At 40.7% G+C, this 110,950-nt stretch overlaps 2 protein-coding genes and 1 pseudogene across 4 annotated transcripts; 1 reads left to right on the plus strand and 2 right to left on the minus strand.

Annotated features, from left to right (window-relative positions):
• DDX50 (DEAD-box helicase 50) lies at positions 6,559 to 38,802 on the minus strand. Of its 3 annotated transcripts, none has more exons than XM_005699124.3 (16): positions 38,554 to 38,793; positions 35,385 to 35,496; positions 34,743 to 35,039; positions 32,353 to 32,428; positions 31,808 to 31,986; positions 29,442 to 29,559; positions 29,139 to 29,324; positions 28,557 to 28,702; positions 23,580 to 23,729; positions 16,313 to 16,474; positions 15,230 to 15,349; positions 14,413 to 14,486; positions 14,031 to 14,190; positions 10,979 to 11,113; positions 9,865 to 9,909; positions 6,559 to 7,053 (listed from the first exon to the last, which is right to left on the minus strand). In XM_005699124.3, the coding sequence occupies exons 3-16, from the start codon at positions 34,929 to 34,931 to the stop codon at positions 6,775 to 6,777; spliced, it is 2,019 nt and encodes a 672-aa protein (XP_005699181.1). In that variant the 5' UTR covers positions 34,932 to 35,039; positions 35,385 to 35,496; positions 38,554 to 38,793; the 3' UTR covers positions 6,559 to 6,774. The 3 variants fall into 3 exon arrangements, with proteins under 3 accessions (XP_005699181.1, XP_005699180.1, XP_005699182.1); XM_005699125.3 differs by lacking the exon at positions 35,385 to 35,496 and adding an exon at positions 7,791 to 7,845 and having other exon boundaries at positions 6,942 to 7,053; positions 38,554 to 38,802; XM_005699123.3 differs by lacking the exon at positions 35,385 to 35,496 and having other exon boundaries at positions 38,554 to 38,794.
• Positions 17,685 to 19,191, plus strand: LOC108634153 (annotated as a pseudogene).
• Positions 43,529 to 110,137, minus strand: STOX1 (storkhead box 1). Its single transcript, XM_018042639.1, has 4 exons — positions 109,736 to 110,137; positions 52,534 to 52,686; positions 48,159 to 50,493; positions 43,529 to 45,648 (listed from the first exon to the last, which is right to left on the minus strand). The coding sequence occupies exons 1-4, from the start codon at positions 110,043 to 110,045 to the stop codon at positions 45,501 to 45,503; spliced, it is 2,946 nt and encodes a 981-aa protein (XP_017898128.1). The 5' UTR covers positions 110,046 to 110,137; the 3' UTR covers positions 43,529 to 45,500.

Consider the following 110,950-nt stretch of genomic DNA (forward strand, 5'->3'; position numbering starts at 1 on the left):
AAAGCTGTTGAGGGAAAGTGGTCCACTGAATGACATGACCAATATCGCTAAACTTCCTGTGAAGAACTAGTGAGGCAAAGAATTGGGAGCTGCTTCATCATACAATCATTTTTTTAATGGGTTGAAATCTTTCCTGTCTTTGAAAAACTGAACCGTTTGCTCTGTGATTTTGGCCATATTTCTTAATCTGAATCTGAGTTTCTTATGCATAGATGGGGATAACAAAACATACTTCATCGGTTGACAAAATTAAGATAATGGATGAAAAAGGGTTAGCATTGTCTGGCACACAGAACACAGTAAATAAGAGCTATTTAAACTGATAGGGGGAACTATACCCAACATTTTGTAATAACCTATGAGAAAATAATCTGAAAAAAATAGATATATGTGTATCAGTATAACTGAATCACTAACCTAAACTCACACTGTAAATCAACTATACTTCAATTAAAAAATAAAAACATGAAAAAAAAAAAAGCCTCATAGGTATGTCAAGGTTTTTAGAAAGAACTCAAAATGTAATCACTTTGTGACCAAGGGAAATACTGGGAGTTTTATTTCTGTATTTCATAAGATTAGTTTTTACTACACATTCTTTAATCTGACAGTTCAAAGGAAATTGTTCATGTTTCACACATTATGTTTCACAGTGTCAATTTTTTAACAGATAAATTTATGTAAATATACGATGCTTTCACTTAACACCCTGTGATATCCTTGAGCCAGGAGCTTTGACGACTGATTTATCCATCTTTGTATCCTTAAGATTTTGGACAGTTCCTGGCAGACTTTAGCCTACCACTAGTACTGGGGTAAGGAAGGAACCCCTTGAAATAAATTTTAGTTATATGTCCAGGCAGGAAAGCAATTAGGAAGTTGCAGTCTAGTCAATAAACCACAAAATTACATGATGATGCTGTATATGATATGGCTGTACACAGTACAGGGACATTTTTAATACCAACAGATGTTCAACAACAGAATAAGCCCAGAATGCTACTAAATGGGAAATTTTTGTCAAGGCTCATACAGTAAATTCTTTTTTAACATACCTGCACACAGGCACAGGCCAAAATTCCAAAGGGAAATATGCAAATGGCCCTTTCTGACTCAAAGGTAGCCAGATTACTATGTTTAATCTAATCGTCTGTACAAAATTCAATAGCAAGTAGAAGAAATGGGTCTTACATCCATTTGATAGGGAATTGGAAGTACTTCTTGAATTCTGCCAAGCCGGTCTCCTCTGAAAATGTAATATGTTTTCATAAAATTGGGAGAATTTTCTATTTCAAAAAGTATGTACACACACAGTAAATTAAAAATCTATACAACAAAATGTAAGCAGTAATGACCTCTGAGAGAGGTAATTATAGGTGGTTTTAATCTTCTTCCACTTGCTTATCTATTTTTTTTTCAAATTTCCAACAATGAACATATATTACTAAAATTTTTTAAAGGAATATAGGTTTTAAAAAATAACTATTAAGCACTACTCCCAAATTATACAAAACAAAAATGAGAGGCTTTCAGACATTCACACCAAAGTGTGAATTTATTATCAAATTTCTAATACTAAAAGAAATAAAACATTATTACATTATACAAATTCAAAAGCTGAAGATCAAGGTAATAGATTCAAGTTCAAGTAGATATTAGGGTACCACAACACTAGGGTACAGAGCATCATACAGAAGGCTCTGAATAGCCAAAAGGTGGAGCCATGAAGGCGCTGAGCTCTATGAAGAAGGAGCAAAGATAAAGAGGTGGAATGCAGCCCAACGCTGAAAACTTGGTAAGGAATGTACCCTGCCCCTCCTCCTTCCAGAAGACAGAGAAAGCTATTGTTTTATTTTCTTAGGATTTGCCCCTTTCCTTCAGAGAAGGAAATGGCAACCCACTCCAGTATTCTTGCCTAGAGAATTCCGTGGACAGAGGAACCTGGTGGGCTGCTGTCCATGGGGTCACAAAGAGTCAGACATGACTGAAGCGACTTAGCATGCATGCATGCATTGGAGAAGGAAATGGCAACCCACTCCAGTATTTTTGTCTGTAGAATCCCAGGGACAGAGGAGCCTGGTGGGCTGCCGTCTGTGGGGTCACACAGAGTCGGATACGACTGAAGCGACTTAGCAGCAGTAGCAGCCTCTTTCCTTGCTAATAAGGACGCCAGCCTTTAGCAAGGGGACCCCTTAAATGCACTTTCCTTGGCATTTACCTGCATGCATATCTTTTTCACTCTCCTCCCTTACCCCCAATGGCTCTTCTAAAACAAGGTCTATGAAGCCTTCCAATATATGACCCTTGTCATGTTCTCACCGCCACTTTCCTCACAGTCAAGATCCTGACAACAAGAACTACTTATCGTTCGCCATGCTTAGACCATGTTGTATTAGCTACTCTCTGCCTGTTTCTTTTACCTCACTTAACTCACAATCATCATGGCCAAAACGCTTTCTCTGAACCTCCGACCCCAGGTTCCTGGGCTGCACTTGGTGTTCTGGTACAGAGTTTGCCAATCATCACACTTCGCCATTGCCACGGACCTAGGTTTATGTGTCCATCTATTTCCCCATATTCTGAGCTATCAAGGGCAGAGACTGAGCGCTCCTTATTAACTTTTATATTAAAACTTATTCTGAGGTACCAAACACCTCAGTAGGAATGCAGCCCTTATTCCATTTTGGGTCTCAATACAGAGCTCACACTTACACAAATGCAGACAGAGCCATCTAGATTTCCCTCCCCCAAGTCATTAGCTATTTGGAAGGAATCCCACTGCCCATAATCAAAACTTCTCAATCCAGCACCAACAGTCTTTCTTCCCTCTTGGGCTAACTGTAATCTGGCTCTTACTGGAAAATACTCCCCTATTGCTTCCTCACACATACGTTGCTTATTCCTTCACATCCAGTGTATACTGGTGTCAATGTCTTCCTCTTCTCCTCAGAGCTACTCCTTGACTTTCATGTAAATGCCCTTGTCCCTTTGGAAATCTGTGATAATCTCACCTTTTCCCACTCCTAATTCGAGTAATTTGCCAACCTCCCCCACTTATGGTATTTTGGCAACTGGATTAGTCTTATACTTCCTCCTCAGTTCTCATTTGTCTTCATTATCCATGGAAACCATCCACATAACAACTGGCTTCTCAGTTCTTTGACCACCTAAACTGAAATAACCTTTGCCCCCAACAGGCCTGCTCTGCAATTGTCTTCTCAACAGCTCCTCTCCTGAATCCTCAAACTCAGTCCTCAATCCTGTGCCCCTTCCACGTCCTCCCTACTGTCAACCCCATCTCCACTTCAATTCCTAAGCAGTCTAGAGTCCTTGGACTGTTAATCACTTACGCTGAATCCTTAACATCTTCACCTTGTCATCATTTAATCTTAGAGCAAAACCACAGTCCCCCATCAGCTGTCTCCCACCTCCACTCCTACAGCACAGTGCTGAGTGTTGTCATGGAAAATCACTCGACCACTCTAATGGACTACAAATTCAGTCTCTCATCACAACTGGATGTCTGTGACCCCGTTTGCCTGGTGAGTTCTCTACTCAATACCTCTCATTTCTCCACTTTCCTCAAATTTCCTAGCCTACTACTTCCCTTTTCACCTTCAGTGGCTGACCACGAAAAACTACCACAGGAAAAAAATAGGAAGACATTAGGCAGATATCTCTCAACTTTTTACCTTAACACCTGCAAACTCACCTCCATGATAATCATACCTTCCTCTTGACGTTAGAGATGGGCTTCCCTGGTGACTCAGATGATAAAGAATCCGCCTGCAATACAGGAGACTCAGATTTGATCTCTGGGTTGATCCCTGGGTCAGGAAGATCCCCTGGAGAAGGAAATGGCAACCCACTCCAGTATTCTTGCCTGGAGAATTCCATGGATATAGGAGCCTGGCAGACTACAGCCCATGGGGTCACAGTGTCAGACACAACTGAGTGACTAACACTTCCATTTTTCACTTTTCTGCTGTCTAAGGCTAAAACCTCCAGAATGTGCTTGGGCTCATTTGTTTGGATCTTCATAGAGATTTTGATCCATCATATATTCATTCTTTCTCCTCCCCCATCCTGTCCTGTCCCCTCCCATATTAGTATTTCAGCATGCTCAAATTTCCCTCATCTCCCCACCCAGCCAACACAAAATTCTCACTGCAATCTCATGTCCTTTCTTCTACGTCCAGTTTTAGCTTGTTCTTCCCTATTCCTAGCCAAGTTTCTGGAGACGTGTTCATTGTTTGTTATCCCTACTTCACCTCCCACATCCTACTGAGTGAGTGAGTGAAGTCGCTCAGTCGTGTCACTCTTTGTGACCCCGTGGACTGTAGAAAACCCACCAGGCTCCTCCGTCCATGGGATTCTCTAGGCAAGAATACTGGAGTGGGTTGCCATTTCCTTCTCCAGGGATATCCTGCTGAAGCCACGGCTAAATAGCTTCTACTCTCAATACTGTGTTAATATGGCTGCTCCCCACATCAATGTCTGCTTGCCAAATCCAAAGGCCATTTCAATTTTCTCTTCTGGTGCCCCTGGAAGCCCCATATTTCTGGGCTTTGGGCCCTCTTCTTGTCATCCCTTCTCAGTGGGATCCCCTTTCCTCTGCTATGCAGTAATTACACTGGTGTGCCTTTGGGTTACGTTTTCAGACCTTTTTCCTTACTATACTTTTCCTGGATCATCTCATCTACTAACTTAACTACAATTATCATTTTTTGTTTATTATTGCCAAATCTTTCAAACAGCCTCTCTCCTTTATATAAATCCAGCAGCCTACTCTTTATCTCCTGACACATGGACTAAATATTAAAATACATCTAATCCTGAACTAATCATGTTCCCTCTCTCCCCCAGGTAACTCTTCTTGCTCTTTGTTCTAGTACCTATCTCAGTGACAAACATAGGTTTAATTCTTATGCCTCTTTTATTTTCCAGTTGAAAGCACCAAGTCCTAACAATCCCATATCCTAAAAACCTCTGAAATCTATCCATGTTTCTCAAAGTCCACTGCCACTATTTAGCATAGTAGTTAAGAATGCTGGTTCAGAAGCTAGACTTGGTTTAAGTCATCACTCCACTATATATTATCCAGCTGAGTGATTCTAAATAAGCAATAACCTCTCAAGTGCCTCAGTTCACATCACTCACAATATGTTACCTATCATTTATTACTGCAGACCACCATCACCTCTACCTGGGGCTACTCTAACAGCATCTTAAGAGGGCTCACAGTGCCTAGTCCGGCCCTTCTGCAATTCAGTCTCCTCAGCAGAGTCAGTAATCTTTCTGAAACACAAATCTCATCATGTCACTTCTTACTGTAAACTCTTTAATGATTCTCCCTTGTCTTCAAGAAAGTGTTTCAACTCCTGGGGCCTCTCTGGTGGTCAAGTTGTTAAGACTCCATGCTTCCACTGCAGGGTTGCAGGTTGAATCCCTGGCCTGAAAACTAGGATCCTGCATGCCACGTGGCCAAAAAAGGAAAAAGAAGAGTTCTGTGATAAATACAGTATTTCAACTCCTTAAAAATGCACGTAGGACCTTTAAAATCTGGTTCCTAAATCCTTATCTATTACTGTCCTCTATCACATGTAAGCCATACTGAACTATGTGGAGGCCTTCAGATTTACAGTGCTATGCTCTGCCTCTGGGTGGCCGCATATACAAGCATCCCTAGGAAATATTGCGGGTTCAGTTCCAGACCAACGCCAATAAAGCAAATACTGCAATAAAGTGAGTCACACAAATTTTTTGGTTTCACAATACATATAAAAGTTATGTTTACACTATACAACAGGCTAAAGTGTATAACAGCTGTATGTCTAAAATAATGTACATACCCTAGTTCAAAAATAATATCAGAAAAAAACAGGACCAACAGACTTGTTCAACACAGGATTGCCACAAACCTTCCATTTCTAAAATATACAGTTATCTGTGAAGTGCAACAAAACAAGGTAGGCCTGTACTGTTCTGACTACAAACCCTCTCCCTCTAAACTGGCTAGATCAACTTGTGCTTCTGCTTTACTTCTCCTATCATTTCATCTAAAAAAGCCTGACTCCTAAGACTGATTAGGCACACCCCAATTAGATCCTTCACATTCCATAGCTACTTTAATCCTAAACATCAGGCGTTAGTCTCAACCAGAATTGCTGCTTTGAACTGTAAGTTCCTTGAAGATGGTGACCATGCCTTATTCACCACTATACCCCTAGGGGCTAGGATAGTGATGGGCACACAGTAGACATTCAACAAGTAACTTTAACTGTTGAATAAATTATTGAGGATGCACTGCTTGCACACCTTTTAATTAACTTTATCTAAAATTTTAAATGTTGAATCTAACCAATCATGTCACCAGTCTTTACAGCCCTTTAATGCAAAAGGCATTTCTTATTTTCTACCATATTATTATATGAAAGGAATGATCTAAATACAGATACCCCATATTTTGTATTATGCAAGTAACATTAAGAGTGACTTAACTGCCACATTTTAGAAGAAATTTTAAAAGAGTACATTGAGAAAATTCTTAACACACAGTGAAAAGAGACAATAAAAGGAGGTTTTTTTATTCAAAGGTATAACTGGATAAGTAGATTTGTTTACAACCATTCTTGTGAAATACTTTTTAAAAAAATACAACCAACTTCTTTCCAAATAGCAGACACAGACCTCAGCTATGATGACCTAATTTTTGGTTGATAATGTACATGATTATGCAGAAACAGGCAAGCTCACACTGGTAGATTAACTATCTCAGTCAAAACTCCGCTTGTGGCCCCCATTTCTTGATCGATTTCTATTCCCACTTCGTCTTCTACCATCTTGTCGACTTCCTGACCGACTCCCCTGCCGACTCGGTCTACCTGACCGGCCACCGGATCGACCGCCTGACCGGCCCGACCGGCCCGACCGACCACCTGACCAACCACTCCTCTGTCTGGAATTAGAAGATGTGTTTCCATCATAATATTCTTCAATTTCAGGCAACTTGGCTGGCACTGAGAGTATCCAGTCTGAATCACGCCACTCTGCCTGTTGGGGTAATTCACAGGATTAATACAAATGCAAAATAGAAACCATAAGCAAGCACATGAGTACAGGAGACTCTGTGAATATCTATTAGCTAAATGTCATCAGTCTATTCAGTCCAGAGGATCTGGAATAAAACGAAAAACCAGAAAGCAAAAACATATTCAAAGCTAAAACATAGGAACATAAGTTCCTAAATTTTATGAACAAACAAAACAGAAAGACTTAGATACAGAGAACAAACAGGTGGTTTCCAGAGAAAAGAGAGATGGGGGGATTAGTGAAACAGATAAAGGAGATCAAGAGACAGAAACTTCCAGTTACAAAATAAATTAATCACAAGGATGAAATGTACAGCTTGGGGAATATAATTAATTATACTGTAATATTTTTGAATGATGAAAGTAGCAAGACTTATTGTAGCGATCATTTTGTAATATAAATATCGAATCACTATATTGTATACCTGGAACTGACACAGTTTTGCAGGTCGATTATACCTTTTTAAATTTTTTTAAAAATGTAGACACTGGGAGGAAATGCTTCAAAATGCTAATGGTGGTTATCTCTGGGGGATGGGAATTTATGTATGATTGTTACTCTTTTCTTGTTAATCGCTCAGCCATGTCTGACTCTTTGCGACCCCATAGAGTGTAGCCCACCAGGCTCCTCTGTCCATGGGATTCTCCCGGCAAGAATACTAAAGTGGGCAGCCATTCCCTTCTCCAGGTGATTATTACCTTATACTTTTATGTGTTTCTAGTTGTCTGCAATGAACATGTACTGCTTGTAAAACTACAAAAAAAACAATAAATGTCATTAAAAGTGAAAAAAATCGTGTTAAAACTTAAATCTCAAATTTAATGTAACGGTACAGCGCTTGGATCCTCCTCGCCCCAGAAAAAGTTTCTAAAAGCTAAGTATTAGTCCAAGGAGAAATTTTCAGGCCAATTTTGGGACTCTAAATTCCTACTCGGTTTATACATTCTAAAAGAGCCCACCAGTTTCTCAGCACAAAACGAATAGGCCACTAATAAGCGGTCATTGCTTTCAGAAGGTATACTGACAGAAACAAGGTCTGAGAGCTGATAATGCAGATTAAAAATCTGTCAACAGGGACTAAAAATGTCGCTATTAGAAACAATTTGGTGTCGGGGTAAACAAAATATAAAAATCAGCAGCCCCTAAGAGCATCAATATGTCATATCCTGCTACACTGTCTTTCACTGTGATCATGAGTTGCCAAGGCAAGTTAATATTAAAATACCTCCTTACATGTCAGGATGAGCAGAGACAAACAGCCACACACACAACTGGTGGCAATGTATGACCAAAGCCTTAAAAATACACACAGTTTTTGGCCAAGCAGACATCTTGAAAAGTTCATCTTAAAGAAATAAACTTGGCAATGCATAAAGAATTAGTTATGCCAACATTTAAGGCCAACCTGTTTATAATACATGTGAGTTGCTCAGTCATGTCCGACTCTTTGTGACCCCATGGACTGTAGGCTGACAGGCTCCTCTGTTCATGGAATTCTCCAAGCAAGAATACTGGAGTGGGTTGCCATTTCCTTCTCCAGGGGATCTTCCCAACCCAGGGATCAAACATTGTAGACAGATTCTTTACCATCTGAGCCACCAGTGCAAAGCTGTTATAATAGAGTATTAGTATTGGAAATAATCTAAATGTCAGAAAAATTGGACATTGGTTAAGCTGGTCACCACTATATAGTTGATAAAGAAATGTGTTTACAACATATTCTGAATTTTGAAAAGGACTTTGAAAACCAAATAATCCCGTTCTTGTGTCAAATATATATGTATCACGGACACAAACAGACAAATTTCACAGTGTAGGAATTTAGTGGACAATCTCTTTCTTCTTCAGATAAAACACAAGGAAAATTGTTTTAAAGAGAGAAAGAAATTGGAGAACCTACAGAGTAAAAGAGACAAAAATCAAATTATACAGAATGAACTTTGCAGATCTTCTTATATTTAAAAATATTCAGGAGACAGGGGAAAATGTAAACACAAAATTGGATAATACTGATGAATTACTATTTTGGGGGGTTTAATAATGGTATTATGTTTTTTGAAAGTGTTTTTAATATTTTAGCTATATAAAAGTATTTATGGTTGAAATAGACTTCCTAGAATTTGTTTCAAAAGAATACAGGAGAGAGCTTCCCTGGTGGGTCAGTGGTAAAGAATCCACCTGCCAATGCAGGAAACATGGGCAGTTCGATCCCTGATCCAGGAAGATCCCACATGCCATGGAGCAATTAAGCCTGGGTACCACAAATATTAAGCCTGTGCTCTAGAGCCTGGGAGCTGCAACTACAGAGCCCACGTGCCTCAACTACGGAAGCCTGTGAGCGCTATAGCCCATGCTTCGCAACAGGAGACGCCACCGCAATGAGAAGCCCATGCATTGCAACTACAGAACAGCCCCCACTCTCTGCAACTAAGGAAAAGAAAAGCCCACACAGCAAGGAAGACCCAGCACAGCCATAAATAAAATTAAAAAAAAAAAAAAAGACAAAGACTACAGTGTAAGTGGATGGAAGCAGACATGAAACACAACTGACCACGAGTTGATAAGTGCTGAAGCTGGGTGATGAGTACATGAGGATTTCGTATGCAATTCTATTTTTTCCAATTTGACAAACTGGATATTTATAATTTATTAGTTTATTAAGGAATTTTTAATTGACTTACACATGATAAAGATATTATAAACATGTGTTTTTAATCTCTATCTTTTAAAGAAACATATTCAACTATTTAACAGATAAAAATTTTTATATACCTGTAACCTTTCTGATTCAGTTGTGGGAACATCAAAGCAAACACCCTAAAAGCAAAATGAAAATATTTTTATTTAGATGCACATGAGTTGATTTTTTTAAAACACCTTCCTATAACTTTATATAAACTAAAAAAAGAAAAGATTAAGTGGGTCCCATGACTGCTTACAGAATTAAACCAGCTAATACATAATAATGCATGACACAGAATGGCTGCTAATTGTACTTCCTAAATCTAAAAGTAAACCAGTATCTAATAAGAATTGACTACTAATGAGCATCTAGAGTATTCCCTAGAAAAGTTTTTCTAGACACTATTATGTTCCATGTCTTTTTTACAATGACCCATCTAATAAATCCTTTAAAAATGTATCTCTCTGCCAAGAGATAACCTAAGATGTTTCCTCTTTGATCTTGGCTGCTAGTACACTGAAAGTTAATTAATATCCAAGTATAGCAAATGGTTTGGCCTAAGGATCTAGGTATATTTTCCCTCCCCATCCACATTTTTTCTCAATGTACATAGTTGTCTTACTTGTCACAGATCTTTTTTGAAGGTAATATTAAACTTTGAGAAAGATAACTTTTCAATAAACAAGTTAATAAACTCTAGATTAGCATGAATTTATACAGTCAGGTGAGATGAATAAATATAACGTCTTTTCACAAAACCATTAGAAGAAATCAGTCACTAAGATTACAGATGGCTTTAACTTCGCTATTTCATAACTGTATGATAATACCTAATTCAGTTATCCTCATTAACAACCAATAGCAGGCTACTTAGAAACCAATACTGTGTGTTCTCTTTAAAAAAAGAAAAAGAACTATTTAGCTGTTGCAATTATGTTGCTCAATTGTAAAAAATAAACACACACAATCACACATGCATTCAAAGGCAAAAACTTGGATAACGTGAATATTACAAATTGAGGAGAATGACTTACAGCTTTCTAGAGGAATGGGTTACTTACATAACTCCCCAAATTTCCAACTGGAAACACACTAACACATGGATAAAACAGTATTGTTCATCCCAGTTAGACTTCAAAAAAACAATGAACAAAATCTACTAGTCTTTAGAAACATATACGGCAGTTGTCTAGAAAAGCCTACCATATTTCCCTTCAGGAGGCACATTCTGGTAATTTGGGACACAGCATTACTACTCAGCTTTCTGTTAAGTTCTTTCCAAGCACAGCTGACATCCTGTATTTCTTCTGGGCTTTCCAGAGTCATGGTCACAAACCCCTTAAGGAATAAAAGTCACATTATGTTTGAGAGAAAAGCAGCAGCAATAGGACAATAACATTCTACCTTAACAGCCTTTTTTGATTTATGGCGTCCCAGGTGGCACCAGTGGTAAAGAACCCGCCTACCAACACAGGAGATGCAAAAGACAAGGGTTCAATCCCTGGGTCGGGAAGATCCTCTAGAGGAGGGAAGGGCAACCCTCTCCAATATTCTTGCCTGGAGAATCCCATGGACAGAGGACCCTGGAGGCTACAGTCCAACGGGTTGCAGAGTTGGACACAACTGAAGCAACTGAGCATGCATGCGTGCACTTCTTATAAGCCAACAGGACCAGTATAACATGACCACTAAAAAATAGCTTATTTTAAACTATATTAATATAAGACTAATGCTTATAGATCATTGAAAGTACCATTCTTCTATACATTGATGTAAAGACTACATTTAATTCTAAACATAATGCTTCAAGAGGAAATTAAAACTACAGCATCAGGGATAAGATAAAGTAGTGAAGAATTAAGGAAATGCTGAAGGACTCAAGGTTAGCTTTGAGTGGAAAAACAAGAGGTCATAAACTTCTTTAAACTTTTGAAGGACTTCACTTGAGCAAAAATGACTTGCTCTGTAAAAGTTCACTGGACAACAAAACGGTCAACATGAAGAAGATATAGGGAGGCACTGATGTAACAAATGGTTAGGTGCCCCCTACATATGTGCCAGAGACTGTCCTAGGTGCTAGAGATTCAGCAGGAAATAGTCCTTTGTCTCACAGAGTTACCTTGTAGTGTACATGTAGCAAGGGGTTGGGGTGGGGGCAGTGAATGATGATGGAATTGTTGCTGTTTAGTTGCTAAATTGTGTCCAACTATTTTGCTACTCTGTAGCCCACCAGGCTCCTCTGTCCAAGCGTGACAGTAAACAAATAAGTAAATATATACAATGTCAGATACTAATAATCATGAAAAAAAATAAAGCAGGGGAAGAAAATGAAAATAGAGAGAAAAGACAGGAATAAGCTACCTTAGACAGGGTGATAGGGAAAGACCTCTGATACAGTGATACCTGACAGAAAGCTGAATGAAGTGAAGGAGGGAGCCAAGATTAGTAAAAGAACATTCATAATAATACAAATAAGCACAAAGGCCTTGTGTAGGATTAACTTTATGTTTGAGTATCAGCAAGTAGGTTAGAATAGTTGAAACAAGCAAGGGGAGAGTGATAGGAGATGAGGCCAAAGAGGTAGCAAGGGAACACCCTGCAGCACATTCCTTGTAAAGACTCTGGATTTGATTTTAACCCATAAAAGAAATATAAAACCACTAACACCCTGTTGCTAAGATATTTAAGCAGAGGCTAGATGACCCATCTGCCAGAGAGGGATTCTTTTATTAGATAAGGGTTGGGATTAGATGACCTCTTAGATACTTCTTAGGTTTAAAAGTCTACCTTATGTTGATATATGGCAGACATGAATCAAATACTATAAAGCAATTATCCTTCAATTAAAAACATTTTTTAATTAAAAAAAGAAGATATTACAATGGTAATGATGAAATATTATGAACAGTTTTATGCCAATAAATTTGATGACTTTAAAAGTATACCTTAATGTTTCCTTAAGAACTGTGGTTTAAGTTTTCTTGAGAAGTATCTGGTGGGTTATTAGGGATAAAGTATTTGCTCAGTGCTAAAATAACACCCCATGGATTTCTTACTAATTACAAGGTAAAGTATACTTTTTATAATGGGAATACATGGCTCTGGTATGGTTTGACATCTGATACTGACCTGGCAGGGGGACAGGTCAGATGGTGTTTTATACACATACACATACTCTCCACATATACGGGCAATCCTTACTTTGCATGGGAGAAACGCTGGGCTGGAAGAAGCACAAGCCGGAATCAAGACTGCCGGGAGAAATATCAATAACCTCAGATATGCAGATGACACCACCCTTATGGCAGAAAGTGATGAAGAACTAAAAAGCCTCTTGATGAAAGTGAAAGAGGAGAGTGAAAAAGTTGGCTTAAAGTTCAACATTCAGAAAATGAAGATCATGGCATCTGGTCCCATCACTTCATGGCAAATAGATGGGGAAACAGTGGAAATAGTGGCTGACTTTGAGGGCTCCAAAATCACTGCAGATGGTAACTGCAGCCATGAAATTAAAAGACGCTTACTCCTTGAAAGGAAAGTTATGACCAACCTAGATAGTATATTGAAAAGCAGAGACATTACTTTGGCAACAAAGGTCCGTCTAGTCAAGGCTATCGTTTTTCCAGTGGTCATATATGGATGTGAGAGTTGGACTGTGAAGAAAGCCGAAGAATTGATGCTTCTTAACTGTGGTGTTGGAGAAGACTCTTCAGAGTCCCTTGGACTGCAAGGAGATCCAACCAGTCCATCCTAGAGGAGATCAGTCCTGGGTGTTCACTGGAAGGACTGATGCTAAAGCTGAAACTCCAAAACTTTGGCCACCTCATGCGAAGAGCTGACTCACTGGAAAAGACCCTGATGCTGGGAGGGATTGGGGGCAGAAGGAGAAAAGGATGACAGAGGATGAGATGGCTGGATGGCATCACTGACTCGATGGACATGAGTTTGAGTGAACTCTGGGAGTTGGTGATGGACAGGGAGGCCTGGCATGCTGTGATTCATGCGGTCACAAAGAGTCGGACACGACTGAGCGACTGAACTGAACAGAACTGATGTTAGCTGCAGAGTCTATTTCTCGATGTGCATGGCTCCATGACAAAAAAAAAAAAAAAACAAGGAACAGGTTCTGGTATACAAGTTTCAGTTAGCACAGTACTGTGCAAAGTAAAGATGTCCTATATTTCTCTCCTGATAGATATCTATGGTTCAATTTTAATCTTTCTCAACCACATACAATTTTCTCACAGATTTCTACCTTATCGGAGGTGATCAAAGATCGTGGTTCAAAACTTGATGCGCCAGAAATGTGGGCTAATGCTGCGGCCAGTGCATCCACTGCCCCTTTCTCTTCTATCAGTCTCTGAGCTGATGGTCGGAAAAAATCAACAGCAGCATAAGAAACAGAAGCCAAAGACCTGCAGTTTAAAAACAGTAAATTTTCTTGGTCAAGACAAATGGGAAAGATTAAAGATAAAAGAAGGTATGGGAAAAGAGAGCAATGTTTTCGTATTTTAATATAATTAAATGTCTGTTGATAAAACTGGTGATTAAATTTTCTGATATGTCAACTAGGAGAGCTTAAAGATGTATAGCCTAATACAAAAGAAAAAATCATTCAGCAAGGTCAGAAAGCATACCTGATGGCATCCATGCTTTTAGATTTAACTAAATCCATTGTAGAAGGAACACCTACACGTTTAAAAGTAATTCCCTGAAAATGAAAGAATTACATTAAAGAAAAATGGAAGTCTTTACAATTAATTCCTAAATTAATCTAGATTGTTGAATTTCCATTTCTTGGACTTAAAAGATTTCCAAGCCCTAGCAGATCAAGATTTCCTAATAAATCATCAACAACAAATTCTAGAAAGAGGAAAAAAAAATTTTTTTTTCAATTGTCTCATAGTTACAAATCATGGAATTACAATTACAAAACAGCTGATTTTTTAAAAAAAGATGCTGTTTACAATAAATTTTTTCTTATTATCTTCATCATACAAAGTATGTGAAATAACGTATGAAAATACACATCATAAAAATGGGAAAAATACTACAAAAACTCAAGACCACAAAAATATGTAATTTCTTGTAGAAACTGGCTATTGTAACATTTCTCAATATAATCTTGACTATTACACCAAGATAATGTCACAATCATCCATTTACAATATCAGACTAAGAGGTACTGAAATCACAATGCACTTCTGATTTTACTCAAGGGAGAAATTCAAGGGAAAAGGGAGAAAGTCAGCTCTTCTGTCTTCATAATAAAAGCTGTATTAAAACAAAGTCTTGCAGCTAATATAAATTAGCTCTCCACATGCTTCACATCCAAATGCCGCTTAAATGAGAAGTCATAAAATCTATTTGTGAGAACAAATATAAAAAGATCTCTGATCTCTTTTCTAAGGCACCATTTAGATAATAAGCCTGAAATAATTTAACTCTACTTACTGCTTTTTGTTCCACATATCGTAATTGACCTCTTTCTCTCGGTTGATAAAAACATATGCAGATCCCTGTCCGGCCAGCTCGACCTGTGCGTCCAGAGCGATGAATATAGGACTCAACATCCTAAAAATAAAAGAGGTAACTCTTCTTAAAAAATGTGGCAAATTAAGCAGTCATTCCAGCAACCAAATAGTAATACCAGAAGCAACAAAACTACTAATATTAACATTTTTATTTCAATCCTGTTGCTCTTTTCAATATCCCAGAGAATGTCTATGCTTGAATTCTGCAGTAAAAGGGTTGAGATTTAAAACCTTTTTATCCAGCCTATCCCAAGGTTCTTTATATGGCAACTTTTTATACTTCTCTTGCATGATTCCATACTTCAAATGTAAATAAAGAAGTTAATCATTTGCAAAGGTACCAGATTCTGATCGATTTAACATTACACTAACAAAAACTGGCTAAGAGCAAGAATAGATAATATATATTTTTTTAATCTAAGCAAAGTCTTTTAAATAAAAGGCAATTTATATAGCTACTCTTATTTTCTCCAAATCAAATCTCATTTCCTTGCAAAGTAAAAATGCAACGAAATATTAATTTACACCTATTAGAATGGCCATCACCAAAAAGACAAAAGAGAACAGATTAACATTTGTTAATGTTGGTGCAGAAGTGGAGAAAGGATAACTTTATGCACTGCTGGAAAACAGGATGGAGGATCCTCAAAAGTTAAAAATAGAATGACCACATGATCCAGTATTACATTTCCAGGAGTATATCCAAAGGATATGAAAACACTAATTCAAAAAGATATCCACACCCCTATGTTCACAGCAGCATTGTTTTCAATAGTCAAGACATAGAACCACCCTGTGTCCATCAAGAGACGAACAAATAAAAGATAATTCCTTTCTTCTTTTATACCTATATGAGAAGATGGGTGGTAGCTGAACCTATTGTGGGCATCAATTCACAACATATATAAAGCAAAGCATAGTGCTATTATGGCTTAAACTTATACAGTGATGTATGTGAATTATTTTTCAATAAAATTGGTGGGAGAAAAACCTCATTTCCTACCTGTGGAGGTGAACTCTGAATCACCAGGTCAACCTCAGGAATGTCCAAACCACGGGCAGCCACATTGGTTGCCACCAAAACTTTAAAACTACCCTCTCTGAAGCCTTTCAGTGTAATTTCTCTTTGTGACTGAGCGATGTCCCCATGTAAACACTGGGCATTCTATTTGAAAAAAAAAAGGAAAAGTAAGTGTATAGCACATAGTTAGCAGTGACAACATCCAAATACTATAAAGTCTGTGCTCTTTTTGTTGCTGTTTTTATTTATTTGGCCACACCGTGCAGCATGTGGGATCTTAGTTCTCCACCAGGGACTGAATCTGCACCCCTGGAGTGCAAGTGTGGAATCTTAACCACTGGACCACTAGGGAAGTCCTTCCTCTTTTTGTTGTTGTTTCTAAATCTGGTAATTATAAAAATACATGCTTATTGTTTTTAAAAATCAAACAATGCAGAAAAACGTTTAGCATAAAATGCAAAAGCTTTCCTTAATATCAGTCTCCTAACAAGTAACAGTTCAGGAAATATTCCTCCACACACCATTTTTTAAACACACATACCTCACAAATCCTAGCATATAATTTTATGAATTTATAAAGATGGGATTATACTGGGACTTCCTTGCTGGTCCAGTGGCTAAGACTCTGCACTCTCAGTGTATGCGGCCTAGGTTTGATTCCTCAGGGAACTAGATCCCACATGCTACAACTAAGAGTTCACAAGCCACACTAAAGATCCCACACGCTGCAACAAAGACCTAGTGCAGCCAAATAAGAAAGATTTTTTAAAAGAGATTATACTATATATGTATGGTTTTACAAGCTACCTTCTAAACTTGTCATATCTCAGCCACAGATACGTATCTACTCAATTTTTTAAAACTGCATAGGACTTCTTCATAGGGCTACCGTACCGCTTCTTTCTGGCTGTGACACATGCCGTCTCAGTTTCCCCACCAGGGACTCAGCCCAGCCTCAGCAGTGAAAGCTCTGAGTCCTAACCACTGGATTGCCAGGAAATTCCCAGAGTCGTCCATTTTAGCAGTACCCTACTAATGAACATTTGGGTAGGATCCAAACTTTCTCCTTTAGAAACAAGGCTATAGTGAATAAGCTTGTACTGTATCTCCAGATCCCTCAGTTTATGTATATTTCAGTAGACTACATATCTAGAAGTTGAATTCCTAGGTCAAAAATTATAAACATTTAGCATTTTAATATTTTAATATTAAACATTTTAAAACATGTTAACTTTTAAACATTTAACATTTTAATATTTAATACTGCAAAATTGTATTATAAAAAGAAGTTTGTAAAAAAAAAAAGAAGTTTGTAAACAAATAGCATATACACATATGACTGAAGCCACTTATCTGATCTTATAAAAGTGGTTAAAGTACCACAGAAGACACTCCTGATAGATGCTCTTAAAGAAGAATCTGAGATAATTTATGACTTTTGCATGTGCAACCCTCCCTTTTTTGCCAATCAGTTGGAAGCCAAGGGAACAAATTCTCGAAATCCTCTAAGGCCCCCACCCAGTTCTGTAAATACAGGAGGAATCACAGGGATCATGGCAGAAGAGGTGAATTAGTTTGTTAAAAGGATCATCCATGACAGTTTACAGCTTGAAAAAAGATTAAGATGGTATAGCTGTATGCTGGGAAAGAAATGCAGCCTGGCTCCTCTGAAGGAAGAACTTTGCATACAAGGGGTTCCTAGAGTCACCTATACTGAACTCTGCCAGGGTCGGACAATGAGATGGGCTTTCGCTTGGAGTTTTTATGATGACGTAACAGTACCATCACCACCCAGCAAGTGAAGAAAACAAGAGAAGCCAAGGAAGCCCATTACGTTTGTAGTCCTGGGGTCTGTGATGGAAGAACTAGCCCTCCAAGCGTCATCTCTGGGCCCTGAGACAGTGCAAGGCATCGTGGTTTTGACAGCACGGACTGAAAAAATCCTCACTGACCTAAAGGTCCAGCATAAACGAGTTCCCTGTGGCAAGGAGGAAATCAGCCTTTTCCTAACGGCCATAGAAAACTCCTGGATTCACTTCAGGAGGAAGAAAAGAGACCGAGTGAGACAACTGGGAGAAGAGTCCCTAGCTCCCAAAAACATGATCGAAGCCTTGGAAGAGAAAAAGTCTCCCCTCAAAGAGTCTGGCAGTAGCCAGGATGTTGCCCAGGGCCCCCAGGAGAGTGCCCTGGGGGGCTCTGCTCCACTGGAAGGCGAGTCTCCCACTGTGAGGGGACCACAGCCCCAGCCAGGACTTGCTCTCCCAGGAGGAAAACCTAGAACCCACGGAGGATGAAAGGAGTGAGGAAAAGGGGGACATGGAGGTTCTGGAAGGTTGTAAAGGCTCTAGTAATGCAGCCCAGGACCACAAGGCTCCTGAGCCCTTCAGCAGCCCAGTGTCTGAAAAAGGGAACCATCTCCAAGGAATGGCTGGACGTTACTTATTCAAGTGTCTGATAAACGTTAAGAAGGAGGCAGATGACGCCTTAGTTGAAATGCACTGGGTTGAGGGCCAGAACAGGGATTTGATGAACCAGCTTTGTGCTTATATACTTAACCAAATTTTCAGGCTTGTTGCTAGTTAACTCCAAAATTCTAGCACAATTGGGAAAGTTATATAAAGCAGCTTGCTTTGAAGAGTGGCCTAGGGAAGTGGCAAGCTGAATTCCATCATTAGCTCACTAGTAACATTAAGTGGAATTGTCTTAAAAAACCAACAAATGAGTCCATTTTTAAACAACCGCCTCCTTTCAAAAAAAAAAAAATTACAGGGCATTGTAGTATGGTAGTTCAGAGAAAGAACTGTGGTGATCAGCATCAACAAAATGCCATCGGGAACTCATAAGGGAACTCATCGGGAACTCATAAGGGATTTAAACCTGACTTAAGCTGATCACCTTTGGAGAATAAAATGGCAACCCACTCTAGTATTCTTGCCTGGAGAATCCCATGGACAGAGGAACCTTGTGGGCTACAGTCCATAGGGTCACAAGAGTTGGACATGACTTGAGTGACTTCCACTACTTCACTATAGGAGTGATTAGTTATATTTATCTATACACATAACAATACTTAGTCCTAACCACTAGACCACCAGAGAATTCCACACCTATACTTCTATATTTCTATATCTATTGACTGCTTGTTATAAGAAAAGCACTGTAATAAATACCTTATTTTGTCTCAAAAGTATAAAAAAAAATTAATACCAATTTTTAAAATGGGAACACGGGCAGTGAAATATGAAGTGACTTGCCCCAGGTTACAGAGCCAGGAAATAACACAACTGGAATTTATATCGTGTTCTGACTCCAAAGTGCAACTAATCACTATACACAGAAAGAACATGTTAATAAATGAGAACAATTACAGAAGTAGAACTGTGAGGAATGCCAGTATTTAAAGTGCAAGTGAAAATATAAAAAGACCTCAACAAAGTTGGGAAAGATTAGCCAGGGAAGAAGGAAGAAAACCTGTGTGATATCATGGAACCCAAGTTAAGAGAACTGCTTCAAGAAAAGATACTTTTTTTTTTTAAGTCAAAAGCAAATATACTTTTCCACAAACATCTATGACAAAATTTAGTGACAAGGTATTTTCATAGTTTTCAAACATAAGCAGGTAGAGACAAAAACCTACTGGGGTGGGGGAAGGGTTTGCTAGCCCTAAGAACAGATAAAAGCATAATGGGGAAAGCATAATTTGAGAAAGTCAGTTGAAACTGGTAGAATTCTTACACATTTAAGGGTGATCGTGAGGAGCCAGAGGTAAAGTGTGAAACCAAATACCAAAAAAATTAGAATTCAAGAAATGTTGCTGAAAAAGCCTGAAACAGTCTGGGCCCAAATGAACTCTCAAACTAACAAACCAATGCTTCTTTGCAGGGACAAAGCCCTGCACTAAGAAATTACTGGACCTAAAATTCAAACTGAGGATGACAGGGATCCCAGAAGCAAAGGAAAGAAAAGACTCAGATGAAAGTGAAGGGAAAATCAACCAGAGCTCAGAAAGTGGGAGACTTTTTAAAAACAGCTTTATTGAGATATACTTTGTAGACTGTATTCTTAAATACTATCAAAAATAAAAGAGGCAGCTCTAGACCTGTGAAGTGAGAAAACTATTCTGACCCATAGCTCCCCATCAAAAGTTTGAAAAGATTAATCCCATCTAAAAATGAGCAACAGAACAGGTTATAGTTAAATACTATAGAAAGTAATTATAAGGGGACAAATAAAAATATTCACCAAAACAATGAAAGCGCTCTAGAAAGGCATGCCTGAAAAACAGATAAAGAGTATATATTATATTTCTGAATGAGCTAAACAAAAATTTTTAAATATTTATATATGAGAGAACAAGAAAAATCAGAATGAGAAAAAGTAAAATATGGGATGAAATGACTCAAAGAAGTAGAAATAAAAGGCAAAGACTTTTCACAAATGAAGACTACACCAGAAGGAATACAAGACTGAACACAACAAATGATGCCTTAATTTTGAAAAGTTTGAAAATTTAAATAAAGATTAAAAAAATTTGTTATCAAGTGATAAAGGAGAGACGAAAAAAGAGCCAACATATGTTTAACAGGAGTCCTTGAAGAAAAAAACCAAAGCAATCAGACAAACCAAATACCAGAAAAATTAGAATTCAATAAATTTTGTTGACATTTAAAAATACATATATTTGAAACTACAAATTGTGTGCACTGTGCACTCATAAAAAGTGAACAAGAGCAAAATATATTCTAGCGTAACTACTGATTTTTAAAGAAAAAGGAAAAAACACTTGTATTCAGGCAAAAAAACTAAATCAATCACTTATAACAGGAAAAAATCAGACTGGCATCACACTTTTTATAGTATGCTTTATTCCAATGGAAAACATATTTAAGATACTGAAGGAAAACGTAAACCAAGAATTTTAAATCCATCCAAAATGATTTTAAAGTTACAAACAAGCTATCATCAATACTACCACTACTAAGTCACTTCAGTCGTGTCCAACTCTGTGTGACAAGAGACAGCAGCCCACCAGGCTCCTCTGTCCCTGGGATCCTCCAGGCAAGAACAATGGAGTGGGTTGCCATTTCCTTCCCCAATGCATGAGAGTGAAAAGTGAATCATGAGCCCTTCCTTGAGAATCTTCTAGATACTAAGTGACAGCAAAAATGGCTGAAGAGACATTGACACAAAGGCCAATGGTATTGCTATCAATAGATGTTAAAATCATAAAAAGAAAAAGAACCAGATATTACATATCTCCTGATGGAAGTATATCATCTATGAAATAAGTTTGCACAAACAAACCAATCTAAATTTACAGGAAATACAGAAAACAGCAGCATACTGTTTTCTGTCAAATGGTATCACTCATGAAAACTTGGTTTCTTAAACAATTTAAAAAGCTGTAAGAAGAAATAGAGGAATCCATGTATTGAAGAGATTTAATGAAATCACTTATTTGGATTCAGATTAAAAAAAAAAACAAGCCATAAAAGAAAAAACAAAGCATGTATGCATGAGGCGATTGAGAATTTGAAGACTGATATTTGAAGATATTAATTACTATTACTTTTTTAGATGTCATTAAGAGTATCGTGCCTTGGAAACGAACAGAGATCATTCTGTCGTTTTTGAGATTGGAAGAAACACAAGCTGGAATCAAGATTGCCGGGAGAAATATCAATCACCTCAGATATGCAGATGACACCAACCTTATGGCAGAAAGTGAAGAGGAACTAAAAAGCCTCTTGATGAAAGTGAGACAGGAGAGCGAAAAAGTTGGCTTAAAGCTCAACATTCAGAAAACGAAGATCATGGCATCCAGTCCCATCACTCCATGGGAAATAGATGGGGAAACAGTGGAAAGTGTCAGACTTTATTTTGGGGGGCTCCAAAATCACTGCAGATGGTGATTGCAGCCATGAAATTAAAAGACGCATACTCCTTGGAAGAAAGGTTATGACCAACCTAGATAGTATATTCAAAAGCAGAGACGTTACTTTGCTGACTAAGGTCCGTCTAGTCAAGGCTATGGTTTTTCCTGTGGTCATATATGGATGTGAGAGTTGGACTGTGAAGAAGGCTGAGCACCGAAGAATTGATGCTTTTGAAATATGGTGTTGGAGAAGACTCCTGAGAGTCCCTTGGACGGCAAGGAGATCCAACCAGTCCATCCTGAAGGAGATCAACCCTGGGATTTCTTTGGAAGGAATGATGCTAAAGCTGAAACTCCAGTACTTTGGCCACCTCATGCGAAGAGGTGACTCACTGGAAAAGACTCTGATGCTGGGAGGGATTGGGGGCAGGAGAAGAAGGGGACGACCGAAGATGAGATGGCTGGATGGCATCACTGACTCGATGGACGCAAGTCTGAGTGAACTCTGGGAGTTGGTGATGGACAGGGAGGCCTGGCCTGCTGCAATTCATGGAGTCGCAAAGAGTAGGACACGACTGAGCGACTGAACTGAACTGAACAGTACTGAGTTTTTAAAAAAATAACCATTTTAGAAATACATACCCAAATATTTCTGGGTATAATAACATGTTATCTAGCATTTGCATCAGAATAATTCAGGCACAAGAAGTGAGGGGGCATTTGGATAAAATAATTGTTGCAGCTGAAAAACGAATACACAGGGGCTCATTACACTGTCAACTTCTGTATATGTCTTATATAAGTTTGAAATTTTCTGTTATAAAAACTTGCAAAAGACATAAGGATTTAGTGTTCTGACCCATTCACTCAGTAAATATTTGCGTTTCAACTTATGCACAACTCTACAACATTACCCACTCTTATCCATAGAAACTCATCTTGTTTCACTCTTGTGTTTTCAAGATCACATTTGCAAAGTCTTAAGAAAACTTCTGACGAAAATGGATAGAATTCAGGATTTTCCTGGTGGTCAAGCAGCTAAGACTCCACATGTGCAATGCAGAGGGGTGTGTTCGATCTCTGGGCAGGGAAGTAGATCCATATGCTGCAACTAAAGATCTCACATGCCGCAACTAAGAGCCAGCATAGCCAAATAAATAAAGAGTTGCAAGAGGACTTAGAAATCATATATTTTTTTAAAAAACGGACAGAATTCTATCCTGACTTAACAGATCATGACAGATCTAACATCTTTCTGAATTAGACCCAACTCTAAGAATGACAATCAAACCTAGACTACAAAGGACATTACTTTTTTACTCAGTGATTCATAATCTATAATCTCCATTAAAGAAAGCACGAAAAAAGACTTACCTGTTTTATGTGTGGATTCATGGCCATTTCAGTTACATTCTTTTTGGTCTCACAGAAGATAATAGCCCTCCCTTCAGACCCACTGTAGACCTGAAGGACATCTCCAATAACTGCTGGCCTCTGAGACCAGTGGCACTGGATGGCCAAATGCTTTGAGGAAAGAAAATACCAAATATCTGCTTCATTCAAATTATTGAAAAGATTTCTGTTCTACACTTATTTCTATTTGTTCAAGAATTGGTCTTCCTGGAACACAATAAGACAATGATACTCCCTGATGCCACTTTAAAATAGCCATCAACAAGTGAAACGATAGGCAAATTGTAGTACACTTATACAGTGGAATACTATTCAGCAGTTAAAAGGAATCGACCACTGATCTATACAACAATATAGATGAATCTCAAAACATATCCTAGGTGAATGAAGCCTTACAGAAAAAGAGTACACACAACACGATTCCATTTATATGAAGTTTTAGAACAGGCAAAACTAATCTATGATGGAAAAAACACAACAGTAGTTTGCCTCTGAAAGGGGAATGGGCAGAGGCAGAGGGAACTTTCTGTGATGATGTGTAATATTCTTTGTTTTGATAGGGGTCTGGGTTGCACACATGCATGAATCTACCAAAATGAAGCAAATGTACACTTAAAATCTTGCATTTTGTTGTATGTAAATCTTATCTTAAAAACTATAAATATTAGGTGGATGAACCTCAAAAAAATTATGCTAAGTCAAAGAAGTCCAACACAAAAAAGCCACGTTGTAATTACATTTATATGAAATATCCACAAGAGGCAAATCCATAGAGACAGAAAGAAGACTGGTGGCTGCCTGGGGCTAGGATAAGGTGGGAATGGACAGTGACTGCTTAACAGCTACAGGATTTCCTTTTCAGGTAATGAAGTGTTTTGGAAGTAAATAGAAGCAATGGTTGTATAATACCATGAATGTACTAAATGACTCCGAACTGCACACTTCAAAGTGTTTAATTTTAGCTATGCAAACTTTACCTCAATTTAAAAAATTACATGTAAATATTGAAATCTAGCTAAAGATATGCACACTAAAATACTTATGGGGAGGGAATTCAATGTCAGTCCAGCGGTTAGAACTCCAAGCTTTCACTGCTGAGGGCAAGAGTTCAATCCCTCAACTAAGATACTACAAGTGGCACAGTAAAGCCAAAAAACAAAAACAACTTACAGGGAAGTATACAATTTCTGTAATTTGAAGTAAATTTAAAAATCAGATAGATGTAAGGGATGAGTAGACAGGCAATAAGCAAATACAGCAAAATATTATTGGCAGAATCTAGCTGATGGGTACATGGGTGTTCACTATAAAGTTCTCTTCAGCTTTCAGTGTTTGAAAATCTTCATGATAAAATGTTGAGGAAAAATCTACTGTAACATTTTAAATCTATACATTCAAACATACTATATCTCAATAAAATTGTTTAAAACAATTATTGAACACATGAAAAACACAGACAAGCACAAAGAAGAAAATTAAGAATCATCTGTACCAGGTAAATCAAAGTCTTGCTTCTTCCTCTCCACCTCTCAAAAATAAAAATAAAAATGCAGGGCTTCCCTGGTGGCTCAGCAGTAAAAAAAAAATATGCCTACCAATGCAGGACACCGGGGTTCAATCCCTGATCCAGGAAGATCCCACATCGTGTGCACCACAACTATCGAGCTTGTGCTCCAGAGCCCCAGAGCCACTAACTACAGAGCTCACATACCACGACTATGGAACCTTGCATGCCCCAGAGCCAGAGTTCTGCAACAAGAGAAGCCATCACAATGAGAAGCCGCATACCACAGCTAGAGAGAAGCCCCTACTTGCTGCAACTAGAGAAAAACCCATGCAGCAATGATGACCCAGCACAGCTATGAATAAATTTTTTAAATATCAGGTTGGTGCAAAAGTAATAATGGTTTTTGCACTGTTGAAATTTGCCATTTGATATTGGACTACATTCTAAATGAGGTTATCTTATACATCATTTTACTGTGCATTTCTCACTTTATGGGGTTTTTTTGCTAATAACATTACTTATTTTATACTTATTTTAGACTATGGAAATGACATTACACAAAAAAGCAAATTCAAGCAATTTTCTTATTTGAGTTCAAAATGGGTCATAGAACAGCAGAGACAACTCACAACATCAACAACACATTTGGCCCAGGAACTGCTAATGAACATACAGTGTAGTAGTGGTTCAAGTAGTTCTGAAAAGGTGACAAGAGCCCTGAAGATGAGGAGCACAGTGGCTGGCCATCGGAAGTTGGCAGCAACCAATTCACAGGATTATCAAACCTGATCCTCTCAAAACTGCACAACAGGCTGCAGAAGAACTCAACAGTTGACCATTCTGTAACTGTTCAGCATTTGAAACAAACTGGAAAGGTGAAAAAGCTTGATAAGTGGATGCCTCATGAGCTGACCAAAAATTTTTTAAAAATCATCATTTTGAAGCGTTGTCTTCCCTTATTCTATGGAACAAACAATGAGCCATTTCTCAATCGGATTATGACATGCAATGAAAAGTGGATTTTATACAACCAGTGATGATCAGCTTGGTAGTTGGACTGAGAAGAAGCTCCAAGGCACTTCCCAAAGCCAAACTTGCACCAAAAGATCACGGTCATTGTTTGGTGGTCTGCTGCCCAGCTTAACCACTATAGCTTTCTGAATCCTGGCAAAATCATTACATCTGAGAAGTACGCTCAACAAATTGATGAGAAGCACTGAAAACTGCAATGCCTGCCACCACTGGGCAAAAGAAGGGTCCAGTTCTTCTCCATGACAACACCTGACTGCACACTGCACGAGCAACACTTCAGAAGTTGAACTATGAAGTTTTGCCTCATCTGCCACAGTCACCTGACCTCTTGCCACCGACTACCACTTCTTCAAGCATCTTGACAACTTTTTTGTAGGCAAAACGCTTCCACAATCAGCAGGAAGAAGAAAATGCTTTCCAAGAGTTCGTTGAATCCCAAAGCATGGATTTTTATGCTACAAGAATAAGCAAACTTATTTCTTGTTGGCAAAAATGTGTTGACTGTAATGGTTCTTATTTTGATTAATAAAGATATGTTTGAACCTAGTTGTATTGATTTAAAATTCACAGTCCCAAACCGTAATTACGTCTGCACCAACCTAACTAAAAATAAAAAGATCCTGAATCTGATCAAGCCTGACAATCTAACCATCAACTCACAGGAAAATTAAAGCAGAGGAACATGTTAACTAACACCAGAGTTGCAAATCAACAAAGCTGAAATTATGGGAAACTTGAAAGACAACCTTTTATCCAATTAAAAACTGCAAAGAAAAGACAGGACAGAGGAATCTTGACAGGACAGAGGAATCTGTATTTAAAAGATTTAATAGATGAATGGATAAAGAAGATATCTGTGATGGAATATTACTCAATGATAAATAAGAAAATGAAACCTTGCCTTTTTCAACTATGTGGATGAATCTAGAAAATGTCAGACAGAAAAGACAAATACTGTATGATCTCACTTATATGTGGAATCCTAAAGAACAAAAAAATGAAAACAGAAACATAGACACAAAATACGAAACAGTGGTACTGTTTTGAAGTGCCAAAGTGAGGGGGAGGGGCCTGAAACAGGTGACAGGGATTGATAGGTAAAAACTTCTAGTTATAAAATAAATACGCCACAGGGATGCACTATACAGCATAAGGAATATGGTCAAAAATATTGCAACAACTTAGTATGGGAACAGATGGTTATCAGATTTATTGTGGTGACCATGTCATAACATATGCAAATATCAGATCACTATTTAATACACCTGAAACTAACATAATATTACACATCAACTATATTTCAATTTTAAAAAAGAAAAAGATATGGTGAATAAACATTCAACACAAGAATAAAAAAAAAATTAAAACACATATAAACCAGTAGCAATATAAGGATCTTATGTGAATCCATAGTCAAACGAACTACTTACCAAAAAAAGGACAAACAGGATAATGTGAACACTAGCTATTAAAGATATTTTTAAAAATTGGTTTTTTCAAAAAAAAAAAATTGGTTTTTTCTACTGTGACGGTAACTTTGTTAGTTTTTTTTGTTTTTAAAGAGCTCTTCTTTCCCAGAAGTAATCATTAGTATTAGTTTGATGCTTATCCTTCCCACCTATCCACCTATAAATATCTAAAGAATCTATTTAGGATTATTTGTGTATCTTTTAAAATAGTACAATTCTGTACCTAGAATTTTGTAATCTGGTTTTTATCACTCAAATTCTTTTTAGCCATTATGTTGTGTTTATAGATCACACTCTTGTTCCTCTGGGCTGTCTTCATCTATGCACACATATACGTACATCTATCAAACGTGAAGGTGACATACGTGATACATGTCAAAAGTAATGCAAATCTTACCTTAATTCTCTTAAAAAATATACTACAAGTTTATATTTTCATAGAGTCAACATTATAAAGCTTTTCTTTATGGTGTCTTCTATCTTTATGTCTAGAAGAGTCTTCCCTCCCTGAAATCAAATAATGATCTACAAACTGCTGTAAATTATTTTATGGCTTAATTTTTTAAAATATTGGTGAATACTGTTGGTACAGGGTATGAAATGAGGATCTTTATTCCACCCAAGCTTTAATATATTATCCCAACACCAGCAAACTGTGATCAATCACCTCACTTCTCACATTCTACATACTTTAAATCTGTCTCTATGGATATTTATATCTCTCTCCTGTTAGGACTTGCCTGTTCACAAACTTTTTCCCCTATTTTACTCTGCTCCTCAGTCTTAGACTATAGAAATACCTAGGCATCTTACTAAGGACCAAAAACAAAAGATTTGTCCTGAATTGGTACCCAAAACATACATTTAGCTTCAACAAATTTCAAAACACCAACTAAAAGCTAAAATCTATCACAACGGAAAGCTACTTACTTCCACAGTAGTTGCAGCCTTTTGAGTCATTTTCCCAACAAGGTCAACCTGTTCATATCTGGATTTCATGTATTTTTTTGCAACTTTGTATACCCACTGTGGGCAAGTTGCAGAAAAAAGTAAAGTCTGAGGATTGTCTTCAGAATCTTAAATAAACAAAAAGAATTCAAATGCTTTATTTCTTAATATCCCACAAAATAGTCAGCTCTTATAAATGCCCCCAAATTTCAAAGAAATTATGAAAAATTCAAAACTTGGGGTGAATTTTGAACTTTACTACAGTTATTAAAACTTTCAACTTTCAAAACTGAAGGAAAATATGAAGAAAACTGAACCAAAGAGGAAGATACAAATTTAAGAAAGAATAATGAGCAACGAAATCAGTAAAATAAGCTAGTAAAACTACTTCTATAAAATAATACACGTAAGAAAACATGGAGAGTGAAGAAAATGGTTAATGTATACTACTAAACATTCTTGTAACCCTGGGGACATGCATTAATATTAAAAATTATAAACAATTCAGAAGCTTTTAGGTAAGAGAATAATTGCTAAATGTGCTTATTTTGAATTAGTACATACCAGTTTTGTAGGACTCATGGAGAATGTCTTCAACTTGTTCAGCAAATCCTAAATCTAACATTTGATCCACTTCATCAAGCACAACGTGGCGTAGTTTAGAAAGATCTAACCGGCCGCTCTGCAGATGGTCTTTGATACGACCAGGGGTCCCAACCAAGATGTCAATACCATTTCGAATATGATTAACTGTGAGAGGAGAGAAATATCAGTAATACATAAAATTCAAACATAGATTTTCACATCATACTTTTAGATTTCAGTAGCAAATAGATCTTTGTACTACCATCAAATACAGTTACTCACTTTGGCTTTGATATGATGTTCCACCATAAAAACATGCCACGCTGAGTTTCCTAGTTATATCTTTGAAGTCTTTGGCTACTTGGTTTGCCAGTTCCCTTGTTGGAGCCAAAACAAGTACCTTGCAAAAGGTTTAAAGAACAAAAACATAAATTTCCATAGACTTCTAAATTCAAACTGAGACTTTTTAAAGATGCAATTAAAACCAGAAATCTCATCATTAACGTCATAGTATTTAAAGACAGAGCACAAACAATAACAAGGACGGCTTATGTTTATTATATCCCCCTTTATTTCCTTCTGGAGAAGGAAATGGCAACCCACTCTAGTATTCTTGCCTGGAAAATTCCATGGATAGAGGAGCCTGGCAGGCTATAAACTATGGGGTCACAAGAGTTGGACATGACTTAGGGACTGAAAACCACCATTACTTCCTTCAGATCTCTTTTCAAAAGTCACTTTCTCAAAAGGATTCCTAACCTTCTTTTCATATCCTCCCAACCCTGATTAACTGTTTCTTCTTAACACTTTTACTGTATAAAATATTTATATTCTACATATTTGCTGTCTATCTTGCCCACTAAAATGTAAGCCCCATGAACGCAGGGATTTATGTCAGTATGAGCTACTATATTTCCTGGATTTCAAACAGCACCTGGCACCAAACAGATACTCAAAAAATATTTGTTGAATGAATGAATGAATGTCCAACATGTGCCATTTTTTAAAAAGAAATAGTTCAATTTATTTAAATTGCAATTAGCATATAAAATTGAATTTGTAGCTAAAACCAGAGAACACAGGGCTTCCCAGGTGATGCTAGCAGTAAAGAGCCCGCCTGCCAATGCGGGAGTTGTACAGAGATGCGAGTGTGATCCCTGGGTAGGTAAGATCCCCCGGAGAAAGACAGGGCAGCCCACTCCAGTATTTTTCCCTGGCGAATCCTTGGATAGATGAACCTAGTGGGCTATAGTCCATAGGGTCTCAAAGAGTTAGACACAACTGAAGTGACTTAGCACACACACATAGGAGAATGGTCTTAACTGTTTGGTGTTTAATGAGAGGAGCTTCTTCTACACAGGATTCCAAGAGACCTACTTGTTTCATTAAGCAAATAAAACTCATGCTTCAAACAGGTTATACAGAAATTGATTTACACTTCATTTCCCTTTTTTTATATTTTGAAACTGCAGATTTAACAAAAGGTAGCCATAACATTTCTATGTACAGGGTCAATTATAATTATGCAAACAATAGTGTTTTACATGATTTAATTTAATCCTCACACAAAAAAAACCTATGATGTGGTATTATCTTCCCAATTTTGCAAATGAGGAAGGTGAGTCTTAGAGAAGTTGAGTCTTGCCCAAGATCAAATAGCTAGAAGTGACAGAGCTGGAATCTCCAGTAATATCCTTCTAGCATGAAAGTTTTAAAGATAGTGTTGGGATTGTATCCTATTGCTATTACTTTCAATCTTCCTGATTTCACCTAAGAAACAGAACTCTCTAAAAAAGATCTGTCCTGTTCCAAGACCATTATTATTTAACTATAGTCATATATGTGAATTTACTTTCACACTATTTGGGGATGCCCAGGTACCAGGGACTGAACCTGTGTCCCCTGCAGTGGAAGCCTGGAGTCTTAGCCACTTGATGGCCAGGGAAGTCCCAATGCTGTTTTTTCCTTCTGCACTTTTATGAACCTGAAAGTGAACACAGGTTCTAAAAAGGTCAAAGTTTAGGACAAAATTTCACTAGGTCCTCTCTGTTCTTTACTGCTCATATTATTAACACAGATCTTCAGTGCCATATCTATAATACTCTTAAAGTCAATCAATAAAATAAATATTATTTACTGAATGACCAAATAAATCAATACCTCTAGCAAAATCAGTGTTTAAAAGCAAAGGTTGGAAAAAAGAGAAAAAGAGCAAAGGTTATGACTGAAAAAAGAAGACATTAGATATGCAGGCTTTATAATATATAGTTATCAAAGACATCTATGGATCCATAGACATTACATTCATACACAATAACTCACTTTAGCTTCACTTGAGATTTATCTTAAAAATAAAACTTTTGCTTTAGGCCCCAAATTTTTACTTTATGCCCCAGGAGTAACTTTTCTATCTTTGGGGCACTTGAACTTAAGACCAGTACACTCTTTCTTTCTTTCTCTTTTTTTGGGGCCATGCCATGCAGTTTGCAGGATCTTAGTTCCCTGACCAGGGACTGAACCAGGGTCATGGCAGGAGAAGCACCAAGTCCTAACCACTGGACCACCAAGAAATTTCCAAGACCGGTATATTCTTTCTTTTGCCTTCCATTAGAGTAATGTTTAAACCTTTTACTCCCTATAATGGTTACCTTTGGTGAGCGGCTTTTTTTAACTGTCTCTTGATTTCTTTGGAGTCTTTCAATCAAGGGGATGGCAAAAGAGAATGTCTTTCCTGTTCCTGTCCGCGCTTGAGCAATTAAATCTTTTCCTTCATATACAGGACCAAAAGTCTTAACTTGAATAGGAAAGAGATATGTTACCCCTCGACCTGTAAAATGAGATTTCATTGAAATATTTACTTAAGACTGGCATTAGGAAAAAACACATTTATTTGAAATTAACATTTCTGATTCATCAACATGTGCCTAAAGATATATCACCTAGCAACATCTACATCTATTCCTACCCCAAAGAGGAATTATTTAAAAATTGGTCTCAACTTTTAACAAATACATTTAATTCTTTAAAGTTAAAAACTGATCAGAATACTGAAAAAATGATGTAGAAATAATTGCAATTATAAAAGCTATTTCTCTATGTTTTGTACATTTTCCTCTGGGTCAGAAAAGGTACAAGAGTTTTCTAAAATCTGGTTTTAGATTTTCAATTGCATATGCATTAAAATTCATTGTACCTTTCAGAAGCTTTATAGTCTCTTCAGAAATAGGGAAATTGGAGAAGGCTCCTTCTCTCTGTTCACGTGTTAGGGTCTGTCAAAACGAAATCAAAGTTCTAATATAGTTCACATCCAACTAGGTATTTAGAATCTTTTATGCATTTACGGCTTTTAGTTTTACTAAAGGAGCTAGCAAATCAATTTTTCATTAGTACCTGCAAAAACTGTGTAACTTATAAGATAAATTAATGGGAAATTCTTTTAATCTCAAAAGTATCCCTTTAAACATCAAGCTTATTTAATACATTTTCCCATAAAGCATTTAAAAACGATTAACTCACACATAAAACTTCCTTTAGACATACATTTACTACATAAATCAAAATATAATTCCACTTGACCAAGATATTACAGAAGAGTTATTCAATAACTCCATATTCACAGATATAGATAGTATTAATTACAAGATTAACACCAGACTATAAACCAGCCTCAAAAGAAACTAAGCAATGAGGAACGTAAATTGTTTCTAAAAGTTAAGTAAGTTGTTCTGTGAATCTAAAAAGCATATTTTAGTTCACTCATACAAGGAAAAGTTCCTGTAAGCTTGAAAATTTCTCTAACATATATATCAGGTCATACATACATATACTATAATTTAACATCTATTGAAAACTTTGTATATTAGTCAATGCATATATAGAACAAAGACAATATATTTATAAACTTTATTATTGGTTGTTTAAAGAAAATAATTATAAAATCATACACAATAGCAATTTTCAAACCAAGAACCAGATAAAGGACATAATATCAAAAGCAAATGTAATCCATTTAAGCAAACCTAAATGCTGTTATTTTTTTAAGATTAAAAGAAAAAATTTTATTACAAAAGTAATACAGTTTCATTGCAGAAATTTTAGAAACCATATATTAATAGAAAAACATTTTAAAGTTATCTACAATCCGGTCAGTTAAAACCACATTTGAAACACATACTTGTCCAATCCTCACTCTATGCATATATACATTTTTAAATTAAATAAAATCATACTGTATATACTATTTTGTAATCTGCTTTTTTTGCATTTAATTAGACTGAATATCTTTTTAACATACCTATGCTCTTTAGAATCAATGCATTCTATTGCATGAATATAGCAACATTTTATTAAACCAATTTGTCTACTATCAGACATTTAAGATGTTTAAATTTTTTGCTATTATCAGCATCACTGTGATAAGATACTGATTCATACAATTCTGCACACCTCATGATTATGTCTTTAGGAAGAAAACTCCTAAAAGTAGAATTCCTGAACTCTAACATAATCTAAACAAAATAATAAACAGTAAAGCTTATTACAATACAGACCAGAATAGCAGGCAAAAATCCCAACACAGCAAGATGTACATTCCACTACTGAGCAACTCAGATTTGCAGGGCCTTCTTTAGATCAACTTTCTAACAGATGTGTTTCCTGACAGATAGCAAACTCACAAACTGCACCACACTGTAAAGCAAGGATTCAACATCTTCTCTCAAAGCTTCCCAAAGATAGCACATTCAGTTCAAATGTATCTAAATTAAGAGCAACTATCAGATTTTTTAAATATAAAAAATACTAAACACCAAGTTATTAAGAATCTCAAAGTTGTTTCTTTCTGAAGGTCTGAGTAATTTACTGACAATTTATAACACCTAGATAAACCTATGAACTCTGCTAGAGGAAGACACAAAAACAAATTGAATAAATTCAGTGCAAGAAAATACCTACACTAACAGATACTGATAAAAGCAGTGACCTAGAAATGAAGATTCTATACTAAGCATGTTTTCTATACCTCCCCCAAAAATTAATACCCAGGAGAACAGAGATCTTCAGATCATTTGTATATGTGTCATTTCTGCTTAAAAAAAGGAAACAGCTTAAAGACTGAATTACAATAAGACCTAAAAATCATTTAAAGTTGCTGTTGTTACAGAAGTACAATAATAATAAGGCAAAATATACAACATTAAGAAGACTTTATGTACCCTGTTTTCAGAAAAGTCAGAATTTACTTAATGAGTACTGGCAAGGACTGAAGTAACCACAAGAATACAAGTAGGTGACCATAAATTAGCAATTTGGAAAATCTGTTTAGGAACCCAATGTACAGGAAAGGTTTAAATTTGACCACCACTCCCTCTCCACCAACTTCTGCACCAAGAAAAAGGCAATATAATGAAAAAAACAAGGGACAAAGAAAAAAAGGCTCAGGTTTCAGCACTATAGATCCCCCAGTCCAACTGAGAGTATTGGACATTAAGCAGGAAATATTATAGAATCAATTCTAATTAGTCTACAAAAATCAAATTCTATTTCAAGAATAATGTCAAATGCAAAACAAAAAAAACTCCATACCTCTTCTAGTTTATTATCACTTGATTTATGAGTAGAACTATTTAAAGATGACACTCGCTTTGATCTTTTTTCATGTTCATCAATATCTCCATTTGATAGATCTTTTCTTCTTGGCTTATGAGATTTAGAAAATTCATCTGAAAGTCTATCACATCCTTCCTCGGTGTCACCATTTAGCTTCTCTTTCATTTTAGCTTTTTTGGGTTTGGGAGCATCCAAGTCATCTGTAACACCATTTTCTCTTGTTTCTGATTTCTCATCTGAGTCATTATGGTGCCTTGACTTCCTTCTATCACTCTGTGGAAAGACAAAGAAGCAGTGACAGGAGGGTCACGAGGTCTGCTTTTAAGATTCTAGACAAGTTAGAGTATGACTCCCCCCAACCAGCAAAGCTCAATTTATCACAATCTTAAAAAGTTAGCTGGTAGAATTCTAGACTAGTTGCTATCCATTGTTTTCTTTCTCATCCCAACTCTTACACTCTTAAGACTTGGCCTCTAGTCCCTCTCTAATCCCATTATAACATTTAAGGGAAACTGAATTAGTTCCTTTTCAGTAAAAGAATGAGAACTCGACTATAATTTAAAAAGCAAAAATTTCTAATATCTTCAAGAAAGAAATTAAGATTTATTGAGTACCTACCCAGCACTGTGTAAAATGTTTTCAGCTTATCTTGTTTAAATCTTCATAACAACCCTATAAGGGAAGTACAGGTCCATAATCCCTTATCCGAAATTCCGATATCCATAATGCTCTGAAAACCGAAAGTTTTTTTGTAACTTATTTGGAGACAAAACCTTACCTGTCCTCAAATCATTTTGTGCCAAAATTTGACTTCAGAAAACATAAAACTATTTATAATCTTTATTTATTCCATTCAGTATGAATATTCATATTTAACATTAAAGCATTTGATTATAGGTTGGGGGCCCCAAACTCTACCGAGATGCTACCCTTTAAAAATCCCCAGAGTTCTGAATTCCAAAACTAGCCTCAAGGATTTTGGATAAGGGATAGGGAACCTGTATTAGCTTTGCCAAACAAGTTCTCAGATATAAGTAACTTGCCAAAGACCCACATATGGGATTTCCTGCAAGTGAAAGTGCTATTTGACTTGAAAGCGCATGCTCTTTTCACATCATGCTTCCTCTCTGAACTCTAAGGAAACCAAAGTACGTAATTTATATAAAACCATGATTGTTAATACTCCTATGGAAGGACAACTGTATTAGTAATCCCAGAAATTAAAGTTTTTAAAATTTGAATAACAGAAAGAAAAAAAAAATTGGTTAACAGCACTTAAAAAGGGGGAAAGGAGGTGGCTTTCTGCAACTTTAGTTTTGAAATGCCAAGCTAGTGGCCAGTGTTTTAATATTGGCAGACAGCAAGAAATGTTTTGGAAATTTAGCACTTCAAAATTACTTGGTCAAACGTTCAAAATAAATTACACAGTAATGACTAGTCTTGTTAAAACTACCACCACCAAAATATTTCACCATGATTTACACAGTTTATACAGAATCCTTTCACATATAAGTTTCTCATCCATAAATGTTGCTATGAAAAATGAATAACATATGAAAATGTTTTGTAAACACTAGAGCTTTACATTAATACAAGCTATACAGTTATATGTTACATCATTTGATCTTTAGTTAACTGAACTAGCTCACATCTCATCAAACCAATAGGTTCTATAGAAAAATAAGATTATTTATAGACCCAGCCTTGGGGTTTGAATTGTTCCTGGGCCCTGCACTTCAGGGAGATGAAGCAAGGTAAAATGAGACCTGTAGGTCCAGGCCCAGCAATATCCCAAGGTGATGAAATACACTGTTGCATATCAGATCCACAGTGCTCAACATTCTCCACTTTCTTGGCTTCCAAGACACACAATGTCCCCTCTTAACTCTCTTACCTCTATCTTCTTCGATGTTTCCTCTTTCTCCTTTTGCGGATGCTTAAGTCTCTGTTCTTTATGTACACTTTCATACCATTTTCATGGCTTCAACATACATTTCCAGGCTTCCTTCCTAACCTGCACTCCAATTCTGAGAACCTAAGGCCCAGCTCCATATCTCAACACATCCAAACCCAGTTACCTTCATCTCAATGCCAGAGCACTATTTGAATGCTCTATTAGTTGGTACTCTGTTTCCAAATCTTTCGTTATCTTTCATAATTAAAGGAAAATCAACGAGCACATCTGGAGAAACTACAATGTGAAAACTACCAATTTACAAAGATAAAGTGAAATATAAGCATGGGCAAAGATATGGTAATTTCCCTCAACAATCTTTGGGAAATTGGGGGGAAGGATACACACAGGATGAGCTAACTTTACAAGTAAGTGCATAATAAACGCTAATCAAATTATAAAGTCAGCACTGGAACAAGACTGTAAGGGGGAATGAGATTACTGTATGTGTCCACTGGAGTGGCTGTAACAGACACAAACTAAAATTTGACAGATGGACAGGATATGGATGCCAAACAAGGGACAAGTATTTTTGGAGGAACAAAAACTAAAATAACTGCTTGATGATTTCATTTACAGGAGTTATCTAGAGTAGTCAAATGCATAGAGACAGAGAGGAGAATGGTAGCTGTCAAAGGATGGGGAGACAGGGCAACTGAGGAGGTTGATGTTTAATGGGCACAGAGCTTCAGTTTGGGAGAATGAAGTTTTGGAGATCAATGAAGATGATGTCTGCAAACAAATGTGACTGTACTTACTGCTACAAAACTATATACTTTAAAAAGGGATTTCCCTGGTGGTCCAGTTGCTAAGACTCAATGCTCTCAACAGAAGGAACCCTGGTTCAACTCCTGGTTGGGAAACTAGATCCCACATGCCAGGGCAGCCAAAAAAATAATTAATTAATTTTAAAAAGTAAATGTAAATTTTATGGTATGTGTATTTTACCACAATAAAAAATAAATAAATAAATAACTGCTTGGCTGGAATGGCAGGTCTACCTTGCTGACAAGGTCAGAAGGGTGGGTTTGGCTCTCTGGAACTATGCAGAATATTTTCATTCTTTGGTCAAGTGTCAGGCTTCAAATACTGCTTCCTTACCCTCCAAAGCTCTGTTTCCTTTTCTCTAAGTCTCTTGAGAAGTGGGGCGGGAAGTCTCTGCAACTCTTCTAACGGACTCCTTGAGGGCAGGGACCTTCTTGGTGCCCAGCAAAGAGTCTGGTATAAATTAGGCTCAATAAATATTTGTGAATTGAATGACAACACTATGAGAAAAGACTATTAATAATAATAGCAAGACAGCAACAAAAATAATAATAACCCACATGATCTCTATCAGCAAATCCTGGCAATGTTCGCTGTAACACTTTTCCTCAATCCTCTACTGACCCGTTATCGAGGTTTGTAAAGCTAAGATCGCTTTCCCCAAGATTCTCGCATACAGGACAGGATGACGGAGAAGTTACACATATTCAAGGCAATCGTTTTTCTTAAATCATCTTCTAAGACGGCCAACGAGAACCAAACGACAGGCCTCGCTGCTTAAGAAGAGGAAAGAACTGATTCCGCGATGAGAACTTGAGTCTGCCCATCTCTTAGGCGCCGACGGGAAGGACTGGGGGACCACGGGAGGCTGGGCCAAAGCCCAGTGCTGCCCTTCTCCGGCTGGGGATGTGGAGGTTGGAATGGCTCCAGAGCGACCTCCCAGGAACGAGGCCGGCGCGAGGAGAGGCCCTCGGATGCTCCGGCCCGGTTGGTGACAGACCATCAGGGAGACTTCCCTCCCCGCCCAAGCCGGCGCTGCCCAGGAGGCGCGGCCCATCCTCAGCGCACCTTTTGCCTCTCCTTCCTCTGGCTCTCGGTCTCCTCCAAGGGTGCCTCCAGCTCCATAATGTCCCCCCAGAGGAGTTTCCCAGGCATCATTCGCCTCCACCGCTTGCTGCCGCCTCCCTCTGGGCACCGTGGCCACAACCACCTACGGGCAGCGACAGCGTGAAAGGAAGCGGGGGCTGGCCGGCCTCCAGGCCAAGGCAGTGCGTCACTTCCGGAACACGCATCGCACGGCGGGGGAAAATAATCCCGGATACTCCCGGTTTAAACGCCTTCCTTGCGACGCCGTCTCCCAGCCAATCAATGCGAAGAGTCTCGACTGACCCACCCTTATTCTGAAATAATTGGCTTCTAGAGTAAAACCCTGGCCAATCTCCATAAAGGATACGCAAACTGATTAGCATAAAATGTTCAGCATTTTTTTTCCGCTTTCTCGCCCCATCCCCCACTCCGAACAATTCGCCGCAGCACAGCGGAGATAATTTGGAGCTTCCCAGCGTGCAGTGCAGGCGTTGGGGAGAACCCCAAAGGCGGTGGAGCGTGGCTCACAGGCGCGACTGGCTGGAAGGAGGACATGCCCGGGACAAGGCTAAGCGAACGCCACGCGTCGCGTTGCTTTTCGCCGCCGGAAGCTGCTGGCCTCGGGCCCGCCCATTGCGGAGTGAGGCGTTAACGTTTAACGGCTACGCGCGAAGCCAGCCAGCTAGCGTTGATGGGAAGGGGCGTCGTGGGGTCTGCAAGGGAGTAGGTGGGCTTGGGGTGAAGGCCAGGTCCGAGCAACCTTCCCTCAAAGTTTTAGCTGTGAACTTAATCCTTTGTTCATTTTAGGTCCTTCCCACCTTACCCACTTGACATTAGAGGAGACTAACACTGTAAGGGACTTCCCTGGTGATTCAGTCGGTAAAGAATCCATCTGCAATGCGGAAGACCCGGATTCGATCCCTGGGTTGGGAAGGTCCCCTGGAGGAGGGCATGGCAACCCACTCCAGTGTTCTTGCTTGGAGAATACCGATGGACAGAGGAGCCTGGCGGGCTGCAGTCCATGTGTCGCAAAGAGTGGGACACGCCCGAACGACTCAGCACACAACCCCCTGAAGAGGATTAATTTGGTTTAAGTCACACTATCAGTGGCACAATGAGGACTAGAGCGCTCATCTCCTGAATCCCAGATCATTGCTTTCTCTGCCACACCAACCTGAAAGCTTTGAGTTTACCAAACGTTTTGGGAAAGATGTTCCCATAAAACATAGCATGAATAATAGGGAAAATCTGGAGAAATCTAGGAAAGAAACAAGCCTAAAATGTCTTCGAAAGCTTATGTATTTGCAATGGATAAAAGGATTTTACTTATGGTTATTAACTGACCGTGAGTTACAACCTTGAACAAAACTGGAAACCTTTTGATAATACAAAAGGCTCTTTGGCATATATCTTTTCTTACAACACTGGTGCTAGCTTGTTTTTTACTTTCTTTTCACAGCCCCTTTCTTTTTCTCTCTTCATGATCTCATCAACCTAGCTACTCTTAAGTGGAGAAAAAACAAATTGAGACGTAGGTGACTGGCAAACCTCTTGACAATGTCTAGCACACCAGCTTTGTAACATGAGTATCAAATTTAAGTCTTGGCAACATTTCAGTTTACTACAATTCTCCAAAGAGTTGGGCAAAACTGAGCATCTGAACTGAACTGACACGTCCTAGAGTTTGATTATTCGTCTTGAATAACTGAAACACCAAATATAAATCTGTGATTGCTACAGGTCTTCTGTATAATTATGGGTTGGCCTGAAATCAGGGGCTATATGTTTATCTAAAGTGACCTTATGGATTCAGTACTGTGAACAAATGGGGTGTTCAGTTGATGGTGAAAAAATGCTTGTCTCTCCCTAAATCATAATAGCTATGTATCTCTAGACTGGTGCTGTTCTAAAACCTTTAGGTCCCACTCAGACCCACTCCCAATTCTACCACTGTGAAGTCTTTGTAGCCATACAACAAGGTATGATGTGCATAGAAACACAGGAGTGGATGTGTCTAAGAATGTCACATGTACAAAATTGGGATAATCATAGAAATAGCTGTTATTATGTTATAGTTGAAAATCAAATACAGATAAAGCTTTAGTGCCTCAACTATTTTTGGCATTTATTGTTATGTTGGAGGTCACACAACAGGTCTGAAAAAGGACTAGACTGTTTGAGACTCCCTAGGCAAGAGACTAATAAGTATATTAGTATTTTTTAGAATGACCTTCTATGATTTGGGACACTCTACAAACCCTACATTCTAAGCACCAAACTCATTGAATCAAAACTCTGACTGCTGTCTGTGTCAGGTGGAGAGGGCAACGGTGGGGAAATTAAACTGAGTCATAAATAACTTGACTAAAGTGTGGCTTAGCTGAAAAAAATTGGAGTACCACTACATGTATTCTCAGTGGGCATCAAACAAAAACGCTAGGAATGGAGATGACGGAATGGATAATTCATTTTTTCATATTTGGTCCCTGTAAGTCTCAAAAGATTTATACAGATGATGAAATTTATGGGGGGGAACACAAAGGGGGTAGAATGAATAATTAAAATGTACAAGTAACTCAAAACGTGGTATTACTAGAACATCTTTGTTTTCCAAATATTTTGCCAGAGTTCCTGATACAATTTCTCAAAATTTGAGAGTTGAAATGCCTCATCTGTTGCTCTGTTGTGACATTCCATAAGATTTTCCTTGCCTCGGTTTTGGCTCATTAAAGTCTATAAAAAACAAGATGATTATAAACCTGCCTCTCTGGTCTTTCTCAAACCTTAGTGGGCTAGATTTTTATTTTTATTTCATAGTTAGAAAGTAGAAGGTAAAAAGAACCATTTTGCCATCTTCATGTCAAGATTATGTGAGGAATTGAACCACCATTTTAAAATGTTAGGACATGGAAACAGTTTAAGGGGCAGCTACAAATGGGTCAAGAGATGTTGAAGGCAGAGGTTGAGGAGAGTACTAAGGAGAAAATGAAAGAGGGAACAGAAAAGGTGGTTTCTACCCTTGCTAGCCACATGACCTTGGCCAGCTGTAAAACCTGGCTTTTTGTTAGTAAAATAGGGGCAAAATGCCTCTCCTGCTGATAGTTCAAGGAATTGGGGGGATCCCCTGATATAACAATACAACAGAGATGATGTACAGAGGTACTTCTATTTCTTTTAGCTTCAGGTTTTGACAGTGTTGGCAAGGAGACAGCTTTGAACATATTTATTTAGCACATGTATAACTTCTATATATATCTAGCTCATAATTCAAATTGTTTGGGAAAGCTTTTTAAAGGTTTAACCTTAGGAAGGTCTGTTTCTTTAGTCAATTACTTTGTTTTAGGAAGAAGGTCTGTTTCTTTAGTCAATTACTTTGTAGAAGCTTTGAATCAAAGTTTCAATCAAACTGAGTAAATCACTCAGTCTCTTCAGAAGAGGGCACCATTCCCCAAGAAATGGAATAGCTACTGCTAGCCCACTGCAATGCCAGAGACCACGGTTCAATTCCTGGGTCAGGAAGATCCGCTGGAGAAGGGATAGGCTACTCACTCCAGTATTCTTGGGCTTCCCTGGTGGCTCAGCTAGTAAAGAATCCGCCTGCAATGCGGGGAGACCTGGGTTCAATCCTTGGGTTGGGAAGATCCCCTGGAAAAGGGAATGGTTACCCACCCCAGTATTCTGGCCTGGAGAATTCCATGGATAGGCCATGGGGTCACAAAGCACAACTAAGTGACTTTCACTTTCACTACTGAAAAGGGAACAAATTTCTAAGGTTTCAAGTGAGACAAAGATCTGTAGAGGCCAGCAAGATAGTCATGAGTTTCTTTTTAATATATTCTTTGGCCATTCTTGTCTCATGACCCTCATGTCTCTCCCACACTCCTTCTAGGCATTAGTCTGTCTTCCCCTTCCTTAAAAGCTTTCTCAGTTAACTGTAGGATGGATTCTCAAAATGCAGTTGATCCCAGTTTTTTCTCTGCTATGGCTCTTTCTACTCTTCCTCATGGAGCTGACACTGTGAAACATTCTGTCTGCTAAACTGCATTTAGTAAGAATTGATTCATGATTATTCTAATATAAGAATGAGATACAAATGAAACTTAACAATGTCACACCAGCATGTGATAGGGTTGCATTACTGAGTAGGTGTAAGTTTAGCCACTGGCAAAGAAACTGATATTTCAGTTAGCAAGGAGTTAGGCAAAGGGTATGTACAGTTTCTATTAGGATTATTTAAATATTGAAAATTGTTTACAGAAGCCAGCTACTCTGAGGATTTTGAGGGGTCTGAGATCCCAGATGAAAGAAGAGGAAGAAGAAGAACGTGATCTGACATTATATGACAAGCCACAATAAGCCCATGCTTTGCATATTTTATTCCTATTTATAGCATAAGAAATTAACTGAAAACTTGTTAGCCAAAAGCATAATACCTTGCCCGGGAATGTCTGGATTTTGGTTAATGATACTTTTCTATAATCTTGAAGGACTGAATCTCTAAATGGAGGATTTCCAGACAACCTGGCAAAAACAAGAGACCTCTATAATGGGCCAAGTATAGATGAGTTTTGTGAATAAATATACAAAAATACACACATATATTTGTAACAATGTTAGGTGCCTCCTGCTTTGGGCACTTTAAATAGATTATTCTCAAATCTTATAATTCTTATAAGGTATATATCATTACTATCTTCCTTTACAGATGAGAAAAAATGAGTTAGAGAAGCTTGGTAACTTTCTCCATCATACAGCTATGAAGGATTGGAATTATGATTTAAACTCATCTGACTCCTAAACTCAGGTCACCAACGCTATTTCAAGAGAACAGTTTTCTCTCAGCAAACAGATAGAAGTGGGAAAGAAAATCATTAAGCAAAATTTCCACACACAAAAATTAATAGTGGGAAAATAAATTCAAGTCACCCATTGTAGAGAATAATCTCCCAAACGAGAATTTAAGAACATGTACACTCAATTTTAATATCTGTGGTCATATGTTGTGTTTTACAGAAGGCAGGTTTACTGGTTTCATAATAGGCTTCATTTAATACATTTAGAGAGTATCAAATGTATCTGAAAAAACTAGATAAATTTCATTGGTCCCTAGATGTGGCCAGAGTCACGAAAGACTTTGGATTCCCCACTGCATTAAGACAATTGTCCAGGCCCAGGATCAAAGAAGAGTAGTCGGTACTCCTTTTACCAAGGATTGGTAGGGAAAGTGCAGACATGGAGACCGGGAAGCAGTACTTGGGCATTTTGAGTGAGTTCAGTATTTCACAAGACCCTCAGTGAATCTTTTTTTCCCTTTTTTTAAAAAATTGGATATATTTTTATATAACCTTCACTCTACTGGTGGAAAGTCTTCAAAATCATCTAGTTCTGTCATGCTTTTAAGAAAAGTACTGAAAATACCTCTACAGCATACCCATCAAGGGATCACCAAGCCTCTGCTTGAATGTCTTAAATGGTGGGAAGTTCATTTGTTTACAGAGTTGCCTACTTCATCTTCAGATAGTTTTATCTAATAAGTTCTTCATAATGAGCTGAATTTTTTTTCTTCTCTTAACTTCCATTCACTGGTGCTGACTCCAAGCTGTAAGACCCCCTAAATCTTTGCCTCCCCCACAGGGCTTTTCTATCCAGATAACCCTTGGTACTTTACCCAGGGTTTTTTAAATATCCCAGTGACCACAGTTAATCTTGGAATGCCATGGTAGATTGGTCAGAGCCACGAAAACCAGCTGTCAGGAGTGAGTGATCCAACCACAGTGAAACAGGGGTGCGTATGGTCTCAGATCCTCTGCACTCTCACAGGGCCTGGAGGCAGCTCCCCACAGTGCTGAGCTTCATCATTCTGGCCTTTGCTGTTACCTGGATGGTGAGAGCTGGAAAGTATTCTCTATTCAAACATCCTTGACAATCCTTAGAAACCTCTTAGAAGAAACATCCCCTCAACTGAAAGTCAGCATTATCATCTGCCCAACACACTGAAACCAGTCTTGACTGCCCCATGTGTTTCCTAAACCCGAAAGAACTGACCATTCTACTACTTGGTCTGAAAAGACCTGGTAGAAAAAATTCTGGTGAGGCTACGTAGGTATTATGATGAACAAAAAGGATCAAATGTAGAAAATTATCTATCAGCCATCTTCCACCTTTTCTCTAAATCTCTTAATTCAGAATCTCCCTTTTACTCACAAGCCATCCTGCTTCCCTTCTATCTCCACCATTGAAAGCATCCTGACTCCTCACAGCCATTATGGAGAGCCTCAAACATGGGGAGAAGCCAGAGAAACAGTTGAGCCATATGCCTACTGCCACAGGTATTTTGGATATTGTCATTCAATTACAGTGTAGAGCCATTTCCTCATGTTAAAGCTGGTCACAGAGAATATCCCTGGCAGCAATGATTGGAGAGAAGGAATTCTTGTTGCAAAGTATCAGTACTCAGTACATCTATACAAATTCTTTATGATGATAAAAGACTTTAGTTGCAAACAAATTATCTATGCACCTAAAACACTGTTTTCTAGAGTTCTGTGTTGAAATCTGGTGAGATCCGCTTACCGTAAATACTCGGCATTGATGTGAGTACAGAAATTCACTACTGGGTAGTAAATTAGCATCTTATGTATTTGAAAAACTAATAAATGTCTGTCTGATAGTCAACTTAATTATATTTAATTAGGAGAGCAATTATCCCATTTTTTTTATTGTAAACACTCTATATACCCCCAATAAATTTATAATAAGCTTCAAAAAAATCAGTGTCAAAAAAGGGAAAAAGCCAGTTAACTACAACAAAATATGTAATGAGATTAATAACATATGTTTGGCTTTAGAGAATTCTTATAAACTCAGTTGATTAAAACACTCTATATTAATGCTATACATTTTTACAAGAGTTTCCCAAAAAATAAGAGTTAAACATTTATCACTGGAGTGAGTTGTAGTAAGGAGCTGGATGTAAGTGTTTGACTGCTCTTTGTGCCTTCAAAGTTCTGCAGTAAATTTTGTCTTCTTTTTAGTCCATCCAAAATGACTGAATTATTAGATGCCAGACTCTGTGTCCTAAAGATATTAAAAATAACAGAATTATTGTCCTTAAAAGGGTTTCTAACCAAGGCATTATATCTTCATTTGGTACTCTTTGAAGCAGTACATTTACTAACAGGAACTAACTTATAAAGTAAGTTAACCTTTAAAACTCTAAAGTACTCTTTTACATTTTAAAGGGTTTCCAAAAGCAATTCAATTATTTGACAGCTGCTTTCTAAGAAGTTCACATTTTCTAAATATCTGTTCTTAGACCTAGCATCAAGTATATTCTAGTCAGAAATAGTAAGTTCCCTGAAAAACTCTTCTATACAACTGCAGTGGCCAATATCTTCTTGTGTAATTTGTTTCTTTTTTGAAAAGTCATATGGTAGAGAAAAGCCAACTATAATATTTTTCATATTGACAATGCTTCTTTCCTAAGGGCTGTATGCTATGTTAGTCCCTTATTCAACATACCTGCCTTGCTTCAGCCAACGCACATTATTGGTTTGGCATTTTGCTTTTGACAGTCCCTTCTCCCACCTTGCCTCTTCTCCCTCTCTTGTCTATTACATTGAGAAGTCTCAAATGTGTCTTTCCCACACATCACTCTTAATTCCACATCTCTTTGACAGTTATGAAGAGTTCGCACTTTGGTGTTTGTTCATTTGTTGGTCTTTTCGACTAAGTTGTAAGCTTCCTATAGGCAGCAACAACATCTTGTTCATCTTTGTCTCCCTAATCTTCATAACAATTATAGCACATAATTGATATCCAAATGTTATTTCCCCTCTCTTTTTCTATAAGTGTCTTTAATGATTATAGTTATAAAAAGTCTTTCCAGAAAACCACATTATAAGCAATTTTTAAAAATGCAGTTTCTCAGAGACTTCCTTCCTTGGTGGTCCAGTAGTTGAGACTTCACGCTTCTGCAGCAGGGGGCATGGGTTAGATCCCAGGGTAGGGGAACTAATAACCTGTGTAAAAAAATTCTCAATTGCATGTCAATTTCTCCTCTCTGTTTTGGGTTTGTTTTTGGTTTTGTTTTTGCTTTTACCAGAGAGAGAAAAAAAGGGTACCCCGTGGGTTACTTGTTCACACCACCATTGTTTACCTCAAAGACAGCATGTTTTGATACTTTAACGATAATATAAACTATTCAAACGGAAAGATCTTGGATATTGTTCCCCAATAAAGTACATATGTTTAAAAAATGCAGACTCCCAAAAAAAAAAAAGTAAAAAAAAAAAAAAAATGCAGACTCCCAGGAATTCAGCCAGTTATAATCAAGAATGTCTGCAAACATTTATATAACAACAATTTACTACAGATTGAGTTATTAAGGCAAAATATTGGGAATAATTGAAATGTCAAAGGAAGGAAAATAATGGTTATATAAATAACAAGAGTCCACATAATATAATACTAAGTAGCCATTTTTTAAAATGAGCTAGATATATATATAAGTATTGATTGCAAAATATCCATGATAAGTTAGGTAAAAAAAGAAAGCCACAGCTCTGTATAATCTGTTGTTAGAAAATAATTATAGTTGTAAATGCATGGGAAAAAGTCTGAAAGATATATGCCAAACTGCTAAAAATATTTGGGTCACTTCCTTGGAATAGGAATGGAAAAGGCTGGGAAATGGAGACCTATAGTTTTACTTTTCTGTATTACTTTACTGTTTCAAAATGAGGTACACGATTTTATTTAATAATAAAACTAATGTGTGTATATATATATATATATATACACCAAATTTTAAGATGACTTTTTAGAAAACTAATCACATAGAAATGTTCATTATATTCTATTGAAAAAGCAACATGCAAAACAGTAACTATAGTATGAGTTCAACAGACAAAATATACAGATCAATACGTTCAGACAGAAGTGTTATAAATATACCAAATGTAAAAAGGATTTTTAAAATATTTAGATATTAGAGTGATTATAGGTGTCTTTTAAAAATAATTTCAGGGACTTCCCTGTAGGTCTATTCCTGTTCCATGCCGGTTCAATTCCTGGTCGGAGAGCTAAGATCCCACATTCTCCATGACAAGGCCACAAAGAAAGAGAAAAAATACTTCTCAGTATTTCTCAACTATTCTATTATGACCAAATTACTTTTATGTTTCTACTCTGAGCAATGTTATTTAAACAAATTGGTGTGGAAAAGATTCATGGAAAATAGCTACATCTCTATCTCATACTGTACACAACCAAGTATTAAGTGAAAATATCCAATCTTTACTTTAGGAAGTGCTTGGTTTATGGTAGTTCCTTCCTATCTTTAGAAATAACTTAAGATTTTAGTAGTGGAACAGTGGAACAGTCAAATCTTGGTTCATATTAAAAATGAACTCTATCCTATTGTGTAAGAGTTTCATTATAACTTCATATAATTGACTCAGTAAAGGCGGGCAGAACTGCATTATTATAAAAGGTTTATGCAGGAGCCTCCTGCTAGTTAACTCAATATGCCCTTGATTTTAATAATTCCCATGGCTTAGTGGCTGGTCACTTATGCGTGCACTTACCGTGGAGAATCTATCCCACTATCCCCTGTCAGGCTCTGGGTTTCTGCTCCTTCCAAGTGACTGCGTTCAGGTTGGACATCCTGAGCCAACGCTGGCATATGCGAAGTGTTGAAGAGCTCCAACTTGTGTGTGAACTGTTTTCTCATTTCCTGACTCTGAGCACTCTGACTCCGGCTACCTGGTTTCTTTCCTAAATCACCAACAGAGCCTTGTAGGGCTTCGGCCTCAGCAGCGGCTCTCTCTACGCTGCAGTAATCAAATACACTTCCATCATCAGGGGCTGAGGTCTGTACACATTCAGCTACACTGGGTTCCTCCTCATAATTAAAACCACACTGGATTCCTAAATTGAGGATACAGTTTTCAGCAGAAAGGTTGGGTTTTTGGCTTTCACCAGGGTTAGTGAGCTTGTAATGTTCATTTCCCTTAAGCACCTGAGGCTCAAACCTCTGTATGTTGCTGTCATACTCAGTCAGAGGCCTTTCTGTCACCTTCTGTTTTCCTAAATGATTCCACTTGTTTCCCTCTGGAAAGGAAAACTGAATGTTGTCAGGCAGCATTTGAATTAAGTCGTCATTCTCAGAAAAGTCATCCTCGTCCAGATAGAGTGAACTGCAGGCCCCATCTTCATCTTCCACTTCATTCTGATACAAGGCCTGGTCATCATCAGAAAGCCCTTCATTTTCTAGACACACAGTCTGTGCTTCTTGGACACATGCCTTTCCCATCAGAGTTTCTTTACAGTCTCGGTCTTGTCTCTCAGTTTGTCTCAAATGTTTTGCACCTGTTGGGTAATCTAAAAGACCAAGATTTTGGAACTGGTGTATTGTATTGTCAACTAATCTACAAGCAGAGGATGCCTGGTCTAAAGAAGAGGACCCTCCAGATGGCAGGACATGCTGTGTCTCTTCTGTCTCTTCTAATGTGTCAAAATGAGAATAACTCTTCCTTGAGACTTCAGGGATTACCTCATTTTCTCCACCATACACATCGCATCTCAACATGCTCTCCCTGAAGGAACAGCATTTACTACCATTTTGCAAACCATTACATTGAGAGTAATTTAAGAGGTGGTCTCTAAAATCACCGCTGATAGATTTGACAGTAGAGTGATTCACATAAGTGGATTCTTCTCTCAGTATATCATTACATTGTTCACCATATAGCTGTTTGGCTTCACTCTCAAAGATTCTTGAGGAAACCAAAGACCTTGACCTTTCGACAGGCTTTCCCTTTGGTCCAGTCTGATTGGGTTCCAAATCACTGGTCTCCTGGATTTTGTGCCCTTTGGTTATTGGGCTCCCTCGGGGAGCCAAACCCTGGAAAGGATTACTGATTTGCTTTTTGTAAATCAAATGGGGACCTAGTACTGATGGATTCTCACCAAGTGATTTCTGAAGTACTGCTTCATTTTTGGAGGTAGGCTGTGTAGCAGGGAGCTTGGGGTGTTTCTCCAGTCTAACATTTCCCGGCTGAGGCCCACTTCCCTGACTCCTGGCTTTGTGTCTGTCCCTGTGCAAATGACCCTGCCTTCGAGGCTTTACAGGCCAGCCTTGTCTTTTCTTAACTCCCACTTTTGAAGAATACTTATATCTGAGTGTCAGCATATCAGTGGATGTACCCTGGCTATTATATTTTTTTTGTTCTTCATACTTCTGCATTCGGACAGTATGTTTGATTAAGTTGTCAACAGTCAGAATGGGATTAATTCGTTTGATTATCTCATGTTCAACGTCTCGAGGGATATTGTCCATGTTGTCTTCATCTCGGACGGGCCATTCTTCTGGTGGGAACTGGGCAGAGAAACTGCTGTGCTTTACTCTGGACTTCTCCTTTCTGGATACATTGCGCCAGAAGAGGTTAAAGCCAAACTTCTTGACTTTTTCTCTGTCTTTTGTGTGTGGTAAAGGTTTGATACTCTCACAGACGTGATTCTCCTCAGACACTGAAACTGCTTGATTGTGTACCAAAGATTTGGATTCCACGAGACCTTTCTGCCCTTTGCTAGTCACTTCTACAGCAGCTGGTGGTTCCTGTACATCCTGAGTGCACACATCACGGAAACGCCGGCAGGAATGACAATGCGAAATGAGGGCTGCATTTTCTTTGGCTAACTCTGCACAGCTCTCCACGTTCACCAGATATGTGATGGAAGTTGGCATCTGGGAATTTTCATCTGACAGAACTCTCTTATTTTCTTGGGGGATTGTATTTGTGATGAAGTAAGTCTGAGGAGTAACGATGAAGTATCCTTCTCCAGTATGATAAATCTTCCTTTCTTTAATGAGAGTTCCCAGAGTGGTATAAAGAATATCTCGAGATGGAATTGCAATGCCTAAAACAAACAAGAATTTTACCCTGATAGATTCTGAATAAGAAATATTTTTAATGAGTGAACCAATTAATATATGTAATTAAAATGTCAAAAAAGCATTAAAAATGATAGTTCAATTGAATAATAGGAATATAATTTGGTCTACACAAAGCTATATGGGTAGGTTACCAATTAAGTAGAGGGGAAAAAAATGAGTTCCCTCAAACAGAAACCCCAAGTTAAATGATCTCACTACAAATTTAAATTTTGATTAAGGAAAGACTTCTTGAGAGCAAACAGAAATTTTTGAAAACCACAGCCTCATAGTTAAATCTTAGTAAGAATCCAAAGAAAAAATGAAAATCAGTCTGTGCTTGGGTAAGATGTTAGGTAACCACCTAACATCTGGATTATGGTAGTTTTTCAAAAAAGGAAGGTAACAATTTTAAAGACATTTCCTTTCCAAATAGCAGGGTTCAAAATTATATTTAGGTTGTGAAAACAATGTTTTAAAAGTGTCACACTGGAAGAAAATACATCAGCCTGTTAATATTGGTTTCCTTCAAGTGCACGCTCAGTCCCTTCAGTCGTGTCCGACTCCTATGACCCTACGGACTATGGCCTGGCAGACTCCTGCATGTGGGATTATCCAGGCAAGAATACTGGAATGGACTCCCATGCCCTCTTTCTCCACATCTCTTATGCCTCCTGTATTGGCAGGAGAATTCTTTACTACTATACTAGCACCACCTGGGAAACCCTTTGTTTTGGCAGTGGTACTATAAGTGATTACCTTTCTATATTTTCTGGACTTTTCTACAATATGCATATTTTATAATGGGAAAATGAAAAATAGTCTTGTGTAACTGTGCATTTGGGATATCCTGCAGCTATGAAAAGAATGAGATTGATATATGCTTCAACAGAAAGACATCAAAAATCTGTCTTTAACTTTAAAAAGAAAAGGTGTACAAAGAATGTGTATATGTGCATGCTCAGTTGCTCAGTGGTGTCCATTCTTGGTGACCCCATGGACTGTAGCCCACCAGGCTCCTCTGTCCATGGGATTTTCCATGCAAGAATACTGGAGTGGATTGCCATTTCCTACTCCAGGGGGTCTTCCCAACCTCAGGGATTGAATCCCACATCTTGCCTCTCCTGGGTTGGCCCGCGGATTCTTTACCACTGTGCTACCTGGGAAGCCCAGAAAGAAAGCATAGGATGATCCAATTTGTTGCTTTAAAAGGTTACATATATTCAAATACAATATATGAAGAGTCCATGAGAAACTATAAATGATAGAAGTTGCAATTTAAGAATAGGCAGGGACCTCTGTGGTAGATACAGTCTTTAAGACTACAATTACACTGCAAGGGGCATAGGTTCGATCCTTGGTTGAGGAACTAAGGTCCCACATACTTCAGAGCACAGTTGAGAGAAAAAAAAAATAGGAGGCACGGGAAGATTAATCATTTTTTGCTTTGCCCTCCTTTCTACAGAGTCTGACTTAATTAAAATACTACCGTAAACATTTTTTTTTAAAAAGTTCATCTGGAAGATAAAAGAAATACTCATAAATTTGCTGATGCAGACCTTTTTCTGACAGGGCTCTAATTTAGGTTTCTATAATAGAAAAAAAATGGGAATTCCCTGCTGGTACAGTGGATAAGAATCTGTCTTCCGATGAAGGGGACATAGGCTTAATCCCTGGTCCAGGAAGATTCCACATGCCTTGGAGCAACTAAGTCCATGAGTGGCAACTACTTGAGCCCACGTGCTGCAACTACTGAAGCCGGAGCACGTAGAACTTGTGCTCTGAAACAAGAGAAGCCATCAAAATTAGAAGCCCACACACCACAACGAAGAGTAGAAGCCTCTGCTTTCTGCAACCAGAGAAAGCCCAAGCATAGCAACAAAGACTCAGCACAGCCAAAAATTAATTTTTAAAAAAATCCATAAAAGAAAAAAATTGTATATTGCCCACTTTATGTGTTTAAGATGATTTATAAATAGAAAACAAACACAGGCAATGAACTGATAGAGAAAAACTTGTTACTCTACCTGGGTAACGTTTCATCAAATGTTCCAACAGTGATTCTTGTGTTACTACAATCTGATCAGCATTCATATCAGATATAGCAGAGCAGAGAACTTCAGCCAAAGGTATAAACTGAGATTGAGCTATTGGATTCATTTGCACTGGAAAGACATCACCTAAATTGGAGATTTGAAAAAAAAAAGTGATAAATTTGATACAGGATAGAAAATATTTGAAATTAGTTCATCAAGAATAAAGACTGAATATCAGGTGGAACTGCTATTCTTTCATCAGTCTTTACCCAGTCTGTTAACATTATACACACAATGATAAAAACCACAGGAAAAAAAAAAAAAAGCTTACTTTATGATCTCTACTTTTAAGAAGTCTGTGATAGTTGTCACTACTTTATAAGCAAGAGATAATAAGTTTCCATAAGAAAGCTCAAAGTGCTACTGGAGTTCAGGTCAGACAATGGTTACATGGCAATTCACATCTTTCAAAGCATTTTTTCATATTAGCTACCAGAGATAAGCACAGATGGAAGTATTTATTTATAATATATATAGCCATAAAAAGATCAGTAATTGTGCCAATAGTTGTTGTTGTTCAGTCACCAAGTTATGTCTGACTCTTTGGGACCCCATGAACTGCAGCACACCAGGCTTCCCTGTCCTTCACTATCTACCAGAGTTTGCTCAAACTCATGTCCATTGAGTAGGTAGACATGACATCCAACCATCTCATCTTCTGTTGCCTCCTTCTCCTTCTGCACACAATCTTTTCCAGCAATCAGGGTTTTTCCAGTGAGGCAGCTCTTTGCATCAAGTGGCCAAAGTATTGGAGCTTCAACTTCAGCATCAGTCCTTCCAATGAATATTCAGGGTTGATTTCCTTTAAGGTTGACTGGTTTGATCTGCTTGCTGTCCAAAGGACACTCAAAGTCTTCTCTAGTACCACAATTTGAAAGCATCAATTCTTCAGTGCTCACTCAGCTTTCTTTATGGTCCAATTCTCATATCCGTAAATGACTTCTGGAAAAACCATAGCTTTGACTAGATGGACCTTTGTCAGCAAAGTGATGTCTCTGTTTAATACACTGTCTAGGTTTGTCATACCTTTCCTTCCAAGGAGGAAGCATCTTTTAATTTCATGGCTGCAGTCACCATTTGCAGTGATTTTGGAGCTCAAGAAAACAGTCTCTCACCGTTTCCATTGTTTCGCCATCTATTTGCCATGAAGTGATGACCGGATGCCATGATCTTATTTTTTGAATGTTGAGTTTTAAGCCAGCTTTTTCACTCTCCTCTTTTACCTTCATCAAGAGGCTCTTTAGTTCCTCTTCACTTTCTGCCATTAGGGTGGTATCATCTGCATATCTGAAGTTGTTGATATTTCTCCTAGCAATCTTGATTCCAGCTTGTGATTCACCCAGCCCAGCATTTTGCATGATGTATTCTGTATAAAGGTTAAATAAGCAGGGTAACAATATACAGCCTTGACATACTCAATTCCCAATTTTGAACCAGTCTGTTGTTTGTCTGGTTCTAACTGTTGCTTCTTGGCCTCCATATAGGTTTCTTGGGAGGCAAGTAAGATGGTCTGGTATTCCCATCTCTTAAGAATTTTTCACAGTTTGTTGTGATGCACCCAGTCAAAGGTTTTAGCATAGTCAACGAAGCAGAAGTAGATGTTTTTCTGGAATTCCCTTGCTTTTTCTGTGATCCAACGAATGTTGGCAATTTGATCTCTGATTCCTCTGCCTTTTCTAAAAACAAGTAAAGGGACAGAAATCAGTCTTCTGACTCCCAATCTAATATTTTGGTCATTCCACCATTTCCTAATTGAAATAATTAGTATGAGGAATTCTCTAGTGGTATCCAGTGGTTAAGACTTCTTTAACCTTCCACTGAAGGGGGCTCAGGTTCAATCCCTGGTCCCACATGGCATGTGGTGCAAGCAAATAAATAGAGCCATTGCCACATTAAAAAAAAAAAAAAGTCAGACTGGGGTATTTATTCCCTGGTGGTCCAGTAACGAGGATTCACTGCCGAGGGTGTGGATCAGCAAACTAAGAATCTGAAAGTACAAGCCAGGTAATACACAGCCAAAACAAACAAAAAATGTCAGATCAAAGGAAGAGAGTCGGTGAGGAAAAAGTGAAATTAATGAGTCTCCCTTCTGAAGCAGGGTTTCTCATCTTTGGTACTTTTGACAAATGATGACAGATGTCACATGGGGCCAGATGACCAGGGTGCCGAGGACTGAGGGATTTCCTGGGACTCAAGATTTTCAGTGCTATAACCAGAAAGTTGAAAGCAAACTGAGATGGTTGGTCACCATAGACAGAGAATTATTTGTTGTGCAGAGCTCTCTTGATCATGGAAGGTTGTTTATTAGCATCCTTGGGCTCTCAGTGCCAGGAGCATCTCCCACAGTTGCAGCATCCAAAAATGTCTCCTGGTGCTGCTGCTGCTGCTGCTAAGTCGCCTCAGTCATGTCCTTCTCTGTGCGACCCCATAGACAGCAGCCCACCAGGCTCCCCCGTCCCTGGGATTCTCCAGGCAAGAACACTGGAGTGGGTAAAAATGTCTCCAGATACTGCCAAATGGCCCTGAAAGGAAGGGGTTGGGGGTCAAAAGCAACTCAGTTGTAAACCACTGTTTTAGACCATTTGTTGGGAAAATCTGATTGTGAACGAGTAGAAATAGAACACAAACCAGGAAAAATAAGGATCAAATGAATGTGACTGTGTAAGTTGTGATTTTCTTAAAAGATCTTTGCACATTTGGATGCCAAAAAGAAGGACTTATTGGCAATGATGAAAATTATTCCATGAGAGAGAAGAGAAGACATCAAGATCCCAACGGAGGGGAAAAGGAAAGTGCCTAAAAGGCAGAGGTAAAAGAAGAACTGTCTTAGAAATGAGAAAGGTTGTGCTTCATCTGAAACTTGAGAAAATAAAAGATGGCCCATGACCAGAGATAGATACTCTGAGGCATGGAAGGAAAAAAATATTAGTACAGCAAAGTCATCTGATCTCTGTAAAGTGAGAAAGGGAGAAAGAAAATAGAGGTGGGAGGAGAGAAAATGGGACTGAGGAGGTGAGAGTAGGGAGGAGGGAGTTTGGGGAGTTATTCTCAGGGTACATTAGGAAAGTTAAAAATGAACACAAAGATTATGAAGGAGCTCTGAGTCTCCTAAGTGTGGTTTCTGGCAGATGAAGCAATCTGAAATCAAAAAGAATGGGAGTCAGGGAGGCTACCAGTTTCTAAAACTTCAATGTGCATGTGAGAATCACCGGGCGATCGTGCTAGGGTACAGATTCTGTGTGATTCAGAAGATCTGAAACTAAGCCTATGATTCTGCATTTCTAACAACCTCCCTGGTGATGTTTCATGTTGCAGTTCTGAGGACCGCTCTTTAGAGTGGTAGACGGTTAGGGCGTTAAAGTAGTGAACCAGTCAACAAATAAACATGGCCCCAGGGCAGCATGGGAGTCCACTCTAGCCAAAGAGAAGCCAAAGAATTTAGGAAACCTGGCTATAACCCTGCGTTTGACTCTTCTAGTATCAGTGAGGAAGCCAATATATTGCACTGTTTGTTGAGGAGGAAAGAAAGCGATGAGGACTGGCCAGGAACAAAGGGTTGTAGCCAAAGTTGGTAAGTGGCTCATAATACTTACTGTATCTGCCTGAAAGATAAAGGACCTCTTCCATCAGGAAACTGAAAAGCCGTTTGCTGTTAAAGATCACACTGATCTGTTTCCTTGTTTACTTAAGCTTCTCTATTTGGCAGGTTGGATCATCTTTGACCTTGGAAGGTCACAACACAGGGCAGAATTGCTGTCTGCTTTGGCAGCAGAGGGAAGGATCTCCTCTTGGCCTGCTAGGTGTTCCATTCAGTGATGCTAAGATACCTATAGCATTCTGAGAAGCTAAGATGAATGGCTGATCAGTTAGCATTTCAAAGGGTGGTGATAAGAGATGATGCTATGAAACTGACTGTCCAAGCGGAAGGTTAACTGACCTAAAACTCAAAATTCTCCTAGAAACTCTACCTCTGAGCTAAGAGTAATAAGCCTTTCTCCCTATCTTCATTCCCTCTTTGCTTTGTTTTTTACTTTCCGCATGTGAGACTTAACTTTCTTTTCTTTCATCTCCCTCCTCAACCGGACAAAATATTGAATTAAAGTACAATTTCACATATTTTTATGCTTCTTAAACATAACTTTATGTGTTTAATTTAAAACAAACTTATATAACTCTCTTCCCCGTCTTCCAAGTCACTCTTGGTGACTTTTTTTCTCGTATGTGGTCTTAAATTGATTACCTGTCCCACTTCATGTGGATTTAGAAGTCCTTAATCCAAAAAGGAGGGACAAGTTCTTTCTCTGCTTGAAAGATATGGGCTAGAGTGTTAGAGAAGTAGAGGGCAAAACCTAAAAAGGATTTGCTCAACCACACAATACACACTCAAACCTCACCTCACCTCACCCCTGGCCTAAATCCAGTCACTCTGAATTTTAAGACAGGGGGAAGTGGGAGGGAAGGGAAGGCTAGAGATGAGTGGCTAGAAAGTCAGTTTATATTTGATGCCCCTGCTGTGCCCCCTGCCAAGGACTGCCCATTTCTGTACACATGAAACAGGAAGCTGTATTAGGGTCCAGGAAAGGGGTTAGACCCATTTTCTAGTTCAACCCTTAAGTTTGTTTCCTCTTTTCATAGGAAAATGAATAGTCAAAATGGATTTTTTATGGGCCTGGGGGCAGACACGCATGGGATGTTCCTGTACATTTTTCTGCAATCTCCTGTATATAACTACTTCCAAACAAAAGTTAAAAAAAAGATTTTTCAGAAAGTACTACTTTTCATTAACAAGAAATGCATGAGAAATAGAATGTTTCTCAGACATTTTAAAAATCCCAAGCAATTCTTTCTTAATCTCAACACTGCTTGCCAAATCCAAAGATACTTTTGGAAATTTTATTAGTAATTCCTACCATAGTGTGGGGATGTATATTTTAAAAGAGTATACAAATCCACTACCCACTAGAAAGACAAATGCCTTTTTTTTTTTTTTTTAATTACTACCGTTATATGTCAACTCTCTTTTAGAAAACATTCGCGTGTATCCTCTGCTTTGGAGCTCCCTCTAGACAAACCCTAGAGAAAGCTTCTCAGTACATTCCTTTCACAGCTGTTGCTAAGATATGTCTTCAGGGTGAACCCTGACATGGGAACATTTGTGACAGACGTAGGAATCATTTTCCAGCTGCAGCCATAGTTTGTTTCAGTTACTTCTGCACTTGGATTTCTGGAATGTAATGACCCTTAGAGTTTTGCGCCAAAACTTAACATTCTGTGCAGAGGATTCCTCTTTTAGATGTAATTAGATTTCACAGTAAAAGAAGGCCAGCCCTTTGTCTTTATCCTCAAAGTAATCCTGGAGTAATTGAAGAGCACCTTTAGTCCAGGCCTGCTATGGACCTCTGACCCTTGAGCTGGAGCAGGGATCAGAAGGCTAGCAGAGCTTGTGGGCCAGAGTAAACAGTTCACAACAATGTTCTCTCTGTTTACACAGTCTTGCACTCTTGGGTGCCACGGATATGGGAGAAGTATTTATGCCAAAAGGCTGGTTTCACAAAAAATACCCAAAAAGTAGAACCATACAGATTAGTGCCTGCTACATTTAATGCCACCTTTTCTGCACAGGACATTTTTCTTTTTACCTTGCTGTATTCTCAAAGGATTTAGTTTGTATATAAATTTTTTTAAAAAATTCCAAGTTATAACAATGAGGCAAATTATATGAGTTTTAAAAAGATGATTCTTTCAAAGTCCACTTTTTTAGGGAACAAAGAAACAATGGAAGGCAAATTAAATGTATGTAGCATTTAGATAAAATGAAAATTGAAGCCCTGAACCATCAAAATCAGATAGACATCCAGTAAAGTCCAGAGCCAGGCTCTCTGGGGCTTGCAGTCCTAAAACTGTGACTAGAAGCAGCTTCCTGCATGATGGACATGAATTCATATAGACTCAGACAATCAATTCCTGCTCCCTGGTGCCTAACGATAGTGGTCTAGGAAGCCCCTAGGCAACAGAGCAGAACCCTGGAAGTGTGGCTTGTTCCTGGAGTTGGTGATAATCACTCAACAATAATCTGCTGCAATCAAAGAGCTCATCAAAATCCTGAGGAAAACGGAGGTGGTTTCTTTATGTTGGGACACAAAGGCCTCCTCCCTATGCCTCAGTCGGAAGTCCTCTAAAAGAAAACCCTCTGCTGGCTGTTTTCTAACAGTAAAGAAAAGTGGCTGAGAGAACTATTTCCTGAACAATTGATAAGGCGTGAATATTCATGCTCCAGTGAAAAATAGCAAGAGGCACATTCATGACGAATATGGTCACAGCAAGATTGCCTTTCACCAGACCCACAGAAGGCAGCTGGAGTACACCAAGCTAACCTCCCCACCCTGCCACCTCCACGGAGCTGTGGTGCTGGAGAAATGGTCAACCCAGGAACACAGGACTCCCAGATCTGCTAGTATAGACAATCAGTTGGAAGTTTTAGTAAAATTAAAACAAGCCTAAACTTTGTACTCTCCAAGTAAGAAAGGCAGAACCAAAATCAAGTTACAAACTGCCTATCCCAAACTTGAATTTGCTTTGTCCACTGGAAGTAAAAGCATCTTTATCAAAATTGAGTGTGTTTATTTTGATATCTGAATACTCTAGTTAGATTTCAGGGAAAAAATTAGTTTTCCATAAAAATGTTCCCTTTAGGGGAAGAAAATTACTATATAGTATTTACATTTATCTTGTGCTTTTAATTAAGGCACCTAAACAAATTCCAAGAGGGCCTCCTCATGGAATCTATACTCTGACATTGGGCATAAGACGATGTTGCTACCAAACATGCAAAAGAGAGGAAATACGTCTTTGGAAATTTGGAAAGCATTTCCCGTTAGAACTTTTCTGGGTAACACTAAAACATGAATTGGCCACAAAATTAAATTCTAGGCAAAACTAATCCTAACATTATTTCATATTTAAAACACAAAGTTTTCTCTACTATAAACATGTTTAGTCCCTATACAAGTGTGTTTATGGACTCCATACTAGGCAGTCTGCCAGAAATTCATGCATTGTTGACCTTCAAACGGTTTAACTGAGCTGCTCAAACTCGGCTAATTATCTGGACACATGAAATCGGAGAGCATCTTTTTGGGAGCTTGTATTGAATGACACTGTGGGAAAAATATCTTCTACGTGCATTAGAAATGACAATAGAATGCGAAAAAACCCAGCCTGCAGAGAATACACTCAGGTTTAACAAAAAAGGATGTTTTGTCCTAAGTAATCCAAGAAGCTTCGCTGATTTTAAACTATGCTTTTATCCCGTACAGAATTTCCAAATTTCTTTAATAAAATTGATCCTGAACTTTAAAAAAATGAAAGTAATCTGTAACAAAGTGCCTCAGCCGAGATTAGATGCTGTGCAAAAATTTCCATGACTTTCAGTAATTAGATCTACTGAGTTAAACACTTAAATAGGTTCAGAAAATCAAACAAAATGGAAACAAAAGGAAGAAAGGTTTCAAGCCAGCAAAGCCAAGCCCCTCTCCATGTCTCCCTTTTATTTTACAAAAATGAAAGAAAGCAAACACTTTCCTCCACAGTTAGAAACAAAAGAGGACCATGACTCAGAAACTGGCTAAGAGTAGTCAAGTTATCTACCATGGAAGCTGAAATTCCTTCTCCAGCTCAGTGATGTTTATTTTGGAGTCCCAGACAAATGGCTCCCCTTCTGGGAAATGCCCTCTGTTGAAAAGCTACAGGCTTCCCTGAAAAGAAGGCTGGGCTGTTCACCAGCAGGAATCCTTAGTGCTATCTTTACTAATGGCACTTCAACCTGTCAGGATTAGTAAATGAGAAGGCACTTTCTTTTCAAGTGACATGTCCACTGATACTAACCAGTAGTGGAGTTGCAAAGGTCTTGGGCCATTCATGACAGAGACCTCAGAATCTGGTTGTCACAGCACATGGATATGCTTGAAAAGACACATAGTTGGCCCTACCAGGGAGCCTCCAGCAGCCTTCCTCTATAGAGATACAGGCATGCCTGGCTGGGAGGGAAGGATGTGAATGACTGAAATCAGCTGACCTTTTTTTAAAAAATGTTAAAACTAATTCACACTCAGCCCCAAAGCCCTCAGGCATGGTGGTACCCTTCCCTAACCTCTATTCCCTTCCCAGGTTCCACTTGGGATATGTTAATGACTTTACCCAGATGAGTTAGTTTTCTAAATAAATGAATAGCTTAAAACACTGAAAATTTATTTCACAGTCTATAGGCCAGAAGTCCAGTGGACTCCACTGGTTCCTCTGCTCTAGGACCCATGGCCTGGGCTCTGATTGGAGGCTCTGAGGGAGAATCTGCTTCCACGCTCATCCAGGTTTTTGGCAGAATTCAGTTCCTTGTGGTTGTAGGACTGAGGTCCCATTCCCTCAGTGGCTGTCAGACAGGAGCCCTTCTCAGCAACTTAAAGCCACTTGGACTTCTTGTTATGTTGCCCCCTTCAGCTTCAAAGACCACATGGGGTCTTCTCTACTCTTCTATTATCTCTCATGTGCCCTTCTGTTGCTTTGCTTCTGCTTCCAGCCAGAGAAATTTCTCTGCTTTTAAGGGCTCATGTGATTAGATTGGGCCTACCCATACAATCGAGGATAATCTCGCTAAAGTCCATAACCTAATTACATCTGCAAAGTCGCTTATGCCATGTTAGGCAACATATTCACAGGTCCCAGGGATTCAGATGTGGACATCTTTGGGGGGCCCATTCTGCCCACAGCAGGTATAAGGGTTGGGGACAACAGCAGGCTGAGTAGAGCACAGGTTGTGAACTTCCACAGTCCCTGTATCTTCTTAAAAATGGGCGTGCAGAAAAACATCCTTTCTTTGCCCCCCAGGCAAACCTGGGGCTGATTTAAGATGAACCTTCTTCCCAAGAGTCTAGAAGCTGCACAGGCAATGATAGCAATTCTCATCTTTGCTCAGCATCACGGTGATGGGTATAAAATACCACTGTGGAAAACTGGGGGAAATTTTAGCACCAAGGTTGTTTGAATAACAGATAAATTAAAGTTACCTGTAACAAAGTAGCAGCCTTTTAATACGCACATAGGCTTCACATTGCAAATGTGCACTACTCTGGAGGCAAATCATCCGATGTGGATTCTAACCCAGGTTTGCTATGTGGCTCTGAATAAGCCACCTCTCTTCTCTGGGCCTCAGTTTCTTTGTCTATAAGTGTGGAGCTGAACTAGATCAGCATTTTCCAAAATGCATTCTATGGAAAATTCATTCCATGAAATGCTCTGCAGGAAAAGGGTCCTAAAGGCCAATGTTTGAGAAACCCCAGAGTCCCGGGGACATTGTTAACGATTCTGAGAACAGTAACACAAAACCTAGCTTGTTTAACTCAAATGTTTTCCAATCATATTTGGCAATAGTTTTTACTCCAGTACTTATTACCCTTCAGCTGTGACTTCTCTCCATTCCAATTGGCCTCTCTCTGAATAGTCTGTATTTTCTCATCTCCATGACTTTGTCCCCATTTCCTCCACCTAAAGCACTCTTTCCCCACACCTCAGTGCTTCAAAATCCTGCCACAAAGACTGGCTCAAACACTGACTAACTCTCCCATGAACTGTTCTCTAGTTCCATCAGTTGGAGATAGTCTCCTTCCTACATGGACCACTTAAGAAATATCTAACCAGTAGCTGCCATGGCATGCTATCCGGCACGCTGAACACACTGTTGTTATGACAGCACAGTCCTTCAATCATTCCTTGTCCAGCAAATATTTATTGGGTACCTACCATATGCCAGTTAATGGGGATACGGCAGTGAACACGACACAGTCCTCACCCTCAGAGGGCTCCCATTCTAGTGGAAGAGCAGTGGTTGGAGGCAATCATAACCCAACATGAGGGCTATAATTAGTGGGACTGGGGCTCAGTACTCCTGGGTTCTACTCCTGGATGCCATTCTCAGAAGTTTGTGGAGCCTGGGCATGACCAACGTAAGGAAGATGAGTCAGACCTGTCCCTATGTCACCTTGGGTTACCTAAGATAGCTTGGGGTAAGAAAGGGAGTCCTGGAATTGGTCAGGCAGACCTGGGCTCAGATCTTCCGCTTCCACTTACTGAGTGCCCTCTTCAAGAAATCATTACTGTTCAACCAACAGTATTTGGTTCAGATGTTATTGTGGAAAAACATCCAAAAGTACCTGGAATAAGATTTGACACACATCAGTTCTACCAATATTAGCACTCTTTAACTTCTCTTTGCAAATTAGGGATATTAAATTGATCATCCCTTATTCCATGTTATTATTATTACTTTGAAGGCTTCTTGGAGGGCACAGTTCTACACATGGATAAATTACTTAGCCAATCCTGACTTTTCTTTTCCTAACTTCCAGAGCCAATTTGATCAGACACCAGTCTTGACCATGACCTTCTCCCTACCTGAAAATGAAAAGAGAAAGTGAAGTCACTAAGTCGTGTCCAACTCTTTGGGACCCCATGGACTGTAGCCTACCAGGCTCTTCCATCCACGGGATTTTCCAGCCAAGAATACTAGAGTGGGTTGCTATTTCCTTCTCCGGGGGATCTTCCTGACTCAGGAGTCAAACCTCGGTCTCCCACATTGCAGGCAGATGCTTTACTGTCTGAACCACCAGGGAAGCCCAACCTAGGAGAAAACAATTTATGTAGGTAAAGTCCACTGCTAGCCCTGCTTTCTTCTATTCACTAACACTTTATTTGTGACCCCTTGTAGACATTGTAGGCTGGCTCATTCAACCCACATTCCAAATTACCTTTCTCTACTATGGAGGCAGGAAAAGCATATTACATACCCAGTTTTCCAGGCTTACTTAAAACTAGTGGACATGTGACATCATGGTGGTCAACAAGATAAAGGCAGCCAGCTACCAGTGCCAGCAGAAGAGCTCTCATACAGAAAAGGTCTTCATTTCATCTTTTACCTTTCCATTCTTGACTCTTTCTTCCAGCCTGCATCCTGAAGAGATTGCAGCCACCTTGTGACCATGAGGTGACAAGCATGGGGTCAAAAACCCTCACCCGCTAAGGAAGACAAAGCAGAAAGAGTGAGCCCTGGTGTCCGACAGCCTTGCTGAGCCACTGTGCTGGCCCAGGGGGCTGCCTTCCTCCAAACTTCTTGTGATGAAACAAATCTATCATCTACAACAAAACACATCTCTAACTAACACTTGGTCAAGGGCATCTGACATTTACCTCCTCATATTTTCTACTCTGGGCAAAATGTTTGTCTTGTTGAGGGCTTGAGTAAGCCTCTGGGTTTTATACCAGTCGGATGTTTTTACTGCAACACCTTAACTGCTCTGAAGCCAGAAGGCCACACTGGTGGGTATTTACAGAAAAGGTGTCGGGGCTCCTGCTGCTTTCCCCCTATCATGTCAAGTCAAACGTGCCAAGGGAAGAGACACAGAAGCTTTAGTGAGTTTCCCTCATTTTTAACTGTACTTAAAAAGGTTACAATGGGCTCTCCTGTTCTAGATGAAAGAGGCTATCCTTATCACATGGAGAAATCACAGAGGGGAAGATAAGAAATGTCACAGTTGATACACCTTGATCTCAAAATATGGGTATCTACAGTTAGAGCCCCAAGAACGGAGTGCCTTTTAATCTCTCCTGAAAGGAAGTCTTGTGAAATAGAGCCAGTAAGTCAATATCACCATTAACGTAAGATTAACTCAGGACTTAAAGAGGCAAATAATGAATAACCTCACTTAGACTTGAGGGGTGAGTGATCTCTGTCTTTGCTGAAGAAATCTGTCTCTGGTTGTATATCCACACAGGCCCTGGGTCTGCAAGGTGGTGGACTAACCCCAGCAGAGGCCTCCTGCTCAAGAGGGGGGCTGGGTTCTGTGGCGTGAAGGGAGCTGGGAGAGGGTTCTACTCTGTAACACACACAGTGCTGCCTTTTACCACTGGCTCCCCTGCCCCCCACACACACTTTACCAAATAACATCACAAACATTGCAGCCTTGCCTGCTCTTCTCCTACTGAAAGTGGTGGGGGTTGGGTGACTCAGAATAATGAACAGGATCTGCCCAGAATCCAGGGAGGCTTATCAGTGTCCACAGGTGTTTCCCCAGGGCACCCAGCAGGCTGCTCTCCCACCAAATCTGGAAAGCAACACTGAGTTTCTGCATCAACAGCCTCTTTCACTTCTCCGAGACTGTCTGCTGTGCTCCAGCTGCTTTCAAGTTGATTACAGACTCTCTTTTGGCCTCCTGAAATACTAACTTTTTAAAAGATAAAAGCCACTCCAGGGATACAATTCACATAAATGTATTTTTACTAAGAAGCACTTCCCAGCTGTTAGAAACTTTGAAAGGCATAAATGTTTTGATTTTAAGATTGTGAGTTTCCTTTTCTTCAGCACAGAAGGCTTCATCTTGCATCTGGGCAAATGTGACTGCACCTCCACGGGACTTCAGTGTATTTCTACAAGGTCATTGCCTTAGGAATGAAAAAGTAAAGTTCACTACCCTAAGAAATCTTAAAAGAGGCTGAAGGTCTTGCTCACTACCAGTGACTCTGATCTTTACATGGGAGGGTCATCTGGTCACTGCTTCTAGGAGCTGACCACCTACTTCACACTAAACCAACAATTACTGCACCTTTGACCCAAGGCAGCCAGATGGTTTTTCTCAGATTACATTCTGGGAGAAAGAACATGGGTTTGTGCACATTGTGTGGTGAGGCTGTCCAGGCAGAAGCCTCTAGGGTCCATCTGCAGAGGTTACCTGACCCCTCCTTTGCCTTCCACACAGACAGGACCCCTCAACCCCACACAGAACAAATGCCCATGCTTTCTCTTTCTCCATCTCTTGGGTTTCAGCCAGAAAAGGGGTTCCAACACATCTCTTAAATACACTTGCTTCCTAGCTTGCTACGTCCCTAGGCCCCTCCTCTCCCTTTCTAGGAGTCTAAGACTAACATTCTCCATTTACTCATGAAATATTCCTCCCTCGAGTACTGCACACCAAGTATTCCCACTACCCACACACGAGTACTCCTACTACCCACACGCAAAAGGTTTTCTCAGCTCCTACTCACTCACCAACCCTCTTGCCAAAGCCAACTCCTCCCTTTCTCGCTGCCACCTCCCGCCTTAGCCTAGCAGCCCAAAGCATGGTGCCAAAGCTCAGATGCAAGAGAGCCAAGCCAATTCTTGGGGAGTTGCCTGTGGCAGCAGCACAGACAGCTAGGACTCGGGAGTCGTACATCCATCCTGCTCCCAGCATGGCCCAATGGAGCAAACTGTTAGCAGGAGAAGCTTGCTCTCTGACTCTCAAGAACTGGGGCTTTCTGGATAAATGACGCTGAAAACTTGGAATCCTCAGTGAGGTTAACTGACAACTCGCTAGTAAGAGGACATTAGAGAGCTTTACTAACTCTGAATGTGTGTTTAGATTTCAAGGGGAAAATGAGGCCCAAGACAGAGTCAGCTCTAAGTCATAACAACTTGAGTCATCAGAGTTGATCTGGGCTGCTTCAGAGATGTATTTATATTCCAAAAGTTTAGAGGGAGAACCCAGGATCCTTCCATCCTGTCTCCATCCAACAAAGGTTCTTTCCCCCTCTTTCTGGGAGAGAAGGAAGCTTTGTCTCTTTCTCTTGTACATAGGCAAAGAAAATTCACTTTTCTCCACCCCTCCCCTGTGGAGTGTCTGACCACCCCTGTTGGAGATTTTTCCATCTGGCTTTCATCATATTACCCCAGTAGTAAGCACTGAGGCATAGGGTCTTGATACAGATATAATTACTTACATAATAATATTACTTTTAAGTTACTGCATAATAACTAACCTGTCTCTGATCAAAATACCTATGTGCATTAAAAATAAAATGAATAGAGATGAATATTAAAAGCCTGACAGCTCTGGTGGCAACAATGATGGGATCCTGTGTGTCTCGTGGCATGCTGGGAGAGATAAATGAGAGCCCTGAGGCTGGTTAGCAGGAGTTGAAGAAGATCCTATAGCCCAGCTGTCAGGAGTCTGGCTTGGAAAATGGCAGCCTAATGGCACTTTTGGATTTAGCTCTCTCTCCTGGCTGGACCCTGAAATTCTTAAAGGTGGCCTTCAAGTGGGAATGGGGAATTAATTAGCTCCACGGCCAGAGCAAGTCTAGGAGACCTGCAGAGCTACGCTGCTCAGAACTGCAGGGACGGAGTCTGCATCACAGTCTTGAAGACACTTCTCTGCTCCCCTCTGATCCTTTCCTACCCCAGAAATGATCGTCCAAGATTGGAATGCTGGGAGCTCTATTGGACGCCAGTACCATGTAGCCATGCGGAGAAGGAGACACAGGACAGAGGGTCAATGAAGATACTAAGGAAGACTGAGCAAAACCTCAGTGAGTGAGCAGAACAGTGCCAGAGTCTCCTCACACAGGCCAGAGGGTGAAATCTGGGCTGTTCTAAATGCCTGCAGTTTGCTTGCTTCTGCGTTCCCCACTGGCAGTGAGGAAAACGGCTTCTCCTTGCAGCTGTGACTTTTATCCCTGTAAATGCTGACTTTAACTGCTAGGAGTTTGTGCAAAAGTTTGCAGTGTGAAAAAAGAGGAGTTTAAAAAGGGCTCTGCATGGTTTTCTAGGCTACTGCATCTGAATGTATGGCAGAAATTGATTTGGATGTTATATGCTTGTCATAAGTGCTTGAGAGGGATCGTCTCTTGATCAGAGAAAGATGCAAAAAGAAGCGTTCATGGGATTCCCTTGCTTTTTGCCACCTGTAGCTGAAATGGATGCCTTAACCCTGAGGTTCTGGCCATGAGGAGAAAGCTGCTGGCTTCTTACCACCAAATTGGAGGCCTGCAGTCTTCATGAACTCTAGGTGTAGGAGACAGAACAAGTCCCTGTACTGGATTTTGGCTAGAGGTTTGCCTCAGGAAAGGTGTAGTAGTAAGCCAAGAGGGCAGGAGAAGGAAGGCTGTTTCCAGATTGAGGTTCACTTTAGAAGTTTCTGACATGGTTACTAGACACATGCCCTTTTGAAAACCGGCTTTTAAGCTTGCTGAGGAGCTCCTGCATAAATCAGATCGCCCATTTGTATATTATGAAGCTGTGAGTCAACTCATATGACAGACAGGTGAAAGGAGCTTTAGAAAAAACTCCTTGCAAGAAAAGTCCTGCTAGCCAGGTGGCATTTCAGCTTTGCCCAAGAAAGTGACAGCTATCCCCTCTGCTGCCCCAAGCAAGGAAAAGCTGCTGATTTGTTGGCTGGCTAGTCAGAGGGAATCACAGATTCACAAGGTTTCCCTCAGTTGCCTGGGTCAGGCTCATCCGATGCCTGTTGTGGCTTCAAGCTTTGCTCAACTAAAAACAAGTGTGGTCTCCCAGCTCCCTGAGCAGAACTTGGACTCTGAAACTGTTGAAAGACACCCTTTTGTGGGGCCGTGAGCTGTGGAAGACAGATCATGAATGCTGATGGACTTGTCGGCATTAGCACAGAAGCCTGTGGAGAGGCCTGTTTTCTGAAGAGGTCACTGCCCATCGGGAAAGCCTGACTCTTGCCCAGCAGGGTTCCTAGGGAAGCTGCAAGTTGAGGAAGGTCCAATCATTAGAAGCACGGCCCATCCGCCCTCTAGGGAAGGTGTTACTGATGTTGGCTTTTTGGTTTCAGCCTTTCGGATTTTTGCTGTCAGGACAATGCATGCCTTTTCTGGTTCAGGCTGAGGTCACTACCAATCGGCTGCTGGTCTGACTCCTCTTTCACCTTATACCTCCTAAGGCAGCTTGATCATTCAATGCAGCCTTCACCAGGAGGGCCGATCTGTAACAGGAGGGAAAGGGGCAGGGCACAACCTTGGAAAGAATGACATAGCCCAAGGACACAACATAAACCAATTAGAATCAAATGGGACCAAGACGGCAGACAAGACCAGACCTTAATCCTCAATCAACAACTGAAATGCCACACCCGGAGGTGCCATGACAGTTCCAGGGTACTTTTAAAAGACCAAGGAGTGGGTGGTGGCCCAAATCCTGGAAATCTCCACCCCTTCCCAAAAATAGTTGGAATAATCCTCCCATAGCAGATGAAATTACCCAGTCTATAAAAACTAACCACACCAAATTTCGTGGCTGCATTCACTCTCTGCTGATGGTCCACACACCCTCTGTCTGCAGGAGTGTGCTTCTCTCTGTATCTAAATAAATCCATTTCTTACCTATCACTTTGTCTCTCACTGAATTCTTTCTGTGATGAGATATCAAGAACCTGAGCTTCATTAGGTCCTGAAATCAGGTACTGTGGGTTTTGGCTGGGTTTGAGTCCCAGCCATGTGGGTTTAAGTCCCAAACTGGGTTTTGGCTGGGTTCGAATCCCAGGCAAACGGTTTCAGATCGACTTTTGAATATTTCCACTGGATCACTCTAGGATGACAAGGGTGAGGGCCATACAGATCTATTTCAAAACAATTTTTAATTCAAAATTCTGCATTGACCATTGTCCTGGACATAAAGTAGCTTCCTTTCTGTCCCCTAACAACAATCCCAGATTGGTGCGCCTGAAAAGGGTCCTAGGAGATTTAGATTTAATAGTTAAGTCTGTTTGAACTGTATGAAAATGTTCTGTGACGAGGCTTTCTGCCTCTTTTGCACCCACCCTCCTGGAGGAAAGGTCTGGGTGAGACAGGAGGATTGGGGGAGAAACCTGTGAAGTTGTAGTGATGAGAAACACTGGTTTTATGACAACGGAGGGAAAGCAAAAAGCAAGGCTCCAGGCAAGGGAAAACTTGAGGCCTGGGAAGATAGCGGGGTGGGGGCAGAGATTAATGATCTCTGTTTTTCAGAATCTGCTCCTGAAGCTCCCCTCCCAGGGTAAAGCCACGTCTCTGGGTTCTCCTGACTAGCAGCCCTGTGACCCCTTTCCTCCCTGCCTTCTGTGCTATGGTGAACATTTCCAAATTCAAACTGACCGCTGCCTGACACTGACCAGACAGGCGTTTCCATGCAGAATACCTCCAAATATCTTCCACACTGCAGGGACAGATGAACTGATGGCATGAGCAAGCAGGACTGCTTGAAACTACACTGAGAACTGAACCGACCTGAATTATCTGGGATGAAGTGCAGAGTCCCCAGATGTATCCACTGGTGGGAGGTCAGAGGCCCCATAGGGATCCTGCCCACTTGTGCTGCCTAAATGATGTACAGCTCAATTTGGGGGCCCTCATAATTAGAAACTCCTTGTTCTCAGGGGTGCCCCGTGTGCCCTCTGCAGCTGGATGTATGAAAGGCAGGCATTAATTTATCTCTGGTAAAAACACTTATTAAACCTGCAGGTGGTTATCAGAAACTTTCAAGGGTTTAAGGAAATACCCAGATAGACAGGTACTCTGTGGGAAGCTTACTTACGATGGGAGCACTTCCATTAGAAAAATGGTATTAAAAAAATAGAAAAATGGTATGAAATTAATCCTGACTTTTAACTGATATGATTCATAACTCTGCCTCAGCCTCAAAGGCATTCATGGCAGCTTCCATTCACTGAGGCCAGTTATATGCATGATAGAATTCGCCATAGATTTCCTTCTCGAAGGTCATGGCAAAGTCTGTGCAAAGTATTAATATATCCAGGTGTATCTGGGTGTGTACCTCAGTCCCAGGTAGGCAAGGTTAGTGCAGAAACCTGAGGAAGCCACCAGGCAGTCTAAGGCAGCATGCGTGCTAAGTCGCTTCAGTTACGCCTGACTCTTTGCGACCCTGTGGACTGTAGCCCACCAGGCTCCTCTGTCCATGGGATTCTCCAGGCAAGAATACTGGAGTGGGTTGCCATGCCCTCCTCCAGGGGATCTTCCCGACCCAAGGATAGAACCTGCGACCCTTACGTCTCCTGCATTGGCACCACCTGGTAGACTTTGCGTGTGTGTTAGTCGCTCAGCTGTGTACCACTCTTTGCGATCTCATGGGCTGTAGCTCACGAGGCTCCTCTGTCCAAGGGATTCTCCACGCAAGAATACTTGAGTGAGATCCCTTTTCTAGAGGATCTTCCTGGCCCAGATATTGAACCCAAGTCTCCTGTGAAGCAGGCAGGTTCTTTACCATCTGGGCTACCAGGGAAGCCCGATAGACTTCATAGTAAATGAGGTTCAACTGACTAAAACCAGGAGGAGTCTTGGAGGCAGGGACTAAGACCAATACCATGGGACACCTTATCCTGCCCTTGGGAGTCCTGCTGGGTAAGTGCTGTTTAAGAGAAACCCAGAGGATTTGGTCCTAGCTTCCACTGGTCTGACTAAAACAAAATGACCAATAGAGAGGCATCTTATGGGAAAATTTACCACGTCCCAACCATGGAAAAACATAACAGGTGGAAATGAGGGACAGAGAGAAAATAGTCTTGTGTTTCTGCAGAGCTGAGGCTTTTGTTCGTTTTGAAAAACCTGCTGAAAACTTGGGATCCTGGGCTAAGAGCAAGTCTTAGGAAATTAATTTGTAACTATATAGATAGTGAACTCCAGATTCACCCAACCCTGGAGGTATGTGTTTATATTTCAAGGGAAAACGAGATCCAGGACCTTGGAGACATTTCTAGGTCAAGAAGCTGGAGCTTATCTGACCCCTAGAGAGATGTGTTTGCACTGCAAAAATTAAGAGAACCAGAGTGCTTCTCATCCTGTCTCCAAAGAACAAAAGCAATGAAGGAAATGAAGGAAGGGCAATTGGCTTTCTCCTGTGTAAACGCGGAGAAAAATCAGTGTTTCTCTCCTACACCAATGGAATGTCCAGCCACTGGTGTGGGAGGTTTCTCTAACCAGTTCTCATGGAGTCATCCCAGGACTGATGTTGTTTGGTAAGGAATAATCAATCTGATTCCACTTCAGGATGTCTGTGAAGAACTCTGTGACCCACTTCCTAGCAAAACAAAGCTGGTGGAAACTATAAGAACAACTATTCCAAGTCTCTGGAAATGTTACACACCAAACAAGGAAACATTTATTCAAGAAAATCTTGTACAGCTTGTTAAGAGCCATGAGACTCTGTGGGAATTGAACCACCGCCTTCTCCCTCCCCAAAGTGTCCCTCCACTTCAGCTCAGTTTGATGAAGCCCCACTTCAGAGAAATATGGCCAAGAAGTCAGGGCTCCCTCTCCTCAGCTCCCAATCAAGGTTTATTATATCTCGCTGTGAGGGGCAAGCTGCCAGAATTTTCCATCCCCTCCAACTCCAAGACAAAGAGGCTAAATTTAAATTCTTGGTGAGTGTGGCTGAGAGATTTGGGGTTCCCTTCCTCTCCACAGCCTCTACCCACCCACTCCTGGCTCTATCCCAGGAGCCACAGTCCAAGAATACTGAGATTCCAACCACCTTTACTTCATCTCACTCATCAGTTCCGACCTGGGAGGGCAAGCTGGTCTTCAACTTGTGTCCAGCAGCCAAAGCAATGGCTCAGGTGCCCAGAGTGCAGAGGGGTCCATAAGAAAAAGTTCCAAAGCACTCCCCAAAGGAATGGGCTTTATTTGATAAGTGTTTAGGAAAGTTCAAGCCTAAAGGCACTCGTGAAGACAGCTCAGCTAAAAAGAGTCCCCCTGGGGTCAGAAAAAAACTTCAAAGATTGACCTCAAAAAACAATCCCTGCCAGAATTTAATTGGACCAGACTGGTGAGCATGTTTGCTCTTTAGTATTATTGAAATCAACACAACAATCAGCTGGTTGTTGTTGCTCAGTCCCTAAGTGGTCTGCGACTCTTTGCAACCCCCTGAAGTGCAGCACACCGGGCTTCCCTGTCCTTCACTATCTCCCTGAGTTGGCTCAAACTCATGTCCATTGAGTCAGTGATGCCATCCAACCATCTCATCCTCTGTCACTCCCTTCTTCTCTTGGCCCTCAATCTTTCCCAGCATCATGGTCTTTTCCATTGAGTCAGCTCTTTGAATCAGGGGGCCCAAGCAGTGGAGCTTCAGCCTCAGCATCAGTCCTTCCAGTGAATATTCAGGGTTGATTTCCTTTAGGATTGACAGGTTTCCTTGCTGCCCAAGGGGGACTCTCAGGAGTCTTCTCTGTGAGCACCACAGTTTGAAAGTATCAATTCTTCCACGCTCAGCCTTCTTTACGGTCCAACTCTCACATCCATAAATGACTACTAGAAAAATCAGCTGGTAATTAGAACCTAATAAGAATGGTGTAAGGGAATTCCCTGGTGGGATGTCCAGTGGTTCAGACTCCACACTTCCAGCTGCAGGGGGTGCAGGTTCCCCTTATTGAGGAGTCAAAGAATGCTCAAACTTCTGCACATTTGTACTCATCTCACGCTAGCAAAGTAATGCTCAAAATTCTCCAAGCCAGATTTCAACAGTACATGAACCGTGAACTTCCAGATGTTCGAGCTGTATTTAGAAAAGGGAGAGGAACCAGAGATCAAATTGCGAACATCTGCTGGATCATCAAAAAAGCAAGAGTTCCAGAAAAAACATCTGCCTCTGCTTTACTGACTACACCAAAGTCTTTGTATGGATCACGACAAACTGTGAAAAATTCTTAAAGAGATGGGAATACCAGACGACCTTACCTGCCTCTTGAGAAATCTAGATACAGGTCAAGAAGCAACAGTTAGAACGGGACATGGAACCACAGACTGGTTTCAAATTGGGAAAGGAGTACGTCAAGGCTGTGTATTGTCACCCTGCTTATTTAACTCACATGCAGAGTAGAAAAGTGAAAGTGAAGTCACTCAGTCATGTTTGACTCTTTGCGATCCCATGGACTATAGCCTACTATGCTCCTTCATCCATGGGGTTTTCCAGGCAAGAGTACTGGAGTGGGGTGCCATTTCCTTCTGCAGAGGATCTTCCCAACCCAGGTATCGATCCTGGGTCTCCTGCATTGTAGGCAGACACTTGATCGTCTGAGCCGCCAGGGAAGTCCATATGCAGAGTACATCACGCGAAATGCAGGGCTGGATAAAGCACTTGATTCTCCTGGAATCAAGATTTCCAGGAGAAATATCAATAACCTCTGATACCCAGATGATATCACCCTTATGACAGCAAGCAAAAAAGAACTAAAGAGCCTCTTGATGAAAGTGAAAGAGGAGAGGTGAAAAAGTTGGCTTAAAACTCAACATTCAAAACACTAAGATCATGGCATCCGGTCCCATCACTTCATGGCAAATAGATGGGGAAACAGTGGAAACAGTGAGAGACTTTATTTTCTTAGGCTCCAAAATCACTGCAGATGGTGACTGCAGATGAAATTAAAAGACACCTGCTCCTTGGAAGAAAAGCTATGACCAACCTAGACAGCATATTAAAAAGCAGAGACATTACTTTGCCAACAAAGGTCCATCTAGTCAAAGCTATGGTTTTTCCAGTAGTTACGTATGGATGTGAGAGTTGGACCATAAAGAAGGCTGAGCACCAAAGAACTGGTGCTTTCAAACTGTGGTGCTGGAGAAGGCTCTTGAGAGTCCCTTGGACGGCAAGGAGATCAAACCAGTCAATCCTAAAGGAAATCAACCCTGAATATCCATTGGAAGGACTGATGCTGAAGTTCCAATTCTTGGGCCACCTGATACGAAGAGTGACTCTTTGGAGAAGACCTGATTCTAGGAGAGACTGAGGGCAAGAGAAGGGGGTGACAGAGGATGAGACGGCTGGATGGCATCATCAACTCAATGGACATGAGTTTGAGCAAACTCAGGGAGAGAGGGAAGGACAGGGAAGCCTGGCATGCTGCAGTCCATGTCGTCACAAAAAGTTGGACATGACTGAGTGACTCATCAACAACAAATGATGAGCCTTGTGCTGAGTGTTTTGTGTGCGTTGATTTTTAACTCAAAAGCATTCCAAGATGTTGCTACTTCTACAGTTTCTTATAGATGAGGAACCTGAGCTCCACAGAGACTAAGTAACTGCTCAAAACTAGTGACAGACTTGGGGTTCCAGTCCTGGCCATCTGACTTCAGACCCAGGAACTTCTCTCTCCTTTATACTGATATCTGTGGTTTAGTCGCTAAGTCATGTCCGACTGTTACAGCCCCATGGACTGTAACCTGCCAGGCTCCTCTGTCCATGGAATTCTCCAGGCAAGAATACTGGAGTGGGTTGCCATTTCCTTCTCCAGGTGATCTTCCTGACCCAGGGATCAAATCCAGGTCTCCTGCATTGCAGCAGATTTCTTTATCAATTAAGCCACCAGCCAAGCCCCATCTGTTCTGTAATTTTTTTACTATTATCTGTCTCCCCAGAAGGTTATTAGTTTCTTGTCTGTAGAGAGCTGGTCTGCCTCATTGGAAAAGACCCTGATGTGGGGAAGACTGAAGGCAGGAGGAGAAAGGGATGATAGAGAATGAGATGGTTGTTTGGCATCACTGACTTGATGGACATCAGTTTGAGCAAGTTCCAGGAGTTAGTGATGGGGACAAGGAAGCCTGGTGTGTTGCAGTCCATGGGGTCACAAAGAATTGGACATGACTGAACTGAAGATCCCACGTACCATGGAGCATGACCAAAAAAAAAAAAAGCAGTGTGATACCAAATGAGGCAGACATCATAACTAAGAGATCAGGAAAAGAGAGCTCTGCTAAAACCACTGTCATCCCAGGGAGACTGTGTGCATGACCAAGGCTGCAAAGTTGAAGGAGTGATATCAAAGGCTTCGTGCTACAGGGGAATGAGACATCACTAATACAGCCTAGTCTTCAAAGTAGCCGTTTTATGTTCTAAGAACTAAAGGAAACTGTGTTTACAGAAATAAAGTATGAAGACAATGTCTTGCCAAATAGAGATTATTGACAAAGATAAACTATAAAAAACTACATGAAAATCCTGGAGCTGAAAAGTACAATAATGAAAATTTAAAATTATTTAGAGGGGCTAATACATTTGAACTGGTAGAAGAATCAGTGAACCTGAAATCAGATCAATAGAGATTATACCGACTTTCTAAAAACAGAAAACAAATTAAGAAAAATGAACCAGAACCTCAGAGGATTCTAAGACTCCTTTAAAGTCATCAGTCTGTGTGTAAGGAGGAAAGAGGGAGGGGCAGAAAAAAAAATTTGATAGTTGTAAAATCTTGCCAAATTTGCTGAGAAACAATCTATGCATCCAAGAAGCTCAAAAACCTTCAAGTAGGATAACTATACACACAGACACATCAGAAAGAAAACTGAAATTCAAAGAGAAAATAAAATCTTGAAAGAACTAAGAAATTATCCATCACATATAAGGGAGCCCCAAATAGATCTAACAGTTGACTCCTCACTAGAAACAATGTACCCTAGAAAGCAGTGTGATAACATATGTAAAGCAATGAAAGAATAATCTTTTACTCAGAATACTGTCATGTGTGAATTCTAGATAAAATTAATAAAGATGGATATTAAAAAACCAACAAGAACTTCCCTGGTGATCCAGTGTCTAAGACTCCACCCTCCCAATGCAGGGTTCAATCCCTGGTCAAGGAACGAGACCCCACATGCCACAAACCAGATCTACTGCAGCCAAATAAATAAACATCTTGAAAAAAAAAAAAAGAAAGAAAAACCAACTATGCAGGATTTCCCCAGTGGTCCAGAGGTCCGTGTTCCCAATGCAGGGGCCTGGGTTCAATTCCTGGTCAGGGAACTAGATGCACATGTCACAGCTAAGACCTGGTAGAGCCAAATAACTATATCAAAAAATAAAAAACCGACAGTGCTCTGATCAAAATATTTTAAAATTAAATGACTTTTTACTGCCACAGTTGGAGAACAACAATATTAGAAAGTGAGTTAAGACCCAGATGATTAAGTTTACTCATGGTATGTTCAAAGGTCCTAAAATGTTGAGACTCCCTCTTCCATCTTTTTGCAAGGATGGAGTTGCACTTGACTTGGTGTGGAAACCTGTTCCCTCTTAGCATATCACACTGGTCTTTGTCCTTATTTCCTGGCACAGAGCTCCTAAAACCTGTGAAATTTCATGAGCGATAAAGGTAATTGGCAGGCCCCTAGAGAGTCTCAGGATGGGGGCTGGATGCCAGGAAGACCACGCCCTGATTAGAAGCTTGGAACTTTTCAGCCTACTCTCCAACTTATGGGGATGGGCAAGGGGCTGAAAACTGCACTGATCACCAATGGCCAATAACTTAATAAATCCTGTATATGTAATGAAACCTCCATAAAAACTCCTAAACAATAGAGTTAGGAGAGCTTCTGGGTTGGTGAATACATCAGGTGTTGGAGAGGCCATGAAACCTTAAACCTCTCTCCTACACCTTGTCCTATGCAACTCTTTCGTTTAGCTCTTCCTGAGTTGTGTCCCTTATAATAAACTGGTCTTCAGTCACTCAGTCGTGTCCAAGTCTTTCTTACCCCATGGACTACAGCCTGACAGGCTCCTCTGTCCATGGAATCTTCCAGGAAAGAATACTGGAGTGGGTTGCCATTTCCTACTCCAGGGGATCCTCCCCACCCAGGGACTAAACCCAGGCCTCTTACATCTCCCGCATTGGTCAGCAGATTCTTTACCACCGACCCAGCTGGGAAGCACCAATAAAGTGGTAACAGTAAATAAAGGACTTTTCTAAGTTCAAGTTGTTCAGGAAAATTCTTAAACCTGGGGAAGTTGGTTGTGAGAACTCTTGATTTTGTAAACAAGTAGAAGTCTGATAACCTGGGGACCTAATACTTTCAACTGACATCTGAAGGGAGGACAGTCTTGTGAGACTGAACCCTGAAGCCTGTGGAATCTGACACTCATTACCAGAGCTAACTGTGCAACACCCAGTTGTCAGAGAGTCAGAGAATCAGTAGGCGTCAGAAGGAAAAAACACTTCTCACCCTTCCTGCTTTCAATGCTCATTCTCTATGCCTCCAATCTGTGTAACCGGAGCTGGCAGCCCCAGTCAGTAGGTCCTACAGCCTTTCTTCATGGCCCCCATATGGCAAGAGGCCGGGCAGAATCACACTAAAGTCTAAGTATAAACAAACAAGATGTGGTGGAATCTCAGCTACTGACAAAAGTGTCAGCTTTAAAATGAGGGTGTAACCACTTCAGTATTCTTGCCTTGAGAACCCCATGAGCAGTATGAAAAGGCAAAAAGTTAGGACACTGAAAGATGAACTCCCCAGGTTGGTAGGTGCCCAAAATGATACTGGAGATCAGTGGAGAAATAACTTAAGAAAGAATGAAGGGATGGTACCAAAGCAAAAACAACACCTGGTTGTGGATGTGACCGGCGATAGAAGCAAGGTCTGATGCTGTAAAGAGCAATATTGCATAGGAACCTGGAATGTCAGGTCCATGAATCAAGGCAAATTGGAAGTGGCCAAACAGGAGATGGCAAGAGTGAAGGTCGACATTTTAGGAATCAGCGAACTAAAATGGACTGGAATGGGTGAATTTAACTCAGATGACCATTTTATCTACTATTGTGGGCAGGAATCCCTTAGAAGAAATGGAGTAGCCATCATGGTCAACAAAAGAGTCTGAAATGCAGCACTTGGATGCAATATCAAAAACAACAGAATGATCTCTGTTTGTTTCCAAGGCAAACCATTCAATATCACGGTAATCCAAGTCTATGCCCCAACCAGTAACGCTGAAAGAGCTGAAGTTGAACGGTTCTATGAAGACCTACAAGATCTTTTAGAACTAACACCCAAAAAAGATGTCCTTTTCATTACAGGGGACTGGAATGCAAAAGTAGGAAGTCAAGAAACACCTGGAGTAACAGGCAAATTTGGCCTTGGAGTACAGAATGAAGCAGGGCAAAGGTTAATAGAGTTTTGCCAAGAGAACACCGAAGAAGAAACACCTTCTTCCAATAATACAAGAGAAGCCTTTACACATGGACATCACAAGATGGCCAACATTGAAATCAGATTGATTATATTCTTTGCAGCCAAAGATGGAGAAGCTCTATACAGTCAGCAAAAACAAGACCAGGAAGGAGCTGACTGTGGCTCAGATCATGAACTCCTTATTGCCAAATTCAGACTGAAATTGAAGAAAGTGGGGAAAACCACTAGACCATTCAGGTATGACCTAAATCAAATCCCTTATGATTATACAGCGGAAGTGACAAATAGATTTAAGGGATTAGATCTGATAGAAAGACTGTCTTGATGAACTATGGACAGAGGTTCCTGACATTGTCCAGAAGATAGGGATCAAGACCATCTGGGGGAAAAGAAATGCAAGAAAGCAAAATGGCTGTCTGGGGAGGCCTTACAAATAGCTGTGAATAGAAGAGAAGTGAAAAACAAAGGAGAATAGGAAAGATACACCCATTTGAATGCAGAGTTCCAAAGAATAGCAAGGAGAGATAAGAAAGCCTTTCTCAGCAATCAATGCAAAGAAACAGAGGAAAACAATAGGATGGGAAAGACTGGAGATCTCCACGAAAATTAGAGATACCAAGGGAACATTTCATGCAAAGATGGGCTCAATAAAGGACAGAAATCTTAAGGACCTAACAGAAGCAGAAGATATTAAGAAGAGGTGGCAAGAATACACAGAAGAATTGTACAAAAAAGATCTTCATGACCCAGATAATCATGATGGTGTGATCACTCACCTAGAGCCACATATCCTGGAATGTGAAGTCAAGTGGGCCTTAGGAAGCATCACTACAAACATAGCTAGTGGGGGTGATAGAATTCCAGTTGAGCTATTTCAAATGATGCTGTGAAAGTGCTGCACTCAATATGCCAGCAAATTTGGAAAACTCAGCAGTGGCCACAGGACTGGAAAAGGTCAGTTTTCCTTCCAATCCTTAAGAAAGGCAATGCCAAAGAATGCTCAAACTACCGCACAATTGCACCTATCTCACACGCCAGTAAAGTAATCCTCAAAATTCTCCAAGCCAGGCTTCAGCAATACGTGAACGGTGAACTTCCAGATGTTCAAGTTGGTTTTAGAAAAGGCAGAGGAACCAGAGATCAAATTGCCAACATCCACTGATCATCTAAAGAGCAAGAGAGTTCTAGAAAAACATCTATTTCTGCTTTATTAACTATGCCAAAGCCTTTGACTGTGTGAATCACAATAAACTACGGAAAATTCTGAAAGAGATGGGAATACCAGACCACATGACCTGCCTCTTGAAAAACTTGTATGCAGATCAGGAAGCAACAGTTAGAATTGGACGTGGAACAATAGACTGGTTCCAAATAGGAAAAGGCGTATGTCAAGGCTGTATATTGTCACCCTGCTTATTTAACTTATATGCAGAGTACATCATGAGAAATGCTGGGCTGGATGAAGCACAAGCTGGAATCAAGATTGCCCAGAGAAATATCAATAACCTCAGATATGCAGATGACACCACCCTTATGGCAGAAAGTGAAGAGGAACTAAAGAGCCTCTTGATGAAAGTGAAAGAGAAGAGTGAAAAAGTTGGCTTCAAGCTGAACATTCAGAAAACGAAGATCATGGCATCTGGTCCCATCACTTCATGGCAAATAGATGGGGAAACAGTGAGATACTTTATTTTGCGGGGCTCCAAAATCACTGCAGATGGTAATTGCAGCCATGAAATTAAAAGACACTTACTCTTTGGAAGGAAGGTTATGACCAACCTAGACAGCATATTAAAAAGCAGAGACATTACTTTGCCAACAAAGGTCCATCTAGTCAAGGCTATGGTTTTTCCAGTAGTCATGTATGGATGTGAGAGTTGGACTATAAAGACAGCTGAGCACCGAGAATTGATGTTTTTGAACTGTGGTGTTGGAGAAGATTCTTGAGAGTCCCTTGGACTGCAAGGAGGTCCAACCAGTCCATCCTAAGGAGATCAGTCTTGGGTGTTCATTGGAAGGTCTGATGTTGAAGCTGAAACTCCAATACTTTGGCCACCTGATGCGAAGAGATGACGCATTTGAAAAGACCCTGATGCTGGGAAAGACTGAGGGCAGGAGGAGAAGGAGACGACAAAGGATGAAATGGTTGGATGGCATCACTGACTCAATAGACATGAGTTTGGGTGGGCTCCGGGAGTTGGTGTTGGACAGGGTGGCCTGGCGTGCTGCAGCTCATGGGATCACAAAGAGTCGGACAGGACTGAGCAACTGAACTGAACTGAACACAGAATTGAACTCCAAGGGAGCTTTTGCAAGACAAAAGCTACCAAGGGTTTCCTGGCAGTTTCGTGAAGTTGAAAAGTTAATGTCTTAGAAACCCTAGTTCACTGTTTCCTAAACATCAATCATTTGGGCCACCTTTGAGATTTGGGACCTATCCATGTATGTGGCTTCCCTGGTGGCTCAGAGGTTAAAGCGTCTGCCTCCAATGCGGGAGACCTGGGTTCGATCCCTGGGTCGGGAAGATCCCCGGAGAAGGAAATGGCAACCCACTCCAGTATTCTTGCCTGGAGAATCCCATGGTTGGAGGAGCCTGGTAGGCTACGGTCCACGGGGTCGTAGAGAGTCGGATACGACTAAGCGACTTCACCTCACCTATCTCCAAATCCAGTTTATTAAAATAATTACTGAGAGAAGTTGATGTCCCTACTGTAAGCAGAAAATCAGTGCCATTTGTTAAATAGAAGGTATACCTTAGTTCAGTAAGAGAATGTTTAAATGTATTGTCTAAATCAAGTTGTGTTACCACTACCAATGCTGTACATGCCACACTTTGGGAAATAAAGCCCTAAAATTATACCATAATCCACTGTGCAGGATGAAAGAGTAAGATCAAAAACAGAAGGCCCTGTCCTTGTGAAGTGCCCTGAGTTGGAGAACCAGGCCTCCTCTTGAGAAGACTGATTTCAGCTTTCTTAATGAAGTGCACAAGTAGCCACTAACCTCTATAGCACTTTGATCCAGTTAGAATACTATACTACAAAAAATGTTATTTTATTACCAGGACTCTCAACCAGCAAATATAACCATGGGCCACTACAGGGCTAGACAATTATTTTCAGTTTAAAGACAAAACTCGGCCCCTGAGCCTTCTGAAAGGCAACGTGACCAAATGCTCTCCAGAGATGGACCATTTTATGTGATCCACAGTCACCACTGAAAGGGCACACCATTTCTTTATTCTCTTCTCTTAGGACTGTGAAGAGTCAGCTGATAGAAAGTTTAAGAGAAACAGATTCAGGCTACAACAAAAACAAAAACAAACACACAAAATAAAGCAAACACCAAAGCTGCTCCTTGCAGGTAATTTTTCAAGCTCTGTTCCAACAGGAACCAAAACCTGGAGAACAAGGATGAAAGAACAATCATGAAACAGATTCTAGGGACAAACGCACATACCTCATCCTGCTAAGCTTCCACCCTGACTGGCTTTCCCTTTCCCTTTTATACCCCACTCAGATGGGAGAGGACTCACCCATCGAGAGACAATGCAGGGAAATGCCTTGAATGCCCTGGTTCTCTACAGTCTGATCCTTCCACTTGGACTTAGGCGAAAGTCGGCAGTGAAGCTGGGTGTTGCCTGACCTGGCTGAAGTCTGGCTGAAACTGCTGCTGCTGTTGCTAAGTTGCTTCAGTTGTGTCCGACTCTGTGCGACCCCATGGACGGCAGTCCACCAGGCTCCACCATCCCTGGGATTCTCCAGGCAAGAAACTGGAGTGGGTTGCCATTTCCTCCTCCAATGCATGAAAGTGAAAATTGAAAGTGAAATCGCTCAGTCATGTCCGACTCTTTGTGACCCCATGGGTCAGGTCCAGGCAAGAGTACTGGAGTGGGGTGCCATTGCCTTCTCCGCTGGCTGGGACTAGCACCTTTCAATTATGGATAATTAGCAGGGACTAGAGGCAGGTTCCTTGCTTCTGCCCTAAAGAAGATATAAAAATGACAGACATGATTTCCAGTGCAGGAAATGGTGCTCAGCCTATGCACAGGGCAAGGAGACTCACTGCCCCTCACTCTGCCCTGCCTGGCACCCACACTGAAGCTGGCCTAGCATGGCTCTGGATCAACAACTAAAGGAAAAGCCTCAATTGATTCCAGGGAGGAGGCAGGCAGAAAAGAAGACTTGAGAATATGTCTGCCCTCCAATGCCCAGACCCACCCCGGACCTGACACAATGCAATCCCTAACAACCCAAGCCATCCCAACCAATATGTATCTGCTAATGCTCTTAAACCTTAAACAAGGGTCATCTTTTGTCACCTTTCAAAATATTTTTCCTCTCAGTTGGTATGAATTTGCTAATTCTTTCCAAGGGATTTGTCTCTCTTTGATCCTCAGTGCCTTTGTGCCTCTTGAGAATTTAAATAGGTCTTCTGGGGTTTCCATTTTCTACCTACCTCAGTATTCTTGCCTGGAGAATCCCATGGATGGAGGAGCCCGGCAGGCTACAGTTCATAGGGTTTCAAAAAGTCAGACGCAACTGAAGCAACTTGGCACACACGCAAGCGTGCACCTGCATTGCTTACTCTTTGGCCTCTGGAAGGCATCTGGTTTCACAGAAGGCCTTCAAAGACTCCAGAAGTCAAAGGTCAAATTCTATATTTGTAACACACAGTCAGAAACAGAGAAAATTTAACAGAGAGACATACACGTCCATACATCAGAAGATTCAGTTTGTTAAGATGTGAATTCTCCTCAAATCGACCCATAGAGCTAATACAATCCTAAAAAGTTCAAGTAGAATATTTTTTGTAAAAATTGACAAGTTGATTCTAAAGTTTATACAGAAAAGCAAAGGACCTAAAACAGTAAAAACAAAAAGAAACAAAGTTGGAAGTCTCGACAACTTTGATTTCAAGGTTTACTACAAAACTACAGTAATCAAGACAGAAGAGGACTGGTGACCAAACAGGCATCTCGATGAAAAGGACAGCAGACAGTCCAGAAAGAGACCAACACACGTGGCCAACTAATGTGTGACAAAGGGCCAAGATTATTGAGTGGAGAAAGGACAGTCTTTTCAGTAAATGATTCTTGAAAAATTGGACATATCAATGAAAAAAGAGAAAAAAATGAGCTCTGACCAATAACTCACATGATATACAAAAATTTTATGAAATGCATCATAGAGCTGAACAAACTTAAAAGTATAAAATTTCTAAAAGGATAAAAATCTTCGTGATTTCAGTTCAGTGAAGGTTTCTTAGGTCACAATAAATACAATTTAAAAAAACTGATATATTGTACTACATTTAAATTAAACACTTCTATTCTTCCCAAGATTCTGGTAAAAGAATCATAATAATAAAAACACAAGCTACAGATTGGGAGAAAACACGTATCTCATAAAAGACATATCAAAATGTATTAGGAACTCCTATAATGGAAAAGTAAAACAATTTAAATGGGCAAAAGATTTGAACAGTTACTTTCTCAAAGAAGATATAAATGGCAAATAAGCTATTGAAAAGATGCATTAACGAAATACAAAGTAAAGCCACAAAGAAATACCACTATCTACCTATTAGAATAGCCAAAAATAATCAAATGAAATACCATATCAAACAAATAGAATACACATACATTGCTGTTGAGAATACAAAAATGGTACACTTTGGTTTCAAAATAGCTCTCTAAGCACATGCCAAAGTATTTACCTAAGAAAAACGAAAACATACATCCACACCAAGACCTGTTAGCAAACGTTTGTTGCAGCTTTATTCATAATCACCAAAATCTGAAAGCAAACCTAAATGTCCATCAACTAGGTGAACAGATGAACATGTTGTGGAACATCTATGTGATGGAATACTACTTGGCAACAAAAAGGGATGAATTAATGATATACACACTGACGAATCTCAAAAGCATTATCCAAAGTGCAAGAAGCCAGACACAAAAAACTATACATTGCATGATGCCCTTACGACATTCCAGAAAAGGGAAAAACTATAGCAACAGAAATCAGATCAGTAGTTGCCAGGGGTCAGGGACAGAAGGACGAGAATGATTACAAAGGGTACTAGGGAATTTTGGGGATGACGTAAATATTCTATATCTTAATTGTGGTGGTGGTTACAAACTGTTTCCATTTGTTAAAACTCAGACCTGTTTATCTAAAAAGGATCAGTTTTTCTTTTTAAATTTATTTTTAGCTGTGCTAGGTCTTTATTGTTGTGCGCAGGCTTTCCCTAGTTGTGGCAAGCAGAGGCTACACTCCAATTGTGGTGCGCAAGCTTCTCATTGCTGTGGCTTCTCTTGTGGAGCTTGGATTCTAGGGTGCTGGGGCCTCAGTAGTTGGTGGCACACATGGAGTCTTCCCAGGGATTGGAACTTGTGTTCCCTGCACAGTGAACCCTAAGAAAGGCAATGCCAAAGAATGCTCAAACTACCGCACAATTGCACTCATCTCACGTGCTAGCAAAGTAATGCTCAAAATTCTCCAAGACAGGCTTTAGCAATACGTGAACCGTGAACTTCCAGATGTTCAAGCTGGATTTAGAAAAGACAGAGGAACCAGAGAGCAAATTGCCAGCATCCACTGGATCATGGAAAAAGCAAGACAGTTCCAGAAAAACATCTATTTCTGCCTTATTGACTATGCCAAAGTCTTTGACTGTGTGGATCACAATAAACTGTGGAAAATTCTGAAAGAGATGGGAATACCAGACCACCTGACCTGCCTCTTGAGAAATCTGTATGCAGGTCAGGAAGCAACAGTTAGAACCAGACATGGAACAACAGACTGGTTCCAAATCAGGAAAGGAGTACGTCAAGTATATTGTCACCCTGCTTATTTAACTTATATGCAGAGTACATCATGAGAAATGCCAGGCTGGATGAAGTATAAGCTGGAATCAAGACTGTCAGGAGAAATATCAATAACCTCAGATATGCAGATGACACCACCCTTATGGCAGAAAGTGAAGAAGAACTAAAGAGCCTCTTGATGCAAGTGAAGAAGAGTGAAAAAGTTGGCTTAAAGCTCAACATTCAGAAAACTAAGATCATGGCAGCTGGTCCCATCACTTCATGGGAAATAGATGGGGAAACAGTGGAAACAGTGGCTGACTTTATTTTTTTGGGCTCTAAAATCACTGCAGATGGTGACTGCAGCCATGAAATTAAAAGATGCTTACTCCTTGGAAGGAAAGTTATGACCAACCTAGACAGCATATTAAAAAGCAGAGACATTACTTTGGCAACAAAGGTCTGTCTAGTCAAGGCCATGGTTTTTCCAGTAGTCATGTATGGATATGAAAGTTGGACTATAAAAAAAGATGCGTGCCAAAGAATTGGTGCTTCTGAAATGTGGTGTTGGAGAAGATTCTTGAGAGTCCCTTGGACTGCATGGAGATCCAACCAGTCCACCCTAAAGGAATCAGTCCTGGGTGTTCACTGGAAGGACTGATGTTGAAGCTGAAACTCCAATACTTTGGCCACCTGATGGGAAGAGCTGACTCTTTTGAAAAGAGCCTGATGCTGGAAAAGATTGAGGGCAGGAGGATAAGGAGAAGACAGAGGATGGGATGGTTGGATGGCATCACTGACTCAATGGACATGAGTTTGGGTAAACTCCGGGAGTTGGTGATAGACAGGGAGGCCTGGCATGCTGCGGTCCATGGGGTCACAAAGAGTCGGACACGACTGAGCAACTGAACTGAACTGACCTGGACATTCCATTGTGTATAAGTTTGTGTGTATGTACACACACCACATCTTCTTTATTCGTCCATTTATTCACTTATTGATGGACACTTAGTTTGCTTCCATATCTTTGCTATTGCAAATAATGCTACAATGAACATTAGGTTTGTTGTTGTTTTTTTAATTAGTGCCTTTCTTTGGATGACTACCCGGAAGTGGAGTTTCTGGAGGGCACAGTAGTTTTATTTCTAATTATGTGAGGAACCTCCTATTGTTATTCATAGTGGCTGTATCAACTTACATTCTCACCAACAATGCACAAGGGTTCCCTTTTCTCCATATCCTCGCTAACACTTGTTATTGTTTTAAAATTTGTCCATATCACGTGGCATTCATGATCTGAATTCCCCCACCAGGGACTGAACCCAGGCCTGAGCAGTGAAAGTGCTGAGTCCTAACCAGTGGACTGCCAAGGAATTCTCATTGTTGACTTTTTTCTTTTTTACTTTATTTTACTTTACAATACTGTATTGGTTTTGCCATACATCAACACGAATCCGCCACGGGTGTACACGAGTTCCTAATCCTGAACCCACCTCCCACCTTCCCCCATCCCCTGCCATACCATCTCTCTGGGTCATCCCAGTGCACCAGCCCCAAGGATCCTGTATCCTGCATGGAACCTAGACTGGTGATTCATTTCTTATATGATATTATACATGTTTCAATGCCATTCTCCCAAATCATCCCACCCTTTCCCTCTCCCACAGAGTCCAAAAGTCTGTTTTATACATCTGTGTCTCTTTTGCTGTCTCGCATACAGGGTTATCATTACCATCTTTCTAAATTCCATATATATGTGTTAGTATACTGTATTGGTGTTTTTCCTTCTGGCTTACTTCACTCTGTATAATCGGCTCCAGTTTCATCCACTTCATTAGAACTGATTAAAATGTATTCTTTTTAATGGCTGAGTAATACTCCATTGTTGACTTTTGGATAATAGCTATTCTGACAGCTGTAAGTCATGTCTCACTATGGTTTTGGTTTGTATTTCTCTGATGATTAGTAATATTAAGCATCTTTTCACAAGTCTATTGGGAATCTTTATGTCTTCTTTGGAAAAATGTCTATTCAGGTTCTCTGTCCACTTTTCAACCAAGTTGGATGAGTTCTTTGAATATTTTGGATATTAGCTCACATCAGATATATCATTGGCAAATATCCCATTGAGTAGGCTGCTTTTCATTTTGTTGATAGTTTCCTTCACTGTGCAAAAGCTCTGTAGTTTGATGTAGTCCCATTTGTTTATTTTCAATTTTTTTTTCCCTTGCTTGAAGAGACATATCCAAAAAAATATTGCTCTTTGATATCAGAGTGTACTGCTTATGTTTTCCTCTAGGAGTTTTGTGGTTTCATGTCTTACATTTATGTCTTTAATCCATTTGAGGTCTGTTTGTTTTCTGTCATATATACACAAATCTATATACATATACAGACATAAAGTTCCTCGACCAGGGATTGAACCCATGCCTCCTGCAGTGGAAGCATGGAATCGTAACCACTGGACCTCCAGGAGAGTCCCTTTTGTTTATTTTGTAAATGGTATGACAAAGTAGTCTGATTCTTGTGCACATAGCTGTCCAGTTTTCTCAATATCATTTACTGAAGAGACTGTCTTTCCCCATTGTATATTCTTGCCTCCTTTGCTATAGAATAATTGGCCATATAAGCATAGGTTTATTTCTGGGCTTTCTATTCTGCTCCATTAATCTACGTTGTTTTTGCACCAGTACTATATCATTTGAATTATTACAGCTTTGCAATATAGTTTGAAATTGGAGTGTGTGATACCTCCAGCTTTGTTCTTCTTTCTCAAGACTATTTTGGCTATTCAGAGTTGCCACTGAGATCTTGATAGGGAATTCACTGAACCCATAGATCACTTCGGGTAGCATGGACAAGATGGACATGTACACACTGCTATATTTAAAATGGATAACCAACAAGGACCTACAGTATAGCACATGGAGCTCTGTTATGTGACAGCCTGGATGGGAGGGGAGTTTGGGAGAGGATAGATACATGTGTATATATATGGCTGAATCCCTCTGCTGTTCACCTGAACTATCATAACACTGTTAATTTGCTATATCCCAATACAAAATAAAAAGGTCAAAATATTAAGCCCTCCAATCCATGAACATTGCCACTAAATTACTTCAGTCATGTCAGACTCTTTAACGACCCTATGGACTGTAGCCCACCAGCCTCCTGTGTCCATGGGATTCTCCAGGCAAGAATACTGGAGTGGGTTGCAAATTAACCTTAATTAAATTACCATAATAAAGGCTATACATGAAATGCCCACAGCTCATATCATAATCAATGGGGAAAAACTGAAAACTTTTCCTATAAGATCGGAAACAAGATAAGGATGCCCACTCTCACCACTTCTATTCAACATAGTCCTGGAACTCCCAGCCAGAGCAATTAAGCAAGAGAGAGAAATAAAAGTCATCCAAATTGGAAATAACTAAAATCATATATTTACAGATGACATGATAAAATATGCAGAAAACCCTAAATACCCCCATAAAAGCTGTTAAAATGAGTCAACAAATTGAGTAAAGTTGCAGTATATAGAAATCGACATACAAAAATCAATTTTAAAAAATCAGTTGCATTTCTATTTACCAACAAGGAACTATTTAAGAAGGAAACTAAGACGATAACTCCATTTGCAATAGCATCAAAAGAATAAAATCCTTAGGAATAAATTTAACTAAGGATGTGAGAGACTGAAAACATTGATGAAAGATAATAAATGGAAAGATATCTTGGTGCTTGTGCTTTGGATTTTACAAAATGTTTTCACAGATAGTATCTCACTTGAGCCTGATGGCAATGCTGTGAAGTATAAAGGGCAGGTAGAAGATTTGCCAACAGACAAGGCAACCGAGGCTCCAAGAGGACCAGATGAAAAGCTGGTCACTCATCTGGCTAGTGACAGAGAATTAGATCTTGGGTCTCCTGCATGTTCTTTGGGCTCTTTTTATGACCTTACTCAGATGACAGAGTAACCACTTAATGAGCACCAAAGGCATAAGCTGCTGTAGATCCGCAGGGGTCAAAGGCACCGCGAGGGCAGGCAACAATCTCTATGGAAGATAACACACACATGAGGCTGGGAAACATCTATGATGTATTGTGTTGAATAAGAGTAGGAAAGTAATCACACACACGTACATGTACTCGACTCCTTGATCCTCTTCAGTGGCCTCAGGCTCAAATCCACATGCCCCAGTACAGCAGCCAAGGCCTGTCACAGGCCAGCCCCTCTCCAGACCCTCCATGCCACTGCCCACCTCCTACTCCATGCTCTGGCTGTGCTCAGATGCTTGTGGTTCTCCCATGTGGGCCATGCCCAGGGACACACGACCCCCGACCTCTGCTTAAAGTGTGCTTCTCATCAAGCTAACATCTACTTATTCTTCCTATCTTGGTTCAGGTATCACTTTCTCCTGGAATCCTGTGTACATGCTTATGGGGCTCTTGGTCGTTTGCCCTTCTATTGCGCGATATGATTCTTTTTTTTTTTTTTCAATTTGCTCCATATGATTCTGTACCACTTATTTGTTCATCTGACCCTAGTCGACAAGCTCCCTAAGGTCAGGGTATGAGCCTTTTGTCCCTGGTGTGTACAGGGCCAGCCACATAATAAAGGCTCAGTGCATACCTAATAAATGATGGTGTGAGCAAGGGAGGCCCAGCATGGAGAGCTCCAACAGCCTCGAGACTTCAGACACATGGTGAAAAAGGATACTATTAGAGAATCAAGATGTGTGGGAAGGAATAAGGGGAAGGTACAACATCCCTGATTGTGGAAAATAACTTAAGCAACTTTAACGTGAGCTTTCATCTGTTCTTCCCTGTGCCTCCTGACATAGGTGACTGGCAGGCTGATTCAGACAGGCTAGTGCTAAGCCAGGAGCTGGGAGGCCTGAGCCAGTCTCAAAGCCAAAGCGAGCAGTGGGCTATTCACAGCTGAGCACCCAGAAGCCCAGAGAAGTGAGGTGACTGACCTAAAGATTCCCTGCAACTTAGCAGCACGGTTAGTTTCAAACTCAGGTATGGAAATTCCAGTTCAGGGTTCTTCTATAGCATCAGGCACCCTTTGGATCTGAGATAAGGTTCAAAGGGTTGTGGATCTGACTGGCACCAAGGGCCTGGTGAAAACAGGAAGCAAGGACGAAAGGACAGAGATCTTGAACACAGTCATGTGCCAGACCAGCAATATTCAGCACAGGCCCCAGTGGAGACAGGCTAGCGAAAATGAGAATCTAGAGACACATTTCCTTCGCCCTCCATGCTAAAGATTCCATGCCTTTGTGTTGTTTTCCTGACTCTGACTCTGGACTAGCTAGCCATAGGCTGAGTACTCTCAGGTACCTCTTCAAAACAACCTGCAAAGAAGTTGCTATAACCTCCTTTGTACCTATGAAAACAATAGAGCTGAGAGGGCTAAGTAATTAGCTCCAGGTCACAGAGCTAGTAAGTGGCAGGGCAGGAATTTGAACCTGATTTTTCTCCACTAACCAAAGTGGTTCTAAGTGGTCAGGAAACTTTCAGCTTTTCAGTTTTGCTGAGACTGAAGATAATTCAGCAACTGAAGATAATTTTATGCTGGTGTTCTTTAGTAGTATCGTATCATGTGCAAGATTCACGGAGGTACTTAAGCAGCTTAACACATGGTACAATAAAGGAAGGAAAATGATCGTGTTTTTAAACAAATAGTCTGGAGATAACCACCAAATTTTCTGGGACATTCATCCCTCAGCCAGTACGAGAGGTAAGAATGAAGGATCCGAAACTCAAGGATGACTCAGGACTTTGTTTTTTCCTTGGAGAACAATAGACATTTAAGTACATACGGTGATGGTGACTCTAGCCATGGCAGATATGGGGGAAACCAGAGAACACCCATGGGCCCTGGCAGCAACAGTTTTGGGAGGTGCATGTTGACCTAAGTCCTCTTGGGTGTCGCCAACCCCCCGACCATAGAGCCTGTAGATTTCAGGCTCACCTGGGTCGCTTCAGGACAAACAACTAACTGGGAGAGAGCAGAGCCCCACCCATTAGTAGACAATTAGATTAAAGATTTACTGAGCATGGTTCTTTTGTTGAGTTTGAGGGCTATTCCATTTCTTCTAAGGGATTCTTGCCCACAATAGTAGATATAATGGTCATCTGAATTAAATTTGCCCATTCCTGTCCATTTTACTTCGTTGATTCCTAAAATGTCAATGTTCACTCTTGCCATCTCCTGTTTGACTACTTCCGATTTACCTTGATTCATGGACCTAACATTCCAGATTTCCGTGCAATATTGCTCTTTACAGCATTGGACTTTACTTTCATCACCAGTCACATTCACAACTGGGCATTGTTTTCGCTTTGGCTCTATCTCTTCATTCTTTCTGGAGAAATTTCTCCACTCTTCTCCAGGAGCATATTGGCCATCTACCGACCTGGGGAGTTCATCTTTCAGTGTTTTGCCTTTTCATACTGTTCATGGGGTTCTCAAGGCAATGAGAGAGCTAATTCTTAGGTAGGTTGATAACAAGTCTGGGGCCCTCCAAGGAGGAAGGGGTCCAGGCCTTGAGGAGGAGAAAGGGGCCTGGGGCTCTCAAGGAGGAGAAAAGGACAAACTTTTTTTTCTACATTGTTTTGTCTTAGTCACATAAGATGTTATTTTCTTTAAGTCCAGATCTAAATAGATGGGGAAACAGTGGAAACAGTGTCAGACTTTATTTTTGGGGGTCCAAAATCACTGCAGATGGTGACTGCAGCCATGAAATTAAAAGACGCGTACTCCTTGGAAGAAAAGTTATGACCAATCTAGAGAGCATATTCAAAAGCAGAGACATTACTTTGCCGACTAAGGTCCGTCTAGTCAAGGCTATGGTTTTACCTGTGGTCATGTATGGATGTGAGAGTTGGACTGTGAAGAAGGCTGAGCGCCAAAGAATTGATGCTTTTGAACTGTGGTGTTGGAGAAGACTCTTGAGAGTCCCTTGGACTACAAGGAGATCCAACCAGTCCATTCTGAAGGAGATCAGCCCTGGGATTTCTTTGGAAGGAATGATGCTAAAGCTGAAGCTCCAGTACTTTGGCCACCTCATGCGAAGAGTTGACTCATTGGAAAAGACTCTGATGCTGGGAGGAATTGGGGCCAGGAGGAGAAGGGGATGACAGAGGATGAGATGGCTGGATGGCATCACCGACTCGATGGACGTGAGTCTGAGAGAACTCCGGGAGATGGTGATGGACAGGGAGGCCTGGCGTGCTGCGATTCATGGGGTCGCAAAGAGTCAGACACGACAGCGACTGAACTGAACTGAATGCTTACACAACAAAACAACTCATTTTGCTCAAGGGTATGTATTCCCTTAAGCTCTGTACTAATGATTATATAACAACAATGTATCTCGCTCAAGGACATGTTTCTCTTTCTTAACAAGAACCATCTGTGGGAGTCTGGTAAAAGTATATAAGGCCATGATGAGCCTGGTGAGGGTGTCTGTCCCACTTCTGATGTCTGACAGAAGTTTTCTCTGTCCATTTTCACTTTAATAAAACCCTGCCACACAAAAGCTCTTGAGTGATCAAGCCTGGTCCCAGGTCCTGAAGCTAAACTTCTTCACAGGTCACAAATCCAACATTGTTCACCGAAACCTATTAGCAAGAATACTGAAGTGGTTTGCCATTTGCTTCTCCAGTGGACCAAGTATTGTCAGAATTCTCCACCATGACCCGTTCATCTTGGGTGGCCCTATATGGCATGGCTCAACTGATCGGTGCAAAGAAATAGAGGAAAACAATAGAATGGGAAACACTAGAGATCTCTTTAAGAAAATTAGAGATACCAAGGGAATATTTCATGCAAAGATGGGAATAAAGGAAAGAAACAGTATGGATCCAAAAGAGGCAGAAGATATTAAGAAAAGGTGGCAAGAATACACAGAATTCAATTCAGTTCAGTCGTTCAGTCATGTCCGATTCTTTGTAACCCCATAGACTGCAGCCTGCCAGGCCTCCCTGTCCCACCAACTCCCAGAATTTACTCATATTCATGTCCATTGAGTCGGAAATGCCATCCAACTATTCCATCCTCTGTCATCCCCTTCTCCTCCTGCATTCAATATTTCCCAGCATCAGGGTCTTTTCAAATGAGTCAGCTCTTCACATCAGGTGGCCAAATTACTGGAGTTTCAGCTTCAGCATCAGTCCATCCAATGAACATTCAGGACTGATTTCCTTTAGGAGAGACTGGTTGGATAGCATTGCAGTCCAAGGGACTCTCAAGAGTCTTCTCCAACACCACAGTTCAGAAGCATCAATTCTTCGGTGATCAGCTTTTTTTAAGACCAACTCTCACATCCATATATGACTATTGGAAAAAACACAGCCTTGACTAGATGGACCTTTGTTGCCTAAGTAATGTCTCTGATTTTTAACATGCTGTCAAGGTTGGTCATAACTTTTCTCCCAAGGAGTAAGTGTCTTTTTATTTCATGGCTGCAGTCACCATCTGCAGTGATTTTGGAGCCCCAAAAATAAAGTCAGCCACTGTTTCTACTGTTTCTCCATCTATTTGCCATGAAGTGATGGGACCGGAAACAATGATCTTTGTTTTCTGAGTGTTGAACTTTAAGCCAACTTTTTCACTATCCTCTTTCACTTTCATCAAGAGGCTCTTTAGTTCTTCTTCACTTTCTGCCATAAGGGTGGTGTCATCTGCATATCTGAGGTGATTGATATTTCCCCCAGCAGTCTTGATTCCAGCTTGTGCTTCATCCAGCCTAGCATTCTCATAATGTACTCTGAATATAAGTTAAATAAGCAGGGTGATAATACACAGCCTTGATGTACTCCTTTTCCTATTTGGAACCAGTCTGTTGTTCCATGTCCAGTTCTAACTGTTGCTTCCTGACCTGCATACAGATTTCTCTGTCTGGTATTCCCATCTCTTTAAGAATTTTCCAGTTTGTTGTGATCCATGCAGTCAGAGGCTTTGGCATAGTCAATAAAGCAGAAATAGATGTTTTTCTGGAACTCTCTTGCTCTTTCAATGATCCGATGGATGTTGGCAATTTGATCTCTGGTTTCTCTGCCTTTTCTAAATTCAACTTGAACATCTAGAAGTTCACAGTTCACGTATTGCAGAAACCTGGCTTGGAGAATTTTGAGCATTACTTTGCTAGCATGTGAGATGAATGCAATTGTGTGGTAGTTTGAGCATTCTTTGGCATTGCCTTTCTTAGGACTGGAATGAAAAATGACCTTTTCCAGTCCTGTGGCCACTGCTGAGTTTTCCAAATTTGCTGGCATATTGAGTGCAGCACTTTCACAGCATTATCTTTTAGGGTTTGAAATAGCTCAACTGGAATTCCATCACCCCCACTAGTTTTGTTCATTGTGATGCTTTCTAAGGCCCACTTGACTTCACATTCCAGGATGTCTGGTTCTAGGTGAGTGGTCACGCCATCATGATTATCTGGGTCGTGAAGATCTTTTTTGTATAGTTCTGTGTATTCTTGCCACCTCTTCTTAATATCTTCTGCTTCTGTTAGGTCCATAACATTTCTGTCCTTTATTGAGCCCATCTTTGCATGAAATGTTCCCTTGGTATCTCTAATTTTCTTGAAGAGATCTCTAGCCTTTCCCATTCTATTGTTTTCCTCTATTTCTTTGCGCTGATCACTGAGGAAGGCTTTCTTATCTCTCCTTGCTATTCTTTGGAACTCTGCATTCAAATGGATATATCTTTCCTTTTCTCCTTTGCTTTTCACTTCTCTTCTATTCACAGCTACTTGTAAGGCCTCCTCAGCCAGCCATTTTGCTTTTTTGCATTTCTTTTTCTTGGGGATGATCTTGCTCCCTGTCTCCTGTACAATGTCACGAACCTCCATCCATAGTTCATCAGGCACTCTGTCTATCAGATCTAGGAATCAGTGAACTAAAATAAACTGTAATGGGTGAATTTAACTCAGATGACCAGTATGTCTACTACTATGGCCAAGAATCCCTTAAAGAAATGGAGTAGCCATCATAGTCAACAAAAGAGTCTGAAATGCAGCACTTGGAGGTAGTCTCAAAAATGACATGATGATCTCTGTTCGTCTCCAAGGCAAACCATTCAATATCACGGTAATCCAAGCCTATGCCCCAACCAGTAACACTGAAGAAGCTGAAGTTGAACAGTTCTATGAAGACCTACAATACCTTCTAGAATTAACATCCAAAAAAGATATCCTTTTCATTATAGGGGACTGGAATGCAAAAGTAGGAAGTCAAGAAACATCTAGAGTAACAGGCAAGTTTGGCCGTGGAGTACAGAATGAAGCAGGGCAAAGGTTAATAGAGTTCTGCCAAGAGAATGCACTGGTCATAGCAAACACCCTCTTCCAACAACACCAGAGAACACTCTACATGGACATCACCAGATGGTCAACACCAAAATCAGATTGATTACATTCTTTGCAGCCAAAGACGGAGAAGCTCTATACAGTCAGCAAAAACAAGACCGGGGAGTTGACTGTGGCCCAGATCATGAACTCTTTATTGCCAAATTCAGACTTAAAGAAAGCAGGGAAAACCACTAGGCCATTCAGGTATGACCTAAATCAAATCCCTAATGATTATACAGTGGAAGTGACAAATAGATTTAAGAATACACAGAAGAACTATACAAAAAAGATCTTAATGACCCAGATAACCACAATGGTGTGATCACTCACCTAGAGCCAGACATCCTGGAATGTGAAGTCAAGTGGTATTAGGAAGCATCACAATGAACAAAGCTAGTAGAGGTAATGGAATTCCAGTTGAGCTATTTCAAACCCTAAAAGATGATGCTGTGAAAGTGCTGCACTCGATATGCCAGCCAATTTGGAAAACTCAGCAGTGGCCACAGGACTGGAAAAGGTCATTTTTCATTCCAATGCCAAAGAAAGGTAATGCCAAAGAATGCTCAAACTACCACACAACTGCACTCATCTCACACGCTAGCAAAGTAACGCTCAAAATTCTCCCACACTGGCTTCAACAGTAAGTGAACTGAGAACTTCCAGATGTTCAAGTTGGATTTAGAAAAGGCAGAGAAACCAGAGATCAAATTGCCAACATCCATTGGATCATCGAAAAGGCAAGAAAGTTCCAGTAAAACATCTATTTCTGTTTTATTGATTACACCAAAGCCTTTGACTATGTGGATCACAACAAACTGGAAAATTCTTAAAGAGATGGGAATACCAGACCACCTGACCTGACTCCTGAGAAATCTGTATGCAGGTCAAGAAGCAACATAACTGAACATGAAACAATAGATTGGTTCCAAATCAGGAAAGGAATATGACAAGGCTGTATGCTTTCACCCTGCTTTTTTAACTTCTATGCAGAATACATCAAGAGAAATGCTGGGCTGGATGAATCACAAGCTAGAATCAAGACTGCTGGGAGAAATATCAATAATCTCACATATGCAGATGAGACCACCCATATGGCAGAAACCAAAGAGAAACTAAAGAGCCTCTTGAGCATGAAAGAGGACAGTGAAAAAGCTGGCTTAAAACTCAACATTCAAAAAACAAAGATCAGGGCATCAGACCCCATCACTTCATGGCAAATAAATGGGGAAACAATGGAAAGAGTGACAGACTGTATTTTCTTGGGCTCCAAAATCACTGAAGATGGTGCCTGCAGCCATGAAATTAAAAGATGCTTGCTTCTTGGAAGAAAAGCTGTGACCAACTTAGACAGCAGATTAAAAAGCAGAGACATCACTTTGCAGACAAAGGTCTGTCTAGTCTAAGCTATGGTTTTTCCATAGTCATGTATGGATGTGAGAGTTGGACCATAAAGAAAGCTCAGCACCGAAGAACTGATGCTTTTGAACTGTGGTGTTGGAGAAGACTCTTGAGAGTACATTGGACAGCACGGAGATCAAGACAGTCAATCCTAAAGGAAATGAGTCCTGAATGTTCATTGGAAGGACTGATGCTGAAGCTCCAATACTTTGGCCACCTGATGCCAGGTGTTGAAGAGTTGACTCATTGGAAAAGACCCTGATGCTAGGGAAGATTGAAGGCAGGAGGAGAAGGGGACCACAAAGGATGAGATGGTTAGATGGCATCCCCAAATTGATGGACATGAATTTGAGCAGGGTCTGGAAGTTGGTGATGGACAGGGAAGTCTGGCATGCTGCAGTCCATGGGGTTGCACAGAGTCAGACACGACAGCAACTGAACTGAGCATGGTTCTGCCTACCAGAACAAGACCTAGTTTTCCCCATAGCCAGTCACTCCCATCAGGAAGCTTGCATAAGCCTCTTATCCTCATCCATCACAGGGCAGACAGAAGCAAGAACTACAATCCTACAGACTTCAGAATGAAAGCCACAATCACAGAAAGCTAACCAAAATGATCACATGGATCACAGCTTTGTCACAGTGAAGGGGCTTGCATGACTCAGTGAAGCAATGACAAAACGTGGCCCACTAGAGAAGGGAATGGCAAACCACTCTAGCATTCTTGCCTCAAGAAGCCCATGAGCAGTGTGAAAAGGCAAAAAGATATGACACTGGAAGATGGGCCCCCCAGATGAGTGGGTGTCCAGTATGCTTACTGGGGAAGCATGGAGAAATAGCTCCAGAAATAGAGCTGGGCCAAAGTGGAAATGACGCCCAGTTGTGGATGTGTCTGGTGGTGAAAGTAAAGTCCAATGCTGTAAAGAACAATACTACATAAGAAGCTGGAAAGTTAGGTCCATGAATCAAGGTAAATTGGAAGTGGTCAAACAGGAGATGGCAAGAAGAACATCGACATTTTAGGAATCAGTGAACTAAAATGGACAGGAATGGGCAAATTTAATTCAGATGACCATTATGTCTAATTCTGTAGGCAAGAATCACTTAGAAGAAATGGAGTAGCCCTCATAGCAAACAAAAGAGTCTGAAATGCAGTATTTGTATATAATCCCCCAAACAACAAAATGATCTCAGTTCATTCCCCAAGGCAAACTATTCAATATCACAATAATCCACTAACACTGAAGAAGCTGAAGTTGAAGACCTACAAGACCTTCTAGAACTAACACACACAAAAGATGTTCTTTTCATCACAGGGAATTGGAATGCAAAAGTAGGAAGTCGAGATACCTTGATTAACAGGTAAGTTTGGCCTTTGAGTACAAAATGAAGCAGGGAAAAGGCTAACAGAGTTTTGCCAAGAGAACACACTGGTCATAGCAAATACCCTCTTCCAACAACACAGGAAACAACTCTACACATGAACGTCACCAGATGGTCAAAACTGAAATCAGATGGATTATATTCTTTGCAGCCAAAGATGGTGATGCTATATATACAGTCAACAAAAACAAGAACTGGAGCAGACTGTGGCTCAGATCATCAGTTCCTTATTGCAAAAGTCAGGCTTAAATTGAAGAAAGTAGGGAAAACCACTAGACCATGTAGGTATGACCTAAATGTAATCCTTTAGGATTATACAGTGGAGGTGGCAAATAGATTCAAGGGAGATTAGATCTGGTAGAGTGCCTGAAGAACTATGGAAGGAGGTTTGTAACATTGTATTGGAAGTGGTGACCAAAATCATCCCAAAGAAAAAGAAATGCAAGAAGGCAAAGTGGTTATCTGAGGAGAACTTACAAATAACTAAGAAGAGAAGAGAAGAGAAGCAAAAGTCAAAGGAGAAAAGAAAAGAACTACCCAATTGAATGCAGTTTCAGAGAATAGCAAGGAGTGATGATAAAGCCTTCTTATGTGAACAATGCAAAGAAATAGAAGAAAACAACAAAATGGGAAAGACTAGACAGCTCTTCAAGAAAACTGGAGATACCAAGGGAATATTTCATTCAAGGATGGGCACAATAAAAGAGAGAAATGGCAAGGATCTAATAGAACCAGAAGACATTAAGAAGAGGTGGCAAGAATACACAGAAGAGCTATAGAAAACATGTCTTGATGACCTGGATAACCACGGTTACTCACCTAGAGCTAGATATCTTGGAGTCTGAAGTCAAGTGAGCCTTAGGAAGCATTACTACGAACAAAACTAGTGAAGGTGATGGCATTCCAGCTGAGCTATTTAAAATCCTAAAAGGTGATACTGTGAAAGTGCTGTACTCAGTATGCCAGCAAATTTGGAAAACAGTAGTGGCCACAGGACTGGAAAAGGTCAGTGTCCACTCTAATCCCAAAGAAGAGCAATGCCAAAGAATGTTCAAACTATCATACAATTGAGCTCATTTCACATGCTAGCAAGGTAATATTCAAAATCCTTCAAGCTAGGCTTCAGTAGTACATGAACTGAGAACTTCCACATGTACATGCTGGCATTAGAAAAGGCAGAAGAACCAGAGATCAAATTGCCAACATTCGTTGGATCACACAGAAACCAAGGGATTTCCAGAAAAACATCTGCTTCTGTTTCATTGACTATGCTAAAGCCTTTGACTGTGTGGATCACAACAAACTATGGAAAATTCTTAAAGTGACAGGAATACCAGACCATCTTACCTGCCTCCTTAGAAACTTGTATGTGGGTCAGGAAGAAACAGAACCAGACTAGGAACAATGGACTGGTTCAAACTTGGGAAAGGAGTAAGTCAAGGCTGTACATTGTCAGCCTGCTTATTCAACTTCTTTGCAGAGTACATCAGGAGAAATGCTGGGCTGGATAAAGCACAAGCTGGAATCAAGACTGCCAGGAGAAATACCAACAATCTCCTATATGCAGATTATACCACTCTAATGGCACAAAGGGAAGAGGAACTAAAGTGTCTTGATGAGAGTAAAAGAGAGTGCAAAAACTGGCTTAAACCTAACATTCAAAAAACTAAGATCATGGCATCCATTCCCATCACTTCATGTCAAATAGATGGGGAAACAATGGAAACAGTGAGAGACTTTATTTTCTTGGGCTCCAAAATCACTGTAGACAGTGACTGCAGCCATGAAATTAAGACATCTGCTCCTTGGAAGAAAAGCTATGACAAATTTTGACAGCATATTAAAAGAGCAGAGACATCACTTTGCCAACAAAGGCCCATATAATCAAAGCTTTTTCTAGTAGTCATGTTATGGATGTGAGAGTTGAACCATAAAGAAGGGTGAGCACTAACGAACTGATGCTTTCAAATTGTGGTGCCAGAGAAGACTCTTGTGAGTCCCTCGAACAGCTAGGATATCAAACCAGTCAATCCTAAAGGAAATCAACCCTGAGTATCCATTGGAAGGACTGATTCTGAAGCTGAAGCTCCAATACTTTGGCCACCTGGTGCAAAGAGCTGACTCATTGGAAAAGATCCCGATGCTGGGAAAGATTAAGGGCAAGAGGAGAAGGGGGCAATAGAGGATGAAATGGTTGGATGGCATCACTGACTCAATGGACATGAGTTTGAGCAAACTCTGGGAGATAATGAAGGACAGAGAAGCCTGGCGTGTTGCTGTCCACGGGGTTGCAAAGAGTCGGACACAACTTAGCAACTGAACAACAACAAAGAACACCCATCTCAGGCACCCCAGGGAGAACAGCATGCAAAGATAGCCCATGTGAGAGCCCAGTGTGTTCGGAACACAGTGCCCAAGTCTGGCTGAAGGGAAATGATGGTTAGTCTTCTATGTCAGCTGGCTAGACTATAGATACTGCTGTTCAATCAAATGCTAATCTAGGCTTCACTTTAAAACTATAGATGTGATTAAAGTCAATAAAACTTAAATAAGAGAGGTGATCCTTGACAATTTAGGCTTCTATCAGTTGAAAAGGCTTACGTGCAGAACTGAGGCTCCTCAAAAGAAGAAATTCCACTTATGCAGAGCAGCCTAGGCGTGTGCCTGAGAGTTCCAGCCTGCCTTTCATGATGGCCAGACCAATGGATTTTAGACTTGCCTTGCCAGCCTTCACAATCATGCAAAGCCAATTCCTTGTAATAAATCTCTTAATATATATTTCACAGTGGTTCTGTTTCTCTGACTGATCCCTGACTGATAAAGAAAGGCAGGCACCTCTCAGAAGATGGGGGAGATGGGCTGGGGGGGGAGTTCAGGCTAGACTTGGATTAGAGAGCCTTGCAGCACATGTTAAAGGCTCTGGACTTTTCCTGAAAAGATAAGAAGAAAAGCAGAAGGGACTCTAGCAGATAAAGAGCAGAATCATATCTGCAGTTTAGATGCTGACAGTCTGTCCACCTGGAGGATGGGGAATGAACTGGAGTGTCCAGGGCCAGCCAGGAGACAGGACCATAAAAAGGGAGGAAGCTGGAGCCATAATTCAGGTAGGACATGGTGGATCTTGGTTGGATAAAGCTGTAGCAGTGGAAATGGTGAGAAAGGGGTGGGTTTGAGAGACACCAAGGAGTAAGCCTCATGGAGCTTGGTGACATACTGGCTGGGGATGAGGCAGAAGGAAGAGGAATCCAAGTTGATTTTCAAGTTGGCACTTTAAATCCCACTGGACCTCAACATACACGGTGGCCACTAGAGGTGCTGCCTCTCAGCCACCTGTTGCCAAATCAAAACATGAAGCCAAGGACACTCATTAAGTACCCAGATGCAACATTCAGATCATCCAGCTTGATAACAGCAATGTGTCTACAAGACACCCTGTTGTGAGCCCTTTGGCTCTTTCAGACTAAACCCTGCAGCTGCCCCTGCCCAGAATAAGGAAAAAGGCAACATCTGGCAGAACAAAGCCAGAAAAACAGAAAGAAAGATCCCGGGTAGAAAGGGAAATGAGAGAAAAAGCAGGGTCAGAGCAGCTGCTTCTGCCATTTCCCAAACCTTGGAGTGAACCAAAGGCCTGGTAGGAATCTGACAGGCTCACAGGGAGAGTGAGTGCCAGGGCACTGGCTGGTGAAAATTTCCAGAATCTTTACAGGAACCCTGGAGGAACTGGTGGTGAATAGAGAGGAAGGCAAGAAACTCAAGGTAAGAAACCCAAACAATACCAGCCACATCACAGGCTTGATTCATTCCATTTCCTGTCTGCCAAGTGGGCAGAGTTATTTCAGGTTACTACTAAACAGAAGAAAAAGAATAATCAAGCTATAAAAGACTGGATACCAAGGTCTGTTTGGGAGAGAAAAGAGATGGAACAGAGCCCTTTGTTTTGATGACTGGCTAAATAATCTGTCTGCAACAACACAGGAGACCCTGTTTCGACCCCTGGGTAGGAAAGATCCCCTGAAGAAGGGAATACTCCAGTATTCTGATCTGGTGAATTCCATGGATAGAGCCTGGCAGGCTACAGTCCACGGGTCACAAAAAGTTGGACACAACTGAGCGACGAACACTAAATGATCTTGTCATAACCATTAATTTCTCTGTGGTCATGATGTTTTAAAAGAGAAAAAGGCAGGGCTTAAAAATACCCATTAATGAGGTTTCATTTCTAATAATGGTGGACAAGTTATTATTAAACCAACCTTCTTGCAAAAAACCACCATAAACTTTGGACAAAATATAAAAACTTTAACTTGAAAGTACTGAAATGCAACGAAAATCAGTAGAAACTGGAAGGGCAGTCCTCGCAGAAGGAAATGGCAATACATAAGTTTCTCATTTTTTATGGCCCTTCACCTAAAGGCGAGCTACACTAGGAGCCAGGCCAGGAGACTGAAACTATGGTAGAAACCCAAAAGCCGATCTTACTGGATTAAAGAATCTAAGGCCACTTTGGAGCAGCTACAACAGCAAGAAAGTGATGCTGAAAAGGAGTGAGCCATGGAGGTGGAACCCCAAATTCTAAATATAAGCTCATGACTGAACTATGAACTATGCATGCAGAGGGCACAAGCAGCCTCCCTTAAGAGATTTCAACCTGCCATTTACTGCAGGGGAGACAGAGTTCAGAGATTGAGCACTATCATTGCTTGATAAACAAACAAAAAAACTCTACTGAGGCAAATAATAATCCAGAGTCTCTACAGCATATGACTCATAATGTAAGAGATATAATCCATAATGACGATCCATAATGTCAGAGATACCATCTATGTCTAGACAATATAAACAAAGTGAGCCATTCCAAAGAAAAGGCAACCAATGAGACTGATCCTGAGATGACTGAGATGGTATAATTACAAGGAATTTTTTTTTTTTTTTTGGTGGCCCATATAGGGATACAAGGATTTTTAAAGAAGCTGGTATAGCTATTCTGAAAGATTTTTTTAAGAAAAGAAAACATACTTGTAATGGACACGTCAGAAATCTCATTAGAGAAATTATTAAAAAAAATAATAATTAAATGGGGAATTCCCTGGTGGTCCAGCGGTTAGAGACCTGGCTCTCTCACTGCCAAGGAAGTACGTTCACTCCCTGGTCTGGGGATCTGAGATCCCACAAGTCTCACAACACAACCAAAAAATAAATAATCAAATAATAAAACAATTTCCCATCCATTATATTTAAAAAAATAACCAAATGGGATCTACCCAAAAATAAAAATATATGTCTACACACAAACTTGCATAGAAATGTTCATAGTGTTCTTCACAGTGGCCAAAAAGTGGAACCAACTCAAATAACCATCCGCTGATGAGTAGAAAAGCAAAATGTGGTGCATCCATGCAGTGGAATATTATTCAGCCATAAAAATTAAGTACATAAGATATAACATGAAGGAACCTTGAAAACATTACGCTAAGTAAAATGTACCAGACACAAAAGACCACATATTGTGTGGGTTCCATTTACATGAAATGTCCAGAATAGGCAAATTCATAAAGGTAGAAGGTAGATTACTGGTTGGCAAAGGCTTGGGCAAGGGGAGAATGGGGAGATATTGCTAGTGGGTACACAGTTTCTCTGGAAGTGATGAAAATGTTCTAGAATTAGATAATGGGAATGATCGTACAACTGTAAATATACTAAAACCCACTGAATTGTACACTTTAAAATGGTTAATTTTATGTTATGGGAATTATATCTCAACTTCTTTTAAAGTAAGGTAAAACATTACGTGAAACTGGGTAATGAATATGAAACTCTGCAACTTTTCTGTAAATCAAAAATTTTTCCAAAATAAAAAGTTTATTTTAAAGTAATTCTATTTACAATAGAATCCAAAATTGTTTTCAGGGACATAAATTAACAAAAGATATTTAGGACTTAAACACTTAGAAGTACAAATCACTGCCAAGACAAATTAAGACCACTCAGAGATACACCATGTTCATAAATTGTTAAGATGTCAATTCTCCCCAAATAAGAGTGACCAAGCATCCCAGTCTGCCCAGGATAGAGGGGGTTCCCAAGATGCAAGACTTATCATTTCTAAAACCAGTGCAGTTTGAGGAAAACCAGGATTAATTTCTCATCTAACTTCAAATTAATCTATTGTTTCAATACAATCTCAATTAAAATTCCAGGTGTGTTTTGTTGAGAGACATTGACAAGCTGATTCTAAAATTTATGTGTAAGAACAAAGAACCTAGAGTAGTCAAAACAATTTTGAGGAAGAACAAAGTTGGAGGACTCACAACATCTGATTTCAAGTCTTACTATAAAGTACAATAAGTATAGTATTGGTGAAAGGACAGACTCAAGATGAATGGAACTGACCCCTGACATATATACTCAATTGATTTTCTACCAAGTTGCAAATGGAATTCAATGAGAAAGGTTAGTCTTTTCAACAAACTGTCATGAACTAGACACCCATATGCAAAAAGAAAAGAAAAACCTTCAAACTACACCTCATACCATTCACGTGCTGTGTGCTGTGCTTAGTCGCTCAGTCGTGTCTGACTCTTTGTGACCCCATGGACTGCAGCCCTCTAGGTTCCTCTGTCCATGGGGATTTTCCAGGCAAGGCTACTGGAAAGGGTTGCCATGGCCTCCTCCAAGGGATCTTCCCAACCCAGGGATCAAACCCAGGTCTCCTGCATTGCAGGCGGATTCTTTACCAACTGAGACACTAGGGAACTCACATAAATAAAATCGCTCATAGACCTGAATGTAAAACCATAAAACTTATAGTTGAAAACACTGGAGAAAATCTTTGGGGAATATAAAATTAGTGTAAAATGGTACAAACACTTTGGGAAAAGGTGCCAGAAAACGAAACATAACCTACTTAAGGAGTCAGCAATTCCTCTCCTAAGTAAGGACCCAAAAGAAATAAAAGCATTAAAAAAGTGTACAGAAATATTCATAAAAGTTTTTCATATTAGCCATAAATTGGAAACATCCCAGAAGTCCATCTAAGGATAAATGAATAAACTGTGATATATTGACATTAGTAAAATGGATTTCTCCTGAGCAATAAAAAGGAACAAATTAATAATGCAACAGAGATAAATCTCAGAAACATTGGGCTGAATGAAGAATCCTCACACCAAAGTATATAGTCTATTATTTCACTTATGTGAAGTGCTTGAAGAAGCAAACTTGATTTATGGTTTACACAGAAAAGTGGTTACTTCTGAGGGTGGGGGCAGAGCTGACTGGGAAAGGGCAGAGGGAACTTTCTAGGGTCATGGTAATTTTTCAAACTCTGTTGGAAATTTGGGTTACACTCATGTATATTATATGAAAAATGCATGAAATACTACATTTATAATTTGGGAATTTCACTGTTAATTTCATCTAAAAATTCCATTAGCTACTGAACCCAACAAGAGGCCCTACTGCCAATTCACGACAGGACTCCAGAAACAAGAAAGAATACGAGTTGGACCATTCCTTCTCCTCACCATCTCTCCATAACCCTCCCCTGACCATTCCCAAAATCAGATAAAGTCAGTCAGAATATTTCTGATGTTTGCCCAGCTCTTGTACCATCAGGGCCTACGTATCCTTGAACTATTCCCCCAAATAAGACCCCAGAAACAGAGTTTGAAACTTACACTTAGCATAAATTACTGGCTGGACTCTACTCAGAAGGAGCACTTGTCATTTTACCTTGATACCTCTGTGCTCAGAGATGTTTCAAGAAGCAGGTAAGAGAGACATGAGGAGAGGTGGGAAAGTCCTCCCATCACCTCCCCTTCACCAACCTGACAGCCTGATCTTTAGGACCCTTCAAAGCACACACCAGGATTCTCTTGTCCAGCTGAATCAGAGACTCGCAAGAATCAGGTCTTGCAGTGCCCACATCTGTCCCTGTGGGATGTAGACTGTGTGAGCCAGCCAGCTTCCAGAACACAGGCTGCCACTCAGCTCTCCCCTCTTGAAGTAAATATGAAGTACACAGGCTGACTCCATTCTCTCCTTGAACACATTCAACTCTGAGTAAAATGTACACTAAAACAGGAAAAAAACAAAAACAAAACTAGAACAGTACCTAGCATATGAATACATTAATGAAGCGAGTATTTTGAAAAAGCCACAGGCATTTTTTTGTTTTGTTTTTATGGCAGTGCTGCACAGCTTGAAGGATCTTGGTTTCTGGGATTGAACCCTGGCCACAGCAGTGAAAGCCCAGAATCCTAACCACTGTGGATCACCAAGGAAGTCCCCACAGGCATTCTTATTTTCATTCTCATTCAGTGAAAAAGATGAAAGGCCACAGTGGGTGTGAAAGAGTTGGGATACCTCAACTATCAATTTTGGAAAACAAACTGGTTTGGCCAAGTGGCCACCCCTCTCTTCCCCCAGGAGGCCATCATTAACCTTTCAACTCCCCAGTGGGTGTGGTCCTCCAGTAAGAACTGATTCATCCAAACAAACACAGGTGTCCCCCATCTCCACCACCTGCAGTTCTGGGAAGCTTCCAGAGATCAATCCATCAGTTGTTAACGTCATTTGCTAATTTTTTTTAAAAAAAGAACAGAAACAGAAAACACTTGAGGACTAGAGCACAAAAGAAGAGTTAGCGCCTGGTTATCCTGATAAAGACCCTTGGCCCCTTAGGGAAATACTGTCAGCCTGGAAACTATTTTTCTCACCAGAGTAAAGCTGGGGTAGAGAAAGTGAATAGAGAAAGAAGATCCACAAAATATGGGAGAAACAAACTGCTGCAGGCCTTACATTCAAATCTGTCCCTGGGGTTCTGTCTGCTGTCTGCTTGGCCACAGCAATCTCTCTTCAAATCTTACAAGGCCACCATGAGCCCCAGGTTTGGAAGCCTAGGAGAAGGCCCCATGGAGCACAGCAGGCTTATAAAACTGAGGGCCATTCCTCCTTGCCTCCCTGCACTTTGTCTGAGCTGGCCAGCAACACTTCTTAAGCCCAGATGCTCTTATATAAGAGTTGTTGTTTGGTTGCTAACTCATGTCCAGCTCTTTGTGACCTCATGGACTATAGCCCGCCAGCCTCCTGTGTCCATGGGACTCCTTCTCCCTTGGACCCAGGGATTAAACCCACGTCGCCTGCATTGGTAGGCAGATTCTTTACCGCTAAGCCACCAGGGAACCCCTCACATAGGAGGACATGAGCCTCAAAAAACAAAAGAACAATGAAAAATGTATGCCAAAGAGACCAAACTGATCTGACCAAATTGATTCTTTGTGTCTTTTTCTAACATTTTGCTCTTTCCCACAAGGTACTGAGAGTGGAGTGAAAACCTGCATTAGTTCTCAGCTGTTCTTCCTTGCCTTCCTGGTAGTTCATTTTAGCTTCTGGAAGCCAGAGCTGCCAGACTTGTGAAAGGAAGTGGACTGAAATTCCCAATATCTCTTTGAGAGAAATCCACTCCTCTCACCACCTTCTGGGACTCTTGCGGTGGCCCAAGAGCTGCCTTGATGCCTCCTCTCCTGCAATCTGACCCAAGGACCCTCAAATTGGACTAGTAATTAGCGAATACATTTAAAACAAACCTCTCTCCCCATGTGTATCCACTGACCAGCATCAAATAAGATCTTCCCTGTTTTGTTCCTCAAAATGTCCCAGTGGGTGGTTTTGTACAACTTATGTTCAAATTCTTATCAATATTCTGTTAAATAACCTCAAAACTATTCCCTCAAAGAGCCCCTCATCAGGGGCGATGACCCAGAGTAAAGACCACTTTGCTGCACACTCCATAGAATACAGTGTCCATCATATCCTGAACTGTGTGATGAGGCAGCACTATCTGATGGGTGGAGAATTAACAGTACCTGGTGATATGTTCACTTTGTCCAAAGCGTCTTTCAGATGGCAGCAAACAGGGTCAATCCACGAACCAGCATTCACCGCTGCTGGCTACACCCCAGGTGGCAGTATCACAGCTACCTCTGGCTTAGCACAAGCCCTCCCTATTTCACCCTCAGGTCCAGACCCCAACCCCATCCACTCCTTCTCTGCAATATGCTCTGTGCGGTGGAGGAACCAGAGAATGCAGCCGCTAATTCAAACCAGAAAAACCGAGGGAGGACACAGGACTGAAAAGAGCTTTTCATCCAGCCTGACCCCTTCCCCTTTGAGAATTTTGGCTTGGCTACTTGGTTCACCGCTATCAAAGCCAGAAACCTATTTTCTTTACTCATTCCTGCAAGTAAAAGGAGATGAAATGTGTGTATGTGGCTTTGCAAATGAAGGGAAGAAAAGTGGGGGTGGGTAGAGGTACCACACAGAACTGGATGCATGGAGGTGAGAAGCCTCACTGGCCTAGGGTGTAGAGACATCGCCTCTGAGCAGATGATATACAACATCAAGGACCTCATGCTGTCTTGCTCCCTTACACCTGGGAACTAAAACAAATGTATTTTATTGCTGCTCCTTGTTCTCCTCCTCCTCTTCCGAGGATGATTTATGGGCTGAGACGGAGAGGGGTTCTTTGGTAGGAGTCAAAATTGAGGGCTGGAACAACTGGTGACTTGTCAATAGCACACCATCCAATGGTACAGCCCCACATAAGTGCAGACAGAACCAGGCTGTTTATAGGGAGCTGACACTCACATGAGTTTAGTGGGTACCAGAGACCACTCAGTGATGTGGCGGCTTATGTTCTTAATGAGAAGCTATTTTACACAAGCAAAAAGCTGCTGTCTCCTAACAAATGGACTCTGAAAAGACTGGAAAGGAGGAATTCTCCCTATTTAGCTAATGGGATGGGATGTGTCCAGAACGCCAATTGTCATTTCTTTTTCCCTAGCAGTTAAGGACCCCAAACCCTCCACTAGGCTCTGTGCCAAGACCACCACACACCCGGTACAGCAGGGCGTGAAAACCGCAGCCTGTTGTCCGCTCCAAGCGTGTAATTTGAAACGAAACAAACAAAACATCAGCCAGTTCACAATCGGTAGATTCTGGCCAGCTCCTGGTGTACATTTCCTAAGCACCTCCACCCATGAAGCTGGGGCTGAGGCCCCTGTCTCCTGACCGCACAGCTCCGGCTCCCGGGGCCCTAAAACTCTCTCCCTAAAACATCACTTTTCCAGAGTGAAAGTTCCTTCGATCAGGAACCTGTGCACTTCACTGCCTCAAAGAGTTGAGGAATGGAGACACCCTAAAGTTGGCCCAGGGCACGTCCAGTCATGTTTTGTTGAAGGTGGAAGCTCTTGGGTCCCAGCAAGTAGGAACATCTCAAGACAGTCCTTCTCCAGCCACTGTCTGCGCTCCCAAACCCACACCCTCCACCGCCAGTTCCCGCCCCAAAGGCCAGGGCTCGGTCCCGCAGCTCGCGCCTGACGCTCTCCCTTCCCGGCCCCGCACTCACCCACCGCCAGGATGCGAAAGCCCCGCGGCGGGCGCAGGGCCCGGCGACACCAGGCGTCGCGCAGCACCTGCAGGCTGGCGGGAGGCGCGTGCACCAGCAGCACCCCGCGCCGCAGCCAGCCCTGGAAGGCCAGCCGCGAGGCGGCGCGCGCCAGCCGCGAGTTCCAGAAGCAGCGCGCGTTGGCTCTTCGGAAGGCGCGGAACACAGCGCGCCCGCCAGGCTCCTCCGCACCCTCCGCCTCCTCCTGCGCCTCCAGCCTGCACAGCACCAGCGCCAAGGAACCCGGCGCCAGTTGCACGGGCCGGGCCATGCTGCCTCGGCGGCCAGGGCCCGCAGCTTAGCGCATCGCCGGGTTCCGCAGCTTCGGTGCGCTGGTGGCCGCGGTCTGCGGGAGGGATCGGCTTACTGTGCGCGGCGCCGGCTGCCGGGGGAACGGGGCTCCAGGGGGCGGGGTCGATTTGAGCGCCGGGCAGGGGGTGGGGCGGAACGTGCAGCCTGGGAACGGCCACTGCTCTCACCCGAGAGGCAGCCAATAGGGGTTTCCAAGTGCTGAATTCCCAGGTCATTCTCCATACCCCAACCCAATGCCCCAACTCCCACTCCGGGGGACTCTCCACTTCCCTGCTTCCCGGCAACCCGAGCTCCTCTTCCCTCATGGGCCGTCACTGGGGCTTTTACCCTACCGGTGGGCGGGGGGCGCCCGCAGCTCCCGAGGAACCAAGCTCCCTCCAACTGCGGCGCGAAGGGCAGGTCAGGGTTCCCCAGAGCCCGGAGATCGCCCCCAAGAAGACGCCACGAGGGGTGAATGCCCTCGGGTCAGGAGTTAGGTCTCCGTTGCTTCTAATCAGTTTGCGTAAGTTACTTTTCCTCTGTGACCTCCGTTTACTCTCTAGTAAAATAAGGAGTTGGGACTCAATTCTAAGAACCTTTTTCGTGACTTTCTGAGGTTCTAGTGTCTGGTCCCTCTCCTGGGTTATCCCATTCACTTGAAGTGTTAAGGGACAAAGAATGATCCAGAGGCTCCATCTCGATCTGCTGGCGAGGCGCTGTAGTGAAATCCGTGGGATTCAGGCCTGGATTGGGATGGGGATTCGGACAAGAATCCCCAGGAGTGTACGGAAAGACTCTAGCCAGTGCCTCGCAGCATGGGGGGCAGTTCAGATGCTGAGGGGAAAGAAGGAATCCTGGAATCCTGACTGTTGCACTGGGTGAGAG

Source organism: Capra hircus, chromosome 28 (genome assembly GCF_001704415.2).
Source record: "Capra hircus breed San Clemente chromosome 28, ASM170441v1, whole genome shotgun sequence".
Taxonomy (NCBI): Eukaryota; Metazoa; Chordata; class Mammalia; order Artiodactyla; family Bovidae; genus Capra; species Capra hircus.

Excerpts from the sequence above, each read along its gene's own strand:
- DDX50 (XM_005699123.3), bottom strand. The coding sequence starts at position 38,643 with ATGATGCCTGGGAAACTCCTCTGGGGGGACATTATGGAGCTGGAGGCA. Across the intron at positions 31,987-32,352 it reads GACTATAAAGCTTCTGAAAG|GTCGAGGGGTAACATATCTC; the intron begins GTACAATGAATT and ends CTCATTTTACAG. Across the intron at positions 28,703-29,138 it reads CCATGAGTCCTACAAAACTG|ATTCTGAAGACAATCCTCAG; the intron begins GTATGTACTAAT and ends TGTTTATTTAAG.
- STOX1 (XM_018042639.1), bottom strand. The coding sequence starts at position 110,045 with ATGGCCCGGCCCGTGCAACTGGCGCCGGGTTCCTTGGCGCTGGTGCTG. Across the intron at positions 52,687-109,735 it reads CTTTCGCATCCTGGCGGTGG|GTGATGTCTTTCCAGTGCAA; the intron begins GTGAGTGCGGGG and ends TCTCCAATTTAG. Across the intron at positions 50,494-52,533 it reads TTTGATGAAACGTTACCCAG|GCATTGCAATTCCATCTCGA; the intron begins GTAGAGTAACAA and ends TGTTTGTTTTAG.